Source organism: Parasteatoda tepidariorum, chromosome 6, assembly GCF_982258835.1.
Source record: "Parasteatoda tepidariorum strain Cologne lab strain chromosome 6, Ptep-v5.0, whole genome shotgun sequence".
Taxonomy (NCBI): Eukaryota; Metazoa; Arthropoda; class Arachnida; order Araneae; family Theridiidae; genus Parasteatoda; species Parasteatoda tepidariorum.
The window spans coordinates 823897-959908 of record NC_141760.1 but is presented as its reverse complement, the minus strand read 5'-3'; the positions used below and the strand labels follow the sequence as shown (position 1 = coordinate 959908).

Here is a 136012-nt window from a genome sequence, read left to right as displayed (position 1 = left end):
TCTTAACTTTGACAGAAAGTGGTTATACATAAGAATTTTTACCATGGTTTTTTCTTAATTTTTAGAAAATAAAACATCCAAATTCAGATTAGCCATCTTTTCACAATATACCCTTGTCTTGAATACATGACAGGCATCCTTACGAAAGTTTTTAGTAATGTCAATATAAAAGTTATTATGCCCTCTGTTAAATGCATAAAATTACTTTTAAAATTAAAGAAATTTATAAAATTTTCTCTGTATATTTCTTTTAGAGTTTTAATATTGATATTCTGAATAATAAATAAGTTAATGAAGGAAGGAGAAGAAAAAAAACTGCTTGCCCTCTTAAAAATTTGTTTCACGCCACGCCTATATTTTTTCCAATTTGAAAAAAAAAAAAATCTATTTTCTACATAAGGCCGTTTCTACTCTGAGGAAGAGGTGGAAAAATATTTAATACAAGATATATTTATTTTAAACGAAGTAAAATAAGACCTTAATTATAAAATATTCATTGTTTTGCTGATAAAAAATCAGTCCTATACGTATGATATTACTGTTTATTGATAAATAAAAGCTATGGAGTAATTTTCTATTTGTCTAGAATTGTTGTTATGGAGTATTCTAGAAATTTATAAAATTGTCTCTGTATATTTCTTTTAGAGTTTTAATATTGATATTCTGAATAATAAATAAGTTAATGAAGGAAGGAGAAGAAAAAAAAACTGCTTGCCCTCTTAAAAATTTGTTTCACGCCACGCCTATATTTTTTCCAATTTGAAAAAAAAAAAAAAAATCTATTTTCTACATAAGGCCGTTTCTACTCTGAGGAAGAGGTGGAAAAATATTTAATACAAGATATATTTATTTTAAACGAAGTAAAATAAGACCTTAATTATAAAATATTCATTGTTTTGCTGATAAAAAATCAGTCCTATACGTATGATATTACTGTTTATTGATAAATAAAAGCTATGGAGTAATTTTCTATTTGTGTGTGTGAGAGATATGTTGGAAGGATTTTATATCCTAGGGAAAGTAGCATTTCCCTCTATTTTATTAGATCTCGAACCAAAAATAGATTAATAGACGACAGGATGTGAAAGTGTGTTCCGTTTTGAATAATAAATTAAGAATAACATAAAAAGATTAATTAAAGCATTTTTAAGTTATACGTAACCGTTGTTGATCAGCCGACCTAATTTCGAGTTTATGACTACCAATGTTCGACTCCTTGTAACTGTCCATTAATTCCTCGTAATTTTGAACCCAATCCAGAAGACAAGGTAACTCCTCGATCAAGTATCGGCAGAAAATTTGACTTCGTGGAGAACTTTTTGACGGAGCTAACCCGTATTTGTGTTAGAAGGAGAGAAAAACCTCGAAACCCTCCCACGGTCACCTCAATGGAAGGTGAGCGCTCTATCCCTCTAACAGTTCTTCCTACGTATGAGTAAAGTTTGAAAGCCAACATTCTATAGCATGTCTTGTTATACCTAAACTAGCCGTCTGTTCGTCAATGTATGAAACGATTCATATTTCCCACATTTCCATTACATGTACAAAAAGGATAATTCTATACTCAGAAACTATTCAACCGATTTCTCTCAAAATTTATATTTTGTCATATAAAATTAAATGCTTTAAAATGATGTAAATAACTATATGCCTTACAATTCAAAATTTTTTCGACTATTATTAAATAAAATAATAAAGAATAATAAAAATAAATATTTATTAAAATTGATTTTTTGTATAGAATTATTTTTGGGCAAACGAATTTTATAATTGTGTGCAAAAATTTTTTCAATTCGTTAGAAAAATTCTCGGGATATGGCGTAATACGCAAAGAGTAAAATTAACATTAAGAGTTCCAAATTTTGGATCATTCTCCTGACAAAACTATGGGTACCATATTTCTCAAATTGTGGCTACCCCTATATTTTGAGGTTCAGAAATCTGAATCCGCCGAAAAAAAGGTGCGTTCATTTAGAAAAATTAAGTTTGATTTCGTAACTTAAAATATCATCTGCACTTATTAATGACCATATTGGAGATCACCCTCGAGCCATTAAGATTGAGTCCTAGAGCGGGAAAATCCAATCATTAGGATCAAAAGTTATTCCGGGTGGTTGCGCACTTTTCAACATATTTACATTTGACATGCTTATATTGTATGTATTTGACATGCATATATTGTACTTAAAACTTTTGTACAAGTTTACATTTATGTTTGTCCAATGTATGTAATACGTACAATGCATTTATGTCCTATGAATGTATGTACATCCATATGTACAATATATGCATGCATAATGTATGCGTGTATGTATATACATTGTACATACATACATTACATTTATACATATGTACATACATTGTATGTATGTATACATACAATAAATATACATAGATATATTGAACACTAGTACAATGTATGTATGTCTAAATATATGTACAGTGCAATAAATAAAATTCGTGTAAGTTAAGTGTAAAGCTGATAACTCAAACAATTAAATGACAAAATCAAACGATATATAAATTCAGTTGTCAGCTTAAAATTGTTCAAATTATTTGAAGAAAAAATAATTTTTATGTATTTTCATAAAATGTTTGAGGCTACAAATTTATTTTTTTGAAACGTGTTGCATTGTTCATATAAATTTTTAGATGGCAAAAGAAACGTTTAATTTTTGATATGGAAATTATGTTTAGGAATTTAAAATAAGATTATCGTTTGCTTTCCAAAACAATAAGAGATTGAGTTTCATATGCATTAGAAAAAAGTATAAAAGACGAACTGACATAAAGTTTTTTAAACATAAATCAACATAAGGACGACAATAATGTTACGCTGGAGTAAGTTAAAGTAACGTAAATAATCATATTAACCTCAGTTTTACTAAATTGCATAAGATGATAAAGAGCAAACTAAGTTTTGTATCTCTCTCGGTCCGTGTAAACTCATATCCTTGATGGCTAATTAATTTGACATACACGCCCAATGTATGAGACATTATAATACATATATTTCATGCAAATACAGTATCGGTCGGTCAAAAGTTTAGACTCTTAAATTTTTAAAAAGGAACATATAACAACGTTTTGAAACTGAAAATTACATCAAACTAACTTTATTTTGACATATATATGTACAGTCCGCAGGAAAAAAAAGATATCACCCTGAATAACTTTCGTTCTAATGATCGGATTTTCACGAACTAAGTGTCAATCTTAATGGTTCCTGGGGGTGACCTCAAATATGCTAGTTAATTAGTGATAACTATTAATTAAGTTACGAAATCAGACACAAAAACGTACTTTCTCCGAATAAACATATATTTTTTTATTTATTTATTTATTTTTTTTGCATATTTGGAATCTAGACACTTGAATTAGGGGGGGTAGACAAAATTTTAAAAAAATTGGGTCGTAAATTGGGTTGCAATAAAGGTTTATATATTTGGCGATAATCCAGAAAACCGCCAAAAAAAGTCGCCTGCGCAAATGAATATTTTAAGATAACCCATTGAATATTAAAAAAAGGAACGCTTAATTTTACTTGGTTGCTAGGCAACCAATCTCTGATTGTATAAAAATTTAAATAATGTTTTGTGATTGCTCAGCAAGATTTAATTAATAGTTAATAGAAAACATTTCGAAGTTTCTAGGCAGTAGACAATTTTTAAGTTGATTTATGTTCAAAAAGCAAAAAAAAAAAAAAAAAAAAAAAAACAATTATTTTAATCTTCTTTGAAAAGAAAATTTGAATCGATTTATAAATTATTTATGATTTTCTAAGTTTTTAAAATTTAAATACATGAACTTTTTATCTGATATTATTTAGATTATGTTATTTTTGCTATGTTTATTCTAGGATTTCATACTAAAATCAAATTAACATAAGGCATTAAAGTTTGTAGGAAAAAAAAGTGCTTGAAAAATAAAATGTAGATTGTATAGTAATTCTAATGCACATTCACAAGGTTTTCTATAATTTACGATATTTCTTTTTTCTATAACTCAAGGAATTGCTGAATGTTTAGTGGCATTTTAAAAACATTGAAATATGTTATGTTTAAGAATAAGATATTGAAATAATATGTTGCATATTGTATGATTCATTGTTTAAAAAATCGCTTCATTATGCTAGATATTTACGTTACATGGTTTTCTTTGGATAAAGACGATTAGCAAATAGTATCCTCATGTTTCGATATATTCTGAATCTTACGTTCGCAAATTCATAATAAAATGTCGCACAGCATATTCTTCTATTACGATAAGCTACATTTACCATCAAATACTGCTACTCTCAGGGCCGTCTTTAAACTATTTGAGACCCTGGGCACATTACGATCATGGGGCCCCTATGACCTTGAGAAAACACTATTTAGTTACAATAGATAAAGAAAGACAAACAAGGTTCTAAATTTATTTTTATTTAGTTACTAGCTATAAAAAAATAGGAAATATAAAAAATAATCTACAAAAGTAACTCGCTTAACTTAAAATCCTTAGATTAATTCTATGTTGATTGCAAAGGTACCCTTCTAGATTTAAGATGAGCAAAATCGTTAATCACTTCTTCAAAATCTATGGTATTGAGAATATCACATTCTATGGACATCAGCGACAAACTATTTAATCTCTCTTGAAGCATTGTACTTCTTAATTCATTTTTTATTCGTTTCAATTTGGAGAAGGAGCGTTCTCCGCTGCAGTTAGTTACCATCATGCTTAAAAATATTCTCAATGCAATTTCTACGTTAGGAAATGTGTCTTCAATTTTGTTTTGCTTTAATAGATTATATACTTCCTGTACACTGTTAGATGCTTCATTTTCACTCTGAACATTTATTAAGTATTCTTTTAAATGTTGACATTCTATTTCTAACTCTTTTTCATTTACATCTTCGTGATAGATTTGAGAAAATTCTTTGCATCCTTGTCGTATCTCTTCGGAATTCAGAGTTTTTAAGTGAAAAAATAAACTAAAACGTTGACTGACGATCTCATATGAACTTTGTCGCTGTTTTAGATGAACACTCAAGGTATCGATTATTGGGAGAAAGGTTTCTACGTTGAATCGCTCTTTTCCATTCAATTGGACTGATGGCGCAGAGCCATCAAAAAAACTCTGCCGTGAGCTTCTACGTCTTGTTCTTTGAGATAGATCCTTGTAGTCAGATTCTGGGTTATTTTCTTTGGCAGATGATTCGAAGTTATCAAATTTATCCCTGAGGTTAGTAATAAAATCATAAAGTGAAGTCAACAAATTGGTTGCAACGTCCAGTGTTATTGTTTCTTTCTGAAGATAATTACTTGTTTTGTCTATTCTTTCCAATATAGTGCTCCAGATTTCCGTCAGTATAATAAATTCTAGATTTCCAATTTTTCTAGACAGACTAAGGGCTTCGTCTCTTGTTTCTCGTGCCTGTTCAGTATCGTTTGCGATGGTGATTAAAGCTTCTAATATTCTTTTATAACCCCCATGCAAAGCACTTACTGCATCAGCTCGGGCTGACCATCTGGTTTGTGAAAGACTCTTAACAACTTTTTTTGAACCTAAATGTTCTGTTAACATATTCCATCTGTGGGTAGAGCCCGAAAAAAAGTTTTACACTTTCTGAACTATTTCAAAAAACTGTGATGCCTCCGGTACACACCCAGCAGCATGGACACCTACCAAGTTTAGTGAATGTCCTGCACATGGTATAAAGGTGGCAAATTCACATTTTTCCTTGATTCTTGTTTGTAGACCACTATACTTTCCCGACATATTTGAAGCATTGTCGTAGCTTTGTCCTCTGCAATCTTTTATGGGAATATCATGTATCTCTAAAAAATTTAAGATGGTCTCCGCTAAATACTTAGATTTATGTTCTTTAATAGGTATAAATTTCAAAATCCTTTCAACAGGAACACAGTCTTTTACGTATCGAATGATGAAAGTTAGCTGGTCAATATGAGACAGATCGGGCGTACTGTCAACGCTTATGGAAAAATATTTTGCTGATTTAACTTCATTTATAATTTTTTTTAGAACCTGTTTTCCCATTACTTCAATAAACTCATTACAGATATTTGCTGATAAATAAGAAATGTTACCCTTTCCAGGATTCCCAAATTTTTTTAAGTGATCTGCAAGAAATGGATCAAATTCACTCAATAATTCCACACAACCCAAATAATTTCCATTGTTTGGAGATCCTAGGATTTCATTGTCGCCGCGAAATGGAAGCCCTCTCGATGCCAAAAATTTTACAACAGCTACAATCCGTTTAAGTACGTTTCTCCAGTAATCCACTTCCTTTTGATGTTGAGATAATAAGTCTATATCTACTCTACCAACCGCTTTACTTCGTGCCAGATAAGTCATCATAGATTGCTTATGCGCTGGGCTATTTTCATGTGTTAAAATTATGTGATTAATATGCTTCCAATCATTACATCCATTCCGAGAGCAAAGATTAACATCAGTTGGGTTAAATAAGCAGCATGAAAAACAAAATACAGAGCATTTGGAAGGCGAATACAGCAACCATTTTCTTTCGACGCTTTCATTGTTCTTTAATTTGCGAATAAATAATGCTTTGTTGAAATATCTCGTTACTAATTTATTACCATCTTTGTATGTTCTGGATGCCTCGGAAAAGTCAGAATCTTTATTTTGAAAATATACTGGTCCCTTACGAATTAAAATTTCGCGATTTATTTCAACAAACTTTTCGTGAAAATAATCGGCGGGATCGTGCGATATTAATTCTTCTGTGTTGGAAAACTGCTGTTCAATTGACACAGTTGGAGTTGTCGGTTTTAGTGAAGTCACTGAAGTCGTTGCACTTTCGTCGTAGGAATAGTCGCTTTCTGATTCAATCTCTTTTTCAAAATTGGAACATGAAGGTTTAGAAATTCCCGCAATTTGTAATTGAGCTGAGTCATCATGTGGAACATTTATGAGTTGATTGCTACTTACAGAAGTTTCTCCAGTAGTAGTAGTAAAATATGATGTTAATTTTGGTAACTTTTCAATTACTTCTTTCTGATGTAGAGCTTTTTTCCTTTTTTCAGATCCACTAGGATATGACCGTTTCGACATTTTATATTATAATTCACTATTTAATTAATTTTATAACGAAAATATTCGCTAACACAAAACAGACAAAACGACGATTTAATCAAACAATACTATTTTTTTTATCAGAGCTCGAGCACAGTCAGTAACAAACTAACAACTACAAACAAAACAAACGCCACAACATCGCAGACAAATACTTGAAGGGAATTCCCGTTCGTCAAGTCAAACGACGATCGGGAATCGGGAATTCCCCTTTTTTGTCTTTGGTATTACGAATGACGTTCGAATAGGTTTCTTTAAGACATAAACCACACCGCATCAAATAATTCTTTTTTTAATTTAATAATTTTTTTTAAAATTGTATTCTTATACTTACATATAGGTATTTAAATTAACCTAAACATACTAATATCGGAAAAACTCATTTTTGAGAGAGAGTGGAGTATTATACCCTGTTTATTTATTAGTTTGATCTTTCTTTTTGACAGATGTCAAATCTGAAATCGATATAACTTTGCAACGACGAACAATATCTTCTTATTTTAATAATATTAAAAATTGATAATAATCATAAGAATAGACACACAACATAAAAGTACCTGTTAAGGACTCAAGCATTTTCCGAAAGTCTTAAGTGGTTTTTATTGCTTCGAGGTAAAATTTAAATAGAAAAACTGAAAACAATGGTTTCTTACCTACCCAATGTTTTTATGTCTAGTGCAATAAAATTGATTGACGAATGAATTTATTTATTTTGAATAGTTTAAAACATACATACAGCCACATATTTAGCCAACACATTTTTTACACCAATAGATATTTTCTGTTTCCCATCACTGACCCATCTGTCAAAAAGTTCAAGCTATGTTGTACAAGGTATAGCTATCCGCATGCGGCAAACTAAAGCTAATATAATAAGCGTAGGTATTGTAGTAAGTCATTATCATCAGATTTTTCAAAATTAATGTTTTTCGGTAATAATGTATCGGTTATCATTTGGTAATCTGGCAGGAACTAGGGGGCCCCATTCGATCGCGGGGCCCTGGGCACGTGCCCATAGTGCCCAGTGGGGAAGAGGGGCCTGACTCTGATTATTTTTGTTTTCTTATATATACATATCTGATATGATACTCTCTTTTTAAACAGAGCTCGTAAGGCCCTTAAGATACTGAAATGGGGGCACGAAAACTTAAAAGATTTTTTTTTCCTAATGCCCGCCTGTGTTAACATCCGTCAATTCAGGTATCTACAGGGCGACAGACATCTGTGTGGCCTAAGGATTCCTAACGAGCATCAAACATTCTCAAAATTAAGTGTTCACTCACTGGACAATTTAGTGTTTATTCAATGTAAGAACTGTTCCTTCACTTGGTTATCTTACTACTTATTATTTAAACCACCAAAAGCTTGAAACAATATAATGTAAGTTATCTAGTTTTTTTTTTTTTTTTTTTTTTTACATAATTTGCATTTAATAACAAATATGTCGACACCATCATTTAGCTGAAATTACAAATTTTGAAATTTTTATGATTTTTTTTAAAGGCAAGCTAAGCTTAAGTATTCCTTCACTAGTTAGTTTACCCTATAAGATGTTGAGAAATTTGCGATGCTGTGAGAGATGCTTAAAAATGATATTTTTATTAATATTTATAAAATATATATTCAAGAAATTGATGAATATTTTATTCCAAATTTATTCATACGTATATATATTATTGAAATTGTAACAGTTATTGAGGGAAAAAGAATAAAAAATAATCACATTAAAGAAGCACAATCTGTTGTATAATCATATTCTATAAGAAGCATGCTTTTATAAAAGTCCACATTCGCTGAATAAAATGTTTTTTATTCAATAAAAGGTTTTATTCAAATTTCTTTACTAAATTGCAAATAGATTTTTAGACGACTAAAAAGGAAACATCGTATTTTATAGCTTAAAAAATAATAATGAAAAGATTAGCAAACGATTATTAGCGAAAAAAATATGAATGAAATTTTACGTTACGCGCGCGAAGTCAAGTTCCTCGCACGTTTATCACATTTTAATATTAATCGCCCCATTTAATTATTTCTTCATTGCCGCCAAATTATTCTTTTTAAATAATTAATTTTAATTTTTCTCAGCTTCTAATGAATTAAAACAGTTGAAACTTTGGATTTTTCAATGGAAAAATATGTAGATTAAGTATAAAAAATTTCATACCTTATAATTCAAAAATTTTTCATCCTCAATTTAATTAAATAATAAAAAATAATTAACAATTATTAAAAATTATTTTTTTCATGAAATTATCTTGGGGTAAAAAAGTTTTATGACTGGGGGAAATTTTCTTTGAATTGCTTTATTAGTTTTAAAAATATGACTCAAAACGTAAAAAGTTAAATTAACATTAAGGGGTACGAACTTTGGATCGCTCTCCTGACCAAACTATGGGGACCATATTTAAAATAAAGGTTAATAAGGGACCATGAAGGTTAAAAATCCAAATATGTAAAAAAAATATATGTTTATTCGGAGAAAGTACGTTTTTGTGTCTGATTTCGTAACTTAATAGTTATCACTAATTAATTAGCATATTTGAGGTCACCCCCAGGAACCATTAAGATTGACACTTAGTTTGTGAAAATCCGATCATTAGAACGAAAGTTATTCAGGGTGATATCTTTTTCTTTTTTTTGCGGACTGTACACTTATGCAATAAGAACTATATTTTATGTATAACTAATGAATTTCGTCCAATTTTTAATTGTTCGAAATATCCTCTTATAGTCTTAATCGCAACAGAGCATATTTTTGACATTCTTTCGATTAGTTTTTGCAATGTTCTAGTTGAGATCTTGTGCCAACAACTAAGTAAAGATTCGCAAAGTTCGTTTAGATTGGTACATCTCATTTTTGAAACATTTCTATCAAGTTCATCTTACAATATGGCTCAATAGGATTAATAGCGAGAGATTGAGGAGGCCAATCCATGTACTAATTCAGTACTTTTCTTTTGATGCAATTGAATTTGTACACAATTTCGATGAATGTTTTGGATCGTTATCTTGCCGAAAAACAAATCCTTGACCAACGATTCTCTGTCCACGTGGAAAAGCGTATGCTGCAATATTCTGTGATAATATTTTTTTATCCATAATTTCCTCTATGCCTTCAAGACCATGACTGAGCCTCCACTATGCTTCATAGCAGAGTTGCCCTTCGATTACAGTAATCGATTACAACTGTAATTGATTACAGATAATTACAGCTATTTAATCAATTACTTGTAATCGCTATTACAAGTAATCAAAATTTTTGATTACATCAGAGTAGAGCGAAAATGTAATTGATTACAGCTGTAATCATGATTCCAAGTAATTGCGATTACAAGTAATCACAACAAAAACGATTACGGATAATTATGATTACAAGTAATCAAAATATATGATTACATGTAATCATGATTACATGTAATTTGATTACATGTAATTGTGATTACTTGCAATCAAACTATACGATTACAAGTTATTACGATTGTATGCTATATGCAAATTCAATATGTATGAGTATACGTATGTATGAGTTTACATATTTTTATGTGCATAGAATATACGCACGCATGAGCGTACAATTTGTGATTCCTATGTATACAATGGATGCACAAACGGTGTTTGTACGTACAATATACATAATTATATTGTAATATACTTAATGCAATACGTATATGCTTAGTACATATAATTATGCATTTATGATACATGTACGCATACATGTTAGTTTGTACGAAAATGTGATGTCTTGCATCTTTGCATACATAGACAATATATGTAAGAACGTATATGAAAATAATGCTTATACGTTTGCATGCTTTTATGTACTTAAGTATATACATTGTACAAATCTACGATAATAGCACGTATATACAATGTACGTATGCATATAAAATTGCACGTATTTAAGTACAATATGTAAGAATGTTGTTTAAAGGTACAATATATGCGCATAGTTGCGTAAATAAAATGCATGCATGCACATTTATATGTACAGTCAGCAAAAAAAAAAAAGATATCACCCTGAATAACATTTGTTCTAATGATCGGATTTTCACGATCTAAGTGTCAATCTTAATGGTTCCCGGGGGTGACCTCAAATATGCTAATTAATTAGTGCTAACTATTAATTAAGTTACGAAATCAGACACAAAAACGTGCTTTCTCTGAATAAACATGTATTTTTTTTTACATATTTGGATTCCTGACCTTCAAAATATAGGGGGTAGCCGCAATCTGGGAAATGTGGTCCCCATAGTTTGGTCAGGAGAGCGATCCAAAGTTCGTACCCCTTAATGTTAATTTCGCTTTTTGCGTTTTCAGTCATATTTTCAAAACTAATGAAGCAATTCAAAAAAAAATTGCACCCACTCATAAAACTCATTTACCCAAAGATAATTTCATGAAAAAAATAATTTTTAATATTTATTTATTATTTTTTATTATTTAATTAAAGTGAGGATGAAAAAATATTGAATTATAAGGTATGAATTTTTTTATACCATAATAATCTACATATTTTTCAATAGAAAAATCTAAAGTTTCAACTGTTTTTATTTATTAGAATCTGAAAAAAATTAAAATTAATTATTTTTAAAAAAATAATTTGGCGACAATAAAAAAATGATTAAATGGGGCGATTAATATTAAAATGTGATAAACTTGCGAGGAACTTGACTTCGCGCGCGTAGTGTAAAATTTCATTCATATTTTTTTCGCTAATAATCGTTTGCTAATCTTTTTATTTTTATTTCTTTCAAACTATAAAATACGATGTTTCTTTTTAGTCATTTAATAATTTATTTGTAATTCAGTAAAGAAATTATGAATAAAACATTTTGAATAAAAAACACTTTATTCAACGAATGTCTAGTTTTATAATGGCGTGCATCTGATAGAATATGATTATGCACCAGATTGTGCTTACTTAATGTGATTATTTTTTAATTTTTGATTTTCTTTTTCAATAACTGATACAATTTCAATAATATACATACGTATGCATAGATTTGGAATAATATATTTATCAATTTCTTGAATATATATTTTATAATTATTAATACGAATGCGTAGTCAACATTTTTAATCATCTTAAAACTTCGCCCGGTGGCTGAGCGGTAGCGCTTCGCGATGTCGTTCCTCGGGCCGGGCAAGGCTGACTCAGCCTTTCATCCCTTGAGTGGGTCGATAAATAAATACCAAGCATGATTGGGAACTAAACACTGGGGGTTCCGCGTTCGGCTGACCACCTGACCGGAACATCTGCTCCTGCACCCCAGAGCCCTAGGTCTAGAAAACTGAGGTGGGCACAGTAGGCCTTGGCGCTCCATGGGCTGTCGTGCAGCTGAGTTTAGAGTAGAGTTTTTTAAAACTTCTTTACATCTTATATATCGCCTTAATCTTAAAATAAATTTGTAAATTACCTGTCTGTGCGTGTTTCGCAGAATTATTTTTCTAACTTTTTTATTGAATTTTAATGCAATTTTTTTTAAATTCTATTATGTATATATTTTTCCAATAATATACTAATTAATCATTTAAGTACTTTAATTTATGTTTTTCTTTAAAATAAAATTACTTTTTAAATTATTGCTAAGTTCTTATTGAAAGAAAACTTAGAATTATTGCCAGCTATCTGAGAATTAAATCTTGTTAAGAAATTAAAAATATTCTACTGATCACACACAATATCATTCGAAGCAGAACAGCTGACTATTTACTAAAAATACTATTGTTTACGAAAAATGAAGATAAATTATTAATTTTATTTTTTTTATTGCTTCTTATTTATTCGAGTAATGAAAAGTAAATGCGTATGTGCGCACAGGGGAAAAATTTAACAGATTGTTTTGTTTTTTAAATGAACAAAAAACTATGGGCATGCAATTTTAATTCAACATTCAAAGTTAATCTTGTGCGCTAACCCTTTTAAGTTACCCTTTTGTCTTAAAAAGTTGAAAATATTTTCTTTAAAAGTTGTTTGTATGATTTCTCAACTTTTGCACAGTTCAAAAAAATATTGCTATATCAGGAAAATGTTCGATATGCCTTGTTTTGTTAAACAACTACTAAAATAAAAAATTGTAAAAAGATTTGAAAAACGTGCTATTTTTAGAATCATCATCTCAAAAATTGTTCTTTTACTCCATTTGACTTTTTTCTTCTTAAATAACTTATAATCATAGTTTTAACACACGTTTTGAAGAAATTATGTATACAAATTTCTCCTAATATTTCGTAATAAAAAAACAAAAATATTAATGATTTATTTATACAGTGAAACCTGCCAAGTTGACCACACTTGTAAGTTTTACACCTGAATAAGTTGACCTCAATTATCAAGAACGGAAATTTTCCTACATAATAAAGAAGCAAAACCTTTGTAACTTGACCACCTGTCTATCTTGTATGTTGACCACTGAAATAAGTTAATTTTGTCTAGGAGTATTATGAAATTCTATTCTAAAGCCCTCATAAGTTGACCAGAAAAAAAAATTCAGAAAATTTTCTGTCATTTTGCAATGTATGTTAATATTTCACTTGTTTGGTGAAATAGTGTAAAAAGCTAATCTAAACCTTTTTGTGAGTTGACCATCTGGGGAAACTGTAGGGAGTCAGCTTTTGACCATTTCTTTCATTCATTCATTGGAAACAGGTGTGTTGGTTGAAAAGTTGCTCTTCCAGTTGCAATAGTGAGCAAATAGGCTTGTATGTGTAGTAATAACAGAATAAATTTTAAAGTGTTAAAATAATTTTGTTTTGTTAAAATTTTCAATGTTTTCGTGTTCTGATATTTTAAGAAATTATTTTTATTAAACACTTCACATGCATAACTAACAAAATAATTTTTTTTAAAAAGTTAGTTAAATATTAAATTATTTCTGTGTAACAAATTGAAGTTCGTTTAGGTTTAAACACATTTCTTGAGATATTCATTTGGCCATTTGCTAAATAAAATTTTTAAGTCAAGTAAAAAAAAAATTTAAATGTATAGCAACATGTAGGAAGCGAAAAAGTAAGCAATGTCCCACCCCTTCTATAAGTTGACCACTTGTCTACGTTGGCCACTAAAACAATGCACATGAAGTGGTCAACTTACACAAGTTTTACTGTAATTGTTTCATGGAACCAGAGTAGTTAATTGTTTTCGTAATAATCGGCCTTACAACTATTTAACTTAGATTCTTTGGACTATGCGTCACTTCATGCATGTCTTTCGAGATTGAAATTTCAAAGATAAAATGTAAAAATTACAAGAATGCGTAAGCTGGTTTCAACTAACAAAAAAAAAAGGGACAAAATCGCTGGCCATATAACATTTATTAAGTTTTACAATTTTATCGAAAATAAATACCGTGATTTCTATAAAATTTTGCGATTATGCATCAGAATGGCTATCTTTTTTCAGGTCCACCTTTGCTTGATCGCTTTTTTTTTTCCTTTCTTAAGAAACTCGAAGTGAGGGGCAAAAGCATTTAACCCTACAACTCTTCATAAATTTATGATAACTTATGAAAATTTGGTTTTAATTCAAAACTGTCATACAAATTACATTAAAACAGCTTTAAAAAAATAAATAATGTCAGATAAAAATTCAAAGATTCTGTAATCTTGGAGAATCAAAAATAATTTATTAATTTATTTAAATTTCCTTTTTAAAGGAGATTTAAAAAAAAAAAAAAAAATGCCCAGAAAGCAACGCGTAAAATTCTTTTGGTTGCTTAGCAACGAGAAGCACTATCTTTTCCCATCTTGTCATTCATTCAGTTTCTTTATGGTTGTTATAAATTATTTCCCCTTCTATGGCGAGGTAATTTGGCATATTTTTAAACCATCGCCAGATATATAAATCCTTATTGCCACCTAATTTACAACCCATTTTTTTCGATATTTTGTCTACCCCCCCTTTTTTGAAGGTCAGGAATCCAAATATGTAAAAAAAAATACATGTTTATTCAGAGAAAGTACGTTTTTGTGTCTGATTTCGTAACTTAATTAATAGTTAGCACTAATTAATTAGCATATTTGAGGTCACCCCCGGGAACCATTAAGATTGACACTTAGATCGTGAAAATCCGATCATTAGAACAAAAGTTATTCAGGGTGATATCTTTTTTTTTTTGCTGACTGTACATCGATATATGTACACGCAAAGTATGTACTTATGCGCAACGTACGGATGTGCTTGTATAACTACATTTATGCGCATGTAATGTATGGATGTACAAAAAATAGTTATATACACAATGTACGTATGTACATACAACTTATAAATGTACATAATTACAAGTAATGTATAAATACATGCGTGCATTTAAATATATGAAATTACAATATACACATACATTGTGCATACGTTAAAAAATATATCTAAGTAAAGTTATTAAAGTTTGTTTTAAAATTTCTAAGGCATATAAAAACTCGACCTCATTTTTTTAGAAAGCAAACTATAATCTTATTTTAAATTTCTAAATATTATTTCCACACATAAAATTTACCGTTTTTTCTTCTTTTTTTTTGGACATATAAAAAAATTTCTATAAATCATGCATTATGTTATAAAAAAAAAATCAGTATTGTCAAACATTTCATGAAAATACCTGAAAATAATTTTTTATTTAAAGAATTTTAAAATGATATCGAACAATTAAAGCTGAAAACTAAATTTAAATATCCTTTGATTTTGTCATTTAACTTGCTTGAGTCATTATAAGTTAACTTACATGCATTTTATTTATTGCATTGTACACATATTTAGACATAAATGTAATTTACATATTTATACGTGTAATGCATGTACGTATGTACAATGCATGTATTTATGCATTGTACATGCATATATAGTACATATGGATATTCATACATAGAACATTCGTGCATTGTACATGAATGGATACATTTATTGGACATATATACATTGTACCATATGCAAAGATAGGGATAGCATGCATGTGCACATGTAAAATTTGTACGAAGGAATTATGTCCAATATATTCATGCACATATGTACTGTATATGTACACACATATGTACATTCTATGAACATTATATGTTCATTTTATCATATGTACACTATATGTATATACATCTGTACAATATATGCTTCTCAAATGTGTGTATGTAAATACGTTATGCATGTCGAATGTATGTATGAATATATGTAAAATATAAATACGCCCAATGTACGTACAATCGTACACAAATGTATTATGCATATTTGGATACATTGAACCCCAACATATTGTGTATATGTACATCCATACATTGGACATGCATATCATGTACATGTATACATACTTATATTGTACATCATACTACATATATTGTATACATACTACATATATATCTATATTGTATACATACTACATATATATCTATATTGTACAGGCATACATATATTATACTGTTCATAAGTAAATTGCACATGCATGCATGGGACATACATTGTACAGACAATGTATGTATGTTTGTACAAACAGCAAATACTTGTATATACATGCGTACATAAACATAAATATACACTTTATATAGACAAATATTTGCATAAAATGCATATATTCATTGTGTATAAATGTACATGTCTGCATTGTTTGTACATACATGCGTAATTATTAACTATATGCATATGTACATATATTTTATACTTACAATATAAGTGTATGTAAATGTGTGTGAAACTAAAATGCCTGTACATATGCACTAGATAAAATCATGTGTACATACATTTCAGTTATATTCATTTGTACGTATACAAATACGTACAAAATGCAATACATGTAAATACGTGCTAAATGTATCATTATAAAATACATTATACTATCTACTGTAAAATATATAAGATACTGTATATAATATACTGTAAATTATAAATATATTTATAAGAATACAATAGTCTTGTAATCGTGTATTTAGATTACATGTAATCATAATTACATGTAATCAAATTACATGTAATCATGATTACATGTAATTATATATTTTGATTACTTGTAATCATAATTACCCGTAATCGTTTTTGTTGTGATTACTTGGAATCATGATTACAGTTGTAATCAAAATTTTGATTACAGCTGTAATCAAGATTACAAGTAATTGATTACTGTAATCAATATTATAATCATGATTACAGCTGTAATCAAAAATTTTTGAAAGTTGTAAGATAGGTTGAACTCCGACCCACCCCAGGGGGGTATACGGAGATAAAAATAAAATTATTACAATAAAAATTTCTCTAAAAACTGAAATTACAGTAAAATTTTGCCAAATGACAGTGATGGTGATCAGTTAAAAGTGGATTAACTATAATACTTGACAATTAAAAACATGTTTTAAAGGCAATGAAATCCAATAGCGCCGGTGTAAATATCGAGAATTAAATAAGGAAACAAGAGACAAAAAATCTCAAAACTAAAATCAATGAAAGCTAAAAGTCCTAAGAGTAAATGTCTAAAAGTAAAAGTCTGACTAGAAGTCGATGAAGTCTAAAATCAAAAGTAGTTGAAATTTCAAAATGTAAGGCTAAAAGTTGATTAGTTAAAAAATTTACGATGACATGCTCTATTGTTGGTTCATGACTGGGGTCAGTTTATCTGGGGCTAAAATGTCCTCGAAGGTTTGTTTAATAATTTGAGTCACAATTTTCCTGCAGGTCAATATGGCAAAGAATTGGTGTTCCTCTTCGCAGTTATTCATGTGGGTTCCACGAAGTGCCCGGAATCTTGGACAGTGCTTAATTAAGTGTTTAATGTCCTGTCTCACTCCACAGTAATTGCATGGAGCTGATTTTCTGAAATATTTTTGTTGATAGGTCCCGAACTCGTTGTAATCATGATTCCAAGTAATTGATTACTGTAATCGACTATGTAATCATGATTACAGCTGTAATCATGATTACAAGTAATTGATTACTGTAATTAATATTGTAATCATGATTGCAGCTGTAATCAAAATTTTTGAAAATTTTAATCATGATTAAAAGTAATTAATTACTGTAATCAAGAAATGTAATCGATTACATTTTTGGCCAACTCTGCTTCATAGTTGGTAGAAGTTAACATTGATTTGTCATACGTTGACCAACTAAACTACGAATATTCTGTATTCGTTTGCTTCCATACTACTCAAATTTTGACTCGTCGGTAAACAAAACATGTGACCACTGTTCTCAAGACCAGACATGTTTTTTAGCCCGTTGCAAACGTTTAACTATGCTTTGTTTTTTAAAAGAGGTTTTCTAGCAGCTACACAACCCGAAGTCGACGTTGTAGTACAGTAGTAATTACTGACCCAGTTTTCTGCCTAGTATTTAATTCCTCGAGGATTTCTGGTGCTGTTCGAGTCCGCTGCAACTTGCTTTGAATGCAAATAAATTTATCCCCACGTTTGGACGTTATTCTAGGCCTCCCTGATCGTTCGAGGCTCTTATTTTGGTCAGTTTCTTTCTTCCTTTGCAAATTTCTGACAACAGTGGTCTGGGAAAAATTAGTTTTAGAGGCAATTTGTAGACTTGAATAGCCTTCTCCATGAAGTACAATCATAATTGCGAGTGTTTCGACACTTTTTTCTGATTTTTGACCCATATTTCTGTAACAAATTGTATAAAAAAATTTTAACTTTTGTTTTTAAAATGTACCAGTTATTCTGGCAAATTAAGGCTATTATATACAACTAGGAGGCTTCGCCCCCTGCTCGCTGGCGCTCACCAACCCCCGGAACTGCTTTCGCAGTTCATTTCGGATTGCTTCGCAATCCAATGCTCGCTTTGCTCGCTCATTGGATACGTTCTTAAGGTCTAGTTTTTGTATACTTTTTTGAATACTGAAGTTCCGAAAACTTTTCACTGTAGAAAATTCTAAACCTGTACATTTCAATATTAATTTGAAAATGCAAACAGTTCACATATTTTTCTTAATCACATTATTCTGAATTTCAGTTGTTGCGAAAAGTAACTGTTGTAAGTTTTGTTTTAAAGTCTTTCCCACCAGAGGGCTAAAACCATGTGTTGTAAAACAATATGAAATAGTACTGAACGCCGGATGTAAAGCATCGGCTTCGATGAAGATAATTTTGTATTTTTAATTCTCTGAGGGGTGCCACCTTAATAATATGGAATTAGTAAAATAAATGTATATATTTTTGATTGTTGATGAAGCCCATCATTTTGTGTTTTCATCAGTGTTCAGAAGCAGAACAACTATAAGTTTTTATTTTATCACAAAAATATAAAATGCTTAAAAAACAAAGAAAAGAGTAAGAAAATGAGTATAGTCACAGAAAAAGTTAAAAGTATAATATAGTATTTGTCAGTTAAAATAAAACTTTCTGTTTAAGTTATTGCTAACAATTCAAATTTCTCCGAGGCAATTCTAAAGTATAAATTAAGGTAGTATTGTTAAGTTGAAACACAATATTTTTAGTTTTGATGTCAACAATGCAATTCAATTTTTCACAAAAACGATTGTTTCCATTGTTAAGTTCAATGTCAACAATTCAAATTTTTCTGAGGCTACTCTTAACTTCTAAATATTATTTTTTTTTATGTACACATTTCTAAATGTCAGTATTCAACCACAAAACAACTTAAAGTACTTAAATTTAGCATGAAGTTGTAAAATGTAATGAAAGAGGGTCATAGCAATATTGAAAGTAGAAGTAAAGTTAGTACTGTAAAATTAAAGCAATATTTTTAATCAATGAGCCAAGTTCTTTAAGAAGCAGTTGTAGAAGTAGGTTGTTTATTTAAAACTTTTTATAGAATTTCTTTAAGAACACAATTGTTAATTTGGCGATACAACACTTTTAGAATTGAAGGATTTGTTACGTCAAGCGCTCAGGTATCATATCAGCGCTCAGGTATCATATATTTTGATCTAGTTGCGCTTCTATGTCATTTTGATTTATGTTGCTAAGTTAACTTTCAAAAAATTCTATGGCTGACAACAGCATTTTTATTTTTTAAGTTGTTTATTTTTATTTCTTTTAGAATTCGTTATTTTTTTAGCGAAATGTTTTTTAACCTAACAGAATTCTTGGCCGACTGTTTTCTCTATGAATGAAGAAAATAAAGTAAATATTTAACTGTTGTGAAAAGAATCTTATATAGTTGTACAAAGTACTTCAGCCAAAATTTGGGAGCCACGTAAGAGAATTATATATATATTAGATCAGAAACACATCATTAAAAGGCAGAATGCTTTGGTGTTTTCAAAACAAAGCAAACGTTGCCACCGGCGGAAAAGAAATACAGCCAAAATTTGGGAGCCACGTAAGAGAATTATATATAATAGATATTTTAAACGTGTTATGTACATGAACTTAACTTATAATGAACCTTACAAAAGAAGATGAAAAGTTAATTGCTTATAAACTAAAAATTAATGAACTATTTTTAAAGAAATAAATTATTATTATTATTATTTATTTATTTTTTTGGAATGGGTATTTTACACATGCACTTTCGCTCATTTCGTAATCAACTACAGAATTGATACAAAATGAAAAAGTAATGAACAGTTTTATATGGAAACAGTGTTTCGAGAAGTTTATGTTTGATAAATTATATGTTTAAGTCGGAAACATTAAGCTATTTTTGAAATAAATACAAGTGAGCCTAAACTTGTGACCGGTACTGTGTATATTGGAATCACAAATCGTAATTACTTGTAATCGTGTATTTTGATTTTAAAAAATCCTGATCTCATTTAATCATATATTTTGGTTACCTGTAATAGTAATGACCCGTAATTGTTTTTGTAGTGATTACTTGAAATAACAATTACTTGGAATCATGATTGCAGTTGTGATCAAACTTATGGTGAATTGTAATCAAGACTACAAGTGGTTGATTGTAATTGATTGTTGTAATCAGGATTACAGCTTATTTACAGAAAATTATGAAATGTTGTAATCGTGATGACGAGTAATTGATTACTGTAATCGAAAATGTCATCGATTACATTTTTGCCCAACTCTACTATGTATGCTACGTTGCTACTAATTTGTTTATACCCCTCGTACCTATACCTAAACAAAACACGAATAACGTTAAGAAACTGCCACAGAAAAAGATGTTTATAAAAAACTTTATTATTATAAAGTGGAAAGTGTGTGACGAGAGCCCGACCATGGCGCTTATTCTCAAGATGCGTGGGGGGGGAGAAAAGACAGAACCAAAAAATTTTGAAGGATAATAAGGATACAATTTTCATTGACAAAAACACTTTACTAATGCTTTCTGTTTTTATTTATTTGTTCAAAAAACGTTGATTTTACATCTTCCTGCATAAATGTCGTCTTTTAATATTTATAGAGTCAATTTTTTTTCCTTGGTAAAGTATATTTTACTCAGGCGAAGTTATTTCCTCTGTAACTTGAAAGTTATCCAGAGATTTAAACAGATCACGTGGTAATAAAAATGGTTGGCGATACTTTTCATAATAAAATAGAGCATCTGTGTTCGAAGTTTCAAGCTGCGATTGTAAGCCACCCGTTCTGATGACGTTTTCGAACTGACTGAAGTTCTAACATCAAGTGCAAATTACACAGACGAAGTTACTTCCTCTATAACTTCGATGTTATCCACAGCTTTGACCAGATTACGAGGTAACAGAAACGGTGGAGGATACTTTTCACAATAAAACAGTGCATCTGAGTCCGAAGATTCTAGCTGCGATTGGAAGCCACGCTCATCGGAATTAATGACGTTGTTTTCAAACTCACTTAACATCAAGAATTTTTCTTCTTTATTGCAGGATGTGATGCAGTCTTCTATATAGTCTTCCATAAAATTATCGACCAGTATTTCCTCAGAAATACACGTCAGCTCTTGTGCTTTTCTCAAATCCCCGTAATGGATCGGAGGGGCTAAGCTATGAATGGTTTCTTGGGAAAGCTTTCTTTGGTTTATAACTTTTTGAAGAAGATTTTCAGCGTTCAAAGCTGCCTCTTTCTTTTTCTTTTGCTTCTTTTTGTAGATGTCAATCAGGAACAAAGACATACTGCCAATAAAGACGAAGATGGCAGCCACATAATAGCCTCGCTTTGATCCTAATTCCTCATTTATGTAATCTGAAACAACAAATTGACAATTCTTTTGTATTTTACAAGATAGCATGTGACTTTGTTAAGAAACATTTGTTTAAACCCGTTAAAAAATATATTCTTACTTAAGTGTACTAATGATTTGATAGTTCTTTAGTGTTTCATTAATTTGAAATAACAACTGATTTTAAAAAAGAATGCCATTTTAAACCTTTTAAAAAAAATATCTTGTTATCTAAGTGTACAAATAAATTGGCAGCTCTTTTGAATTTCGTTAATTTAAGATAACAACTGACAGTAAAAAGGAATACCATTTTAAATCTTAAAAAAAAAATCTATTGTTACTTAAGTGCGCAAATAAAATTCGGATTCTTTTGCGTTTTATTCATTTAAGATTGCAAATTTAATTAGAAAGAACACCAGTTTAAATAGTAAATAGAAATTGTTACTTTTTGTTTTAAACGTAGTGGAGAGATATAAAGTTAGATCCGTTATCTCTATAAAAAAAGAACGTGAATATAACTTTACATATTAAGGGGTACATAAATTATTATTTAAGTGAGAAAAATCTGCGCCTAAACCATGATGCATCATTACTGAGGTGCGTAAAAGCAAAACGAAATTAAAATCAACAAAACCCTGTCTTTTGACCAGTGAGACTAGAATATAGTTTGTCTAAAGTAATAATTCCCCTATCTATTCGTTTGGACCAGTGGCGATGACTGAGGTATGACTATTTGAAGTAGGGGTGTCACTGTTTAGGACAAGTTTTGACTCAGGTTGGCGAGAGAAAAGTAATTTTTTTCTTCGTTCTATTGTCTTAGAGTGAAAAGGAGCTACCCTCCCTAAAATGTACCATTCTTGTTTCCATAGCAGCAGACGGCCTCAGACATTGTGGCTGGGAGAGTTCTTACCATAGACAAACTATACATTCTCACCGCCAAGCTTTATCTCCCAACAAACTAGTTTTAGATTATCCTAATCTCTCCATTCCTCTTATTTACTTCAACAGTGAGCTTCTAGGAGGTTTTCGGAGTGGTAGAACGTTTGTGGAAGTATATTTCGCAACAAACAGTCGACGAGTAATCTCAAAACTCTCTCATTTGCTAATAAATTAAAACGTTGATATTGCGAACGGTTTAAATGAGGGATAGGGATTAAGAGATTTCAACGAATTGGAAGCTTGAGAACGATAAATAAAGACAAGACTAAATCTTTATATTCTGTTTTTAATGTACACATTTTAAAAGTTTACTACAACTTATTTATAAATGGTGACTGGTGCACATTAAATCTGTCGGGTCACAAAGTCTTCCATGTTATCATAACAAACCAATACTTCTGGGGATACAGAATTGGAGATTGATCGTTCTCTGGGTTAGGTCAAAATTACAATCTGTGGAGGAATGAATGTATGAATGGGTCAGCCCTTTAAAACGGGCTGCAACGTGTTTGTCATAGGTAACGTAAGTCGTTTTCTCCGCCATAGATGGCGCCGGAGAAAAACTAGAGCGTACCCTCTGCCTTAAATTCACTTGGTCTCAGCAAGCAGGCTTGCTGGTATTAGCAAATTTCATTAGAAACAACTACGAAAGATATTTGAAACATAAAATGCAAAGTTTGCAACGAAAAGAAATCAGTAAAAGCGAGAAACAAACCTAAAAAAACCTCAATATCTAGGAGAGAGAAAAAGATTAAAAACAGAACAAGAAAAACAATAGTGGCCGAATTGGAAAAATTAAGGTAAAAGGCATTTCCGCGTGCTATGGAGAGGTGGCGAGGAAATCATGTCATTAACAATAGAATCGGCAGTTTTATGAATAAAACTAGTGTCTAAGGCATCAAGATGAGTTGATAATTTTGGCATCATCAAAAATGAATTTATGCCCAAGATTCCAACAATGTGCAGCAATTGATGATTTCTTGTATTCTTGATAACAGACATATTTATCACACTCCTTAAATCTATTTTTCCACTTCTCGTTGGCAACTTTACGTTTTACATTTCAAATCACTTTTGTTTCTCATTAGCGTCTTGAAAATGTGTTTGTGAGTGCTTGAAATTTGTCGACTGTTATTTTCAATTTGTATATTTTTGAAGCGAATAAAGTTTTTGAATGTATTTTACAGTTTCTATTTATTTAATTAATTCTTCTAATCACAAAGCATTTTAGTCATTATCAACTGTCATCCTCTGTGTTCAGAAAATGGGGAAAAATCTGGTTTCAACCTTGAAATCATTTAATCGATTCCTTTACAATGAAATTTCCAATGAACAGTGAATCAAGCAACAAAATAAACATATCAGAGTGTTCTCTAAATTATAACATCCTTAAATGCTGGTGAAAGCGCAAATTTTACTCCACTTTTTGAAAGAAAGAAAAAGAAAAAAACGGAAAGTGTTTGTGTTTTCATTTTTGAGAACTAACTGCTAAAGCCGCTATTTTTGACGTTTTCTGATTAAGATTCTTCGTAATGGTAAGCAGTAGCAATATAAAAATTAAATTCACAACTAAAAGCAGGATTTTAACTCACATATTATTTCTTAGAAAAGATGGTTAGGACATTTAGATAATTGCATTCGTTGCACTTATGAAAGTACTTCTTCTTACCTAATCAGGTGTGGGAATCTCAACTAACTTAGTCACATAGTTTTTTTTTTTTTTTTTTTTTTTAATTATATTCTTATTTTAGCTTATTTTTTATCTAAATATATAAGTTTATAAAGAACGTGTAAGTTTATATGCTTGCATATACACTTGTTACATATATACACTACTCCTTTGAAAATAACACTTATAGCATAAGACCTTAATGCATCGCATCATAAATTGAAATATATTATAACATTTCAATACCACTCCCTACGTAGCAAAGAAGTGGGGACACTTAGTATTCACTTGAGTGAATTTTAAAAAATATTTGAATTTTAGGAAAATATTTATAAATTGCATAAAAACTGCAGCTTGTAAAGAAACACTGATTGCAGATTCGTGACGAAACAGAGGACAAAAAAAAATGGTCCGCAGTCTTGTTTGAAATTTTGTATGTAATGGTTAAAATTACTATAAATTAACTTTGTCAGACCAAGATAAATACACTAAAGAATACATTTTTGTTCCCACTATAAATATAAAAAGAAAATCTTTGGCGAAGATTAGGAGATTCGAGATCTATAGCATTGTTTGGGAACATAAAAATATACAAAAAAATTTATAATTATTAATATATTAATTTCATCAGTGAAGAACCTTCTCTAAATTGAAGATTTTATTTCTTTTTTAGAGAATACAATTGTTTTTGAAAAAGTTAATGTTACTAAATAATTATTCTCAGCAAAGCAGCAAATATATTTCAAAATTACAATTTATAGCTTCAAACTGTATTTTTTTCCCATACCCTTTAATGCTCTACTGCAAAATATGATTTTTTTTTGAAAAACTCCTGAGAAAATACGTTTTATATCTGATTTTGTGACTTAAAATATCGTCTGCACTCATTCATTAGCATATTTGAGGTCACCCCTTCGAACCTTTAAGATTGAGTCCTACATCGTGAAGATCCGATCATGAAATCAAAAGTAATTCAGGGGGGTCCGCTTTTTTAGTTTTCGCACTGTACATAAAAAAAAAAAAAAGGTTACGGGACATTTGAAACTTAGAAGGTAAATGAAATTATTTTTTTTACAAATACTATGCTATTTTCCTAAATGCTTTGAGTTTACAACAGTTGCTCATGACTTTTAGATCAAGTTCAGCCTATTTTTAGCCAGCGCCACATCTTTGTTTATTCTGAAAATAACGCAAAATGTCAGTATACAGGAAAGTCACAGTTGTGAGAAAATAAAAAATGTTTTTGTTTTAATTCCTTAATGTTTAAAAACTTACTCTAATGCTCTGTCATTATCTTCTAGGCCCATAAAGATGTTCAAATAATGAGAATAAGGCATTTATTTTTATAATTTTCATGTATGTGGAAATATGTCTCCAAATTAGTGGTTTCTTAAAGTTATTTGTCCTTTCTAATTCTTCACGGAAAATGGCATATATAGTTTTTAATTATTGCTTCGCTTCAAGTGTAAGGCTCTTAAACTGTGTTCACTTTGCTAACACTGATGCTTTTTTTTTTATCTAAGTGGTGGAAAAGCAGAAGTGAGGAAAAAAAACTGCCTGACAAAAAAAAAAGAAGGTAAACATTTGTCCCATAACAAAGTGGATAATTTCTATTATTAGCTACTACCCTTAGTTTTTAACAAAAAATGTAATAGTTCAATCATTATCGTTTTTTTAAAAAAGAAAAAAAAAAGAAAGTGACTCCTGTTTTGGGAAGTTGTTGTATTGCTTTGTTCTTAGCATTCATTTTGCAATATTAAGACGTTCGTATTAACTACGATGTGTTACTACTTAGAAGGTGACTAGTGATTCCTCAAAATTATTGTACTGATATATAAATTTTTGTTATAAAATGTATCTCATGTTTTTAAAAAGTTTACATAATACATTCCCATCACCGCATAACTCAAACACATAAAATGAGTTATGTTCTAGATGGGGGTGAAATGGTCCCATTTAGAGGTTATTGATTATAATGCTTCTCTCCGCTTTGATAACAGAATGACTATTGTTAAATTCTAACACGCAGAATACTTTCTGCACGAGACTCCAGGGCTAAAGAGAATAGAAGGGCTAGTTCACTCCGCTCTTAGAGCGGAAGCTACGATTTCCCTCCTCATGACGTCACTGTGTCCACAGATCTCGGAGATCGCAAGCAAAGATATGATAACTTTGCATCTTTCTCTTTGTAAAAATAAGTTTGACTTTTTCTGGTTATTAGCTTTCAAACGTTACGTAATTAACACATTATTTCCGTTCATAAAAACTTTCTTGGTTATTATATTAAAAAAAAATACCATTTTAAACTTATAAAAATGTTTTGCTAGTTGGCGAAAATGACACTATAAATACTTTATTTTAAAAAGTTCAGTTTTATCTTTAATTATTAAGTAAATGAAACATATATCGACACTTTTTTTATCTACATATTCTTTTATAACGATAAGTTGAGTTAAATTTAGAATCCCTGATTTTTAAATATGTCGTTAATAGCAATTTTTTCATACTTAATCATTAGGAAACATCAACCTTAAACACTAATTGCTGAAACAAAATAATAATTTAGGCTCATAATGACATTAGAAATTTTACAATTGCTTATAGATATTTAAATTTACGATGATATAATTTATAGAGATTTAAATTGAGGAGAATATAATTTTTTAAAAAAATCATAAATATTTAGAATAACTACATTAAAAAATATGTTATGAAATTAGGAGAATTTCAACTATATACTATATATTTAATTTATACTTTTTATTTACATTTTAATTTTCTTTGACTTTATCCATTTTTTAATTCTTTTCACCTGCCTTTCTTTTTGAAGTAACGAGGCGGTTTCTATTTAGATAGTGAATTTTTATAAAAGTTCTTAACGACAGAATAAACGTATTGCTGTTTTACATTAACTGTGTCATTTCGGAATCCATTCTTTACATAGTTGTTCATTTATTTCAGGGAACACGCAGAAAATTATATTTTTTCCTTTTGTTTTTGTATCAGAATTTTTGCAAGTTGCAATCGCGCAAACTGGCATTTCGATAATAGTTTTAAATTCTTGTAAATTCACTGCAAAAACTGAGGAAAGTCATTATAGAAAATGACAAATGTCTTAGAATATCTCGCAAAAAGAAATGATCCAATATTAGTTAGAGCTAGTAAGGCTGAACGCTCCGTTCTTGAAGTAAAAGTGCGAGCTTTGCGCCAAAGTGACGTCACTAGAGAAAATCGGAGGATTGGCGCGGCGAGAGTTACTTCAAAGGAGTGAACCAGCCCTTCTATTCTCTTCCCTGACGAGACTCACTTTCACTCATGAACTCGCGCATGCGCAGAATTCCGTTTCACTGCACCTTACGTAAAGAAACGTACGTAAAGAAGTCCCACCAACATTCTATGTTAATCTTATGGATAAATTTTTTTTCATTAAATAGTTAAAGCTGTTTGTAATCGCTATATTCATTTTAAATTACCCTGTAATTTAAAATGAATTACCCGGTACCTGCAGAATAAATCCTTAGTAATGAAACACTAATGATACAATTTTCTTTCTTTTCAAAAAAAAAAAAAAAAAAAAAAAAAAAAAAAAAAAAAAAAAAAGAACCGTCCTTTATCTATACGTAGTTAATTTTATTCCACGTGCATATACGGTGTTAAGACAGAAACGGCTGAGGATTTTGCCATTTACCACTTTCGAAAAAATTAATTTTATAAAAGTCACATGCATCCTATACAAATATGAAAGCTTAAGTTGCTATTATACAACAATGAATATGCTTTTGAAAACTTACATATTACTGGCAATCCTAAAGAGCTTGGTAATGCTTGGTAACCAATAAGAAATCCCCAAGTATTGGCATAATTTCTGGCTCTAACTTTCTCGAAAACGCATAGTTTTAAAGAATAAATGTATCCTCCGTAAAAAATCCCATAGATCCACACAAATAAAAGGTATCCGTAGAAGTTGCTCAATGTTGGATAAGCCACAAGCCAGCCACTGATCGCAAAAGCGGATGCTTGGCATAAATACTGCCTGGCAATATTGCACTGATCACTATTTTTTATCACTATAATGCCAAATGCTGCCGTTCCTAAGCTTATTGCAACACCTAAATATAATTGCAGATAGTACATGCTTTTCAAATCTAGTTCATCATTCTTCATTTCTTCTATCTAAAAAAAAGAAGAGAAATAGGCAATTAACAGGTTAACTCCGCATTTTTTTTTATGTTACATTGATAATAAAATTAGTTTACATTTACACTATTAAAATAATGGATATTAACTCTTTGCTTAGTTTCAAATAATCACAATTGTTAAATTTCGGATCTATGTAAGAGGTATTCTACAATCTCCTCCGCTATCACAGATATTTTTAGTTAAGAGTAAAGTCAACACATTAGGGGTCGATTATTAATATTTAAGAAAAGGAACTGCCGAAACATTAGTGGGTGTGAAAACATCAGAACCTGATTGATAAATAATATTATATAGTTTGTACAAGCTTAAATTCATATATTTAAAATTTGTGTAGCAACCATAATCAATTAGACAAATATTAAAAGTGTAATCCGTAACGGTATTATTAATTAATTTTGACAGTCGCTTTAATTTTCAAATGCGTAACGGGATACCTGCAAGTGATGTAGTGTGGGTATCACGATCCTGATGGGTTGTTGAAACGTGGTATTTGTTTACGTTAGCAACTGTTCCTTCCATTCTATTTCGAGTAAGACAAGCCCGTCAAGTATCCATTCTGTGGCACATTCTAAATTCTTTTGTGAAGATTATTTCTCAAAGATCTTTCACCGCATATTTACATAGAGACTTAACCCAAAGACGGGCATGAAGCCACGTGGAACATGAACAAACTAATTATTCATCAAAGTTGCACAAATCAAAAAGGTTACAATAAAATGCATAATCAAATAATAAATCTGAGTTAAGCGTGAGACGTAGACGAGAAAGAATTATATTCTAATTAACATTCTAACTCATGTAGAGGAACTTTAATAAGCCATTTTGCTGATAAAGATCATAGCTGGCGCGGACGTCATATGTGTGGGTATGGGAAGTCTTCTTCTTCTTGAAGTGCAAGTACCCAATTACGTAAAATTAGTGACATTAGAGAGCTTTTTCATTGTGTTTGTCTAACGTTAACCGTAACGTTTATTTGATTTTCTACCGCTTAGGAACACTGTGATGTGTCGGGAAATTTTTGCGCATGCGCTGAGAATTTCAAAAATTAGACTTAGGGGAAACTAGAACTTTATGCAAAACCTCTCCATTTTCAGAAAAGTTGTGAGGATTAGTATAAGGCAATATTTATAACTGTTAAATAAATAGTAATATTAAGCAAATAACATTCCTTTCGACCCAAATTAGTTGCTACATTTAGGTTGAAATTTTGTTCGAAATTAGTAAGGTGGAGTCTACACTGTAAAAAATTTCGAGCTATGCTGCACCAAACATTGGTATTTATTTGCTGGCTACATAAAGTCGTGCTCAGTTTTACTATATATTGGTGCTTTCACTAGTTCCAAACAACGAGAGAAGGTTGCACCAAAAATCGGAATTTTGAAAGAGACTAAAAGCGGCGAAAGGTTGCACCAAAAATAAGTGTTTTGAAGGTAACTAAAAATGGAGGAAGGTTGCACCATGATTTGGTATTTTTGAAAGGAACTAAAAGCGAGGAAGGTTGCACCATTATTAGGTATATTTAAAGTGCTAAAAAGCAGGGTAAGGTTGCACCATTATTAAATGCTTTTAAAGCGCCCAAAAAGCAGATAAAGTTAGCATCATTAATAAATATTTATAAAAAAAGAGAAGATAATTTAAATCAAATTATAACTAAATTATTTAAATCTATAAGAATTAAAAAAAAACTATTTTGACTTTAGATGTGTTATGTAATATATATATATAAATATATACAACTCCAATTCAAAATATTAGAATAATGATAAATAAAGCACATAGTGGTTTGAGATATGCATTTATTTTGGTAAAAATGAATACCTGAGAATTTTGAAGTGTGTTATCACATTCTACATGTTTTGTAGATGAACATAACATAAATAAATTATTATGATGTTGCAAAAGTTTTTACAATGAATTTTTTCTAAAAATTCAAAAAATTAGAATAATTTTCACAGTGGTTCAAAAAATTAGAATAACATGAACAAAAATAGCATAATTCATTTAAATGAAATCTGCATGAATAGTTAATACTTAGTGGCATCTCCCTTAGCTTTAATAACGTCACGCAAACGATTTTGCATACGATGCACTACTTTTTTGCAGTCATCTTTGCTGATAGTTGCCCAAACGGATTTCACGCTTTCTATGAGTTCATTTTTGTCCTTTGGAGCTAAATCCTGAAGGCGTTTCTTTATTAAACCCCATATATTCTCGATGGGTTCAAATCGGGTGAATTGGCCGGCCAAGGAAGTAATTTGACTTTATTGTTAGTAAGCCAAGTAGTGGTGGCGTTTGACGTGTGGCAAGATGCAGAGTCTTGTTGGAAGATAAAGTCATCCTCAAATAGATCTTCCGATGACGGAATCATAAAATGTTCAAGTACCTCCTTGTATACTTCAGAATTTACCCTTCCTTTCAAAATGCACAGCTTTCCTAAGCCCTCAGCACCCATACACCGCCAAATCATTACAGAAGTGCTAAACTTCACTGAGCGTTTCAGCAATCTGTGGTAAAAGCTTCTTGCTTGCAACGCTAAACACGGACACCCTGATGACCGTGGGAAACGCAAAACATCGAATCATCGCTAAAAAGTACGTCATTCCAGTCCTGAATACCCCATTGCAATCTGTCTTTGCACCACCTCACTCTGGCTCGTTTTTGCTTGCGTGTAAGTAGCGGCTTTTTCTTGGGCACACGTGATTGAAAATCAAGTTCATGGAGTCGTCGTAGTGTGGTAGATGTTGAGGCATCCACTCCTTGTTCTCTCCACTTTCTACTTATGAATCTCAAGCTCTTGAAGCGATTTTTAGTGACGACACGTTTCAGCATTCTGTCTTGTCTCAGTGTGGTTATTCGTTTACGACCACTATTTGAGCGATTATTTTTAAAACTTTGATTTGTAGAATAATCTTTTAAAATTTTACTTACAGTTCCTTGAGAGCAATTCACTTTTTTTGGCAATCATTTGTTGACTAATTCCCTCATTGCGTAGAGTCACAATCTCTGTCTTGGTAGTGTCCGGTATGTCTTTCGTTCGACCCATTTTAACTCCCAACTAACTAAATCTGATTTTCAAACGAGCCTTTATACGCGTACTAGCTCTACAGTGGCGCAACTTATGCAAATTTTATGATTAACGTTGACCAATCACACAATTTTACAGATATTCTAATATTTTGAATCGCCTCTGGAAATATTTTAATATTTTGAAAAATGTCAATATTTTTTTATGAAATCTCTAATACTTCTTTAGGCGAGTGTGAACAATAATATCATACGTCAACTAATTGTGGACGGTTGATAATTTTTCTGTTCGCCACCGTTGTTTATTTTTAAAGATATCACGCATTTTATAAGGTAATACAATGCCTTTTTTGGTTATTCTAATATTTTGAATTGGAGTTGTATTAAATAATACATCTAAAATAAAAATAGCTTTTTTAATTTTTATATATTTAAATAATTAAATTATACTTTGATTTAAATTATTTTCTCTTTTTCTTATAAATATTTATTAATGATGCTAACTTTACTTGCTTTTTGGCGCCTTAAAAATATTTTCGTTCATATAAATACTTTTTCTTCCTTCAAATTGATATATGTAAAATTTGAATAATTTTTTACATTTCTTTTAAAGCACGAACAGTGCTATAGAGTTAATACAGCTAATGTTTTAAAGAGAAAATAAAAAGAATTTTAATTTTAGGCTGAATCAAATTCTTATTACTATGTATTTTGAAATTATTTTATTATTTAAAAATGAAAATATTACTTTCACAAGTAAAAATTTATATAAAAAAGTAGACGAATATTGTATTGGTCAACCCCCAATTTCTATTTACGGAAACATTCCAATATTAATTACATTGGCGTATGAAAATATTAAATTTGAAGTAAATTAAGAAATGTAAAAATAATGAAATAACTTGGAAATATTAACAAAAAATATACGGATCAATATTTAAACATAATTTATTCATTTACAATCACTTTGATATTTGTATACATAGACAGAATGTAATAATTTTTAAGCAAAATCTTAAAATTTAAATATATTATACTTTTTATACATATCACAGCATTCATTAAAAAAAAAATACAAAATATTCTCTCAAAAATATGATAGATAGTATGTTTTTGTTACTATGAGAGTGCAAGCAATTCATACTTATTTTAAATTTACAGTAATTTAAAATAAAAATTATGTTATGCCTCAATGTTTAGAGTTTTGAAATTTGGGATCATCTGAAAATAATTTTCTATATTTTAATAAGATATTAAATTTCTTGATATATTCTGCCTCATCTGATTTAAAATCTACAATATAGCTAAATTACTTTTTTACAAGCATAATTTACTACTTGATAAAAAGAGTAAAATTTCACACAGTTTGGAAAAAAATACTGTAATTTTTTTTATAAATTAGTAAATGATGGTGAGTATTTGAGAAAAAACAATATTTTTATAACATATTCATTATTATAGATTTTCTGGTGCGTAGACAAAATGCAAAATGTGATACTTTAACTGTATCACATTTTTTAGTTGATTGTAAAAAACACAACAAGATTTAAAAAGATTACACACAAATAAAATTTTGGAGCCTATTTACAAAAGAATAATTGTTTTTCCAAATACAGGTTCTTCATTCTCAAAACTTGAAATTATACACATTTCATGTTTGCAAGCTGTTCTTCAAACTAGCACTTTTTAAGTGTGAAAAAACTGTTTATAACCTTCTGGAATTCTGGTGATTTTGGCAGAATAAATACTTTTATCAATAGGTTCGGCACTGGGTATAACAATATCTTTTCCTGTGTCTCTTTCTCAATTAAAATCATTGAAGTTGCTGGTACCTTTGTGCTAATGAAAGAAGATTAAAAATAATGTAATTTATGCTAATAAAATGTACAGAAGAAACAAAATTTGAATCCTTACTTTTTTAAAACATAGAAAAATAAATCAAAGCAAGTCATATTTTAGTTACTATTTTTAAAATACAATATAAAAAAATTTAGAAATTGTAGTTCTCATGTAAAAAAATGTTAAAACATTTCACTACCTTAAAAAAAATTTTTCGAGACCAACTATTTATACAGGGGGGGGGGGGGATTTTTATCTTAAGTCTCCTTTCACCCACAAAGATCCCGGAAAGAAAAGATAAATATAGATATTTTAAAATATTATTATTATTATTTTTGTTAAAATGCGCTAAAGCACCAAAATAGAATTTCTCCACTTGAGAAATTGTGAATTGAATTTTATGCAGAACGGCACAGTAAAAAATTTGCTGAAGGAACTGTTAACAGTTAAAATAATAAATGAACAAATTGATCATCACTTGTATAGATAAGAGTTCGTGTTGAGTCTAAGAGTGTGGAATCTGGCTGCTGATTAACACACAAGCAGTATTCATGTGGATAGTATTAAAACACCACATGTATACTGTTTGTGAGGATTTCCTTTTTAACTAAAGGTCTTTTGTTTTATAGAAGCACATATATTTCAGAATTAAAAAATTTCACTTTTATAACTAAAATAAAACTTTTCAAAAAAAATTATTTAAAAAAGCAAAAACTACTGTAAATATTATAAAGAATACGTATGACATTTTTTAGGATCAATGAAAACGTTCAATTTCATGGTTATATTATCCGTCACCTCACCCACAAAATACAAACATGGGCTAAATTAATACACGTAAAGCCGCAAAAAAATAAAAAATAAAAAAAATAAGTAAAAATAAAAAAACATAGAAAAATAAGTATCTAAAGCAGAGTATCTATGAGTATCAAAGCATTTTTTTGTTTGTATTTAATAAAAAAATATATTTATTATCTTTTTAAATACAATACTTTGTTTCATTGAAAATTTTTTTCGCTTCGTTAAAAAATATTAATAATAAAATATATTTTAAGAAAAAATTATAATAAGAAATCAGCTTATTTCTAAATGTTCGAAAACAAATCTTGTTCTTGCCGGTGTTTTGTTCTAAATTTCAGTAAGGCGAATTAAAAAAAAAAAATATCGCTTTGTTTTCTTCAACGCCAATATTACCCACTATGTTTTTCTCCTACCTCGTGCGCTCAACGAACGCAAAGAGAAATCTAGTTTCCATGACAACGGTTAGTATAAATTTGAGGTGAATAATTCGCATTGAAAATTTTACAACAGAAGCACTTTAGAATGCATAGACCAAAATTCGTGTAATTATGTGACATTACAAACGAAAATGACCAAAATAGAACATGAAAATCAAAACAAAAACATAGATATTGATAAAAAGTTTTAATCCTAACAGAAAGCACATACAAATTTTTTTGTTCGGTACAATGAAATAAAAACACGAACCTAGAAAATTTTCACCTTCAGAAAATTTGGCGGAAAGCTATTCTCCTTTAGCCAAATAAACTGTAAATGCACTTTCTGTGCACATAAAATCGTTGTATCTCCTTATTTAATGAAAAAGAGCTAATATAGATTTTAAAATATTTAATTATTCATACAACGAATACAGTTTCCTAGAAGAAATTTGAAGCTAACACTTTCAGAACAGACAACAAAATTTTTAAGGTTGATATTAAAGAAATGAACTGTAATTAATGCAAATAATTAAGAAAAGTTTACTTACCTTAAAAAAAAACTGACAATTTCAAAGACAAGATGATATTATGAGATGATATCAAGATTTAACAACAAAATCGTCCATCTTGTCAACAACTACAAAATAAGTCATCGGTCACGTGCCTGTCATAGTACGAAAGTTTGGTGCAATCGATTGCGCCATAAACGCATTTCTTGATCATATTTTCCAATTTATGGTGCAACCTAGATAAAATAATTTTTGATTTATCCTATTTATGGTGCAATTAGCAAACTTTGCACCAAGTATTGGATAAACATTAACCGAGATTTTTTACAGTGTATGCGGTTTAGTAAATGGACATCAGTAAAATTATGCTATCATTGAATTCGCGATTCATCATTTAATCATTGAATCCACGTCTGTTAAATTTATTTAATTATTAAATTATTTATTTCTTAAATTTGAGAAAAATAAAAAAGCTATATAGTTTATGTGCTTTACACTTGATATGCGATGATTTTAAACTATTTATATTATCTTGAAGTGAAGAACTTCTAGGCTTTAGAATAGACAAATAACTTACTATATTTAAAAGTTATTAAATATTTTTTTAAAAATTGCCAATTTGGCTGCATTTTTCTACCATGATGAAAATTATCAAAATCACTACATTATTCTCAATTTTTGCAAATTTTAATGAGCCCAGGAAATGCAGCATTGTGCAATCCTGTAAGTTTTTAAATATTAAAAAATTAAGACCACAAATGCATTTCATTTTCACGAAACTATGACTTTTCTTTTTCTCCTTATTGACGTTTTGTGCCATTTTCAAAATCAGCGTAGACAGCGCTGGTTTTAGTTGGGGTAAACTTGACCTAACAGTCATGAGTAACAGTTGCAAACTCACAGCAGTTATAGCATATTATTTCGCAAAAAAAAAAAGAAAAAAGAAAGAAAGACATCATTTCATATGGCGGCGAGCCTTTGAAAAACAGCCTTCATAACAAAAATTGGCGACATTCCATTTTTTGTGCTAAATTTTCATTTGCCATTGTAAGCCCCCCACCCCCAATAATCGTCAGAATTTTATGAAATTTGTCCGGTTATTTTTGCATGCTAAATCGTATACAATAAAAAATCCATATGTTTCTTCAGAAAAAGTGCGTCGTTTCGTCAAAATAAACATATTCTGCTATAGTTACAGTTATATAATTTAAGCGATTTCTTAAGAATACTCCCTTTACACACAGAATGGAAACTCGACGAATCGTTCAAAAGTTATGAAAGTAATCCTTTTTTCCATTGCCGAGTGTAGATAATGTGTATTCAGCAAAATTTTTTTAATGAAGAGACTTTCTAAAGTGACCACCTCTATTCAAGTCAAAATTCTTGATGATTCCATCAAAACATTTTGACAGTTTCAGTGCGATTCATGATGGTCCAACATCATTTGATGGTCATCGTCATCCAACAATTATGCATGCATGGATTGTGATATGCCAGCAAACTTCCATCATTCCACGATGGAATAGGACTATGATGTTCGAAATGTTTTAATTCTCATGGATCAACAATCCACAATGGTTCCAACTAAATATTTCCATGATGGTTTAATGGGAATGCCTGTTGGTTCTCAGAAATATACACTCAAAAATATTTGGTTTTTTAATGTTGGCCCACCAGAAATAAGTCTGAATTCCTACATTGGTGTGATGGTGGTTTTCATGATCATTCCAACCATTTGATTTCTAAGAAACTGTGATGGAAATTTCTGGCTCATGATGGATAATAAATAAATTGGAAATAACGGCTCATGATGGAATTATGTTGGATTAAGATTATGTTGGTCCATCAATGGAAAACCATCAAAAATATTGACTTGGGTTTATAGTGACCATTTTGGCCAGTCCTTAAGAATTGAATGACCAGTCCTTAAGTATGGTTACCTGAATAAAAATGAATGAAGTGAGTATAATGAAATTTTCTTTACTTACCATGAGGACAAAAGGTGATGCAATACCGAACGCGATGATTCCTGATCCGAGAATCAGAATTCGAACAGTTTTGGACTTGAGGACGGAGAAATCTAGCAAACGATGTCTTTCGACCACTGGTGCCTTATCCTTCACTTTCGATCTCCTCTGCAGACTCTTCACGTGTAGAATGGCTCTTCTCTGAGGATGGTACAACGATGCCGGTCGGAAAAATATGGCAGTCACGATGATGATGGTTTGTAAACCAGCCAGAACCTGAAGACCCTGTCGCCACCCCATATATCTGAAATAATAAATATATACAGTCGGTTTAACCATTTAATTTCTCTATTTTGAGATATTTTTCGTAATATAATTTTTTCGTAAAATAACTTCCAAATAGCGAAGGGAATTTTTTATTTAACCAACTTTTCTTCTTTGAGATCCACTTTCCTTATTTCCCAAAATATTTCGAAACATTTAAAACTTGGTAACGCGTTCTATGGGGAAATTGAATTGATTCTCGAACCCGCTGAACTTTTGGAGAAAACAGTAAAATCCCTTTTCCTTACTTTTTTGGCATTTCAAACGAAAAACTCAGACAAAATTAACGGATTTTATCAATAGTAATTAAACGTTAGAACGCAATAGATGTTTAAAATTACTTTTATAATAAATGCAGCTATAATTTTATACATAAATTTAGCTTTTTTTAGTTGAAAATGTATGTAGCATGTAACACTGCACATACATTTTCACATTATGTAGAGTGTAACACTGGATAATGTTTTCCTCTATTCTTGCTTTCCATGCAGATTTCTTTTAAGGTTAAGATTTATAAAATAAATAGTAGATAATAGTTTACAAGATAAAGGTGTATACATTGCTATTTTAATTATGTCTAGTGTTTAAGAATTTAAAACCTATTTTGTGTTGTTTAAGTATTTCAAAAGATGATTTTCTATTTAACGAACTTATTATCAGGATCTAGTGACTTCGTTAAATAAAGATCTGACTTTATATATATATATATATATATATATATATATATATATATATATATATATATATATATATATATATATATATATATATATATATATATACAGTCAAACCCCGCTATAGTGAACCTTCAAGGGACCGAAATTTTGGTTCACTATAACCGAGAGTTCACTATATCCGTTCCGCAGACAATTTAACTAATGGTTCCCAAACTCCTCCCTTTTATTACACATTATTTAAATAAATGACTGAAAAATATTATTTAGTAGCGAAAAATTTGTTATTTTTCATTACTCTTCATCTTGCCTACAAAAAAAAAAAAAAAAAAAAAAAAAAAAAAAATTAGTAAACTTTAGCTGATGAGCAATCCTGACAGAAAGTTCATATTGATCCCACTGACTCCTCCCAGGTGCACTATCTGCTTGGTTTGTTTAGGGATGGGAAAGTCAGATAAAAGAAGCTTATCGCTAAATTCCCCTCTATAGATGGTTTTAAAAATCGGTATATGTATTTATTTTAAAGTAAAAATTTCAAAATTATTACTAAAAAAATGAAGAAAAAAATCAGGTCAAGACAGAAAAAAGTTCATTATATGCAACTTCCTCACTTTTTTGGTTCACTATATCCACAAAAATTAACATTATACGTGTATAGCAAGGCACGGGACCAAACATTTCGTTCACTATATCCGGGAGTTCACTATAAACCGTGTTCACTATAGCGGGGTTTGACTGTATATATATATATGTATATATATATATATATATATATATATATATATATATATATATATATATATATATATATATATATATATATATATATATATATATATATACACACTTCTTAGTTGGTAACTTCCTTCTTTGAGGAACATAGCAGTGATCGTAATGCCTTATTAAAATAAAGAAAGGAAGAAGAAGAAAAAAACGGGATAAAATTCATGGCATTAAGTGTCCATGTTTGGATGATACAAGATATTAATACAACGAGACACACATGTCTTTTATCATCCAAATCTTATATCTTGAATCGCCTATACCAGGGGTGAAAGCGAGACGGAATGGAGTAAAACCTGGTAGTGAACCCAATTCAGTCATAATTAGTAAATCTATACTTTTTTTTCTACACTATTCAACAACATCTATTTTTACTCGGCCAATGCTTATGTGTATTCTTGGTCTATGCAGTACGGGGCTTTATAACATTCATCTGTATGGAAATGAAGAAAAATTCGGAGCGAACCTCCGGGAAAAGTTCAAAAAAGAGTTTTGTTATCACAGCAGAGCTGCGGTAGTCTTGAAAGAAAGTTCATGGGTAGAATTAGGCCTTAACATGGGTGAGAATATTTTTTTCTTCCTTCCTAATCGTCCTTGAACAGCCAACCTCATTTTTGTTGGGTTTACGACAACTAATGTTCAACTCCGTAGCCTCCATCATTTTGAAGCCAATGCGGAAGACAAGGGGAACTCCTGGATTAAGTATTGGAAGGAATTTACCTTCCTCGGGAACTTTTTGATGGAACTAACCCGTATTTACATTAACGTGGAGAGGAAAACCACGAAAACCTCCCACTGTTAGCCTGACGGCAAGGGGACTCTAACCTCTAATTCGTCTACCACGAATATTTTACTTCACTGTGGTTGGTGCAAGCTGAATAAGGAATTCGTATCGACCGGCCATCGCCGGGTTTCGAACCCGGTTCACTTCATTGGAAAGCGAACGCTCTATCCGCCCCTCAGCCATCAAGGCTTCGGTGAGAAGATTTTGAAGTAATTGCACTAGCTCCTTGTTTTGAAGAAGCTCTTGCATCTCTTAGAAATTATAACTAGTCCTTTGGGTGGTTCAATAGCGCTCCCTTTTTTTCTTTCTAGGTTGCTCACTGCATCCCTTGAAGCAGGTGGGAGAAATGGGTTTGTACAGCTTCAGAATATACCTTTCACACACATTTCATGGAGGCAGGTTCTGGTGAAGAGCAATTTCTTTGAGTATGTCCGTATTTCCGGCACCTGCAGCATTGAATTATTTTTAACTCAGTAAAGAAGTAATTTTCATATATGTGTGCTATAATTGTAAAGTTGCAGATATTTTATTTTTCTAGAAAAAAAAATCAAAATGAAATGTCTTTTGTTACCATTTTTTGATCTTTTCCCTCTTGATGATATATATATATATATATATATATATATATATATATATATATATATATATATATATATATATATATATATATATATATATATATATATATATATATATATATATATATATATATATATATATATATATATATATATATAAATCTGAATTTAGCTTTGCTCCTAAAGCTTTTTTAAAATTAAATTTTTAGTCGAGTTTTTTGTCGAAAGGTACAAGTTTAAAAAAAAGTTGTAAGAAGCAGGTAGTCGCTGCAAACTTCTAGAGGAGTTAAAATTGCATAGTAGTAATCCATGCTCGAAAATGTCATCATATCCGGCTAGAAATGCTTATGACCTGTTCAGCACACGAAGAAACAATACGGAAGCACTACTCGCGGTTCCCATGCAATTTTAGTTCTTATTATGTGTCTTAATTCCTATAGACATTAACTTTATTAATTTTTTTAAGTTAAAATTAATCATTTAAAAGACAAAAAGATATAGAACATAAGAATATAATAGACGATAAGAATATTTTCAAATACTAATTTTTATTTTTACAAATAAACGTAATTTTGGTGATTGCAAGCATTCCACAGCATTCGTTTTCTGAAAATCGTGTTGACTTTGTCGGTCGACATTTTATAACATTTGTAAATGCTGAGAGATATCGACTGACATTCCACAACGTTTTTTCACACTATCGAACAATATCTTTATGCGATATTGTAAAATCGATTATAATAGGGGTCCATTTTATAGTGTACACTATTCTGCTTCGATATTATACAATGCTCGAAGCTGCGTTTTTACGATATCGTTTATGAGATACGTGTTACACGGATAACTTAATGCATTTTCTCGATATCATATTTTTGGAATAATGCAATAAAAGAAACTATATTTTTAAATAAGAAATGCATTCTCTGTACGGTCCTTAAAAAATTTAAAAAGTCGTGGCAAATGCAAAAAAATAAGGTGTATTTTAATAAATTTGTATTAACCACCGTGCTTGATATTTTCTAACATTAGGGGGACCGGAAAGTAATGTCGTTTCGGTGCATTAAATATTTGTTAGTCTTAAAAACCGATTCCATTTTTTTCGATCCATTTCGATTCTTTTTAGATCCGGCATTGAAAGGTTGTTGCTAACGAGGATGAATTGATTAAAAATAAAATCCTGACAACAAATGTCCAATGGAGCGAAATGACATTACTCTCCGGTCCCCCTAATAAATATATATAGTTTGTTTTGGAAACATTGGTTTCACATTTTCAGTTTTAAAGTTGATAAAAAAGAAACATTGTTTAAGGAATCACCTGAGGCAGTGAGAGAAAAGTAGAGGCATGGTAGCAACACCTATTCCATATCCCATGTGGTAGAGCATTTGTATCTGATGTCTCTTCCTTTTAAAGTACTCTCCCAGAATGATGGAGGATGTCTCTCGGGTCAGACAGTCACCTGCCCCGATCATGAGTCCATAACTGAAGTACACTTGGTGGAGTTGGGTGGCGAAAGACGTGAAGAGGCAGCCAAGAGACGTCAGAATTCCGCCAAACATGGCAAGAAGTCGAGTACTCTTCTTTTTGCATAGTGCGATCACAAGTGGAGAAAAAGCGTATGATACTCCTGTGGAGGTGACAGCCGTGAGAACTAAAAAGAGACCAAAAGTAGGTATAGTTTGTCTATGGTAAGAACTCCCCCCCCCGTCTGCTGCTATCGAAACAAGAATAGTAGAATTCAGGGAGGGTAGCTTCTCTTCACTCTAGGGCATTGTTTCCCAACCTTTTCTGTGTCATGGCCCACCTAAGCCTTTCTAAAATTCTTATGCCCCCTATGGTAAATACATAATTTTTAATATTAAAAAAATTTAATTGTTCACTTCAGAAACTTAAGTGATAGGTTTTAGTAAGAAATGACTATGAAATTGTTAACGAAACACAGTAAGTAAATTTTCATAACATATAATAAAAAACTAAGATTCAAACTCGAATAATTTTAATAAAAAAATTTCTATAATAATTTAATATTTTGATTTAGTGAGATCATTTCGCTTGATGCTTGCTGCACAGAGATTTTATGTTAGGTTTTAATTTGGTTAGCTTCAGTCTCAAGTCTCACCGTTGTGTTATATCCAGACAATTTCTTTTTTTTTTACCAGTCAATCATTTACAGCACTAAATTCACATTCAGCTAAATATGAAGATGGAAACGGTAACAATAGTTTTCTTGCACATTTGGTTGAATTTGGGTATTGGATTTCTGTTTTTTCACAAAGCCATGCCATCACTCCTTTTATATTAAGTAAACTTTTAACTGACTTATCATTCTGCATTTCTGCTAGTTCTTCTTCATACTGCATATTTGATATATCAGACAAATCCACTAACATTGGCTGCATCATCCATGTTGGAAAATCAATTTGTTTCAAATCAGAAAATCTTTCTTTTAAATCAGCCGATAGAATTTTCAGATGATCGACAATAACAAGTAAAGCGGTATTATTTACTTCACATTTTTGGAGCCAATGAAACTGTTCAAAGTTTTTGCTGTTAACATATTTCAGACATAACTCTATAAGGGTAATGAAACCAAATATATTAGCTTTTGCATCAACAAGAGTTTTATTTGCTCCTTGAAGTTGCTTTTTTAATATATTTAGTTTTTCAAAGATATCGGCTAAATAACTCGCAAATGCTTTACCATCGACTGTTAACAGATACTTCATTTCAGATTCGTTGCTTAAAAAATCACTAAGAGTATCAAACAGTTCCATAAATCTTTTCAAGCAGTTCACTTTAGAGAGCCATCTTACTTCAGTGTGAAGTAAAAGTCTAACATGGTTGGCATTTTGTTCTTCACAAAATAGCTGGAAGAGACGTTCATATTTGGCATTTGCTTTAATAGCATTGATACACTTTATTACTGAATGTAAGTACTTCACTTAGAACAGGCGAGATGTTTTTAGTTACCAAGTTTTCCCTATGAATAACACAATGCACAAGAATCATTTCTGGATTCTCATCTTTCATCAATTTTAAGCAGCCATTTTTCGTGCACATCATATTAGGAGCACCATCTGCAGCACAAGATGCTATATTTTTCATTGGTATATTATTGACATCTAAGAAGCTTTTTAGCTTATTATTTATATCTTTGGAGGTAATAGTGCTTTCTAATCTTTGACAGAACAAATTTCTTCAGCAAAATGCCCTTTACCAATATAACGTAAGTTATCAATATTGCCACACTGGCTATTAAAGTTGATTCAAACATTTTCACTGAGAATTTTCTTGTTTTCAGCTTTTCAACAAGTTGTTTTTCAATATCTTCACTCATTTCGTTCGTTCTTCTGCTAACAGTATTGTTACTGAGTGGCATAGCTTTTACATCTTTGTCATCTTTTTCAAGAACCGTTTTAAGAAATGCTGATATTGACGATTTTATTAAATTCTCTTCTATAGTATGATTTTTTTTCTCCAGATTTAGCAGTGAATAAAGAAGTTTGATAACTAGCCTCAAGAATACGATTAGGAATTGAAGCGTGAGCAGTAAATAGACACTTTACTGTTGTCCTCTTTTCAAAATGTTTCTTTAAAGTTTGAAAGTAATTCAAATCTGAATTAATATGAGCATTATGTTTCGATTTCAAATGCGCCTCAAGATGACCTCGTGACAGCAGGTATGAACCCAAATTTTAAATATTCCTCCGAAGCGAGATTTTAAGGCGTCCACGCGGAGCCTTCCGACTGCCGCACGGAGGTTAACTTGACGCCAGAAACCCAGTTGATATTTTGATCTCGTCAAACGAATTTATAATATTTATTGGCCGCAAAATATTTAAGAATTTCCTTTTTTCTTTCAATTTTAGTACAGAAAGCATTGCATTTAAATGGCCCGGAGCAAAAGGCTTAAACTCGTGTCGAGTCCATTTTCGAAATGCCCCCCCCTTAACTATCAAATACCCCCCCCCCCTGGGGCGTGGGCCCCACGTTGGGAAACACTGCTCTAGGGCTAAACACAGTAGACCGAAGCCGAAACCTGTTCTAAACAATGACCCCACACTCCTACTTGAAATAGTTATATGATATAAATATGATATAATATAAATGTGATATAGTCTGGACCTGAAGGAGATTTCACTGTAAACGTGTTAAACACAATATAATTTTTCTCACCTCGTAAAGTAAAAGTCTCTTTTAAGGGTAAATGAACCGTGATTAGAGAAACGGGATGACTCTGGGTGTTTTTCGTAATTTTCTCTTCGTTTAATGCAAATTAGTTTCACTTTGAAAATTGAATTTGTACCGAGGCTGGATGTCTTATGAGTTGGGTTCAAAATTACGGAATTAAACATTGATTGCCTACTGTTTGACGTCTCTAACTATTAGGTATTTCTCTCAAATACATTTTTAAAGTCAAAAAAATGAAGTAAATAAGCAGACATATTAAGAGTAGCAAATGAATTCATTTGTATAGTCGCAAATTTTGAAAATTTATGTATGAATAGTGAAGAAGTTGGATTGAAATCATTAAAACCTGTTTGATTGCAGGAGTACACAGACAGGAGCTGAAAGGTTAATAACAGACCAAAGTTTCATCAAACAATCTAACTGGTTTTGATGTTTTCCTACCGACTTCCTTACTAGCGATTCTCCAAATTTTTATAAAGTTTTTGTTTTTTCCTATGAAATTCCAGATAAATTTGCAAAACTTATGAAACTTATTAAATTTATGAAAATTACTTCATGAAATCTCTGATGACTGTAGACTTTTTTGACTTTATTTTTGACAAAGATGACAAAAAATATACATTAAGAACCGCCATTACGTTACACATGTATACATTAATAAGAAATCTGGCACTTTTCGGTTAGCCGGGAGCCAGCGAAAAGTCGTCAAAAAATTTAGATCTTCGCCAACTTTTTTTTAAATGTGTTTTCATTTTATTTAGTTCGAACACATAAAAATTAAATAAAATTTTAAAACAATCAAGCATAATGAAAGAAAATTAAAAAAAAAAGTATTGAATTTCTTACGCTTAGATAACTGAAAAGTAAAAAAAAAATTTGTTTATAGAGTGCAGATCACGCAAAATGTAAATACTATTGAAGGACTTTTTATGGGGCGCTTACTCCAGAGTGGACTGATCGTAAAGACACGGTTCCCAGTAGAACACCGAAATCAAGCATCACTAGTTGCGGTCAGTAAGCGGGTGGGTGACCTTTTTGATCAGCCCGCGCGGTGGTGCGCGGTATCTGTCTTTGTTAAACTGTTCTACCGCAAAGTGCTTGACTTCGCGCGCAGGTTTTCGGGCTACCAAAGCAGGGCAGCCATCCCCTCTACGGAGAATCAAAATTCCTGTATTCGGATCATCCTCAGGGATGTTTCCCAGACCGTCACCAATAGCCCATTGTGCAGCTTTAGTGTGACATGAACAAAATACTTACCTACAGTTTGTCTAAAGTAAGAACTCCCTTAGCCATTCGGCTGGACCCGTGGCGATGACGATGGTAACGGTGAGAAGCGTATTCCTACCACTTATACTTTAATAATGAGAGGCGATCGGAAGAATAATATCTATTTGGTTCCATTGTATCATATTTGTTTCTCATTTTGCCACTTTACACAATCAGTTTGAATTTTTGCTGAGTAAAGAGGATCTTCATCCTAATTCATTGAAATTTCGAAAAGAAAAATGGCAAACTTATTTCTTAGTGGATCAAAAAGCAGTGAACAAGAAAGCTTTTACGCGGCTCATAATAATTTTCTTAATAAATCATTTTTGCATTGCGTTTGTAACAATTCAATAGTTTTGTTACTTCCTGTGAAATATCTTTTCAAATATGTACGAATATCCTTCGCAAATAGTCAAATAAGCGTCAACCGAATATGGGTGTCACGGCCTGATCAGAAACTTTGCTGATACGCGAATATGGGTGACGCGGCAGTCAACGTGTTAAAATGAGTGTCAGTATATTTTTTGTTTAAATTTCAAATTGAAAGTATTTTTGAGCTCCTTCAAATTTTTTAAAAGTGATGCCAATATTATAATAAAGAATTTACTAGTATTTAATAATTTAAAAAAAAAACACAATGAATCCAAATGAGTCATTTTTATTGATCACTCGTAATTTTCATGGTGTGTCGTTTAATCGAACTGTATAAACTCTACAGTTAATGTGGTTTTAAAAGTGGAAGAATATTTTGTTAATTACTTTCAGCATAATATTATGAAAGCGTAAGTGTTGGCAGTCCGAGAAACTATGCAGTCATCACTAAAATATAAAACATAGCCTAGGATAATTTATCAATTATGATAGTCACGACTATTGTTTTCGATATTGCTATTAATAATAATAAAAAGAAACAATATAATAGTTACCACATTTTTAATTATTTTATTTAATTGCTCGAATCAAAATACCGTATACCAATGTTGCAGGATCCATCGACTACTAATCAATTATTACGAATATTTAACTTCATAGGATTTATAAGAAAAATGCTTCCGTCATTACTTGGGGGGGCTCACCAACCCTGAGGACTAGTTCACAATAATTGTATTTCCTTAGCAGAAAACAGTTTTTTTCTACTTTTTTTTAAAATCATTTGCATATGTACTAAAAGGAATTCTGTTTGCTGACGCTTGTGCCTGCACTTCCCGCGTTCAAATATTATTATCTATTAGTATTATAAATATTTAGATCTATTGGTGAGCAGAAATTTTTTTTCTAAGTAATAATTTTTTAAAATGACATTTATATTGTTATAACATTATAGTGTTCAAACAAATTTGACGAGTTCACACCCATAATTTAATATTTTCGCTTACCAAACGGAGATATATTAAATACTATTTTTGCTTGTATCTCATTGTGCATGAAACTGATCTTTAAGTTCTAAATCATTCAACAGATATCTTTAACTGTAACTTACAACAACATGTTAATGTTATTTGCACAAAAATAATAATTGTAAAACGGTTAATAAGATTAGACCACCATTATAAATAACTGTATCTTAAAACGTAGCGCAAAATTACATTATAATAATAATAAGAAAACAACACGTGATTTTGTGTTGCACGGACTACATTGAAAAACTGTGACACCATCACTAGATTTTTATATCACGTTCGATGTGGCAAACGCTTTAGATCAGGTCTAGCACGAAGACTTCGCATAATAAAACTAAAACAATTCAATATTCCCATAGATGTAATCAAACTTATGAATCACTAACTGAGAATTTACCATAAAACTAAACAAGGCTTTTTCTGACACCAAAATCCAAAGAAGCATCCTATCTCATCTACAATTCCGATTTTCCAGCTAATGAAAATACGAGCAGCTTTCTATGCGGACAACGACAACCCAATCAAAGACCGATGGAAAGTTAACAGATAAATCAGACCTCATTATAGTCAGATTCTCTTAAGAGATTCCTATAGTTAACAAAATGTATCGGTGTTATACACTGGGAAGAAAGACGCATATCCATCCCACTCATCGGCCACCGGTCAAACGCCTGCTTTATATCACGTGCTCAATCATTATTTATGCCCCACCCGCATGACTGACAGCATCTCAGAGACACAAATTCGATATCTCCCAAAACAACGCGATGTATGCTAAAAACACATGAAGGACGAAAATGAAATGACCATCAAAGCAGCTCAGTCATTACATTAAAAAACTGCAACACTTCAACGAGGGAAATATCGTCTCTGACTATCGGACGCAGCACAAAAGACGTCAGCATGACAATTTAAATATTAATTAAAATTCCACCGATGGATCGGTTGGTGGAGGTGGGTACCGAAACGTGGATCATATATTTAGAATTACAATACCATCTCTTCTCCGAAATTTTTTATATTTAAAGTGAGAGTAAAACTTTTTCATTTTATTCTTGAATTTATACATTTAATGAAAAATGTTTTTTACTACCACTACAGATGACACAAACATTTAGAAAAATGCATAAGTTGATGTGTTTAAAGTTAGGCAAACTATATAAAAACGCACAATTAATTTTAAAATTACGTTCTGCTACCACTTCGAGAAATCACTTTTTGATAAAGTGGTAGGTATGATATACATTGGAGACAATTGTATATTTGCTATTTACATGTAGTATATCTGTTTAAATTAATTGTGATGAAGTTCTTTTATAATACTTTACTTTTTATACCATAAAGAAAAATATTTTCTGAATTAACATAAATCTGGTAGTTGTTGGAGATTATGATATGGGTTGACGACAATTACAGGGGCTGCCAACTTTCCACTCTTTTTGTAAAAAGTTACTTCTAGTGGTTACTATGTTTCTTTCATTGAATAATTTTTTTATTCATATAAACTTATTTTCTACACCACTATACATAAATAATTTAAAAGTTCATATGCAAAGCTACGTTGTTCCAACTCCTTCGTGGTGAGGCTGTTAAAATGTTGGCAAAATTACCGAAAAATCGGAAATCTTTGATTTTTAAATGTCTACCACTCTATGAAATATCTTTCAAAAAAGCGTTGCCAGGCCTGCAATCAGGAGAATAATTATAACAATCAACTTGTACTCTTTTTGCAGCCAGTGGTAAAAAGAAGGGTCGAGTGATAAGTATTAGTCCAGTCCAGTGTCATCATATGAAAAACAGATCATTCTTATTAAACAATAGCAAAATCATTTCATTATCAGAGCTGACAGCTACTACACTTTTTGTGCAAAAAAATTTTTTAGAGTGGTAAACGATAGTAAAATCAAGATTTTGGTTAATTTCACCAACATTTTAAGACCACTGTGACAAAATGAACTTTTGAATCATTTTCACATCGTGATGAGGAAATCAGATTTACTAAGCAAAGAATCGTATACTAAAACATATACTTTGCTACGACCAGATGAAATTTTCCAACAAGCTGTTAAAAGTTCACATTATTAACGCGCTTATTCTGGTAAAGCAAAGCCTTTATATTTACCATTAAACCAGGAATGTCTTTGGTTTCGGCATAAGATATTTTATTTTATATCCGTCGTTGAACAGCCGACCCAGTTTCGGGTTTTACAACTACCCATGTTCAACTCCATAGTCTTGTCATTTTGAACCCAATCCAGAAGACAAGGGAACTCCTGGATCAAGTATTGGGGGAAATTTGTTTTTGTGGAGGACTTTTTGATTAAACTAACTCCCATTTGCGCTACATGGAGAGGAAAACAACGAAAACCTTCCACGGTTAATCGAATGGCTAGGAGACTAACCTATGATCCGTCTGCCACTGAGGATATTTTGGGTCTGGTTCATTTCATCGACAATCACTTCATCGACAGGCCATTTCATCGACACCACTTCATCGACAGGCCATTTCATCGACTAGGTCATTTCGTCGACAGGCCGTTTCCTCGACAGGGTTGTTTAGTCGACAGACCATTTCGTCGACAGGGTCATTCGTCGACAAGTCATTTCGTCGACAGGGTCATTTCATCGACAAGTCATTTCGTCGACAGGGTCATTTCGTCGACAAGGTCATTTCGTCGACAGGGTCATTTCGTCGACAAGTCATTTCGTCGACAGGGTCATTTCGTCGACAGGGTCATTTCGTCGACAGGGTCATTTCATCGACAGGGTCATTTCGTCGACAAGTCATTTCGTCGACAGGGTCTTTTCATCAACAGGGTCGTTTCGTCGACAAGGTCATTTCGTCGACAGGGTCATTTCGTCGACAAGTCATTTCGTCGACAGGGTCATTTGGTCGACAAGTCATTTCGTCGACAGGGTCATTTGGTCGACAAGTCATTTCGTCGACAAGTCATTTCGTTGACAGGGTCTTTTCATTTACAGGGTCATTTCGTCGACAGGGTCATTTTGTCGACAGGGTCTTTTCATAGACAGGGTCGTTTCGTCGACAAGGTCATTTCGTCGACAGGGTCATTTCATCGACAAGTCATTTCGTCGACAGGGTCATTTCGTCGACTAGTCATTTCGTCGACAGGGTCTTTTCATTGACAGGGTCGTTTCGTCGACAGGGTCATTTCGTTGGGGTCTGGTTCATTTCATCGACAATCACTTCATCGACAGGCCATTTCATCGACACCACTTCATCGACAGGCCATTTCATAGACTAGGTCATTTTGTCGACAGGCCGTTTCCTCGACAGGGTCATTTCGTCGACAGGGTCATTTCGTCGACAAGTCATTTCGTCGACAAGTCATTTCGTCGACAGGGTCATTTCGTCGACAAGTCATTTCGTCGACAGGGTCATTTCGACGAAAGGGTCATTTCGTCGACAGGGTCATTTCATCGACAAGTGATTTCGTCGACAGGGTCTATTCATTTACAGGGTCGTTTCGTAAAAAAGGTCATTTCGTCGACAAGTCATTTCGTCGACAGGGTCTATTCATTTACAGGGTCGTTTCGTCAACAAGGTCATTTCGTCGACAAGTCATTTCGTTGACAGGGTCTTTTCATTTACAGGGTCATTTCGTCGACAGGGTCATTTCGTCGACAAGGTCATTTCGTCGACAAGTCATTTCGTTGATAGGAACATTTCGTCGACAGGTCATTTCGTCGACAGGGTCATTTCGACAGGGTCATTTCGTCGACAGGGTCATTTCGTCGACAAGTGATTTCGTCGACAGGGTTATTTCTTCGACAGGGTCATTTCGTCGACAAGTCATTTCATCGACAGGGTCTTTTCGTTGACAGGGTCATTTCGTCGACAGGGTCATTTCGTTGATAGTGTCATGCGTAATTCTGAAACTATTTTTGAGATTTATTCTAAATATTTCTATTATTAATTAGAAAAATGCACTTATTTAATTTTATACTAAAGTAAAATTCTTTATGGCGGTTTATTGTTCCAATTGCACTAAAAGAAGTTCGCTTTTTAAATTAATTAATAGGTAGTTGAGAAGCGTTTAAACGGTTGATGTATTGAAATCTACATTTCTATATCTAAATCGTAATAGCTCGACACTGATTTTTAGGATAGGTAAGGATTGTCTTCAGAACATTACCAAGCATGGTATCCGGACCGTGGTTACAGTTAATATAGTGTGACGTTAACAATCAAATTGCTTTTAATATCAAATCAAATTAATAAAATATATTTTTAGAATTAAAAGTAATAAAAATATATTACAATGAAAATTTAGACACTATTTCAAGGAGAGGAAAGCTAAATTTATTGCTGTAAAAATTTTCAACATTTTTACATAAATTTTTACAAAAACATGGACATCAGTCGAATTCTCACAGAAATGAAAATAATCATAGACCTAATTATTATATCTGCATAAGTAGAAAAAAAATTCTAGGTTTTTTATGATGGAAAAGTAATTTCTTAATGTTCACTTTAATTGCAATTTTAAACTTTTTGCGCAGCATCTTTAACATTAGGACAGGAATATGCTTATTCGAACAATAAAACTAAGTCTTAGTTTCGTTATTACTATTAGAGATTTCGAAGAACAATAGGAACACAAACTTGATGTTTAGGTATTTACCGAGGCGGTTGTAGATTCCCACAATATTTAAAGTGCTACTCACCTTACCAAAATTGTTTAGAAGCACGGGCTTAACGTTGCAAGTCTGTTAGTGTTTGGTCTTCACAAAATATGTTTTTTCTATGAATAGTGAATTTAATAATAATATTAATTATTCAATTCTAATCTAATACTATCAAATTATACTATTTTTGAATTATACTATTATTATAATTAAATAATAATAGTATAATTTAATAAGAATAATAATAGTAGTAAGTAAATTATGAATTAATTCATTTTTTATTTGCAGGATTTAAATTAGACACATTTTGCTTAAAAGAAAATTAACAAAAAGTCAAGCTTAGAATTTAAATGTAAGAATAAATAACTCCTACTCTACAAAAAAGAAAGAAAAAATCTTGCAATTAAAATTTGACCAATTTTTTACTAGTATAATTGCTGAAATTTTTAACTGATTTTCTACGTAGGATGAAAACACAATTTTCAAACACTTACTGACCACTATTAGCACGACTTATCGCCAATCAAAATTTTGATTATTTTCTGCCTGAACAAGCCAGGAGACTCAAAACTAAAATGTAGAAAAAATGAAAATAAAAAATGCATATGTATTTAAAATATCAAGTTTGTTCAATAGACTACAAATGAGAAAAACAATTTATAAAAATTTTCACGCATAGCAAAAACCACAAGGGCAAAATTTCACAAAATATTCTATCAACATTCAAAATTCCACTTTTTTCGTTTTGGTAACAAAAACTCACATTTCTTTAACAGGACAGAAAAACATTTTAACATTTGAGTAAAAAAACAAGTTTGCTAAACTTATTTTAATAAAACATTAATGAGAATAAAATCAGATGCGTATAGATAACTCTCCTCAATTATAAACTCAAAAGTCAATTAATTTGTTATATCGTAGTAAATTGCGTTTTTTTCCCAAATGTTTTAGATCATAAAAACCAATTAGACAGGTTTCCTCCCCTCCTTTGATTTAGAACCATTTTTTATATCATTTCGATTGCATCGCATACCGAGGATGTGGAGTCATTGTGATTTTTATCTCTTTTTTTTTTTTTTACATAAACGAAGTTTTTTTATAAGGTAAAAAAACTTATAAATGTTTAGGGAACATATAGGATAAAATACATATTAAACTATTAAACGCCAAAACGTTATAAATAATTAATTAAATAAGAAATAAAATAAACTGGAAATGCGAGAACAAGATTTTTGTTTCAAATAATATTTCATTTAAATTTCACAAGAATTGTCAGAAACTTCCCTCTTCAGCAGAATAGCTGACAAAGACATGAGGAAGAGGATTAGAACAAAAATTTTTATCAACATTATTTCCCAATATGTTTTCCAAGTTGGATTTTCATTTTATTTTTCCCCTCATGCATTTTTTCCCCAAGATTTTTATAATACTAGGAAGTTCAGCCCGTTGCTCACTTCGCTCGCCAACCTTCGTAATAGCCACTCATACAACTTAGTTTGTTTTTTTTCCTATATCGATCTTTCTTTTAAAGAGAAAATATATAAATATTGAAATTTCATGTAAGAAAATTTTATTAATATGTCAATAGTAACAAAATTAACGATTACTTGCATATGAAAAAAAATCAACTGAGCTTGAAAAAAATAAATATCTAAACACAGGGAATATATAAATTTTTGATAAAAACAAGAAGTAATCTTACTAGCTAACTATCTAAAAGGTTTGTGTTTTTCGGATTAAATTCTTTGTAAACATCACCATTGTTATCATTGCAAAAGTTAGTTCCTTTTCCTTCTCTTTTTTTTTTGGACAAGATTTTAAACTGTATTAATGCGTTTTACTCATTGCGGGGGAACGTTATATAAGTATAATTTTCTTTTTTATCGACAGAAAATTTTTGCAGTTTAAATGGCCTGTTGACGAAAAAAGCTTGTTATTGAAATTATCTATCGACCACATGGTTTCATTATCTCACAGATTCATTTTATACCGTCTTTTTTTCCTTCCTAATTTCACCCGTCATTCACTCCCTACATCAAGAATCATTCACAATAGTTGTTGCACTTGCTTTTGCGATGATAATCTACAATAATGTACATTAAAAATTATTCTTAGAAACAAATGTGTTAAATATGATTAGAAAAAAATTGTGTAATATACAACTTAAATGTGTAAAATACAATTAATGTTTCGTTTTTGCAACGTGATATGAATAGAGGAGTAGGCAATTTTCAAATGAAATGCTTTTTTCCGGCAACTTCAACATACTATTAAGATTTTGCATCAGGCTAGGCTTAAAAAATGTCATCAGAAATATACTAAATTACAAAAAAGTGCAAGGGGCATAACGTCTATTGTAAAAGAATCATAAGACTAGTTTCAAAATTACGCATGACTTTGCCTACAAAATAATCTTCTTTTAATATTGTCGACGAAATGACCCTGTCGACAAAATGACCCTGTCGACAAAATGACCCTGTCGACAAAATGAACCTGTCGAGAAAATAACCTTGTCGACGAAATGATTTGTCGATAAAATGACCCTGTCGATGAAACGATCACGTCGATGAAATGACCCTGTCGACAAAACTACCCTGTCGACGAAATGACTTGACGAAATGACCCTGTCGATGAAATGACCCTGTCGATGAAACGATCATGTCGATGAAATGACCCTGTCGACAAAATTACCCAGTCGACGAAATGACCCTGCCGACAAAACTACCCTGTCGATGTAATAACCTAGGTGAAGATACGACCCTGTCGACGAAATGACCCTGTCGACGAAATGATATGTCGATGAAATGACACTGTCGATGAAACGATCATATCGATGAAATGACCCTGTCGACAAAATGACCCTGTCGACGAAATGACTTACCGATGAAATGACCCTGTCGATGAAATGACTTGTCGATGAAATGACCCTGTCTACGAAATGATCCTGTCAATGAAAAGACCCTGTCGACGAAACGACTTGTCGACGAAATGACCCTGTCGACGAAATGACTTGTCGACGAAATGACCCTGTCGACGAAATGACTTGTCGACGAAATGACCCTGTCGACGAAATGACTTGTCGACGAAATGACTTGTCGACTAAATGACCCTGTCGACGAAATGACTTGTCGACGAAATGACCCTGTCGACGAAATGACCCTGTCGACGAAATGACCCTGTCGACGAAATGACTTGTCGATGAAATGACCCTGTCGACGAAATGACCTTGTCGACGAAATGGCCTGTCGACGAAACAACCCTGTCGAGGAAACGGCCTGTCGACGAAATGACCTAGTCGATGAAACGGCCTGTCGATGAAGTGGTGTCGATGAAATGGTGTGTCGATGAAGTGATTGTCGATGAAATGAATGCGACCCGATATTTTGCATCATCAGCACTGTGGTCAGTGCGAGCCAGGTGCGGAATTCGAAACGACCGTCATCGCTGGGATTCGAATCCGGTTCACCTCATTAGGAAGCGAGCTATCAATCCCCTGAACCACCCCGGCATAAGAGATTATAAAGTGGAAAAACTAACAGTTAAGAACTTTTTATTTCATTTCACCTTGTACTCGGCTCAGTTCACATGTACTTTCACCGTAAAGGCTCATCCCAAAATAATTTATCCTGATCTGATTTCGATCTTTCAAATGGCCACCTGGAGCCGCTTGTAGCCCAAAATAATTTAAACTATAAGTGGCGTTTTATTTGAGCTTTTGAATTGTTTGTTTGTTTGCAGTGATGAACTCAATAGCTTTAAATCAAAAATACAAAAACATAAATTAAAAATTTCATCATAAATTTTGCTACCACCGGGAAAAGTTTTCTGACTAAGAGGATCCAGTTGGCATCACTGTCATATACGAGGGCTTACAATGTTTACGAAGCTTCCTACTGTCACGACCATGACTCTCTCTCTCTCTCTCCACAGCTCAGTCCCGAGCTTTATTAGACTCTTTTGGCTGGGAAGTTTTGGACTACCTCTCGATACAGCCCAGACCTTGCTCTATAAGTGTTTTTCATCTTTTCTGATGTTTCGAACATCATTTCGGCTCGCAACTAGTACAACGATGATGAAGACGTGTGATCTCTTGGTTACCGAAGATGACAGCAAGTTACAATGAAGAGAGTATTCCAAATCTAGTTTTAAAGTATGATAAGAGTTTAAACGAACGTGGCAACTATTTTGAAGAAGAAAAAAGGAAATGTATGTAGAATCAAAAAATAAACTTGCTTCATGAAAATAGTTGAGTGGAAGAAGGTTTTAAAAACAAGTGAAATTTATATTGATTTCTCCACCACTGGAAAGTAACCGTATTTTATTTAGATTCTTTATCTAAACATATTTGAAAAATTCATACATTTTGTTAGTTAAAAACATTTTAAATCAAATTATTTAAACCTAGAATCAAACCTTAAAATCGTAGTGAATTTTTTTTTCTTTGAATTCGTAAAGATTGACCAGTTTTCTGTAACATAGTAATTTATATTACTATAGCTGCCAACTCGCCCAGTTCCCCTTTCAAAACCTTTAAACATTTGTAAAATCCTTATTATATTTAAAATGGTAGCAAAATTTATACTTTCATTATTCTTTCGTGATCACTAAATTTGTTTAAAACAATTTTAACGCATATAAATAATTTTAAAAAATTTGAAAAAGAAAAACGGAAAATTCAACGCGAGCAAATGTTGGCAGCAATAACTATGATTAATGCATAGCTACTAGCTTTCCGTTGGAAGACTTCTTCTAAGGGTAGCAAAATATACATTTTAATATTTATTTACCGGTGAACGTCAACAATGACATAGTTGCTTTGGTGAATGTCCGAAATATTTGTTATATCTCATTTGATATTAATTTATTCGATGATATTATTATATTTATTCGATATTTTAATATCTGCTGAAGGTAGAATTAGGAGAAACATCAGTGTTCGGAGGCAGTGTCATACTAGGCAGTGGCACTTAACTAAATCTAGTATATATTTCGGACATTTACAAAGGCAACTATGTGATTGTCAATACATTCACCTGTGGAAAACAGCAACCACCAATAGTATATTTGAGAAAAATTTTATGAAAAAAAAACCCCGCAATATTTGGCTGCTTTAATGTAATTCTATGAAAATTAGCAAAGTTCTTATTTTAAAATAAGCAGGATTGAAAAAATTCGAAAATCGTTATATTTCTGTCTTTTGCAGAAATCATAAAAAGATAGAGGAGAAATAATTATTATAATTTTAAAAAGTATAATAGATTTGTAAGCATGCGATTTCAAAATTTGAGAACCAAATAAGAGGGCGAAATCTAATAAACTTAAACGAAAGCTTTTGAAAAATTCAATGTCTAGTGTAAGTGTTTAAGATTTATTATTTTATTTTTAGTGATGTTATGAAGATTATACGTTACCACTTCACTGTTTTTAATAAAATGTCAATTGCATTATTAGAGATATAAATTAAGAACATAATATTATTAATGTTGTTATGCGTGTTTTCTTTACAATAAAGAAATAATTGTGCCACCCATTTCAGATTTTTGGAGGGAAAAAAATTATCCTCAAGCAATGACAGTGGAGGCTGCTTGTACTAGATCAGACTACACCCCAAAAGTAAACAGAAGAGCTGATCAAACGATGCTATAAACTATGTCTCACGCAAAGCAAAATGGCTATTCCCGGGAAGTTAGCTAGTTTACATAGGGAAAGAAAACCCATAGGATTTTTGTTTCACCTATGTCTTATGTTTTTTTCAGTACGAATTTGAAGTAATCCCACTTACAAATATGTTCCTATAAATTATATATGAGTATAAATTATAACATTATATATTTTCATATAGAATTGAGTCCTTACCTGGTTCAATAGATTTCTGTCCCTGCATAAAATGATTCCGTATTTCAACGATGAAGAATCCACTTGATAAGATCACAGTATTGCCTAGAATGTGTACTATAAGAGCACAACACAGCACTATCCAACCCCAGCCACCTTCAGGATAATAATGTTGGCGAATAGTGGCTGTTTTTGGATTATTTGGTGATAGATTCAATCCTGGAATCGAACCTTTCATTACCGACTTCTTTTTTTCCTCATTCCTGCAACAAGTGTGGAGGTGAGAATTTTGCCTGGATTTCGGCGAAGTCTGTATCCAGCGATGCGTGAAATATGGACTTCGGGGGTCTGGACTGGCCACGGACTGCGAACGATATTCACGACGGTGAAAATTATCATTTGTTTTTCTCGAATTGTTTTTCGATAATTCTTCAATCGAATTTTGGCATCCCACATCCCGAGATGGCTCCATTTTTAGAATAGAAGGAGCAAATATTTATGTTTGGAACTTGGTATTTTATTGATAACTCTTTTTTTAATTATCATTTTAACAGCTTTTCTTTCATTCATCTTACTATAGTAAAGAGTTAAATGCAGAATTTTACAAAAATAATTAAGTTTTGTTGCTAGTACAATGTACAGTACAAGTTTGAAAGACGCCAAATAATATTTTGTCCTACGTAAATATTCGTGGTTTCCTTTTTATCATAAACTGTTCAAGCATTTGAAATTTTAACTTACCAGAAATGATATTTCTTGCTCTATTTCGAAAATATTTTTCCACAGTATTACATTCAAAGATGTAAGAGTTGTTTATTCAAAGTACTTTAGCAGTAAAAGCATTTAAAAGCTGATAAACACCAGCAAATTAAGATATTATTGCGTTCATTATTTATTTATAACAATAAAGAAAGGAATTTGAAAATTTCAATATTAAAAAAAATATTCTTCATTATAGAGCTCACAATTCCACGATACATGTTTTTAGTATAATACAATTTTATTTGTACACCAAAGAAACCCAATTATGAAATTATCAGCTCATTGTTTGCATAATCCATATTATTGAACACTTACAAATAATGCAATTTCTGATAACATTTAAGCTGGTCAAAACTTTTTATATGATTCAAAGAATTTTTATTCTGAAAATTTAAAAATTATTGATAACATTTAAACTAGTCAAAATTTAGTATGTAAATCAAAATATTTCTTTTTTTAAGAGCGCAAAAATTTGACAAACATATTAGTTCCTGATAATATCCAAGATAGTCAATATCTACTACGTAAAATAAGTTTTTTTCCTAACATCGTAATAATTTGACAAAATAAAATAGTTCCTATTAACATCGGAGCTAGTCAAAATCTACTATAGAGATATTTAACGAATTAAATAATAATAATAATGTAAGAAACCAAGAAATAATGTAGTTCCTGATACCGTTCAAACTTGTCATAATCCAATGCATTCTTTTTTCTGTGTAAAAATCTGATAAACAATGCAGTTCCTGATAACCTCTCATTTAATCCTAATTCTCCTATAAAATCTAAGGTACTTCTTTTTTTTTTTCAAAACAAGAATAAGAAGAATAAAGCAATTCCCTAACAACATCCAATTTAATTAAAATCCTACTATGTAATCCAAGAAATTTCTTCGCACACTATAACAATTTCACACACAAAAAAAAATAATAATTTTTTATCGGAAAGAGAGATACCGGATTTATTGACAGCGTAAGAGATCTTTCTGGAAGTCTTTAATGAGAGGGATGATGAAGGTGGAAAGAGAGACCTACTTCAATCGACATCAACCAATCATAGACTGTTGCACCACTTCACTTCTTTCTGTAGGAGGATAGAATTATTTCATTCTGACGTAACGGTAAAACGAATGGTTTGTTTGAAATAAAGTTTAAAAAAGAAAACAATTAATAAATAACCAAAATTATAATAATAACAATACTACTACTGCTACTACTACTACTACTACTACTACTACTACTAATAATAATAATAATAATAATAATAATAATAATAATATATATATATATATATATATATATATATATATATATATATATATATATATATATATAGTTCGTTATAAGGAAAATTCGTTAAATAAAAAATCATCATTTGAAATACTTAAACAGCGCAAAACAGCAAAATGCATAAACACTCGACATAATTAAAATAGGAATGAATACACCTTTATCTTGTAAATTATTATCTGCTATCGAATTGTTTCAAATGATTCATCATATAAAGGTTTGGTGATTTCTTCATCATTTCCGTCACAATGTATTGCTGTATTGTTTTTATTTTTCACACTGTCCAAAATATCCCATCAGTTAATGTTTCTGTGGTTCAGAATTAATAAAAAGAAAATCATTAATCAGTACATCATCATTCATTTCGTGGTTCTCTCTTTGCTGTACCCACATTTTTTGAAGTTCTTCTAAAAGAATGTCATCCTCGTTCCAAATTCTCCTCGCTGACTAAAAGTCCAGCTTTAGTAAAACTGTTACGAATAGTACGATCTGTAACATCATAGTTCCATGCTTTAGAAATTTCTCTTATGCTTTCTGGAAAATTCATTCCTCCATGAAATGCAAACAAAAACGGATTTTTCTGCTTTTTCAAGAATAATAGATTCGTTAAATCATTTGATATTCTTCCGACAAATTCCTTCTTTCTAAAATTTATGGATGATCATTTGGTTATTAATTTTGATGATTTCGAAATTTTAGCTAGGCAAATTTACCCAAGTCAAATAATTCTTAACAGAACTAATATTTGATATCTTTCAGCAAATTTTCTAAATTTATCTCTCAAAATTAATGAAGATAGGAAAATGACATTCAAACTTTTTGACAGAGGAAATGATTTTAACTTTTCAATTAAGAAAAATATCGATTTTAATTCCAACTTAGCCAATAGGGTTTTTTCCAATATTATTACCAATCAGATTCTTAGGTTCACAGGAATTATTCCAATTATAAAGAGTTTTTAAAAGAGACTGATAAATTTAAAAGATACATTAATAACCATTTTCTTTATTCATTCCTTCAATTTCATTTTAATAAAATTTTGAACCATTTAGAAAAGTAGCTTATTTTTTCTGATTTTAAGATTAGCTCTGATTTAATTTTATGTGGTATGGACTAATTATGATAAGCTATTCCTAATTTCAGAGGGTGGAATAGTTTGGATGCATGGCCTTTTACACTGGATAAATTTATTTATCAAGTAAACTTCTAAATTGTAGACCTAATATAATTATTTTAAATTTTAATTGTCCATTGTAATAAAAATTTTTTTTTCTTTTTAAATAAGTATGAATGGGACCTATAAATGGACATTCCCGATGAATGCTGATAATATGTGGAGAATTTACTGATATGAACGAATGTATGAATGAAGGATAAAGTATATAAACGGCTTTCTATCCATGTATGTAGGCTCTAACAGTCATTCTATGAAAGATGGAAAATCAATAAAAGGGTTTATTCTTAATTTACGTTTGTATGTTAAGCTTTACAAATATTAGAATGTTTTTTTTTAATGATCTTACAATTTGAATACATTTTTATTGTTTTTATCAACTACTTTACCTATTATGTATTTTGTTGTTTAAATTATCTCTATTATTATTAAAGTATTTTCCTCCTAGATAGCAGCACTGAAATGTAATTTGCTTTACATATCTTTTACCACTAATTTTTTACGATAAAGCTAAACGCACATTGATTACATTTTTTTCTTAACAATTTTTGCTAACTGTTAGATTAGTTTATCTAATTTAAATACATGTTTTTTACTAAGGTAAGTTTTTTTTTCTGCTTTTATCCTTTCGTTTTAAACTCAATTAAAATTCTATTTTTCTAATTTTTAGAGGCATAGACGCATTATAAAGAGGGATTTTTCTCTTAGGATAATTATTCGTTATATTGAAATGTCTCTCTTGCTGCCATAAAGGAATGCGTCCTGATGAGAACCTTTCGGTATTTCTATCAATTTATTGTTATTTTTTTAATTATACTGTTTTTCTGTATATATAAATGCAAAAAAAAAAAAATATTTGCAATATACGAAGATTATTTCTATTTTTTTACTTTTTTTTTAACAAAAAAGATACTTTTAAAAAATATTTATTTAAATGTATTATATTAATATGTTACGTTATATTTAAAAAATATATATTAAAAATATTTAATCTGTATTAATATTTATTTTTAAGAACTATTTTTAAAAACACTTTTATTGGAAATGGAAAATCGGGGAAGAAATTTAAAAATCGCGACGAAGGTCATAAGAAAGTGTTTAAAAGTTCAATTTCAGTTAGTCTCAATTTCACTTATTTTTTAAAAAAATTATTTTGGCAATTTTAATAGTAATATCTAACAATACATAACTTCGCAAACATTTTAAGTAGGTAAAAATAATTAGATTATTTTGTTTCGTCCAGCTTTTCCTACAGCTTTTAATTTTTTAAAGACCAATTCATCTTATAAATCCAATTTTACCAAATAAAATAAAGTAAATAAAAAATTATATTTATTTAATTTATTGGAGAAATTTTAAATTTTTTAAACCTATGAAACGATTTATATTTCACACATTTCCTAGGCATTCTATAGAATGCCAAACGAGAATCCGGCAAAGTATAAAATACATCTCCGATTCGAAAAAATATCATTCAAAAATGACAAATCCAAAACTTCATTCAAGCCTGCTATGTTGCAACAAGTAGGTAAATTTCTTATTCTTTTTTATATGAAAATTTTGTTTCCCTCAATAAGAAAGGCATAAATTATGTTTTGCACAACTTTTAATTTTTCTTTACATATTTTGAATAAATGTTTTTTAATGGCACTCTCAGTATTTTTTCAGAATAACATTTTTATTTTTGAGAAATGCATGTTACTGTGAATGACCGAAATCTGGAGAATGTCGACTTTCACCAGTGAATGACAACAATCACATAGTCGCTTTGGTGAGTGTCCGAAATATTTATTACATCCGATTTGATACTAATTTATTCGTGGATATAATTGCATTTATTCGATATTTTAATACTTACTGACGATAGATTAGAAGAAACATCAGTGTTTGAAGTATCGGGCAAATATATACCGCGCAATGACACTTGAAATTAAAAAAACATCAGTGTAGGGTATACCGGGCAAATGTATACCGGGCAGTGGCACTGAACCTTAAAAAAACATCAGTGTAAGGTATATCGGGCAAATGTATACCGGGCAGTGGCACTTAACTGGACCTAGTATGACTAGAACTTTGGTAAATGACCGAAATATATACTAGGTGTATTTAAGTGCCACTGCCCGGTATACATTTGCCCGGTATACATTTGCCCGATATATCCTACACTGATGTTTTTTAAGGTTCAGTGCCACTCCCCGGTATACCCTACACAGATGTTTTTTAAGGTTCAGTGCCACTACCTGGTATACATTTGCCCGGTATATCCTGCACAGATGTTTTTTAAGGCTCAGTGCCACTGCCCGGTATACATTTGCCCGATATATCCTACACTGATGTTTTTTTAAGGTTCAGTGCCACTGCCCGGTATATATTTGCCCGATATACCTTACACTGATGTTTTTTTAAGGTTCAGTGCCACTGCCCGGTATGCATTTGCCCGATATACCTTACACTGATGTTTTTTTAAGGTTCAGTGCCACTGCCCGGTATACATTTACCCGGTACACAATACACTGATATTTTTTAAGGTCAAGTGCCATTTCCCGGTATATATTTGCCCTATGCTCCAATCACGGATGTTTCTTCTAATCTATCGTCAGTAAGTATTAAAATATCGAATAAATGTAAAAATCGTTACCTTTTTGTTTCTCATTTTTTCTTTGCTCTGTATACCAACCTTCAAATTTTAGCCTTTTTGAATGTAATTTTTTAAAGAAACAAAGCAACATTGGTGTCGATGAATGCAGCGAATATCGTGACAGAATCACAAAATTTAGTTTTTACAAATACAACTCATTAAATAATTTAAATTTTATTATATTTTGAAATATACACAAACAAGTTTACGAACTCATTTAAAATTTTTTTAAAAATCATCTTAACCCTTTGCACTTTGAGTACTTTAAAATGCTGTTTGAACTAATCGAAGCACTAACTCATTTAAAGTACGCAATTTTTAAAATAACGTGGTAATTAATTATTAAGGCATAGAATTTTTTAATTTTAAAGTGGTGACTACTGATGGTGCTTCAGAGGGGACATCAGAAAGTTAAAGTTTTGATATTGGGATGTGTTGAAAGACACAATAAGTCGTTTCGCGGTCAGTATTTGGATGTGCTCTGCTCTCTATTAGCATCTCTAAGTTATTGCGGCACTACTGTTGTGCACCTGAGTTAATGTGTTATATATACTGAGTTAATATATATATATATATATATATATATATATATATATATATATATATATATATATATATATATATATATATATATATATATATATATATATATATATATATATATATATATATATATTAAAAAAAAAAGAATAATTTTAGCATAAATAAGAAGTTGCATAATACGCATCTAAGGATATATACCTTATCAGTGCATGTCTCTAATGAACGTCATGCTGAAATATGCATAACACATTCCCTAACACTTTAAAAACCAAATTATTATCTTATATAATCCTTCTTCATTTAATAAAAATCTTTAATATAATCTGTAATCTTTTTCTACCACAACTTTAAATTAAGTGTGGAATAAAATCTATTTTTAGAGATTTCCTCAACATCTGTCTAACATAGAATTTAAAAACCATTATAGGGTTTGATTTCATTAAAATTCTCTATTATTTCTCGAGCTATCTTTTCCGCCACACATTTCAATGAGTAAGGCAGTGTTTCCCAAAGTGTGGTACGCGTACCCCTAAGGGTACGGGAACAGTTTAGCGGGGGTACGCGTTCTTATACGAAATATCTTGCAACAAACAAAAATTTCACAAAATTTTATTTAAAAACAATACTAGCCATGAAAATTTACGATTATGTATTTTTCTATTGGCTATTTTTTGCAGAGTTAACAGTTAATAATGAGTGGCATCAACAGCCAGTTGTGATTTTTAACTTTTGAGCAATTTTTTATAGTAAAAAATCCATTAATTTTTTTACTACTGGTACACCGCGTTGCGAAAAATTTAGAAAGGGTACACAAAAGGCATAAGTTTGGGAAACACTGGAGTAAGGCAAAGAAAAAGAACCTTGACATTACATTTAATCAATTAATAGCCAATGCATGAATTCCTTGGCGCTTCTTTCCGTCTTCTAAATTTATTAATTTATCTGTACATAAAAATGAATCATTTTTTTTTTTTTACTTTGGAGCTCCACACGACTCAACATAGTTTCTGAAATAAATCATTTTAATTTACTGTAATTTGATTCTTTAGGAAGTAATTTATGATTTGATAAATATTTGCTTGCCTACGTCACTCCGGAATAAAATAAGGACAACTGAAAATACACACATCAACATCCTCTTCAACTTATGGCATCTTCAACAAATAGTAATTCCAACAACAACAAACCTTTTTCCTGGATAAAATAATTAAAACGAATTCTCTTAACTTATTGAAAATTATCTTATTTGTTTCAGAATCAACACTATTTAGTCAGCAAATAAATTATGAAAGTAATTTCTCTATATAAAGTAATGGTCTAACACAGTTTTCCGTTGTTGTCGATGCATTTTCGTGGGTCGGAAAATCACATGGCAATCCACATTGTTTTAGTTGCATAAAATTAATATAGTTTGTCTACAGAAAGAACACCCCTCGCCAGTTATGGAAACAAGAAATAGCGCATTTCAAACTTTTTCCTCACCTTATTTCCTTTCTCTTGACTTGATAGATGGTGAATCAGAGTACCTGCCCGCGAAGCGGGCATCTTTCTCTTTCATCTGATAGACTCATGTGTGGCTGAGACTATTGTTGTAGGCATAAAATATCAGAGTGTTGGCTGTGTAGCCTCTGTAAGTTACAGTCAGATCTGAGTTTATTTCCTTTCTCTCGCCAAAACCTGTCTTAAATATCGACCCAACACCCCTACATGAAATAGTTAAACCTCGTAACTATGGTCACCGCCACTGCTTCAGACGAATAGCGGAGGAGCTCTTTCCACAGACAGTCATGTCAAAAATGTAAATGTATTTATCTGGGATATTTATTTTTCTTATTTTGCTTTGTTATTATGAAGTTTTTGATTTTGATCGTTTTCTAAATTAAAGGTTTAAACTAAAATATATATATTTTTTATTATTATAATCTAATTCTATGATATTACCTTATGATGTTACATTTTAAGATAAAGTTATTTAAATCGGTACCTAATCTTGTTAACCATTTTGCGGCTATTATTTTTAGTGCAAATTATATTAATATACTATTAGAGACATTCGTTAAATGATTTTGAACCATAAGCTGCATGCGGAAATTGTTATAAGTTAAAATATTAAATAACGGTTGTAAACTGACAAAATTTGTTATAACAATATACCCTTAAATTTAAAAGACTGATTTCTTAGCAAAATTACTTATGTTCACTCATCAAAAACTTTTCACTCGATATGTGTCTTTTCAAAGAGCGTATTTATACAATTATGCAATACATAAACTTCAAAATATATATCTTTCAATAATTTACTATGAAATATATACGTTTAAAAGTCATTGAAAATACTAGACCTTCAGTTGTTACCAAAAGAAGATGAATAAAACTTCGAATAAATTAGAAAGTCAAGAAAATGTGTAACATATTTCAAGAGCTCTTTATTTATTACAGATCTATAAATTATACAGAGGACGAATATATTTAACTGCAGCGGTCAATTTTGATGGATCAGATGTGGGGCAAACAGTGACCCTGATTACTTGACCCAGGACACAGGAAGCATTACGAATCACTTACGTTTGAGAAACCAGTTTGAGTCTCATTTCAACATTATTTTAGTCGAAAGAAGAGAAAGTAATGACTTACTAAATATTCCTAGACCAATTATTATAAGAGAAAAACAATGAGCTACATTACTCACGCACGAGTCTGCATACTTATCAAAGTTTGCTTTATTCGCGTAAAATGTCAAACCATTTTTTTAAGAATATTTTATATCAATTCAGTACAAAATAGAAAAACTATTCAATATAATTTTCTAGGTAATTATTCAAAAAAAAAAAAAAAAAAAAAAAAACGATAGTAAACTAGTGGATGAATAGTGGATAGTACTTTGCTAAATTGCCCATCATGCATTTCTATTATATTCATAAATTTTTAAATGTAAACAAAAAAAGAACATTTTACTAACTAGAATTTTAACTGAATAGAAATTTTAAGAATTAACTGAATTAAATTTACTAATTTAACCCATTAATTATTAATTTGGTAATTATTGCTAATTTTAACTGAACTGAAATTTACTAATTACAAATTAACCAAAAATTTTAATAATTAGAGTAATTAACTGAACAAAACTTTTATTATGAAGACTTCGTTATGATTGTGATCTCACAATATTAAAAAAAAAAGTTAATGTCGTTGCTATCCCATGTGCTTATCACATCAAAACTCATAAACTATTCGATGGAACATTATGAAAGAGTAGTATAAATATTTTAGAGAAATATTTAAGTATAAAAAATGTTTTTGATAGATGGCGCTGACGGCTATTTGGGAGAGTAAGTCGACTCCCCACCAGTTCTTAGGTTTTGGATCAATTTTGACAGTCGTTATGATTTGATAATTCTATATTCTTGATATGAATATATTTCGATTAGAATGCGCAATCGTTGAAAAAATTTGATTCTTTAAATGACCTTAAAGATCTATATAACTTGTTATAATTAAAAGTTTGTTTTTGTTAGTTTGTTTTGATCTATTTTTTTACGAATCCCGAGCCGTTTCGATTGAACTCTACAAGTGAAGACGAACCACAAATATTTTTATTTTATCACATTTAAGAAACATTCTGATATGAGAATTTTAATGATGTAGTTTTTGAGTTGTCTTAAGACTAAGTTGAAGACTTTTTCCTGTGTCATTCCGTATTTCAGTTCAATATTTTCAATTTATTTGCAGTATATGAGAATTGTGATTTTTTTGCAGCTAAAATTAGGCAAGACATCTCACTTTATTCCGAAAATAATTAAATAGTTTATAGTGATGGTTTGGGGAATATTTGGACATAAAAGGAAAACTAATTAAATAAATTTTTTTGGCATCCTTAAAATTTAAACTTAGTTTTAGAGCAATCACTTTTTAAAGTTTTTGCTTTTTATTTTATCCTGAAAGATTAATAAAAAATCCGTATCTTCGATGAAATACAGTTTAAAAATACGGATTATATAAAACGATTTTTCTATATGAAATCAAAGTATTTATCTTGATTTGATTTACAGAAATTGCTTAATTATTTTAGTTAAGAGTGCTCAGTGTTAATAATTATGTAAAATAAAATAGGAGATTCTCAAAATCCCCCCTCTCTCTTATGACGTCAAACAATCCTATGCTTTAATTTTTTGATATTCTTGATCAATTGCAAAGAATTCTTTTTCAATTAGCTTCTTTGTGGTTTGAATTTTGAAGCAAATATATGTTATTTTACTCTTATCGTGCATAATTGAATTTTATAATTTAAACGTATTTAATGTGAGATAAACAGTAGACTAAAATTAAACAAATTTCGATTCGGATATTTTTTTTATTATGAAAATGAGGTGATTTTAAAAAAAAAAAAATTTTAGGCTGAGTATAGTAAATGCAGTAAGTTATTGGATGTCAAAAAAAAAAAAAAAAGTCAACAAGTAAGTAAATGAGAAATAAATCAAAATAGCGCTTCTTCCATTTTTTGATTTTTACGCATATATATATAAATAAAATTTAATTTAGAATTTTTTTTAACAAATTCATATTATTTTAATATTAGAATATATAAATGAAAGAGCAAAGCTTATTTAACGCATCTGAGAGTCTATCAGAATTGCTCAAGCAATTCCGAAAGTTCAGGCAAAGAACATAGACACATTATATATTTTTTGCTTGGGGTCTCTATCATAAATTTAACTTGAGAACATGAGTTTTTGAGAATTATTTTACGGCATAGTTAAATTTGTTATTTATTTATTCTGCACTTTCGCTTTGTTTAGCTTTTAGCAGTAGAATCGTAATCTTTTTCGCAATTGAGCCGTAGAAAAATAAATAGTCTTTTTTTTAAAATCGCAATTAGCTTTAAAATAATTAAATAGCAAAGTTGCATTTTCTTATTAAATTATTTCAAATTCTGCATTCTTTGACGTCTGCTAAGAATCCGTTAAACTGAGGTTTATAGAATGTATCAATTAAATAATTGATTAGAACTGATAATCGAGCTAAGAACTCAAGTTGTGGCGTAACTACCACTACGAATACCAAACATCAATTCACTAGTATAAAGTACATGCTGCCAACTCGATTCAATCCTGAGGTACCTTTTGATAGATGAACTTTGGCGTTGACGATTTCTACTCTCTCCACATTGGTGACCCGGACGTGATATGAACACGCCAACTTCGATCGATGGTACACATTGAAAAGTTGACTTGCTATCTGTGACTGCCACCTCGAGCTGTGGCTTTTCAGTCTCATTTACACACAACGGGATCCTGCAGCACATGCTTGACTGCTAATAAGCAACACAGCAGAAGTCACACACACACAATCGTGAACTTAACGGTCTTTCGCAAATATGGCAACTTGTGGTATTCCTTCATCGATTTTTATCCCTAACAAAATTGTGGAGAGGAAGTAATGAGGCGTAACTACTACTGCGATTATTGAACATTAATTCACTAATATGTAAGACATGCTAACTCAATTCAACCTTAGATAAATGAAGATTGTCAGTGCCGATTTCTACTCTCCACTCCAGCGAATTCAAAATAAAGTAGTCGTCGATGACCTTAATTATTATTGTTGAAAATTTTCAGATTCTTAACTGTGTCAATATTTATAGATTACTAATAATTAAGCTACTTACTAATTAAGTAAAGATTCGCGATTGCATGACATTTTTTCTTAAGTTCATTTAGCAGTAAAACATTTATTAAATCCAGTTTGATTCTATTAAGAAGTTTGATCCTTCCACATTAGCAGGACCGGATTAAGCGTACGAGGGGCCCTAGGTCATTCAAAATTTTGGGGCCCTTAGGTTATATTTTTTCTCGTATATTTTTTATTTATTCAAATATAAAAGTATTTATATATCTTTTCATTCAAGAAAGCATATTTAAAATAAAAATAAATAATAATAAATTAAATTTTACTTTATTTTATTAAATTAGAACTAAAAAAAATAACATTTTGAAAAATCATTGCTTTTCTTAATTTTTTCAAAAAATCCATTTTGAGGGGGTCCCCAGGCCACGGACTAATACGTAATCCAGCCTTGCATGTGAGTCATTTATAAAATGTATAAAGCTTACTTAATAAATGATAATTTTTTGAATTCAACAAATAAATGCATTAAATCAGTAAGTTTTTAAATAATAATAATTATTATTTTTTCTTCTCAGATTTTTAATCGTTAAAACTTGTTTACAGTTTCAAGAACGATTTCCAGTACATTCCAGCAAAGGAACTACTAATTTATTTTTATTTCTACTTTATTATTCAAAGATGACAACTTATTACCTTACTTTTTCAAATTTGACGATTAAATGTATTTTAAAGCATTCCAATAAAATTTAAAATTACAATTAAAATGCATTCATTCGTTTAATATCAACTATAAAACTTAAATTGAATGGATAATTCCAAGAAATACTTGAAATTTCACTTGCTTCAAAAAGTCAACTCATTTTAAGGCTCAAAAATAGACCCCATTTTCAGTATAAAAGAAAAACAGATTAAAAATACAAAACGCAAACTCCCCAATGAAAAAACTGGAAAATAACTAAAAGTGAAAAACAAAACTAGGAAAATTGCAGTAGCCAAGAGAGATTCTACACAGGTTATATTTCCGATAGGTTGTGAGGAATGGTTTAAGAAAATATATTACAGACACCATAGAAAAATGATGATATTTTATGACTCTGCTCTGACAACAACGCATATTACTTAACAAAAATATGAAATTATCTGTATAAAATGTGTTTGTACCTGTAAGCATAAAAATAGCATTGCAAGACTTTTCATTTCTGATCATATCCTCTCTATATGAGCTTATATGGCAACCTGTCTCCGTCCCTTTAATTTAAACTTATTTTCAAAAAACTAAATTTGAAATAATATCTAGAAAATCAGTTAAATTATTAAGAAACATAGATTGATAAATTTGCAATTAAATCTGTTTTGCTTAAATAAAAACTAAAAGACAAAAATAAAATAAAATATTTATTACATTATTTACACAATCATAATTTAAACTTAACATTAAAATTTCAAACTAAATCCACCTCCTTTAGCAGACTGGCCAGCATGAGCACCAGCCATATGAAAACCAGCAGCTGCCATCAACCCTTCATCATCCACTTCCCCCTATAATGGATAAAAACTTTTAAAAAATATACACATTAAAGCAAGAAGGACTTAATCAAAATAATGTTGTTGCTGTCAACCATTAAGACAGAGGGGTGCGATTGTCCTTGTTCTCCAGTGGCGCCATCTATGGCCAAGAATTCAACTTTTGCCACACCCGTTTTATAGGACGAACCCATTCACATTCATCTACAGATTATAATTTAGACCTGAATCAGATAATGATCGATCTCCAATTCAGTACTTCCAGAGGTATAATTTGTTATGAGAACAAGGAGGACTTTGTGACCCGACAAATTTAACACGCATCACTCACCATTTACTGCACGGCGAGTCTTCAGCTAGCTGGATTCGAACTCCCATTCTCAGAGCTCTGCCAATCAGGCTATCCTGACCCAATCAAAATAATAATATCAGTAAAGAATTACTGTAAAAAAATAGGATTCTAACTTCAATTACTTCTTGCTAAATAACTTAAGTACTTTTATTTTCTTACTAAATTTATTAATTCAAATTTAGTGCTTTTGGTTGGTTAATAAATAATTTGCAAAATATATAAGCAGCTAAAATGCATCCAACACAAACATCATGATCTAATATAACAAAATCCATTAAGCAAAAATAAAAGGATAAAATTAAAATTTTATGCCAGATCAACTTTCAAGGATCAAGAGTAAATCAATTCTTCATAAGTATTTAAATATGTTTACATCATTCATGAACATAGTTAATCAATTTCGAAGAAAAGGATTTGGAAAAAATCAGTGCCGTAAGATTACTCCCTTTTTTTTTCCCTTGACAACTACATGAATAAAATTGCTCAAATACACATTTGAACAATAAATAGTTCCAAAAATAAATAATATTTAATGTGATAAAAAGGTATTTTTGAAGAGTAAACTAATTATATTTTTGAAGTATGGTAAAATTTGGAAAAGATTATTTGTATTTTAATACTTTATTTATAGCATTAAAATAATGCAATATCCTTTCTGTGAAGATAATCACCCAGATGTTTACAAAAATCAAAGAACATAAGTAATTTTACATTTGATAAATTTGGGTCTTTTTTTGGATCAATATGGATTTTAAGATCAGGTTCATTAATATTTGTTATACATTTAGGCCTATAAATATAAGGATACATTTACTTTTTACTGAAATTTCCAAAATATTATTCAGTTTTCTGCAGATTTAAATTTGTTTATCTAATAATGCCATTTAAGTTATTGTGTGCATTAGTTTAAAAAATACAATTAAACAAAATAGAAATTAGAAACAGGGAATTCAGATGGCAAAGATAGGTCAAGTTTAAGTATTTCAGCAAACATGAAAAGATTTAAAGGTGCTATTGAAAATATACTCAAAAGAACAATAGATAAATGTGTAAAAAAAAAAGATTAAGAGCAAATTGCAAGATCGCGTCATGTGATAACATGCATATCATTTGTCTTGCTGTTTCATTGATTTATTTGGATATACTTTTATTTTAAAATGTTATAATAAAAATAATCTTTTTATTGCAATCTTTAAAAATTATACTATTGTTTTAATTTTCACTGACATACTTGAAATTAATACCTATCACCTCATAATAAAGAACTACAGTGTATTAAGTTAATAATCAGAATTTAAGAACAGAAATCGCAAGTAACACTCTGATTGTGATTTTGAAACTCGAATCGACACAGGCTTCCTGTGCCAATCCTTTACAATTGAGACACAATGCACATTCTACTTAAAATTTTGACCAGGTAGGCTTAATACATTGTATTACTGTTATATGTAACTGACAGAACTAGGACTGGGCGATATTAGAAATTATGTATCGTGATACATCGTCAGTTTTGCATCGCGATATAGCGATGTATCGCGATATAGTCCTTCTTAATTTCATTTACTTGTAAGGCACAAAAAGTCAGATTTCTATCAAAATTTCATACTCAGATTGATTTAAATCAAGTTATAAATTTGAAGATATGTATGTTTTGCTTAAGAAAGATATTAAATAAATTGACTACAATGTACAAATCTTACTTAAAATATTTATTGAAATGTTTGTTTAGAAATTCATAATACGCGTAAAACAAAGTGTTAAAAACTTTTTTAAAGCGTTTTTTACAAATTAATATTTTCTTGTACTATTATGCATAAATAATTACATAATTGTTAAGTTCGATCGTAATGTTCAATTTCTAAATGAAACGTTAAAAATTATTTGTATGTTTAAAAGAAAGTGCTAAATAAATTTTAGAAAAAAAAATGCTTTTAAAACACTATTTTTTATTATCATCATTTCAGTTCTTATAGTTCATTTACGTCACACTAGAGCTGCACAATGGGCTATTGGCGAAGGTCTGGGAAACATCCCTGAGGAGGCCATCACATTTTTGATCCTCTGCAGATGGGATGGCACCCCCGCTTCGGTAGCTCGACGACCTGCACGCGAAGTCGAGCACTTTACGGTAGAACAGTTTAACGAGGACCAATACCGCACACCCTCGGTCCCTACGCAGACTGATCCAAGTGGTCACTCACCCGCACACTGACCGCAGCCAGTGATGTTTGACTTCGGTGATCTGCAGGGAACTGTGCCTTAACGATCAGTCCACTGCGGGACCTTATCATTTCAGATAAATAATTGAATTAAATTAAATAATGACCGAATTATGAACGAAAAACAAAGTAAGATTTAATTTCTTAAAAATAACAAAACTGTGATATTCGATAATATATTTAGCTAATTAACAAATAATATGAAAAGAATATTTTTTTAAAAAAATTATTATACTCTTTAATAAAACGAAGTGCTAAATGATTTAAAAAAATGAATAAAATAAGCAAACCTTTCAAATTTTTTTGTATAAACAAAGTTCATTGACTTATGTCCAAATCCAATTGACAAAAATAAATTTTATTTTAACTTTATTTCTAAAAGTAAAAACAACAAGATTTATAAATTTAAAATCAGTAATAAAAACTCATTAAATTATTAGAAGTTTCATCCAAAGAGTTTTTAATAAATTAAAAAAAAAGTAAAAAAATAACCTAACAAATTCAATTCTTTATGGGCACCTAAATTAGATTGCCGATAGTTTTTACATTTAAAAATAAAAAGCAGTTTTTAAAAAAAAAAAACTTATCTAATTAATGAAGAAACTCTTCTTTATATATTCTTTTCAATAATAGATTGCCTTCAGAACAAGGTAACATCGGCGATCACGAAGTTAGTCCAACTGAAAATAATCTACAAGAAAAGTCGCGACAAAGAAAAAAAAGCTAAGAGGTGCGAAAAGAAACATGCGATATAACGATATGTGTTCTCAAAACTCTGATTCTTACTCTACAGCTCACCAATCAAGGCCATTTCAACATAACGAAACGAGCATCGTCTTTCACAGCGCGAGTCGACATCGGAACGTAAGAGAAGAGTCTTAAATCGCTATATCGTTTTCTTATATCCTTGCGTGTCTTATATCGCTATATCGTTTTGCGCTCGTTGTCTTTACTCGACGGCTTAAATCAGATTTCTGATGCATCGCCTTGAATGAAAGTCGCTGTATCGTCTTGCCGATATATGCGTTAAATCGATATATCTCGATACATCGATTTATAGCCCAGTCCTAGACAGAACTTTAACATAAAACAAACCTTTGTATATTTTAAAGGTGATGCAAAACTCAATTTAATAACAATAGCTTAAAGAGATGTTATCAGACATACTGAGAACAAATTTTCAAGAAATTAGAAACTACAGAGTGGAGTCTTTTTCAAAATATTGTCATTGATAAATAATTTTTTTTAATCAATTTCAATTGATTAATGCTCCAAATAATTGAACGGATAATGGAAAAATGTTTTTCATTTTCCACTTACAAACTTCATCTTATCATAAGGAAAAGAAAAATGATCTTTTGTGTTATAAGCATAAATCAAAGCAAGAATAGAATTCTTCAGTTGAGATACATACCATTTGTTTAGCGTATTGTTTTCCTCCAGAGGGTGGTTTAGGGCTGTGCTGTTTTCTGTGGGGTTGTTCACTTTTTGCAGGCCATGTGGGAAACATAGAGGGGGAAATGGGTCTTGGTTTTTCTTCAAAGAAAGCATGAGTTTTGGCTTCTTCTGCTGTTATTCTCCTAGCTGGATTATATGTCAAAAATCTGAAAGTTTTCAATTGAATTACGATACATTAAATTCAAATAATAAAAAAAAGTGACTGTAAGACAGTAGTTAAAACATCTAAATTAAAATTTGAAATGTGATAATTTAAAAGTATAATTTCAAATTTATATGTTGTGCTGTGCTTTGCATTCGTATACTTACAGTATAATTGTTTTATAATAAAGATATATAGTTTTCTCTTTTAGAATTGATTTTCATTAAAAATTTATAATTTTTAGATAGTTAATTCTCAATATAATATTTTGTCAACTCTTACTCTGTCATTTGTTTATTTATTTGGTCTCATCATTTTAATCTCTCTGTTGAATCTATTTACTAACATTATTTTAGATTTTTTTTCACCTTTATTTTTTTAAATAATAATCTTCAATCATTATGGGGTAATGAACCAAATTAGTTTTAATGTGTTACAGATAATTAATAATAGTTTTTGATGTGCACCATAACATGCAATTGTAAGTTACATAATTGTTTGATTTTGGACCAATAAATTTTTATTACCGGTGTTAACTCAATAAATTGAACAAGTTTGGTGAATCCACAATTGTATTTTAATATTTTTGCTTACAAAAGAGGCCGATATATGAATATAATTTGTACACGCATCACAATGTGCATAAAGCTGACCGTTAAGTCCTAAATTATTTAATGGTAAATTTTAATAGCAATATTAACGTAATTTAAACTAAAAATAATCGTTAATAAGTTTACACACCAATTCAAATAAATTTATCTTAACATAGCATAACCAGTTAAAAAAAAAACAGTTATTATATGTTGTATTGTAAAGTGTTGGTGTGTTTAGTGTTTAAATGTAGTGTAATAAAGTAATGTCATAGTATTAGGCTATAATAAGGAAAGCAATCTTTTAGTTTAAACATTTAATTTAGAAAAGGATCAAAAACAAAATAAGAACAGAGAAAAAATAAATGTTACAGGTCTTTAAATTTGGTTTACAAAAATATTTTACAGGAAAATAATACCTGTTAAGGAGATCAAAACCTAAATCTGTAAAATTGTGACCAAATCGACTTCTCAAGTTGTTATAAGGATATTCTGTGAAAGTGACTTTCTTTACTAAAGGAAGATCATTGTAGCCGTGCCATATCTTTTCACTGGGGGTACCAAGATCCTAAAATTTAAGGTAAAAGTGCTTGAATGAATCAATAAAATAAATTAAAAAAAAAAAAAACATGTGCATAATTATTTATATTTTTAAAACTTCTTCCAAAACTTGAATCCTTGAATATTTTTTCCTTAAATTTAATTGCTTGAAAGACTCTTTAAAAAGCAGAAACAATTGAATGATTGTTGTATTGAAATAATATTCCAATATATTTATTCATTTAATTCCCTTTCACTTAAACAATATTCTAAGTTTAATCAGTAACACATCTACATTTAATCTACATAAGACCCAACCCATTTACATGTTTATTTTTAACCTAATTTAATGAACATTTCTTCCTTGTTACAATTTAAGTTTTTCTTTTTTGGTTAAAAAATTGTCTTTCAAATTCAAAACTTTTTCTAACAATGCGAAACTACAGATATTAAACACATCATTACAACATGCCAATTTTCAACATTAATCCAAACATATTCCAATATAATTTTCACATACAGCTTTAATTGTCATACATCTCAACGTTTTGCCTTCCTTCAAAAATTAAGCGGAAGGCTAATTTATCATATATTTATAAATTTATACTTTAATATAATTATTATTATTACATAATATAATTACTGTAATTTATCACAATATTTTATGAGTAGTATGATTCAGTTGTTTTTGCCCTGTTTAATTTTTAGTCCTATTTAGTTTGCTAAGACAATAGAACTTTCAGAAGTCGTAATTAATTCCTGACATTGATCATTATTAAAAAGTTTATTCAACACAATAAAATTATTATGCCTATTCATTAATTATTCATTTCAAACAAGGGAATATAAATCTAATAAAAAAAGTATAAATAAGCATATAGGGTAAATTTCAGTTTCATAACATCAAAAAAGAAAAAGAAAAAAAAAGTAAGAAAAACTGTATTTTTTGGGAGATTGTGAAGAAATTATTCAAATTAAAATTTTGTAAAAATTAATTAATTAAATGGCAGATGGCAATAATAAACTGCTTCATGCGTAAGATGGCAATAATAACTTTTTTAACCCTTTCGGCCCAAATAGGATACATATGTCCCAAAGGTTAAACTTTATTCCCTAAGGGATAAACAGATCCCAATTTTATGTTTTTATGGTTCTTTAGGTATAACGGAATAAAAATATGACTAAATTAACTTGGCAACACTCTCATATTCAGAGCTTCTGCTTGCCAGTCATTCTCGTTTTAATTCAAGTATTTTCTGAATTTTGAGGTAAGTACAACTATATATTTGCCATATTTTGTGTAAAATAGTTATTTTTGATCTTATGATTAATTGTACCTATTTAGTTTCTGATTTTAAAAATTTTGACACATTTTGTTTGTTGTGATATATTCAGGGATGTGATTGACAAAAACACAAAAAAAACGTGCAAAAGAAAAAATTATATGAATTCAATAGCCAATCTGATAATGATTACATTATTATCTATTCAAATAAATATAAATAAATGGTAATTATGTTCTTAAATAAAATCTTGATTAAAATAATTTTTTTTTAAATAATTTTGATAACTTTGAGTAATTATGCATAAGCACGATTTTATGTATCACATCATTTTGAAAAACATTTCTTTTATGGTCAAAGGACCTTTATGGACTTTCTCATCAGTTCTTTGATTTTTCCATGGTCTTTTATTAACATGACTGATCTGTAGACTGCGTTTTGCAGACCTTTGATCATCAGTGTTTATAGGACAAGAAAGTTCATTTATCACACAATTTTTAGAGGCCTTAGATTAAGAATCGCGATGTTGGATTTCAAAATCGCGTGAATAAGAATCGTGATGCTTGATTTTAAAATCGCGTGAAAAAGAATCGCGATGCCGGATTTTAAAATCGAGATGTTAGATCTTAAGATTGCGTGAATAAGAATCGCGATGTTCGATTTTAAAATTGGGTGAATAAGAATCGCGATGCTGGATTTTAAGAGTGCGTGAATAAGCATCGCGATGTTCGATTTTAAAGTAGGGTGAATAAGAATCGCGATATTGGATTTTAAAATCGCGTGAATAAGAACCACAATGTTTGATTTTAAAATCGCGTGAATAAGAATCGCGATGTTCAATTTTAAAATAGCGTGAAGAAGAATCACGATATTGAATTTTAAAATCACGTGAATAAGAATCACGATATTGGATTTTAAAAGTACGAAAATAAAAATCGCGGTATTGAATTTTTAAATCGCGTAAATAAGAATCACGATGCATAATTTTTAGAGTCCGTGAATACTTATCGCAACGAGTAATGTTTAAACCGCGTATAAATACGGAATTCGATGTTTGATATTACAACCGCGTGATAACGAATTGCAATATTGAAATTTAAAAATATATATGAATACGAATCGCGACATTGGATTTTAAACTAGCGGGAATATGAATCGCGATATTGGGTCTTAAAAACGTTTAAATACAAATCGCGATATTGGGTTTTAAAAACGTTTAAATACAAATTGCGATATTGGGTTTTAAAAACGCTTAAATACAAATCGCGATATTGAATTTTTAAATTGCGTGAATGGGAATTGCGAGTAATGATTTTTAAATCGTGTAAAAACGAATCTCAACAAGTAACTTTTAAATCAGTTAAATACGAAAATCGATGATTTACATAAAAATCATCTAAATAAGAATCGCAGTTTTAGCAGAATCTGACCCAGTTCCTAATATTTAAAATTCTGTAAATCAGCCAATCAAAAGAAATCAAATATCAGCGGCCGAAACGAAACTGCTTAGGACTTTTTTTCTTTTTTCCAATCTATAGCGGAAGTCCCGGTTGCCAAAGCAACAAGTCGCAAGTCCGACTATATCGTTCATTCGACTCCCCAAAAGTTTTTGGAACATGGTCGGAGATTTTAAAAAGTCTTTCATCCCTGAAAAGATAAGAGAGTAGTGGAGTAGGAGACGGCATTGTTTTACCAAGGTCAACCACTTTTACCCCAGCCAGCAGATTGACATGTGAAGAAAGGTTTATTGGGGGCTTCAATACTTTCGCTCCGCGGAAGGAAAAAATTTTCAACAAAATATAATTTACTGCATAAAAAACTTTTCCGTGCGGAAATTTATGAAAAAAGAGCGGAAGATATGGAAAAATCTGAAAAAAGCGTAAATCAGCGGATACGCGGAAGAATCACATCCCTGTGTATTGTCCCAATCGTACTTTACCATAGGGACAATATATCCCATTAATGATAAAAATATTATAAGAAAATTTTTTAGTTTTTGCTTGGAGTATTTTATAACCGCAATTTCTGGTTTCTAAAACTTTTGGTAAGAATAAATAATTCGATGGATTTATATTATTTTCATTATTTATTCCCATGCATTATAGATATAATATTAGTATTTTAAAAAATAATCAAGACAGTTGGGACGTATTGCCCCAGGAGATTTCTAGGAAAATGGGAAAAAAGGAAATAAACTCATAGTATACTTATTTTAATATGTTAGCACTAACATAAACAGCTTTTCATACTTAAATTTTAATGCTGCAAAAGTTGGGTTGAAAGGGTTCATGTTTTTGACAACTTTTAAGAAGAACTTAGAGAACACTTCACCAATAAGATAAAAGTTAATAATTGTATCATTAGAAATATAATAATGATAATTATAATAATGATAAAAGTGACTTACTTTAAAAACTCTATTGAGTTGATCGATCTCAGATTTTCCTGGGAAGAGTGGTTTCATGGTCAGTAATTCTCCAAAAATGCAACCAACGGACCACATGTCAATGGGAGTAGAATATTGCTGAAAATAGGGGAAAAATTGGGTTATTTGAGAATTTTTCAATAAAAATAATAATAATAAAATAATACATTTATAATTGGGTTAATTTTTTTAACTTTTATATCTTGAACACTTTAATAAATGAAAAAATTTCTGATAATTTTGTTCTCTTTGAGATTTTATCACTACATAGAAAAAACTTCTTTTTTTTGGCGCGCTAGGCTAGGGTAGGCTTTTCGCTAGCTGAACTATGTTATTTCAAACCTTTTTATGTTTGGTCTTGGAATTCCAGTTTGTAATTTTCATCATGGTTATTATATCATTTCATAACATCATCTTTTCTTGGGATGCGTCTTTGGGTTTTGAATTTCATGATTTTTTATTTTAGATTTTTCTCAAACCTTAGTCTTCATTTTTTTTTTCTATGTTGTCCAGTATTCTTTCTCTCATTTTTCCTATAGTCAAGCCATGCCAAGTGTCTTTGTTTTATGAATCAAATAATGTATTACTGCTTAATTAAATGTCAAACTCATTGCTGTTTCTAATTTTCCACTAAACATTTATTTTAATTGTCCCACTGTTAGGCATGGTAACAAATAGACAGAAAAAGCTGTTTAAAGGAGAGAAAAAAAGCATGCTGCTTGGTGGGCAATTTTCAACATGCAGAACTTAAAAAGTGCATTTTTATATAATGGTTAACTGAGTGAGTTAAACTGGATATTTACAATTATGTCATTGTTGATAGCTATTCAACTTGATATATGTTAGTGGTGATAAAGTTTACAAGAATTTTGTACTTGATAACTATTGTTGTTAATAAAAATCAAGATTTTATGAGGGCTGATAATTATCATAAACTTGTTATCATCATATTTAAAAAAATATCTACATTCCACAATTTATCACTTAGCTCAGTAGTTTTGAAGTAGAATTTGATAACTTGTTCAAATTTCAAACGAATCATTACACGTTATTCAATAAAGAAGCAATAGCATAGAAGCACAGCAATTAAATGTGTTACATACATGCTAAATTCAACAATAGATTTGAAATAACTTATTTGATTTAATTTACTTTAATTTTCTTTCTTATTCCTTCATTATTCAATTTCATTAACTATGAAAGTTATTTTCAATACAGCGATATAATAAACAGTAGCAAATGGCATACCTTTAATGATATACCGTATGCTTTCCAAACCCCCAAAATGTTAAGAAGATCAGAGGGTATATAGTAAACTAGAAATTAAGTTGGACAGTTGTTAATCGTAAAATATTTATCCATTAGAAATGATGAGATAGATATGAATAACTCTATATCAATTTACCCCTTTCACCACTACTTTTAACATGTTATATGTAGAAAGTTAAGATAATTTATTCAAGAGTATTTCAAAAAATATAACACAAAAATCATAAACATAGCATAAATCTACAAATTTAAAAATCATAAACATAGCATAAATCTACAAATTTAATGATTTCAGAACATCATTTGTGTCAGATTCAATGAAGCTATTTATCCTTACTTCAGGGCAAATATATCCAAAGAGAAAATTGCGAAACATTTTTAACTTAATAATTTTTTCACTTTTTTTAAAATTTTAGATATTTTTCTGTTTGTTTTTTGTCAGTAATTGACTTATGCAACCAGTATACCAGAAATTAGCTTTTTCATAATAAAAAATTTGGGTTGACATATTCAGCAGGATGTACGGTACTCTAATTTCTAATCAACTGACATACATAAATTATTGTTTGAATATTGAGTAAATTAAAACCTAAATCAGACAAATTAGAATCGAAATTCTAACTTGAGAAAAATTAGTTTTTAACTTTTTAAAAAAAATTAGTGCATAAAAATTAAAACAAAGTATAAGAAGGGCATTGGTTTTTTAATAGGTAATTATTTTGAGTTTACTAATTTTTAAGTTGGTTACATTAATTACTGTACCAAAAGTACTAAAAATCATAAAAAAGCAAAGAAATTTTGATGTTAATACAATTAGAGTTGAATTATCAACAGAAACATATTTAACAATAAAATATAATAAAAAGAAAAGCATACAAATTTGAAATAAATTCAATTAGATCAGAGAGCGTTAAAAAATTATATACTTTTGCTCCTAAGAGCAATTCAGGTGCTCTGTACCAAAGTGTGACAACAACTGGTGTGTATGGTTTAAGAGGGGAACCATATTCTCTTGCAAGACCAAAATCTCCAACCTAGCAGAAAAAGAAAAATACAGTTACAATTAAAAGGTAATGCCACCCTTGAGTAAAAGAAAAAGATATTTATTAGAAAAATATGCATACTTAAAAACGATTTTTATTTTTTTTTACAAAAAAAAAAAAGGGCATAATCTAATTTAGGAAATAATCTAATAATCTAATTTTCATAATAAATAAGGCATAATCTAATTTTAATACTTTTTAAAAACACACCCACAATTAGAAAAGAATATAAGGTTAAAAAAAAGTTATACCTTTAGAATTCCTTTATGACTTAGTAATAAATTAGAAGTCTTTAGATCTCGATGAAGGATCCAGTTGTCGTGTAAATGGGCAACAGCATGCAACAGTTGAATCATTAAAGTTTTGACTTCACCTAAAAAATTATTTGGTAACAACAAATTGACTGAATCAAACCAATAAAAAGTTAACTTAGTAAAAAAAAAAATTTCAAATGTGAACATTGTTCAATCAAAAATTCTATCACAAATACAAGTTTGTTTAAATTCAGAAGTTTTCCTTTTTTCTGAGTCAGTTTCAAAAAGACAAGACAAGGATACCTCACGAAGATTAAAACATCATTAACTTACATTGCTGCATACTATATAAGTACATTATACTCTCAATATAACAAAGTTAAAGGGATGTTTAAAAAAATTTTGAGATAGTGAGTTTTTGAGAAGTTCAGAAGCAAACATGTTCTATAAAGTATAAAAATATATTCTAAGATTGTACTCTAAAAAGTACAATCATGAAACATAAAAATAATTACTAATAAATATGCATGTAATCAGGGATGAGATTAGCCAAAAGGTAAAAAAGCTGAATTTCCACGATAGTAAATTTTACGCAAGCACAACCCTTTAATAATAAATTCCGAACAGTTTAAGGTAATAAATAATGTGTTGACATACAATTGTGTACTGATCTATTATTATATAAACGATTACATTGATACTTAACATTTAGTGAAAATAAAAATTACCAATTGAAAAAATAAAGCTGGAAATTATATTTTTCCTCAGTTCACATAAGAGACAATTATTACTTGAAAAACTACCTGGTCTAGCAAATTAAAACTACTGAGAATATACATTAATATTTCATTTCTTTTAATAAATATTGTTATGTGATTTATAGCAAATATATCAGTAATATTACTTTTAAAATTGTATTGAAAAAAAAAACTTTAACAATGGACCGAATCATTATGTTCTATTATAGTATATATAGAATCATTATGTTCTATCATATTATAGTCTAATCTAACTAGAGCCCTCTAAAACATATCAATAACAGTGAAGTAGAAATATATAGTAACTCCTTAACATACAAAAATTGCTATTTTAGTTTGAAAAATTACATGACAATCAGCAACTGTTTAGATAATTGTTTTTTATTTGATAAGAATTTTGCATTGTATAGCATAAATAACAGCAATTATAAATAAAATTTTGATGATGAGTTAATTAACTCTTTTTCCAAAAAAAAGAAGAAAAAAATTAAATTAAATTCCTTTTTAAGTGATTGCTTTTGTTTGCTATATCTTTTATGTTTGCTATATTTAGTCGTTAGTCCATCTTCAAACATTTTGTGACTAATCCTATTTTTTCTTCTTTGCAAGCACAGAATGTAAGTTTTGAATATATTCCCTTCCAGTTTCTCTGACGTTGTAACACTTACATATACTAATAATCGTCGTTAGAAAAACAGTCACTTTTATAGTAACTAATTAAAAAAAAAATTACTTCTTACAAGAATCGCGATAGTTGATCTTAAAATTGCGTGAATATAAATAACAATTATGGATTTTGAAATCACATGAATATGAAACTAGATATACGATTTTGAAAATGAGAAAATACAAACTGGGATATAGAATTTTTAAAACGCATACATACAAATCACGATTGATAATTTTCAGATCGCGTAAATACGAATCCTGATGCAAAATTTTTAGATTGCATAAATAAGAATTATGATGCATAAATTTGTGAATCCCAATGCCTTTTTTTAAAATCACGTATAAATACGAAAATCAATGTTTGATATTATAAACTGTATGAGCAAATCAAGACATTGAATTTTAAACTTGCGTGGATATGAATCGCTACATAGGTTTTTAAAAAGGCGTAAATACGAATCACAATATCGGATTTTTAAATCTCGTGAATAAGAATCACAACATACAATATTCAAATCGCGTGAATAAGAATCGCAACACGCAAATATGACAAGCTATGTTTGATATTAAAATTGTGTGAATAAGAATCGAGATATTGGCAGATTCCAGGCTTGTCAGAAACATTGTCGTTTGAACTACGAAAATCGGATCTATCTGGAGGGCGGGTAAAAAATTCGGAAAATCTTATCTGCTGCGTGTAAAAGGGGAGAAAATAGCTAAAATAAGTAAAAATGAGAAAGGATTGGTAGCTATGTAGTTTGAATTTTCTGTTCCTCTTTGAAAATCGGTGAATTTTCTGAAAAAGCGGAATACTTATAAAAAAAAGTAACATTTTTAGAAAATCTGATTTTTTGATAAAAAAGCTGAAATTCAAGAGATAAAAGTGAAAAAAGCGGAAATCTGCTAAAAAGCGGAAAAATCTCATTCCTGATGTAATGATAGTTGACTATAAGTCTATATACAGTAATGATAATTTTTTTTTAAGAGTAAGACAAAAATAATCATGTATTAAATAGAAAATAAATGGCTTGCAATAAACGTACATTATTATCTCTCTGAAAAAATTCATTTTCTATTTCAAAATATATTCAACATAACAAGGTTTTGAGAAGAAACTCTTCGACATAGGAATTCAAATTAACATTATATGGATATATAATGCCAAGGGGAAATTTTTTTTTTGTTGACATAACAAGGTTTTTGAGATATAGATATATTGGGAGTATACTGTGTTTATTGCCTTAAAACTTAAATTCTGAAAAAAATTTCCTAAAAATTAAGATTTTAAACATATTTAATTTAATTAAAAAAACTAATAAAATAATATTTCGTTTTGCAATAAGATGTCAAAATTAAGAAGGTAGCTAGAAGTCAGCTTTTTTCAATACTTCTTGTATATATATATATTTGCTTCTATATATATATATATATATATATATATATATATATATATATATATATATATATATATATATATATATATATATATATATATATATATATATATATATATTTTATAAACTTTTTGAAACTAAAATTTAACTAAAACTAATAAGAAACATTCAAATTTTACTTTAGTTTAATAGTAGGACTACTTGGATTAGTGACAGAACAATTGGATTAAAAGTTTTGTAAAATTACTGAAAAACACAAAATTCTACTTCTAACTTTGAATTAAATTTTCATGTTGATAATCTTAGAAAAGAGAAGAGGATGGAATAAATTTTGGATCATCCAATGAAGAACTCACCCACTAGAAAAGGTTGCTTCATTGTTTCCATTAGACTTTTCAGATCATGCTCGACATACTCCATAACTATATAAATCTTGTCCATGTTACTGCCAACAACTATTTCCTATAGAGGAAAGGGAGAAAGAAACACTAAGCTATTACCAGAAAAAAATGTGAAAACACTGACCAGAAATGATTATTTAAAATAGTTGTTAATGTGAAAATCAATTATTCAACAGATTACGTAGATAATGTGTTATCTAAGGTGATCCATTTAAATGCCAAAATAATTGTTTCATTTTTCAAAAAACATTAATAATTTGCGAACTATCTAGATTATCTGCACATTATCTACTGGGCTTTCGCTGAAGAGCGAATAAGATTTATCTTTGCTGTTTCTTGTTAGATTTATCTTGTATAAAGCACCAACGTTTCTGTATGCTTAAAGTAACATAGCGTTATTGATTTATTTTTCGTTATCTAAGAAATTCTAATCACTACAATCAACACACTAATTAATCGAATCAATTATCAAGTATTTTTAAAATCTCTTATAAAGAATCAAATGGTTAAAAATATTATTACAATTAAACAAATTAATATAATAATATTAATTTATTTTTCAATATATCCATAGAATCAAGACAATAAATACAATCAAACAATCTAAAGAAGAAGTTAAAAGAATGAGATAAACTATTTTTTTAAATTTAACGATTCGGAAACAGTTAATGAACTTATTATCTAGAGGCACATTGCAGATTCTGCACTTCAACAAACTACTCTAATTAATTTGCAGATTATTTAGGTAATGTGCATATTAAGGACTTCCAGGCTTTGACATAGAAATTTTATCTTTAGAACTGTTCTTCTATTAAAAAAAAAACATGATTTAAGTTGCAAGTAAGAAGAAAAAAGTGAAGAACAAAATTGTACCCCTATTTAGTGTTTAAATAGGGTTAGATAAACAGCCTTTATTGCGGGTATGTTTTCAAGTTACAAAAATTGCGATTCAATTGGTGAAAATTGTATTGATTATAAAATGATAATGGGTATTTTCATAATTAAAATGTCAAAAAGAATAGGGTAGTTTATTTCTTGAGAAATACAAAAATGAAACTTACACGAACAACTACTATATTAGGGTGTTGAGCTTTCAATAATGTATTAATTTCTCTCAGAGATGTGATTGGAAACCCTTCTTTTTCCTTTTCCATTTTCAACCTCTTCAAGGCGACTATTTCATCTGAAAAAATAAAACCAAATACTAAATGACGATTGCAAATAATACTTATTTTATCCGCTTATTTACAAAACAAACAAATTGCTGTCTTTATATGCTGCAATTAACATCGTTTTTTATTTGATTAACTGTCAAAAGGTATCCTGTAGCAAATGTCTTTGCCAATGGTTCTACAGAAAAAAGAATGTTTATTTCATCATGTTTTATTATTCTTTATTTAAAGTTCGTTTTTATTCTGAAGTTCTCATGTTCAACATATTAAATTAATTTTTAAAACAATCTCGTATTCATTTCCTACCCTTAGATAGAAAATGTTAAGATATGCTCAGAAGTAAAATTTTAACAAGTGCCAAACTAACTTGTTCGTTTATCTTTTGCACGATACACCACACCGTACGTTCCTTCCTCAATTCGATTCAAACAACTGAACTCTTCAACACTTCTACAGCCCTGAATGGCAGGCAAATAAGTTGGAAGAGTGATTTTCACTTCTGTTGGAGCTTCTACTTTAACCGGGATCGGATTTGGAACAGCTGGTTCAACTGGCTTTGCTTCCGATTTAGTTTGTTCATCCGCTTCTTCTTCTTCTTCTTCATCTTCTTCAGATGCAGCATCTGGAGAGTAAAAATAATTATATAAATAAACAGTTTTTTTTTAAAGTAAATTTTACAATTAAACATTTACTTTAAAAAAGCAAAATCATTAAAAGTCAACCATCATTTTTAAATAGCTATTCAGGGTAAAGTTATTTAGAAAAAATAAACTAAATATAGTTTACGCTGAAAAATGGCAAATAGTTTCTCCAAACATTTGAGAAATTTAAAAAAATCTGAGGTACCCATCAAAAATGGTAAAAACAGAAAAATTATAAAATTATATATTAAAAAAAAAATCAAAAAAGTTTAATTTTTAAAACAAATCTCGTATTCATTTCCTACCCTTAGATAGAAAATGTTAATGTAATGTTGGTTCCCCAAAACTTATTTTTATTTATTTAAATATTTTATATTCTAATTAATTAATTTAATTTAATTTGAATTTAATGGATTTAGAATTTTTTAATGGATTTAAAAAAAAAATCATAATAAAATGCACCATATAAATTACAGATGCTCCTATTTAAGAATCTTTCATTACACATAATACAAAAACATATTTCAAGCATTACTAGGGATTTATATTAATCAATGCTTAAAGCAATAATACTTAAAGTAGCAAAAATCTAAACACTAAGTACCAGATGATTCATCATCAGCACCCTCATCATCATCTTCTTCATCTTCTCCTTTTGAATTGTGACTGGAAGCTAAAAAATATCATTGAAAAATCTGATTTTGTAATAAATTTTTTTTTGCCAATCTTAAAACAAAAAATATAATTATAATAGTTTTACCTAAAACAGCATCTGTAAAATAATATTAAGTGGTAAAAAATATTAAGAGAAAAAGTATTTGGTTCAGAATAAGCAAAATAAAAGTTTAAAAAAATTGAATTTTCATACTAGGAAATGAAATATTTCTTACATAACACAATTCTTAAAATTTTCTAATCTATCTTTATAAACTATTTTTTGTAGAACATTTATTGATTTAATTTTCGAATGAATAATTTAAAAAAAATTATGGCTGAATTATGTAAAAATTGTGTTCTGAAACCAAAAGAAAGAAAAAAATGAAATTTAACAAACGTTTTAGATCTACAAAATTTGTACACAGTTATGGTTCATGCTCGGAAATACTGTTTGAAGGTTTTTTGTTAATAAACAAATAAAAGGAAACATCAGGAATTATTTTGGCAAAAATTTAAGTAAAAAAAAAGAAAAAGATTTTTATGATTTTGCTGGAAAGCGCAAGTTTCATTTTGAGTAAAGTTTAATCCAAGCTTGTTTGAATAGCACCATTTATTCTAAACTTTCTACTGATAATTCATAAAATTCCTTTCCATTTCACCAGGTTACTTTTTTACATAGAAAATCAGGTGTGAGAATTTATTTTGGTAATAAAGTTGGAGTGAAAAAATATAGATGGAGCACTTTAATAATTCAATGCTATTTACTGCTCACTTGAAAAATATCTTTTCTCGAATGTGTTCAATGATTTTCCTTTACATTGTGAGCTTTAGTCAATACTTTCAAGCACAAAATATTTCAAACTATTGAGATATTATTAAAGAAAAAATAGTATTAAATGAAATGAGTTGAATGGGAACTGAAAGTATAGCTGTAAAACATTAAATGCTTTTCTCAGAATTACTTTCAAAAAATAAAACATTCTACTTTGTCATATCTTATAATTCAACTGTAATTTAAATTACAGTCTGAAAAAGTTAAACAAAAAAAAAATAATAATAATAAAAATATAATTTTTTGCTTTACTTAATACCACTATCTGTAAATAGATATAATGCACAACACTTGATTAGATTTTTTTAAACTACTGAATTAGTATAGGAGAAGCATCGAGAGTCACACATGCCCCCTCAATAATTTTACAAGACTTCAGAATTTTTTTTGAAGTTATTGTGCCATTTATAGGAGCCTTGAAATGTGTTCGTTGAAGTGAGATCATCCCTGTGTGTGTTGGTGAAAATAAAATGAGCATTTTATGTATTAGAGTCCACGAGAGTGTTTGTATAGGAGTGAAATGGGATTTCATACTGAGCGGGCCAAAACAGTTATTACTTTTATAAAACACCAACAAAAAAAACTATTTTTAATGTAATAAAAAATTTATAACTTCATATAGTTCATCATTAATTTAACAAAATAATTCTATGTTTATTACTTTTACGAAAGTGTAAGTTACTAAAAATCATTTAATGATTTTTTTAAACAAACTATTTTGATTTTTTCTTAACGGTTTCAAGAGAAGTTTATAACTGTGGTTACTAGTGAGGTAATTTAGTTTCATTTATACACGTTATAATTTTTTAATTAAAAATATTTCCTATTAACATTTTGCAATAACTTTTAAAGACACTGTTTTCTTTTTGTATGTTATTTGTAACAACTTAACTTATTTTTGTTTTATAGCATTAAATAACTTCCAGTCTGTTTTAAACTTTAAATTCTAATTTCTTTCAAGTATAAATTTCTGGGAAAATTTGATAGAACAGTAATGCTTAAGATTCCGGTAATATGATTCCATTTCATACTGAATCTTTTTTTTTTCATTACTGATTGTATTTAAAAAATGCAGCATAGAAATTTTTGGCATGTTTCAATAGAATGTGTGCTGAGTTATTTTATTTGATTATCAAATAACTTTTTAAAACCTAGCACCGGACTTGGAAAACCTAAATACATTAAAGTATTGAAACGTGACATGCTATTGCTGATAGTAAAAATGCTATTTTTTTAGATTTGAAAGGAAATCTCATCTCAATTAATTATATTATTAATTAATTATCCCAACAAGAAATTATAATTCAAGAAATATATGTTTTTTTATTCACTTACATCTTTAGTATTTATTAAATTTACACAAAACATCTCCTTGTTGCTTTTATTAAAAAAAAAAAAAAAATAGTTTTACGAAAGGCTTCAATGAAACATATTTTTTATTAAGAAATATTTTATTTTAACAATGTACATCAAAATCAGCTTAGTGCTATTTAAAAAAAATTTATATAGGAGATTTAGAGGGTAAGATCATCTAGGCATTTGATAGAGTAATTTATTTTTATTTATCAATTTTATTTGTTACTTGTAAGGGTTGAAGATTATGGTTACTTTAAGATATCTTAACTTTTATACAAATTTAAAATTCTTTTTCTATGGAGTTCATTTCAATTACTTATTTTAGATACACCGCTTTCTTTTGCATCGGATAAAGCTTATAATACCATTTAATTAGGATAAATTGAATACATTTCAAATTTAATGTAAACTGAAAAATATTTTGAATGAAGGTTTTGACTGTTAGATTATTTTATATAGTTTTTTTTCCTTCCCTTTTCACCAGCAATAACTTCTTACACTCTTTAATTTTTAAAAAATTGAATGCATGTTTAATTTTTTTACAAATTAAAAGAATATTTTGGACAGAGGAAATTGTGATTTAGTAATTTCATATACTCTTTCCTTTTTTACATTTCTTTTGAAATCAAACATAGATTATAATATAGTTTTGATTAATTATTTCATCTGTTTTATTTTCTTTTTTCATTTGCATCAAATACAGTTAAAAACCTAGTACAGTTTTAATTTTTATATATATTGAAAGAATATTTGAGATAGATGTGGTCCAAATAACTAATTTCCTACACCTCATCTCACCTCTTCTCAGACATACCTTATAACACAGTTTTAATAACTTATCTTACCTGCTCTCAATTTTTCATTTGCATCAGATATAGCTTAGAATAGCATTTAATTTTGGTAAATAAATACTTTCTTAATTTCTATAAAAAATTAATAGAATAATTTGGGTAGGGGAGATTTTAATAACTAATTTTATATATTCGTCCTTTTTTTTTTTGCTTCAGTGACAGTTTATGGCATCATTTAATTTCAATAATAAAGTACATAAGCATCCTAAGTCTTTACCTTAATTTTGGTACAGTGTCTAATTGCTATTAAGACTAACTAATATAAGAAATTTAATTATAATAATATTAAAATAATTATTAATAACTTTAATACCCGGTGAGGAAATGGTAGTTTCATCACTGTAGAAAAAACAGAACTTATGTGACAGTATCATGTACTTAGAAAACATTTTATATGTTGAGGTGGTTAAAAGATAATATACACCAATACCATATTAAGGACATCAAATTTTTTTTAAAAAAAATGAAAAATTAAAGAAAATAAATACCTGATTTTTGTGATAATGGCTCTTGTTGAACTGTAAAATAAATTAGTAAATTTTGGATATTGAACGAGCTTAAGTAGTATAAGATAATATACTACTTAAGATCCTAAATTGATATTAAAATAAGTTTAAAAAAGCAAGTCAAGATGCAACTCAATTTATTTTTATTTTAAACATCACTCAAAATATAATCTATAATTAAATATTAATAAAAAAGAAAACAAATTTTTAAGCTAAGTTTTTTATTAAAATCTAAACTTCATGATTGATTTTTTTTTATAAACAAATTAAGTCAAAAATACTTTTCTTAATTAGGAAAATTAATAAATACTTCAAGGTTGTCCTTTTTTCTTTAAAAAAAAAGTTTGGCTTCAATAATATTTTATTCGGAGAAAAAATGATCAAGGGTAATGCATGCATATATTTATTTGATATTTAAAATAAACTAAATAATAAAATTAAAAAAATATAAATAAATAAATAAAATAAATGTACAGTCCGAAAAAAAAAGATATCACCCTGAATAACTTTTGTTTTAATGATCAGATTTTCACGAACTAAGTGTCAATCTTAATGGTTCCTGGGGGTGACCTCAAATATGCTAATTAACCAGACACAAAAACATACTTTCTCTGAATAAACATACATATATATTAAAATATGATAAACTTACGAGGAACTTGACTTAGCGCGCGTAACATAAAATTTAATTCATATATTTTTTTCGCTAATAATCGTTTGCTAATCTTTTTATTTTTATTTCTTTAAAACTATAAATTACGATGTTTTTTTTTTAGTTGTCTAAAATTCTATTTGCAATTTAGTAAAGAAATTTGTATAAAACATTTTATTGAATAAAAAACATTTTATTCAACGAAGGTCGAGTTTTATAAAAGCATGCTTCTGATCTAATATGATTATACACCAGATTGTGCTTATTTAATGTGATTATTTTTTAGTTTTTTTTTCTGAATAGCTGATACAATTTCAATAATATACATGCGTATGAATAGATTTGGAATAAAATATTTATCAATTTCTTGAATATATTTTTTATAAATATAATCATAAAAATCCATAGTAAACATATTTAAGCATATCTCACATCATCGCAAATTTCTCAACATCTTATATATCGTCTTAATCTTAAAAGTAATTTTTTAATCACCTGTCCGGAAGTGTTTCTCAGAACTATTTAATTAAATTTTAACGTTTTTAAAAATTTTATTCTTTACCCAACTACGTTTATTATTTCTTCATTAATATACTAATCAATTTTTTTAGTACTTAGGTTTTCCTTAAAGTAAAGTTCCTTTTTAAATTATAGTCAAGTTTTTTTTAAAAGAATTATTGTCTGCCAGCTAAGAATAAAACTTTGTTAAGAAATTAAATATATTCCGCTGTTTAAAATCATTTAATGCAAAACAGCTGATTATTTACTAAGCATAATATTTTTTTCGAAAAAAGAATATAAATCATTGATTATCTTTTTTTTTGTTTTGTTTCTTGTGGCTTCAACATAGATTATCTAAAATAGTGCTGATGTTTTAGAAGTCACTACAAAGAGTATAAAGATACCGAACTTAAAAAGCTGACGAATACATAGCAAAAAATTTTAAGCGCCTTAAAATATCTCAGTATCTTAAATGTCCTAACATCTTAGTTATGAAATTAAATTTTTAATTATCTGACCACGTGTGATTCACTAATTATTTCATTATATCTTTTACTCCTTCTTTATGATTCCATGTAGATTTTTTTCTGGATAATATACTAAACTATTTTGTTTAATATTTTTCTTTAGCACGATTCCCTAAACATTATTGTAGTATAATTTGTTATCAGGAAAAATGCATTATTTTGTTAAGCAGGAAATACTAAAAATTGAATATTGTAAGAAGATTCCAAAGCCGTGCCAATTTTAGAATAATCTGATTTAAAAAATAAAAAAAATGCAATAAAAAATACGCAATTTCCGAACTTATTTTGATTAAAAATATTTTTAAAAAAAAACATAGCAAGAAGGCTAACATACTTTTTACAGAAACTGTGAAAAACAATTTTTCCTATATTTCGTCAAAAGAGAATAAGAATGATATTGCTCCAAGGGACCTACTCAATAATTTCGTTATTTCCAGAATGAAATCTGTTTGATCGAAACATATTTCCTTGAAAATTAAAACGAGGAAAAAATTAACTTTTATTATTTATCTAAGCTTATTCCATTTATTTAATGATGGCGGTATCAAGGTTAAGGATATGCGATTGAAGCCCCGTTTACTATTATAGAATAAATGCATTAAATCATGTAGCTTGAATAATTTATTTTAAGCAAATCATTTAATAATTTTAAGTAAATAAGGGTGTAAAAATAAACTCCATCAAAATATTCTGAAAGTATACCCTAAAATATATTTAGAATAAACTTGGGAATAGATATATAAAAAATACCTTTTCAAACAACTTCGAGTAGGTCGGAAACGCTAACTTGTTTGAAATAGTTGTACTTGTAAGTATTTAACTTCGATTCCTGGTGCTAGGGGACATTCCATTTTCACATTCGACTCTTGAAATTTCAATTGTAAACTGAATTTTTTTATGTCCTTAAATTAAAATGTTAAGGCTTGCAGCAAAAAAAATTTTACTGCATTATTTTTTTTCAAAGTAGTGAATTATTATTTTTTCAATCTAAGAACCTGTGCCTATAACTTATGTAAAACTTATTTTTAACCTTACCGAGTAACTATTAATTAAACCTCACCGAGACATTATTTCAAATTTTTTTCAGTCATTGCTTGGTTGCTCAGCAACATTGTAAAATTAAGCATTCTTTTTTTGAATTAGTCATTGGTTTACCTTAAAATATTAATTTGCGCTGGCGACTTTCTTTGGCAGTTTTCTGGACTATCGCCAAATATATAAACCTTTATTATGACCAAATTTATGACTCAATTGTCTGAATTCCAAATATGTAAAAAAATATATATATGTTTATTCAGAGACAGTAAGTTTTTGTGTCTGATTTCGTAACTTAATTAATACTTAGCACTAATTAATTAACATATTTGAGGTCCCCCTCAGGAACCATTAAGATTGACACTTAGTTCGTGAAAATCCGATCATTAGAACAAAAGTTATTCAGGGTGATATCGTTTTTTTTTGCGTACTGTACATTATATGAATTTTTTAAATTATAACGTTCGCGTAGCTGCACGCAAAATAATTTTATATTCGAAAATATATTTAAATTATATCAAATTTACATTCACTTAAATATAAATACTGTTTATATTGATTTTTTTCCATTTTGTGATCTAAATTAAATAATTGTTCATTTGCAGGGGTAGAAGTGACCAATGAGAAAAAAATAGGATTGTTTTGAAAAAAATATAGGATTTTCTAGAAAAAATATATAGGATTTTCTGGAATAAAAAATAGGGCAAAAAAGATCTAAATTAAATTGAAAAGTATGGATCATATATGAATAACTTTAAAACTTAATTATTTAACACTATAAAATTCGATAAAAAAATTATATAAACAATTTTCCGCAGCTGAATGGTGACAATAAAATCATACATACCTTATTATTGCATTAAAAATTAAAAATCACATAAAAAAATTGACTTTATCAAACTAATGACTTCTTCAATAATTAACATTTTATTTACTCCTCTTTATTACATTAAATTATTTCAAAAATTATGCAGCATTGTTTTTATATTCATTTATCATTCTGCAAAGTCTTTAACTTTTTGTTGTCAGCATCAATAAGTGCTTGTCCAGCCTCAATATCAGCCATAGATTTCCATTTGAGTCCTTGTTTAAGCCTCTGGTTTCCTTCTTCAATCATAGCCTGAGCTGAATAAACATTTTCCTTAAAACCTTTCAATTTCTCCTCAGTTGATTTTTTTACAGAAGTACTGGGCCTAGGCTCTAAACTTTTTTCCTTGAGGTTTTTGAGCTTTTCCTTTTCTGCCTTATATTTGCTGTGGGCTTCTTTGTAGAACTGGATCATCTCTTTTGTTATTTCCACACAAGAAGCATTTTTTCTAACTGAATCTTTTATAAGTCTTAAGCCTACTACCATGTTTAAATTCATTCTTGACCTTTCATTTGTCATAATTCGTTTGCTAATTGAAAAGCCACGTTCCACAGAGGCTTGCCCATGAGAAACAGAGAGGACTACCTTCACAAGTTTAGTTAAAAGGGGATATTTTAAATTACCATTACCATCTTTAAGAACAAACACATTGTTCCAATACTTGTCAATGGGAATGTTTTCAGTTTCCTCGGGAACATCTTCATTTGCATACAAATGCCACTCGTCAGTTAGTTTATCAACACAGTTCTGTGGTACGATGTGGGGTAGCATGTTACACAATCTTCTGATTGTAGGCAAAGTATTCACTACAGGTTCTTTCTTCACAATAGGGTGTAAAATTTGTAAGGATTGTAACAGTTTGTTTTTCAAAGGCAATTTCTGGAGGAGGTATTCAATTATTATAACATAAAATTTCTTAGCATTAAATAGAAATAACTCCTTTTCTTCACTTTTTACCAAGTTAAGTACCCTACGAACATTATTGCCCACATCGATCTTTTTTAGGGGCAAGGCATCTTTGTTCAAATCTACCTCAAGTAATTTGTCGCCACCTTTGTCTTTCAAAACTTCTTCTTTAATAAAGCGTCGCATGATTTTTATTATCAAATCACATAACTCATTGTATAAAGTGTGAATCGATGAGTTTTTTTGTTGTAATAGCTTTAAAATATTATCAAAAATTGATCCAACACTGATAAGGAAATGCAAATAAGCTGAGCAAAGGCATTATGAATAACATGTAAATTACATGTACCCACATTTATTAATCCATACTTCCTAATTTCTGTAACTTCTTTGTCGAATAGTTGAAAAACACATTTATTAACATTCGGCCCATCAGACCCAAGCATCACTATATGCTTTAAATCTATTTCACAAGAATTTAGAATTGATTTTATTGCATTAAAAATGTTGAGAGCAGTTGCATGCCCCAACAGTTCAGAACCCAAGTATCTCTCGGATATACCACCATCACAAGAGCACCAATATCGAATGTGCACATCAAGTTGTTTCAAGTTTTGCTCATTAAGGGTTTCATCAAACATTAATGAGTAATAAGGTTTTTCTCTCTTAAATTCGTTGGTGATTTGCTTCAAAAAGTAAGGACCAAGTCCATGTGATATAGAATAAGACACTTTGGTGGAACATAAGGTCATCCCAGTGCACAAATTTGAGTCTGGGAAGACAGATGAAAATACTTCTCTTATAGCATCCTGCGATAAAAAGGAATAATTGTTCAGGGCAACATGGATTGTCCATATAATTTCAGATCGCAATATTTTGTCTTCAGAAGTAAGAGTCCATACTTTTTCTGATTCAGTAGAGCTGGATCCTGGCTCCAAACAAACACTATTGCCAGCAGCAATTACGAGACGCTTTTGAGAAATATCCTTTTTCTCATTAAAAGTCTTTTTATGTTTTTTAGTGTCTGAATGCTGCAAAAGCTGAATTTTGCCACTATTGCTGATGTTTACAGTAGCCAGACAAACAGTACAGTAGGCAGAATATTCATCTTTACCTTTTTGGCACCAGTCTTTATCTTTACCATTACTTTTTATCCTCTAAATCAAGCCAATCATCACGAAATCGTGTCAAATGATTTGGCATCTTTTAATTGTACTTATTGTACATCTACTAATCTTTAATTGTACATCTACTCAGAAAAAAAAGTCATACAAAGTAGTATAAGCTTAGAAAGCACTAAAACTAATTTTCTGTGTAGTCAATGACAACACTCACTACTTCCAAAGGGTAACTTAAAATGGGTGATGAAGGTCCAATCAGGTAACAAGTTATATTCAATCCTCTGAATGAACCAATGGAAGTTGACAGAAAAACTCCCCCAAAAAGAGGAGGAGACAAAATTAGTTAGGACAATTCCTGTTACTTCCATAGAAGAAAATAAAACTGGTGAATAGAAAAAAAACTGACCTTGAGGTGTCTTCATCTTTGAATAGAATGAGTGACCCATGGATATTGAGGAGAGATACAGCAGATAAGGAAAGAAAGAGTTTGACAGACAACTGCAATTTCCACAAAACTCCCCTCTGACTTTTTTAGTGACATTGATAAATAATACTCTATGATACATTCCATTCATGCTACTACTGGTTCTCTGTTATTTCACCCTTTATTGACAAAAGGGGTGTTGTTCCACAAATCTACCCAGGCCCTAACAATAGGACTCCACACACTAACTTAGTCATTGTACCTTGAAACTTTTGTTAAACAACTACAAGAGATAGGGAGGGGGGGAGAACACTATTTATGTGTTCACTTACCCATTGTCATTAAGCAGTATTGAGGACAAGTGAATTTCAAAATGATCATAACTATCTAAGGAAAGAAAAATCTATAAAATTGTCTTCTATAGTAAAAAAAAATATTAGAGGGAAAAAATATAGGCCAATTTTGAAAAATATAGGAAATAAAGGAAAAATAGGAGGCTTTCTTAGCTTTTTATAAAAATATAGGAAAAATAGGAAATATAGGAGGACTTCTACCCCTGCATTTGATATCTAACTGACAAAAAACTTAAATTAATTTTCACAGTAATTTAAATTATATAAAAATTTTTGTAACGGTTATTTATTTATTTCTGAGAATTTGCGCCATGTGTAGGATGACTTGATTAAAAAGGTAAAGATCATAAGAAATTAAAGTAAAATTTAATTTTGGATAAAATGTTTTTTTTTTTTACTAAGATAAAGAGTAAACAAACAATATTTAAAATGATTAAATAAAAAAATATTATCGGTAAAAAAATTAACGAGTGTAGTCAAACAAGAATATCTAAATCTGTGGCCCCAAATCACCATCAGATAAATAACAAATTTATCACAAGTCCACATAAAAATAACTTTATGATTGCAAAGCTAAGAAAAACAAATTACAAAAAGCAAGACACTTACAAATCTGCCTAATAAAATATTATTTATTTGTTTTTTTAAATGTGAAGAACCTTTAATAGATTTTCTTTAAACCCTTTAAAGGTGTTTTATTACTTAGAAATGTTTCATGGCCAAGAAAATTATTTGAAATTTTACCTTCACTTTCACTTGCTGTATCACTTCCTGAATCACTCTCTGTTCCATCTTTATCTTCCTTTTCATCACTATTCTCATCACTTTCATCTTCATCTACTTTATCTTCTTCATAATCCATGGGTTCTTCATCCACAAATGGTTCTGGTAAAACATGAAAAATAAATAAAAAGAACTAAACTTCATTTTAAATGCTGAATTCTTTTTTATTTATAAACTTTAAATTCTTATGACTTGATGTAAAATAAGATTTGCTCTCATTTTTTTACACCTTACATAAAAACCTAGAAAACAAAATCTTATGCAAAGAATTCGATAATAAGAAATGAGTCAGTAACTTACCTCACTACTATTGGATTTAAAATTTAACTTAATAATCCAGAATGACTAAACTTTCATCAAATAAACTTATCATGGGATGTTATTGTAACACTTTTACATTTTCAAAGATTACACATATTACATTTTATCACTTATCACAAATTAGTGAGATCTTGGGAAAGTGTACAACTGTCGGGAAAATAAAATTGTCTGCTGGTGTCTTTTTTGAGAAAAAAAACACACTATTTGAGAGACTGAATGCAGCAAACTATTTTAAATAAATTAATATAATGATGACTTAATACAGTTGAACCTTTTTACCTTGAACCTCTAAATGTCGAAAACCTCTTTATCTCAAAATTTCTATAATTCCCTACATTTACTATCTAAACTCAATGTATTTTTCATGTTTACGTCAAAAAAAAAAAATTTTTCTTCTAAAAACCTCCTTTCCTCGTATTTCTAATAGTAGAGCACAAATGTCAAAACTTTCTTTATCAGTAGAACTTGCAGACAGAGAAGAATTTAATGAATCCACAGGAAGTAGAGATGAACAGGTTGGGGGTGTTTCTTGGAATTTCAATCACTATCCCTGCACTTCCTTAACGATAGAAAGGAATACAATGATTCTGGCAGTAAGTGAGAGGTTAATGAGTAGTGACCATAGCTTTTCAACATAGATAAGAAAGCTAAGAATAGAAATTCATTTTCACCTCAAAATTGCAACCAATGGATCAAAGGATAATTAGGAGTTTTAAAGTGAACTATATAAAACAGTAGGTACACAAATTTGTAGATGCTGTTAATAAAAAAAAGTTCTCTTCTAAAAATAAAGATGTTACGATGCTATCAGAATTACTGTTTTGCCTGGAGAAATGTGTCTCTAAAAACTATCCAAAATGGCTTTAAGAATAGCTCTGAAGATGATGAACAAAATGGAATGCAATAAAATCTGGATTTAATGTTGACATTAATTTTGAAGATTTTTACAAGTGGACACGACAGATACGGAACATTGACAGATGAGGTAATCATAGATGATGTCAAAAGAATATCAGATGAAGAAACTGAAGGTCATGTTGATGAACTAAAATTGAATGTAAAGCTGCAGAATTCTTATAAACTATTCTTGAATCCCAGGTAAATGTTGGCTATGAGAGATTTGCGTTCTTTCTAACCTTAAAAGAATAATCGAAACAAATAAGGTTATACGTCAAAAATCTTTGAAATTTTTTTTTCAGTGTTAAATGTATGTTAAAAAAATGTTATGTGAATAGATAGATGTATGTGGTATAATTAATTTACAGAAATGCCTACATTTTTCTACTAAAAACATCTAAAACACTTCTATAAGAATTTCTTAATTAAATTTAATTTTAAAGTGTCCATATAACTCGAAACCTCTTTATCTCAAATTTTGCGCCTCTACCGCGAGATTCGAGATAAACAGGTTTGACTGTACATAATCAGAAAATTATGTTAATATTTGTTTGAAATTAAATCATTAAAATATGTACTTTCAATATGTTAAACGAAAGAAGATCTAATAAAAGTTTGTTTTAAATGATGCATATACAATGATTAGAAATGACTTGTTACACAATTCACACAAATTAACAAGTAGTCACCCCTGCCAGGGATGCTACTCGCAAAATATCAAATTGTCTCACCAGAAATTGCATTTTGTCTCAGTTAAAATCTCTTTTTGGCTCAGTTTGTCTCAGCTAAGATTATTTTTTCACTCAGTTTATCTCAGCTAAAATGATTATTAATCAGTTTGATAACAATATAAAGATAATTTTCAGGATCCATAAAACCATTAATAGCATACTAGGAGTACTACAATTATACATTCACTATTGCTAGGATTTTAAAAAACCTGCATATGATTGATTATAAGAGTCCACAAAATTGTTTTATGGACTCTGTTGTTTTCATATACATTGCATTTATCATTTATGCCAATGAATAGTATCTGTTCCAGAATTTTACAAAGTAAATTTTAACTTTCTTATTTTTTAAAATATAATGGTGTTAACTTTCTAAAAAGAAATATCTATTTAGTTTCAGTAATTCAAAAGGGAAAATACCCATTTTATTTTGAGCTCAAATTTCATCTCAAAATATATAACTATTCAGTTACAATGGAAGGTCTACAGATTTCAATAATTAAAACAGAAATTCAGTAATTAAATAATGAGAGTTTAAGAAAATGCAAGTAACACAAAAAAAAAAACACTCTCTGATAGAATTCAGGAGGTGCAGTGAAATTTTGAAATATTTTAGGTAGGAATTTTTCAAGAAAACTTCAGGAAACACTTAATAGCCAAAAATTAGCATATATACATTTTTATATCAAAACAGAAATATATAAAAACTATTATAAACAATTTAAAAAGACACATATAAATATAATTTTCTTTCTAAAATGACTTGCATCCCTTATTAAGTATAAAAGTAAACTTTTTAGTTATTTGGCATTGACTAGTAGATTGTACTTTCTTGCATTCACAAGATCAGTTAGTTGACTATGTTCTTTTAATTTATATAGCTAAATATACAATGATAAAATGTGATTATGAATGCACTTAGGAATTGTTTAAATGCAACAACTGCAGAAAAATATATCACATCTTTACAGTAACTAATTCAAGAAAAAACTTAATTCTACTTCTTTCTAGAATCGTGATACTGGATTTTAAAATTGCGTGAATATGAATTGCGATTTTGGGTTTAAAAATCGCGTGAATATGAATCGCGATATTGGATTACAAAATCGTGTGAATATGAATCACGATATTGGATTTTAAAATCGATTGAACATGAATCGCGATTTTTGATTTTAAAATCAAGTGAATATGAATCACGATATCGGATTTTAAAATCACGTGAACATGAATCGTGCGGTTGGATATTAAAATCGCGTGAATATGAATCGCGATTTTGGATTATAAAATCATGTGAATATGAATCACGCTGTTGTATTTGAAAAACACGAAAATACAAATCACAATATTGGATTTTAAAATCGCGTGAATATGAATCACGATTTTGGATTATAAAATCACGTGAATATGAATCGCGCTGCTGAATTTAAAAAACACAAATCACGATATTGGATTTTAAAATCGCGTCAATATGAATCACTATTTTGGATTTTAAAATCGCGTGAATATGAATCGTGCGGTTGGATTTTAAAATCACGTGAATATGAATCACGATTTTGAATTTTAAAATCACGTGAATAAGAATAGCGCTGTTGGATTTTAAAAACGCGAAAATACAAATAGCGATATTGAATTTTTAAATCGCGTAAATAAGAATCACGATGAATAATTTTTAGATCACGTGAATACGAATCGCAATGAGTAATTTTTAAATAGCGTATAAATACGAAAAACGAGATCTGATATTACAACTGAGTGATAACGAATCGCAATATTGGATTTAAAAATGCGTGAATACGAATCGCGACGTTGGATTTTAAACTCGCGAGAATACAGATCGCGATATTGAATTTTTAAATTGAGTGAATAGGAATTGCTAGTACGATTTTTAAACAGCGTAAAAAAAATTGCAACACATAAGTTTTAAATCAGTTAAATACGAAAATCGATGATTGATATTAAAATCGTCTGATTAAAAATCGCGATTTTAGCATATTCCAGAGCAGTTCCTAATATTTAAAATTCCGAAAATCAGCCAAACGAAGAAAAAAAAATCAAATACCGGTGGTCGAAACGAAAAGCTTAGACTCCTTTCCACTCTATAGCGGAAGTCGCGAGAATCCGACTATCGTTCCGGCGGCTTGGGTTTCTCTAATTGGACTCCCTAAAAATTTTAGTTTTTGGAACAGGGTCGAAAATTTTAAAAATTGGGAGAAAAAAGCGGATTTCCGCTTTTTCGCGGAAGTCTTTCATCCCGTGGAGACGTGAACGGCAAAATGATCTCCAATGACTCACGGCGATGCGGATTAATATTTGAAACTGAATTCAGGTTTGCCAAATTTTGGACGTTTTGTCTCAGAATGGCGCAGCTTTGGCAGAAACTGAGCTGAATGTCGCAAAATGGCGCAGTTATGCCGTTTTGTCTCAGTTTGTCGCAAATGGCGCAGGCGTAGCATCCCTGCCCTGCACAAAACTTCTTTTTTAACCTTTCTTAATCTGAATATCTTAAATACACATTTTTTCAAATCAAGTTGTATCATTGAAAGCATTAATTTAATAATTAACAAAAATTACTAAATTAATAATTATAATGTAAACTAATTAAACCTGGTGTAATATGAAGTTCTTTCTCTTTTCTTTCTTCAGTCACCGCAGATGGCGCATCCTTTGATTCCTTAGGTGGACTACGAAATCTTTCTAAACGTCTTTCCCTTTCTTGATGGAGCCTTTCTTTCTCTCTAAGTTTTTCACGCAGATCTCTACCGCTAGATAAGTTATCTAAACATGAAGTAATAATACACCTCAAACATTTTTCACAGTCAGACAGAAAAAAAACAGCATAAATCATAGGTCAATTTCCCCGGAACTTAAAAGTCTTACAACATGTTTATCAGGTCTTCAGTAAATATCCTCAAATTATTTTAATCTCATGCTTAAGACAGTAATTTTGTTATCAATTTAAATATTTATGAAAAAATCTCTGACTATAAGCAGCTATTAAGATCTCAACAAAATGTTTATTAAAAATATTCCTGACTTTTTTTATTTGAATTAAACTTCTTTCATTTACTTAACCATTTTTTTTTCAATTGATATATATTAATGAAAAATACTTAAATTTTATAATCAATCTTTCAAATTAACTATTAGCCTAAGAGTCTATTTTAGTATCCTATGTCTATTCCGGCACAAAGTTTAAATACTTCTATTGGCACTAAAAAGCATTACTCGTAATTTATTAATACCTAAAATTTTTTTTAATGAATGTTCTTTAAAAATAAAAATGCTAAAACTTAGCAAAACAGAAGGAAAAAAAAGAAGAAAATCAGTGATATTTTCAGAAAACAGCTGGTTTAGATATTTATAATAATGATTTGAAAAAAAAAAGTAAGGAAGTAAAAGGTATAAAAAAATTCACATAAACTGATATTCATTTCTAGATTCACTTAATATTGTTTGGTTTTAATCATAATTTAAGGTTACGAACTCAGAAATAATTAATGAAAAATACTTCATTTTTTTTATACAATCAATATTTCAAATGAATTATTTGCCTAAGTGGTTTTAAAAAATACATTATAATACTGATAGCTACCTTCCATGCATTATAAGATATATATCTTCTTTTTGATTTTTTTGTATGCTCTAAAAACATATGATTTTAATTTTCTATCATTAATTGCATCATGCATGAAGAGTAAAAAAAAAAGCATATGGTCAATTAACTGAGAAAAATAATCATGCCATCAGATCTAAAAATATATATGCAAAAGATGCACCCGATATTAAATTTTACCCCCAATTTCATTCCCTGATGATGGAGGTTAATTTCAAAATCTCAAATAGACTCTTCCCTCATATTTTGTTGCACACTTGGATTTTCCAGAAAAAAACTTCTGAATTTAAAATACAGGCCTTATGATTCCCATGTGGTGCTGTATTCTCCCAAATATTGACATTTGACTATTTTGATTATGTAACCACATCACCAAATTATGCAATTTGGAAAAATGGGGCAGACAATAGTTTGCATTAAACATAATGAGACATAAAACTTTTTTTCTTATAAATTTCTAAAAATTTAAAAGTTGCTGATAATAGTATTGAAAGCATCTTAAAATTGTGGCTTCATCAAAGACTCATCACATCGAACGTCATCTTCATTAAAATACAACGCGGCTGGAAGAAACCGAAATCTCTCAAGATGCAAATCAGCTTCCCCGGACTGATGTCTTTTCACTTACTCTGATGATAGACTTTATTTTGCAAAACTCTTTTTAGTATTTTAGTTGTTTTTGAAGGAAATAAACCAAGTTATAGTTATAAAAATGCCTGGTATCTTCTACATACTTCCAAACACTAAAAAATTAACATAAATACAATATTAAAAAAAAAAAATTACAGTAAATATGCATATTTGCATGCAAGTTGGAAAAAATCAAACTACATATTTTTAATTACACTTACCATCCCTTATCCAAGACCTGTCAAGCTGTGTCTTATTTTCTTCACGTTTTTTTTCCATGAAAAGTAAGCGCTTCTGTCTCCACTCTTTCTTTTTTTCTTCAAAGCTATCTCTAAAATCATAAATAAAATTACATTTGATACTGAAATTCAAATTTTAACTAAAACTTAAATGCAAGTTTTTAGTAAAAACAACAATCAACAGGAATAATAGGTCCAATAAATGATCACATTCTTTTACTTTTCCTTACATTTTTTTTTTACTTTCACTAAAATATTACTCATTATTGCTTATAATAATACCTGAGTTCACAATGATAAAGTATTTGCAAACTAGAACATAATTTAAAAAAAAAGAAACACTCCAGAATTACAAAAAATTAAGAAAGATTAATGTGAAATAAATTTCCATTCCTCAAATGTAATTACAGTAATGAATACAGTAAGTATTAGGGTAATGTTAGACCCATTAAGTTAGATAAGAAGAATATAATCTAAATATTAGATTGTAAATATGTTCATATTATACATATGGGTGAAATGCACGTATCAGGGTATGAAAATAGACGCCACGAGTCATTTATATCTGGCAAGCCTGAGAATGAATGCATATTTTTTAACGTTTGAAATGTGAGCTTTTATAACCATCTTTATATATTTTTTTTAATTAATGTTACATGCGCTTCAAAATAGACGCCCATTCTTGAGATTTTTCATACATAAATGAAGAAAACAAAAGTGATTCGAAAGAGAAAATGTATGGTTGCTAATGAAAAATCGAAAATAAATCCGAAAAACAAAACTACGACAACCACTGTAGCCGAAAGTAAAGATTAACATAAACAATTGGCTATTGCCACAGATTATTGAAATCTTGAGCATAAATTCACTTATTGCAATGCAAATTTTTTTTCCGCCCCTGGCCTCTCAGATCTTATTGATTCTCTTGAATCTTGTTTTATTCATACGACTGCCGACTCCCTCTTTAAGGACACGAGTTTTTCACTATCTGTTCATAGCATGAGGATTTATTTATCCAGATTTATCTGTCACTGAGGTTTCTCTACTTTTGCTTTTTCACCTCCAATTTCCATTTTTTGCAAACTTTACAATCTTTTTACAACTTTAAATTCTTTTTCCTCGAGTCACTTTCATTTTCCTCAATCATGTCAGGTGAGTCTTGAGAGCAGAGACCCATTTTTAATAAACATACCAACTTTTATTACCTTCTTCATATTTTTTGAAGCTATTGAAGATTTTATCATCAAGTTTACTGTGCTACATTTAGATCTTCATCTCTATTTGGATCAGAATCTTATGCTTGTAGAAGCAAATATCTACACTTTAACAGAGTTCATGCAGTTCTTAAAACCATAAAAAAAAAACTATAGCATCAATATTGCAATAATCTTTAACTTTAAAATTTCGAAATTTAAGTTTTTACAACCAGATAGAATTAATGAAATTAAATATTGTGGTGAACATAAACATAGCCTTTTATCTTCTTATCCTATCTATCTTTGACAAATATATGTATATACATACATACAAATATACAAACATGTAATGATGGTTAGAACATTGCAAAACAAGTTGGTAAATGTAAATAAAGGATTTAAACAAAAAATTATAGTAGCAATAGTTGGTGAAAAATGTAGTTGATTGTAATTAAAGAACATATTGAGCAATATTTTATTTTTGACGGCAAATTGTCGAAAATTTGCTTCAGAATATAAAGAAACATGAGAATGCTATTTGCAAATTATCCTGATCCAGAGAAAACCATGTAACTTAAATATTTTGAAGAATAAAGTCATTATTTAAATAATGAATAATACAATATCCAACATATTATTACAGCATGTTATTCTTAAACATAACACATTTCAATGCTTTTAAAATGCCGCTTAACATTCACTAATTTCCTCAATTATTAAAAAAAAAAAATTTAAAATATATAAAACTTTTGTAAGTATATTATAATTATTATCTCTTCCAAAACCTCTGAATTTTTTTTTTTTGGGGGGGGGCCTTTTTTTTTTACTTCTTTGTCTAGGAGACTCGATTGAAAGTGTAAAAATGATTAGCCTTACAACTCAGCAATGATTTATATAAATTTGGTATATTTTTTATTTAAATTCATTATACTTCATTTACATGAAATCTTCATATAAATTAAATTAAAACAATGTAAAAATCACGAATATCAAAAAAAGTTTACATGTTTAAATTCTGTAAAATTATAAATAATTTTGTAAAGTGATTCAAATATTATTTTTAAAGGGTATTTGCTTTTTGACGCCCGGTGGCTGAGCGGTAGCGATTCGCGCTGTCGTGCCACAGGTCCCTGGTTCGATCCTGGGGCCGGGCAAGGTTGACTCAGCCTTTCATCCCTTCAGTGGGTCGATAAATGAGTACCAAGCATGCTTGGGAACTAAACATTGGGGGTTCCGCATTCGGCTGACCACCTGACCAGAACATCTGCTCGTGCACACCAGAGCCCAAGGTCAAGAAAACTGAGATGGGCACAGTAGGCCTTGGCCCTCTATGGGCTGTCGCGCCACTGAGTTTAGTTTATTTGCCTTTTAGTTGGAACGCACCACAAATAAGGTCTGTTGCATAGAAACTTCAAAATATTTTCGATTAACTATTAATAAAAATCTTTTCTGAACTATGAATGAAAAAGTTTCAATTTTCATTTCATTCTTTTTTATTGTTTCAACTGGATATTTCTTCTCTTGACAATCACATAGTTAGTTGCATATAATTATCTTGAATTACTCTACTTGCAGTGGTGATATTGTTTAGCTATTTTTTGGGGATTACTGCCAAATATATACAGCTTCATAGTCCCCAATTTATGATTAAATTTTTTTTTTTTTTAATTTTGACAACCCTTCATAATTTGAGGGTCAGGAATGCAAATATGTAATTAAAAAAAAATTATATGCTTGTTTAGAGAAAGCATGTTTTGTCTTATTACCAGTAAGCACTAAATAAGTAGCATATTTGAAGTCACCCTCTGGAACTATTAAGATTAACACTTAGTACTTGAAAATCTGATCATTAGAATAATAGTTATTCATGGTGATATCTTTTTTTGCTCACTGTACACACTGAAAGAAGAATCCCAAAACATTAAAAAAATAATATTTTTGCATATAAGTTTGCAGCTAAATTTTGCATACCAATTTAATAACTTTAATTAACCAAAGATGCTGACAAGTACAACAACTTTAGCTAATAATTTGAAATAATAATTAGAAAGAAAATCAATTATTACGATTAAACCAGTAATTTAATATAATAATTTAACTTAAAATCATATGATAAACAGTTTTAACATACAACATTTACTTACACATGTCTTTCATCTTTGAGTTTAGCATCACCTCTCGATTCCCTCAAATCCTTCTTTAATCTAATTTCTCTCACATCAGCCGACACAATGCGAATTTCTTCTTTACGATTATCTCTGTCTTTTTCTCGGTTGGGCTCGTCTCTATAGCGTACATTTCGACTATCACCTTCACGGTTGCTTTTTCGGTTGGAGTCTCTGACCCAAGTAGCAGTTCGATCTCTATGAGAACTCCTTTCGTGGCCGCGGTGGTGCTCCCGCCTTCGAGCTGTAAACAAGCATTTGCTTATTCTATATTATTAGTTCATAATTTAAAAGCAAAATGCTTCTTGAAACTTTATTAATGAACACTACTCCATCATGTACAAAACTGAAAGGCATTACCAAGACAATGAAAACTTTTAAAATAATTTCAATATTTTTATTATTCTTATTTGTTGCATTCCTTATATTATGTTTGCAAATTGGGCAAAATATGTTATGAGAAATCGAATACAATAAAATAAAGATTAAAATTATTTTCAGTATAATTTGAAACCTAACATTGATCAACTATTGAACACAGATAATAGTCAAGATTTATACCACAGAATCAGAACTTCAGTATATAAAGAATTTTTTTATTATTATTTCAATTACTGCTGAGTTTATATTATTTAGTATTATGGAAACACATTTTAAAATTATTATTTGAAACAAAATAATGATTTTTTCAGATATTTTTTAGTAATTCCACCTGAACCATATTAGTTTTAACCTAACATCAAGATTTGAAGATAAACAAATAATCAAGAACAAATAACCTGCAAAATTAGTTTGAGACTAAATAGAGCTGAAAGCTAGCAAACATCAGTGATGTAATCATTTAAATAATTGGAAAATAAATTATCTGCAGTTCTAAATGATGTGCAATGAGAAAAACTTGTTTTTCACTTGTCTCTTTCAAACTAACTTTTTTAGAATTTAGGCTAAACTGTTCCTTGCACATATTGTTCAGTATTCCAGTTTAAATTTTTCAGGAATTATAAGAGAGAAAAACAAATGCTCTTCCTTTAATTATAAATATGAGCATCTAATTCAGAGGTGCTAAAAACCCGTGCTTATTTCAGGAAAAAAAAAATACTGCTACTAATCTACTTCATACATTCAATTTCATAAAAACACTTATTTTCAAGGATTGTTATCATGTAATATTGATAAGAAAATCTTATCAACAACTCATCCATTGCAATAATCATATAACAGTTTATATTTACAAAACTGAGCTCAAAATAATTATAGATGTGACTTTAATAAATAGTAACTAAATCATCTTTAAAGTATCAAACAAGTGTAAAGCAGTTTGTAGTGTAGTGACAAATAAATTTGTCACTTCAGCTTTTAATATCGCAATATATTTTCAATAATCAAAAGTTAATCCATTTTGTTTTAGAATGTTAAATTGCTTATTGAAACCTTTTTTATGGACCGCTCTTAGTTAAATTTTATGAACATTTTTTTAAAATTTTTAAAATTTAACTAAGAAACTTTATGAACAAGAAAGAGAACATAAAATTTCTGCCAGACACATAACCGTTAATTAAAGACAACAATTTTGAACAACAATTTCGGCCTTATGGCCGAAATTGTTGAATATTTCTGACAAAAAACATTAAGCATTTCAAGCAGTGTCAATAATAAAATATAAATGATTAGGAAAATGAGAAAAAGATGGTGCTATTTCTGTTGTATCAAAACTTTTAAAAATAAATTAATTAATAAGTAGGAAAAAAAATCTTAGATGAGCATTAAATGTTTAGGCAATTTTAATAAATGTTAATGTTTGCTACTAATGTTACTTAATAATTAGTCTATTTTTTGCCAACTTCGAAATCAAATACAAATTGCATTAGTCAATTTTAAAACATATTTATTACATTGAATGAAATATAAATCATATATAGTATTGTGTTTTCCTCCAAGTTTGCTGTATCAGAAGCTGTTAATACTTACAATCGTGCTTTCTGTGTCTGTTTTTCTTTTTGTCTTCTTTTCTGGAACTTTCAGACTTGAGTGTTGCTTGAGGAGGTTTGATGTCAAGAGATTCTGCCCCTTCATCCTTTGAGCTTTCACTAATGCATTGGGAGAAAAAATAATTAAAATCTAATTAAATTTCCAGCAGGAAATATGTTGAGCTTGCAAATAACAAATAAATGAAATAATATTTTCATTTAAAGATGTAAAAATAATTTCTCATAGTCTTTCTCATAGTCACAAAATCAAAATAAGGGAGAAACACCATATATGAAGGGGGGGAAAATATGGCAAAGGATTTTTTTTTAAAAATTGAATAGGGATTTGTCAAAAAAAAAAAATACAACACAAGAAAAAATATGTAATTTATACAGAAAAATATTTATTAATTAGAAGAATAAAAATAGACAAAAATCAAAAAATATGTTTAAATATCACAAAAGACAATATTAAAAACTAAATCTAATATTATATTAAAATCTTAATTTGAAATCTCTACTGAAATCTTCCTCAAAGCATTTTTAACTGTTGGCATTCAAAGCATTTTCATTAGAGAGAGAAGCTATATAATCAGTTTGATTTTTCTTCACTCGATTGAAGGTCTGTTCACATTCAGTATTTGAATGTTGCATCAGTAAGGATAGCTTAATGTCAGCCAATTTACTAAATTTCTTTTTCCCCAAAGGATGTTCAATTTGACTTACTAGAGAGCACTGTTTATCCATTCTACTTTTATCAATGTGATATTATGTTTTCCACCTGTTACTCGCAAAATTGTGAGTGAATCCCTTCTTTTGATTCACCTTCTTTGAGCATTAACGATACTGGAAATAACTCAAAGAAATTCTTTCCTTGACTAAAATCAACAGACGTAACTATGTCAGGATTTAAAATTTTGGCAAAATCAAAATTTTAAATGCACAACAATATCACCTCTTCCAACAAATGCACATTCATGGAGCGAAAAACAAAAACAATGATCTATACACGAATAAAAATGTCCCAGGTATCGTAACTACGCTTCAAACCTCTATTCTTGATAATTCGTCAAGCAGAAAGGAATTCAACGCAAAATCATTGCCCAAACCAGGATTTCATATTAGAATGAGCTCAATTCAATCTGGATCCATGGAGAGCATTTAAAAAGGTCATTCCTCATCTTGGATGAAGTTATCTCCTTCTCCCACTTTGGATAGCACTGACTTAGTTGAAGCAGAACCGGTTCAAGTTCACATTTTTAATATTTTTTTACTTGAAACCGATAATCGACAGCTTTTTTTAAAAGCTGCAGATGCAAGATCATCACTTGTATTAACGTTTTTTTCTCTCCAGAAAACAAGAATTTTCTTACTTCAATCTAATTATATTGTTAAGGATTTTTTAAATGGAATTCAGGAGATTCATAATCGCATAGCGAGTTTGGGAGAAGGCACCAGACTCGAGGAGTCTCCCGAATGAATCGAGAGAGTTCGCAGCTATGGTTTTGCAGATTTAAAACAATACAAGGATTTTGCTACAGGCTAATAATTAAAACTTGACTTTTTTTACATATTATTTTCAAAGCTTTCTAATTATGGAAAGAAATCTAGTAGCTTGACTTTATAAAACTCACTGAGCAATTAAACATAAAAAATTGTATAATTTCATTCATTAAACTTTTAAAATGCTTTTTTTTTTAATCTAAAAAGTCAAATTTGTAATAAATATTAAAGAAAAAAAAAACTATAGTTTATAGAGATGAACTCATCGAAATAGAAAAAAAAATTTCGTATTAACTCTGCATCATCATCCAGCCCAATTCTTTTAGTCTCTCTATGTTTTATTGGCCATGTTTCAGGAACCACCATTTAATTTGTCAGACAACCTGATATCCTTCTCTTCAATACCACAACCAATAACAGAATTATCAACTACGGTAGATTTAAAGTGCACCTTAAGACTACGAAACCAGAGATGTAGACTCTTAGACCAAATTGATTACCAATGCCTCTCTACCAGCAGAGATAACAACGCTCTAACTGTACGTGCCATTTTCTTGAAACCAACTTTTAAAGAAAATTAAAGTAGAAAAAAAGCGAATGCTGCTAAACGTGTTGTAGTATTACCTATCTTGATCATCTTGGTTATGAATTGATTCCTCTTTGGGTGAACTATCTTTTTCTATTTCTCCATCTTCCTCGGATTCAGAATTTTCAGTCAGAGGGATGGTTCTCAAATTGTCGTGATAAGCCATCTAAAGAAATTTCATGGATGAGTCATTCGTAATTGATCCATTGAAAATAAACATTAAAACACTTACATGAATATAAATGAAGAAAATTAGATTCATTTTCTAAATACAGAGTTTTTAGATATGCATGAGTAACGTCATTAATGTTTCCTTATCTTTTTTTAGTATTTTAGAAGAATTAGAAGGTTAGATAAGATTCATTAAAAGTATTATTAGAAGTTTTTCTTTTTTAGTAATTTAGTTCAAAAAAAACTTTGTTGACAAAATTACTTTAGTTTATGTGAAATCACTTTAAAATCATATATTAAAAGAATTGAAATTAAAAGCAAAAAATTTCAAATTGATTTTGCTGCAATAAATTTGAAGTAATTATACAGTCATTGTTTCAGAAGTATAATTTTTGATGTATCTGTAGAAAAACTACAGCTAAAATGTAAAACCAATAGACTCTTCCGGCAATCAAATAGTTTCGATAATATCAAGCTGGCGTTCCTTCTTAGTAACTCTTCAACTTTTTATAAAGTTTTTGTTTCTTTTTATTGTAGATTGATTTCCAACGATTACTTTTAATTAGATTTTCATAAGAACAGAGATAACGCACATTGCACCAAAGAAAAAAAAAAACGGTTACCCTAAATAACTTTTGATTTAATGACTAGATTTTCACGATCTAGGAATTAATCTGAATGGCTCGAGGGGGTGACCTCAAATATGATATAAGTGCAGACTATATTTTAAGTTATGAAATCAGACACAAAAAGGTACCTTCTCTAAATAAACATACATTTTTTTCAACATATTCGGCTTTCTGACCCCCAAAATAAAGGGGCAGCCATAATTTGGGAAACATGGTCCCAATAGTTTGGTCAGGAGAGCGCTCCTAAGTTTAAAACCCTTATTGTTAATTTTATTTTTTGCACATTTCATAATATCTTGAGAACTTTTTAAACAAATTGTAAAATTTTTACACAAAATTATAAAATTTGTCTATCCAAAGATTCATAAGATCTCCATGCAAAAAATAATGTTTAGTAAATATTTATTATTTTATTTAAGATTTTGTATTGTAAGATACAAAATTTTTTGCACAATTTTAAAGAATGTTATTTTATACGGCAAAATATAAAATTTGTGCCAAATCAGTAGAATAATTTCTGAGAATTTAAAAAAAAGTCAGATACTTAAAAGTTCTATTTCTCATGAACCGCTTTGGCTCAACTTTTGTATTTTGTCATTTAAAATTATATTACTTAAAATCAGGGTTTGTGATTTTTTTGATTTTTATTAAAAGAATCAAAAAAATCGGATTTTTTTGATTTAAATCGGATTTTTTTGATTTAAATCAGATTTTTTTGATTTTTACTCAAATACACTGTAAGAACTTTAATTTATGATTGAAAAAACTTTATAAATGCTTAATCAAAATTAAATTAATATTAAAACTATAGTATAACAATATTTTAACTTACTAAAATAATTTTTCATTATAATACATAGCTTTGAATGCATAGCAACCATTTTGAAACAAATGCATGATTGAAATTTAAGGACTAGTTCAAATAGAAAATTTAAAGAATACTTTATGGGTCTGTCTAGGTTTTTCTGAAAGATAACTCTTTTGTGAAAATGCAGACATAATTTTTGAAAATTAAAAATTTGGATTTATCGTTTCTTACGAGACACAAAAATAAAATTTTGAGAAAAAAGTATTTCATGGAATTGTTCTACCGTTTTTCCTAAAGTTAAATTTGTGTAGGTACCGGTAAACGGTAGTAAATTTCATTTGGACAGACCCCTGTACTTTAACTATTAAAACAAAGTTTCAGGAAGCAAACCATAATTTTAATTTAAAATTTCTTTTTTTTTCCCGCTTAATTTTTAAAATGACAAAATAAATGTAACAGATTGTGTTCATAAATGTAGTCATTCATCAAAAAATAAATATTTAACCTATATATTTTTATATTAAAATATTCACTTTTAATTCTATATCAAAATAGATAAGTTAAGCTAAAAATACTTTTTTTTTAAAAATCTATGTACTCATAGGAATTTTTTTCACAAAATTTCTTTATAAGAAAATCAGATGTCAAAGATACTGTAAACATATTATGAGAAAAAATACCAGTTAATAACCCTACTGTTTCAAATAGACTTTGAAAGGGAAGAATGACACTATATCAGGAAAAAAATATCTGAATTTATTGGCCTTTTTTTTTCTTTCTATTTTTGGCAAATTAGGTATTTTCTTTTTAATATGCTTTTAAAAAAGCTTCAGAAATATACATTTTCCACCAATAAAATATAATGTAGATTTTAATTCCATGCTTTTTCTTTCAAAGGGTAGAATTTTAATTAACAATATTTACATTATTTTTTGAAACAATTCATGTTTAATAATTACTTTCTACAGCTATGCAAGTCTATATTAAGACAGCATTAAATGTTTACTTTAATCTGTGCTTTCAATCTCAAGAATCAAAAGATTTTTAAAAATGTAATTTTCAATGTGTTGGAATTTAACACACACCAAGAAAGAAAGTAATTTCGTTAACTAAAATTAATTAATGCAACAATTTATTTAAAATAAATTTTGAAACTAAGAAAAGAAAATAATAAAAGTATCAATAATTTAAAACACTGTTTTTTAACTTTTATAATCAATATATATAAAATAAAAAAAATTGATTTAAATCAATGATTTTTTAAAAAAAAATCATTTGATTTAAATCATGATTTAAATCGTGATTTAAATCAAGCTGATTTAAATCAACAAACCCTGCTTAAAATGATGCAAAAAATAAAAATATCTAAATAATCTGTGTATTATTAAAGTTAAATCACATTTAATCAACCTAAGAACATTTTAAAAACAAATATGTAATAAACAATTATAACACAATATATTAGTATATAACACGGTATAAACAATTATAACACAATAAATAGCATCAGTTAAAAAAGTTAAAGGGAAACCTTAAAATATATATATAGTATAATTAATCCATATCTAATAAAAGTTAAATCTAACAGAATTAACTAAAAAATAATGCTTTTTACAAAGGAACTAGCTAAAATAAATAAATAAACAACAAAAATATTTAATCCTTTGCCATAAAAAATAATAAATTATCCTAAAATAATAAACAAAACTGCAAGAAAACAAAAAAAGAGGAAAAGATTTATTAATAAAATAAAAATAAAATAAAAGGACAACTTTTAAAAAACTAAGTCCTACTAAAAAAATAATAATAAAAAATTTACATAATTAAAAGGTACTGTACAAATAATTTCTTTTTTATAGCAATTAAATCTTTCTAAGAATAGAAGAAAAAAAACAAGAACCATCTCACTATTAATATTTTCAATTTTTTTTAAAAAAAGTGCCATAAATAAGATGGAGAGATAGATAAAAAATAATTAAAAAAATATATTTTTAATAATAAATACCAAACCATGGACCTCATTAGTAGGGGAGATGAAGGGTATATGTTGCTCTCAGCTTTAAAAATAAGAAATTGTGGAAAGACCCCCTCCAATATTTTAGACATATAAAAAAGAAATTTATAAATCATGATTGATTCAAATTCAACAAAGTTAAAAACCAAAACGAGAAAAAATAATTAATATTTTTGTAAATATAAAAAAAAAAATTTTTTTTTAAGTTTGAAATATAGAAAACAGTACATTTTAATTTTGTTTTCCACAAAAATTGGACCTCTTTTTAACCCATGAACCAAACCAACACAAAAAGAAACTAACAAATATACCAGCAATCGAAATTTAAATGAAGTGAAGCCAAATTATAATAATTTATAAAATAAAACCAAATTATAATAAACTATAGATTTTTTAAAATCACCAAATTAACTAATATAAATCAAAAATAATGTTTCAAAAATGCAATATATATTCTTTCCTAATTATATGAAAAAAAGAAAGCAATAACAACAAGGAAAACTTATAAGCAAATTACATAAAAACTACACTTAAAATTACCAAATAGGAAGGTTCATTAAAAGAAGCCCTAAGAAAAATATTAAACGAACAAGGCAAAATATAAAAAGATCAACTGAATTTCTTAAAAAAAATCATTATTTAAAAATTAATAAAGGAGAGGAATTAATTTAATGAATATGAAATAAATTTATTGTTAATAAAAAAAACTCAAAACAAAATGGAATCAGAAATGTATCACTAGTAAAAAGAGAAAACTATAATGTACTTCATAAATAATCATCGGCTTTTAGTAATAAATAATCAAATACTTATATTAATAAACAATATTCTTTTATCTCTTTATAAAGGCAGACGACTCTTAAAGTAAACAGGTGCGATCTCACATCAGACAAAGCTTTCAAATCTGAGGCATATGTCAGAATTTATTTAAATAAAAAATACTGCTTTTTTAAAAAAAAAATAGATATTAAATAAATAAACAAAGAAGATTATCAAAATATCTTATAAAACATCAATAATAACGTAATTTGAGAAACAAAAGTGAGTTGGAAAAAAAACCTGTTAACACTCTCAAGGCAGAAGCTACAAGTTCCTGAAATAACACATTCAAATGCTAACACTCATCTTTAGAAACACATAAGAATAATAGAAGAATCTTGATGGTACACCTAATGACGGTCAATCCAGCAAAAAATCTGATCATTTTTCTTAATACTTTATTTGGCAAATTATGGTGTTGGAAACAAAAGAGTGAAGTTCCACAATATGATAGGGTGTCTAACTTTCTGTCGATTTTCAGTTTTGGGAAGAAATTTTTTTTCTTCTTGAATCTCATCTTCGGTGACAGTTACCAATTTTCCTTGTACGAACCTTGATTATATAACCGAGAGGGCTAATCTTATTAGTGACTGAACAGTGGTTCGAATTCAGCATTGACACCACTATAGTATTTCTAACATTCTTTCAACCCGTAAAATCTTTCAAGTGTTCAGCACTTCACAGTAGATGGCCTATTAGAATATGAAATTCTCATTCACACCTAAATGGCAGCACCACAGGGCTGCATAACATAAAAAAGTGCAGTATTTCCCATCTTTCATGATAGATGTCGCAAGATTTAAGCCACAATTCCATAGTTTTATTTGACAAAACTCAACCACAACCAAACTTCTATGCCCCTTACCTAGTGAAAAGCCTAACACAACCTAATCCCAGCAGGAATATAATTAAACATCTACTGCATAATTTATGCTAATGTAACTGCATATTTACTGTAGAGTCGGGACAAATCACAATAAGGTAATCTTTTCCACATCGCAAAATCTTAATGAAGAGAAATTTGATTAATTAATAAACTTATAGACAAGACGAAAAACAATATTTTATTCCATCCGAGTAGATTATAAATAAGAAATGCGTCTTTTTCTATGCTATAGCGTAGAAAGAAGTGCATTACTTCTTTATAACATGGAGATTTCTGTATCATAATTTGTGGCAGAATAATCACCCAATCTGGGCAACTTCCGGGCAGTGGCCCGTAAGAAACCAATAAAAATATTACAGAAAGGGACCAACTCGAAAGGTTTAACTCGTAGCAAACACATACATGTGTTCTTTTTAAAAAAATTGCAAGTTTAAAATCTGTTTGGCACCTTGACGATTGTATGCTAGTTGGGGCAACAGATCCCGATACTGAAATATCATCTTTAATGCCTAGTATTTAAAAAAAATTTACATTATTTTTTTTAAAAGTTTGATCAAACAAAAGAAAACTGATTCAATGTTAAGAATACAAAACGACATAAAATTGTTAAATTAAGATCAAATAATAAAAAAATTATTTTTGACTATACTAGACAAATACTTCAAACAAAAAAAAAAATTGAGACGATCAAACAAAATTATTAAATACACTGAAAAAACAAAATAAAAATATTGAACACAATCGTACTATGATTCGCAGTCAAAATCCTTCTACTTCACAAAATATTCATATTTCGGAGTTTTTTAAACGTAAGGGTTATTGCAGCAATATTGCGTTAGAATCTGAAACCGTCTCACTCTTTGTATGAATTTTTCTATGTATCAAAAAAATTAAATACTTTCTAAGATTTAATCAAACCAAATCAATCTGTAGTTGAGGTAGTAAACAAACAAAAACAAGCGGCAGCATGACATCACAGTCACAGTTAATTTCATGCTCATGTTAAATTAAAAATATTTAATAAATATATATTAAATCGCACTGTCTTGGCTGACCGCCCTCTTATAACCCTAAACTTTGGCGATCAGCTGAAATGGGTGATTGCCAAACGAAATCTATCGCCAACTGCTTGGATGCCCGCTTTTTGATAGTGATGGGCAATAACAGGTATTTTCAAATAACAGGTTTTAACCGTTACGATACGAAATAATACCTGTTCCAAATACCTGTTCCAAAATAACAGGTCTAAGAAAAAAATCTTCAACTTTTTTATACTTGAAAGATAGTTTAAAATGGCAAGTATTTTTGTAACAGATACATATTTTTCTACTAATTTGACAATATTATTAGGAAAAGTATTTTTTTTTCTATTTGTAAGATTTTTACTAATTAATTTTTAAACAATATGAAAGCAATTATATATTAATTTCTCTTTTATTCTCTATTGTTAAGTGCTTTTCAATAATAAAAAAAGCAATTAATCAAACTTTTAACATGTTTGCCTGATAATATTTAAAACTTCAGTCGATTTTAGAGAAGATTATGAAGTCCTTTATTTTTATCTGCTACAGATTTTGAAAAAATAATGTTGAGACATTTTTCTGTAAATTCATAAATAACATCAAAATCGCTGTATTTCTTAAAGACAAGTGTTGTAGCATATTTCAAAAGTGTGTTGTAATACTTCAATTCAGTATCGTTTTTTTCTTCAGTAAAATATTTACTTTTATGAATTAAACTGAGATTTACTGGGGCTTTTTTTTATCATTCAAAGTATTAGTTTTGAGTTTTCGTTATATTTATTTCATCAAATTTTCAGAAAACATCGTTTGACTCACAAAAAATTTACTCACAAAAAAGTACACATTTTCTTTTTAATGCTCAAACGTGACAAAAGAAATATAAGACATATTTGCTTTATAAGTCTAATCTACAAAATATAAATTCTATACCATTTATACATTATGTAGCCAAATGCTCTGTTTCTTGTTCACAAAGAATTCTAATAAAAAAATTATAAATCGATCCGTGACACACTGTGTATGATTTATCACAAATGCTTTAAAAGATCCAGCAGATCCAGGAGAACCAAGACCTTTCCAACTATATTTTTTCGTAATATTCGTCCTCTAGAATTTAAAGTTGACAAAAATTCAATTAAATATAAGCTTAAATTCTTTTATTGTGAAAACTTTTTTACGAAATAGATTATACAAAAACTTGCTTTAAACAAGATGTTTATTTGATACAAATTACGTTTTGTAGAAAGCCGGGAAGTTTTGTGTTTATATAGAGGTTCTAGTTGCGTAACAAAATTTGAAAGTTTAAATATATAAATAAAGCTGATTAATTTTAAATCATTTGTTGAATCGAATATCTAGTAAACAAAGTTATGTTTAAATTGCTCTTTTTTTCAACTCCAACAATTTTGCTGCCGCTCACCAGCCCCCATGATTACTTCGCAACCATCATCGTTTCTTTTTGCGAAACAGATCGTTTTCCCAGATCTGAAGGTACTCGCTTAATGTAAATATATTCTCTCCTTCGTTTAACCCTCTAACTACAATTCCCCAAAGATTTGTGTTGTGATTATTATTGCGATCCCTTTGCTTCCCAATCACTTCATTCTAACGCCACTTTCGTAAAATTATTTATATTTTCTGACATAATAAATTTAATGAATTTTACTGATAGTGATTCATAATTTCATTTACTTAAATACCTAAAAGTAGTCTAACTGCATACATTGCAACCCAGTTCAATGCAACTTTTTAAATATAACTCAAATAACATCAATTTATAGTTTTAAACTAAGAAAAATATATGTTTACTAAAATGTAATTGATTCAGCTTTACCAATTTGCACAAGCTAAAACATTCAACAAATTAAATACAACAAGAGCATAATCCGATATTTTTTTAAACATTTCTAAAAAAAAAATTAAATATTCAAAATAAACACCAGTATACGAATTTAGCATAATTTTTAAAGAAACAAGCCTTTTTATAAGAATTCTAAACTTTTCTTGGATTATATAAATAATATTTTCATTTTAAAACAATTAGCACATTAATTTAAAAATATCACATACTATGATAATTTTTATATCAAGTAAAATTCGAACCATTAAGGGACAAAAATTCGCCAAATTAACTGTAACAGATTTTTTTCCTTTCCTGCAGAATATTTTCATTTAAAAATATATTATTTATTTTCTTCAAAAATTTAAAATAAATAAATCTCTTAAGCAACAAAATAATAGGCAATGCAGAGAGACATCTATTTGTATGCGAGTGGACGAAATTCAGCGAAATAACAAATCACTCTTCACGTAGAACATTGATTGAATTACCGCAACAAATAACTACGACGGAAGTAAAGGACGCGCCTTCATTTAAAGATATTGAGAGAGTCAATTCGCAACCTCGACCTCCAAAACAAAAGCCGAAAAAGAAACCCGCAGCGAAAGCTAGGGAGGTGGGGGGCCAACGGCGAAAAGAGGTGTCTGGATTCTCCAAGTAAAACTCCTTCCCCCAAAAGACGATTGTAATTAATGTAATAAACACAGTAGGCAGCAGAAATAGTCATTAAAAAATGTGGAGCACTTTCAAGTAAATACAGGCCACAGTTACTCTATTGTAAACAATTCACAATTTCAAACGAAATATTCTGAATTTTTTATTAAATGTATAAAATTTATAAATTTAATTACCTAAAACTTCATTACTTAACTTCTTAAATAGGTTCCTAATCAAAATAATAGCTATGTAATTAGTTTTTGAGTCCTTAAAAGCTAACTATAGGCTTCCTTTGGCTAAAGGTTAGGAATTATTTCTCCTTTTTTTCCTCTCATTAGTTTCATTTACGTTTCGATTTCAGTACATAAAATAAATAATAGTTATTTTATCATTCACAAAATATCATTTGATATATTAACACGGAAAAAAAATATTTACATATTATTCTACTACTCCTCATCCTCTCTCTGTACTATTGTACTACCCTTTATGCTTCGTCTAAGTCTCCGTATACTAAAGTATACGGAGTACAAAAGGATTAAAGAAAGGGAGAAAATATATAGTGTTTGATAATATAGCTTGCATATAAAGAAAACATAGTGTTTAAATATAGCTTGAATAGAACATACTAAACATACTAAGATGTCTAGAACGCATTAAATATAGTTTTAATAATTTTAACAACCCCTTTTTATATTGAAATAAAAACAAAAAATATTTATTGCTTATCATATGCCCGAAAATCCGAACAGCATGGAATACAGGTCATCGTGCCCAGCATTGCTGCAAATTAGCTTAAACTGCAAAATACTAGGAAAGGTTGTGACAAAATACTAGCCTGTGACAAAATATTGCCTGTTCAAAATACTAGCTGTTCCAAAATATTCCCTGTTCCAATACTAGCCTGTGACAAAATATTGCCTGTTCCAAATACTAGCTGTGAAAAAATATTCCCTGTTCCAATACTAGCGCCTGTTCCAATATTTGCGCCTGTTCCAATATTTGCGCCTGTTCCAGATACTAGCTGTTCCAAAATATTCCCTGTTCCAATACTAGCCTGTGACAAAATATTCCCTGTTCCAAGATACTAGCCTGTGATAAAAATAACAGGTTATTCCGATATAGCTTATTTAAAATGGTAGTTTTATTAATAATAGGTTGTTAAGACATAGAAAATAGAACCACAAAGGGGGGGGGCTAGCAGTGGACTAGCAATAATTTTAATTTTTTGTTTTTTTAATTTAAACCTTAGAAACTCTATTTTTTTTGCTAAGAAATTTAAGACACCCTAAACGTATTTTAACAATATAATTGCAGAATAATCATTTCCATAGGAGTGAAATTAAAAAAAAAAAAAAAAAGGCATTTAGTGATTTACTTCGGACGCAAAATAATTTTAACGAAGCGAAATTTAAGTACTATTATTAATTTATGATTGGAATTAATATTTAAGTTTATAGAACGACATCTAGTTTTATTGGAACTAAGTTTTATGACTTCTATGGGTTCTTCCCAACTTCGTCTGTTTGGTCACGTGGTGTTGTAATGCCCGACCGACTACGTCCATTGCTTACAATGCAGACGCATAATTTAAACTGAATTTTACTTTGTTGTTCCTTTAAAAAAAATTTCTTTTTGCATAAACTTTTCACTTTATTTTGTAAATAGATATTTGCAAAGAAATTTTTTTTCCTATTTCGTAATAACTAAGCTTTTATTTCTTATTATTCTATAACCGTCTTGTATGTTTCACATTTGTGTTTACTTTTATCCTTTATTAAAAACACTTTAATATCTTATTGTTGCTATGCTTTAATCTAAATCTTGTAAATAATTAATCTTCTGTATAAATTTATTTTAACGAAGCTTTTTCTGCGCGTTTTACTTTTCTGTTTTTTTATCCTTAATTGTCGGGATTTGCTCTTAACTATAACACATTTTTTCTTTACCAATAACTAAAGGTAGGCAAATTTCTAATTATATTGTTTAATATTAATGATTATATATAGTGATATTGTGCTGTATTAATGACTATAAGGATAGATGCATCGTATAAATTTTTAAATCTGTTAAACTTGTCTTTAGTGTTTGTTGAAAACAACAGTAAACTAACCTTTGTTTTGAATGTTTTCTTAATTTCAAATGCTTAAATTGAATTTTTTAATGCTTATTATCCCCCACAAAGTCAACAAATTCTACGTTACTCACAAAATTTTCTAAAAACTTCTTAAAACCTTTAGTATTTTCATTCATAAACATAGTATCACTGTTGCAATTCTGTCTACTTTCGTTCATTTTCGCTCTATAATTCAAAATTGTCAATGAATTAAAATTTGTAACATATTACGGTGTTTCACTAAGTTTATAAATAGTGTTATTTGTACAATTAAAGAAATTAAAAATAGAGAGAACAGAAGATTATGATTATCACACTGTAGAAACACGTGTTGGTGTTGGAATGTTTATTCCTACACCCCGGGAGTGTGACGTCACATGGGAAGAGCCCATTACAGCTCTTTTATTTTTTAGACTATGAGAACACGGATATTGAGATTCACCATGATTAGATTCACCATGATTCACCATATACGTTACAAAACTTATTGTATGCTACTCACGTCCCGCAGTGGACTGATCGTTAAATTCTGCTACACGGTTCCCATCTGATCACCGAAGTTAAGCATCACTGGCTGCCGTCAGTGTGCGAGTGGTTGACCACTTGGATCAGTCTGCGTAGGGACCGAGGGTGTGCGGTACGGGTCCTCGTTAAACTGTTTTACCGTAAAGTGCTCCAATTCGCGTGCAGGTCGTCGGGCTACCGAAGCTGGGATGCCATCCCCTCTGCAGAGGATCAAAATTGTGATGGCATGTCTTCGGATCATCCTCAGGAATGCTTCCCAAACCGTCGCCAATAGCCCATTGTGCAGCTCTTGTGCGACGTAAGTGAACTACAACGTATGCTATTCACGCGAGAAGTTTTTAATTTTTGCTGCTACAAGTAAACAGTTTTTTAAAGTCTATAAATTGCTTTTTAGTTTAGAAATATCATGTTTACACTTACAGGGAGGGGAAAAAAAGACTGTTGAAAAAATTTTGTTCTATTGATCGGATTTTCACGTTTTAAAAGCTATCTATAATAAGTCAAATTCTTTGACTAAACCAATCTTTTGTTCGTTGAATTTGGGTTATTTGTTTTTCCTTTTAAATATATTTTCTTTTTATTATACTTGATCTTATTCTTTTTATTTCTCTTATTCTTTTTATTTCTTTTTATTATTCTTTTTATTATACTTTTATTATATTTTCTTTTTATTTCCTTTTTATTATACTATATTAGACTTGGCTTGTTAATTTTACTTTTTACGTATTCCATGCAATAATAATAATAATAATAATAAATAAATGAATAAAATAAAAAATTTAAATGAATTAAAAAATTTTATTCATTGCTATAAGATTTGTTTAACTAAAAGAAATACAATGTATTTTTAAAATTATTACTTAATTTATACTAATTTGTTTAATAATGGTTGACACAATTTTGAATACCTAGACACATTAACTCATGTATCATTTTAAACTACGTAATTTTAAATGACACAATGCAAAATTCGAATGAAGTCGTGTCTTTTTGAAATTTTTTAACTCAGGAACGACTTAATCAATAATGTTCCAATTTTACATTTTAAAATTGCCCAGTTAAAATGATGTAAAATTTACATAGATTAAACTTTAGTTTCCTTCTTATTATAAATAACAAACAATAATAGATAATTATTTAAAATTAATTTTTACATTCAATTTTCTTTGGATAAATATATTTTATAATTGTGTGATCAATATTTCCAACTAGCTTTAAAATTTCTTGAGATATGGCGATCTATACTCGTTAAATTATAAGATTTAAAACAGCTCTACAAAAATTATAATACTAGGAATACAAAACTTGTATAGACTCTCGCAATGTCTGGCTACGGGGGCCGGGATAGCCTGGTCGGTAGGGCGCTGGGCACATATCCAAGAGGTCGTGGGTTCGATCCTCGCCGTCCGAAGACTCCCCGTGTAGTAAATAGTGATTGATGCACGTTAAATCTGTCAAGTCTCAAAGTCCTCCATGTTCCCACAACAAATCAAAACCTCTGGGGGTACTGATCCAGGAGTTTCCTTGTCTTCTGGATTGGTTCGAAATTACAAGGCTACGGGGTTGAACGTAAGTAGTCGTAAACCCATGAAATTGGGTCGGCTGTTCAACGACGGTTATAAAATAAAATAAAATGTCTGGCTACGGCCCTGTAATAATAAATAAAACGTGATTTTTTTTTCTTATTGTAAACTGTGCAAAGATTGCCAAAAAACAGTTTAACATTTCTAAAAAAAGTAGAAAAATAAATTTTTGCCAAGATAATTGAATTAAAATTTTTGCCTAGTATTTTGGAACAGGCCTTTGGAAGTAACCTGTTATTTTTATAACAGGTATAATTAAATAACAGGTTCCAAATACCTGTTCCATAAAATATTGGACATCTCTACTTTTTGAACGTGATTGAAAATGGCGAAAATGTTTGAGCTGGACGTAATCGGAATGATTAAGCAATGAAACGAATTCGCTAGGTAAGTCATATTTTTAATTGTAAATTTACTATATTATCTCCAATGTTCTTTCGAATGCTAAGAGCTGCACCATTTGCTCAATTAATTCAAAATGCCTTGGATATTTTTACTTGCTACCCATATATTGCAACTACATCACTACTGAAATCAGTTATTTTGCATTTATAGTTTCCTGTCATATCATAAACAAAATTATTTTTCAAAGCCATTTTCTAGATTTGATTGAGCTGGATTTTATATTTTGTCATCATGAAAATTTTATTTACAGGTAATTCTTATTAATTAAAGATTTATAATATAAGTGTATGTTTTAAAAGCATTATATTTTAAAAAATCATGAGATTTTGTTAATATTAAGAGATCATACTAAATTTCCTGAAAATGCAAAGATTTAGAATTTAAATTACATAGTTTGTTTTCCTTTATGTGTAAAATTTGTGTATTTTTGAAAATCATAAACCAAAAGAAAAAATTTTCATTTATCAAAGTTTTTCCATGTTTCCAGAAATCTTTAGTTAGATTGTCTAAAATTAGCAACGCTGTTTAGCAATGAAATTTCTTAAATTTAAATGAGTTGATTTACGTTTATTTCAGAGACATAATACAAAGAGATTTTTTTTCTAGAAAATATATTAATAAAATTTTATTTTGATAGGAAGCTTTTGTATTGAATTTTCTTCATAACAGGGGAGAGTTCTTAAATCATATTCAAAATAGTTTTGTTTCAATTTTATTATAAACTTATGTTAAAAAGAAATTCTAAATATGAATCTGTAAAGAAACAGAAAAATTCTTATTTTGAATTTTAGATAATATTTATCATTTTCGTTCACAATTACTGCTCTTATTATTCTTTTAGATTGTCTAAACTATTACATAAATTATGAGCATGCATACTATAATCAAGAAATTTTATTCTATATGTATCACATTTATGTGCAAAACAATTTGTACACATAATTTAATTTTTATTTCAAATGCATATAAAATTATTATATTTCTTTAGAATATAATTCATATTAACAAATTAATAACAATTTAAATTAACTTATTTAGATTTTAATTTGAAATTAAATTTTTCATTTACTACAAACTATTTATATTTTTTTCTATCTATAATTTTTATTTTCTCAAAATTCCAAGATTTTTTACAGTTAATGTTTAAGTCAAAAACTACTATGTAAACCAAACCTTGCTTATTTCTTCTGTACTTCTGTCCCCTTTACTCTTTTTACTAAGGGATTCCTTGGTGACATATTTAACTGTTTTCTTAAATGTTTAACCTTATTGAGATATTGATGTTGTCGCAGATGAATGTATTAGCAAAGATGGCATTCATTAAAACTGACAGGGCAATATTCAGTCTGTGAAGAATGCATGACAAAGTTGCTAAAAAGAAAGTGTATGTATACACGAGTTTATGTTTACTTATATATATGTTAACTAGATTCATGAAAACATTGTACTCTTGTCTTGACATTTAAGCCTGATCACCACAACTCAGCCCATTCAAACAAGAGAGAGTAGTCAAAGAACTGCATCAGACTTAGCACTTTGATGCTGTAAGGAAAAATATTCAGTAGAAAGTGTTTTTTTCCCTGATATTCTTCTTTGTACTACTTTACACAATGGAGAAAAATGTTTAGAGGCAATAGAATGTTATGAGTTAATTTAAGTACTAATTCTCACAACGGTTGTGGTTCTGCCCCTGAGGGACAGAGGGAAGATCGCTAAGAACATTGCCCCTGAATTATAAATACTCTTTCACTTTAAATATATTTGGTATATACAAAGTAACATTATACAAAACTAAGTAGAGAGATTACTGTAATAAAAATTTGTCTATTGCACAGAGATTCATCTAATTTTATTCTTTTTTTAGCTTAAATGACAGACAGATTAAGAGGAGCCAATACGAGTATTTCAGTTAGTATCAGTAGTTAGTACTATTGCTACTAGTATAATGTTTTTTATTTTGATTATTCAACTAATTGTATATTAACTGTGGCATTTTAAGTGTTTTAGTTTTTTTTCTTCAACTATATTGTTGTAGTATTCTGTTTGCAAATTAAAATTTTAATAAAATAATAAAAGTCAAAATAAATATCTTTTAATGTTTATCAGTATTTGTCTTTAATCAAATGTAGGTTAAGAAAAAGTCAATGTTTTGCTGGTTATTATCTTCCTCTATTATTATTAAACAATAAATTTATTAATATATTTTTTATTTTAATTATTTTAAAAATTATTTATTCTATTTGCTTTATCAATTTTAGAAATTTATTATTTTAGCATTCAATCTCTAAAAATGGTGAAAGATTTTAAAAGTATTTAAATCTTACCTCTTAATAAATGAATTATCATGCATAAGTATTCAACATGGTTGATTTTTACTTATAAAACTTTCAAAGTAATGTAAGGTCTCTTTTTTCTCCCTAAATGACATATGGGCTAAAGAAGAAAACAGAAAAAAAAGCAATGAAAAGTTTATAAACTTTTATTATTAAACCATATTTTTGTTAATATTGGTTTGATGCTGTGGTTATTTTTTAAAGATTTGTATTTTCCTCTTTAAGGTTAACATAGTTCTTGTATCAGAAAGTTAGTTGTTTATGTTATTTTTTAAAAAATTTCTTATTTCAGCCATCAGTCTGTTACTGTCTGATCGGAAAAACCAGAATTAAGTTTGCAAGTTGTGTGGTATAAGAGACAGTCTAAAAGAAATATGAGGTTTGTTTTTTAATATTTGATTCTATTTAAATTTTACTTGCTGATTTAGTAGTATTAGCATAATTCATAACACAAATATTTATCATGTTTTCAAATAAACTACAGTTACATAGTTATCCAGTAGCACAGTTTATTACTAGCAGTTTAGATGTTGAAACCATTATTTCTTTCTCTTGAATCTAAAATTCCAGACATAGTAATTGTATAATGACTAATGATAAAGTTACAGCTATTTCATTCAATACAATTTCACATTTGCTATGTAAATGGCACACTCACAGGACCAGGCAAAGATTAACTTCAGTTGTTTATACAAAGCGCAAAATTGTTGTTCTGCTGTTAATCTCTTATTTTGTAAAAAATTATTGCCCACCACATTTCTACAACTAGTCTCTTTGGTAGGCAGTGCACCCGCCAACCAAGCAGTTGGCTGTAAGGTCGTTTATGTCATATGTAAAGAAAAAAATTTTTTTTTAAAAATCTGTGCTATGAGTAACTATTAAATGTTGTGATGTTATGTCCTATGGTTGCCTTTTTCTTAATGCTGTTAGTATTTATGTCTAAACTCTGATGGGTTCTGCAATAGAAATATGAAATAAGGTTAAACAGACACTACCCCTCTCTTTTAGACGTAAGTAACCTGACTAAATTGGAAACCAGCAAAAGAATTGAAAGTCTGAAACCGAGCAACAAACCTGTCATAACAATAATTTATTTAATTTTAGCAATTTAACTCTCATTGACTAAAACCCATAATAACTGTAATACATCTGAATGCTAAAAGATTGAATTGAGAGAATTAGTTCAACCTCATGACAAGTTAGACATATATGGAGGAAGTGGGCCAATTTTTTATTGTTAATAATGGGGGCTTGGTCAACTAGCAAAGCACTAGAGAGATTGTCTAATTGTGGATGTGTGCTCCAATGTTCCGTTGAATGCGTCAACATGAGTGAGCCTGTGAATGTTTTTTTTTTAATATATATATATGTAATTGCATGTGTGCATGCTTAACACTTTTCCAGTAATTAAAAATATCTTAAAATGTATACTTTTGTGTTGAATGTCATTCTGTTACTCAAGTTGATTCAAGGTAATGTATGCAATCCTTTATAGATTTACAATTTAAAAAGCTGTGCTTTTAGTTATATACTTAACCATTGATTGAAATCTTTACAAGGTATCTTAATTGCAATACTTATTAGAAGCAACTTGTTCTCTTCTAGCTTTTGCCTGGATTATATATGGAATTATTCTTTACTTATTTAATATAGTTTGTTTTTAATCTAAAAATTTAATTAGTATTCAGATTGCAGCTTGTTCTTCTACTGATGATCCATATTTGTCCCGGGGAATAGTCTCACAGCATTGTCTGCTTAAAGCTTTTCTGTGAGATATGTTTACCAGGACTATGTTTCTACAATGGTTAATGCAGATTTTCATTTACTTTGAAGAATATCTTTGTGCCATAACATGATAACATTTCAGTCATTGATTTTGCAATATGTAATAAATATAATTGTATATTTTTTAAATTCATAAAAAATAATTATGCTCTTTATTGTTTGGCATGGTTTTCAGATATTAATATAATTGAAGTCTTAGATTAAATTCTGACCCACTGCAGAATTTTAAGGTAACATGATTTCTATTTTTTTTTTATCAAGAAAAATGCTTCTATTTTACAGCTGGTTAACCAGACGATAGTTATAAAGAAGACTTTTAGCTGCTCCTTTCCTCAGGATGTTGCCACTAGTAGTGGGCATAGACCTTATATGATGGCACCAGCAAGCACCTTCATAGAGTCAAGCTGGCTACCAATACTCTTGTCCAAATACTCTGGCTACCAATACTCAGATCCAAATTTATAAATTTTTTTTCTTCCTATTTTGTACTTTATACATATGCTTATCTCTTAATTACCACTTAAACATAGCTGCCAACTCTACTGGATTAGGCCAGTTTCTCCTGGTTTACTGGTTTCATTAAAATTTCTCCTGGTTTTTGTACATTTTAGAAAATTCCTTAATATTGAGGAAATTTCCTAAAGAAAATCCTTATTGAAATAGAATTTTTGTGCAGATTATTGCTTGAATATTTAAATAAGTATTAATAATTCATAATGTTGCAAGCCTCATTTATAAAAAATAGTTCAACACTTTTTTTTTGTTCAAAAATGTTCAGGTTATTTTTATTCAGAACTCTCTTTTTAATTTAATTAAAAAAATATTTTAACTATCTTTGATGAATTAAATGCCTATTACTATTCAAAATTCTGAGTAAACATCTACTGGATTTTTTCCTATCAGTGTTGGCAGCTATGCTTAAAAAATAAATAAATAAAAAGGTTAAAATAAAGATTATCAAAAGAAAAAGTAACTCATTTATTTATCATTTCTTGAAGATACATATTAAGAGAAATACACTATTTTATAGAATATCTATTCTAGGTATTTAATTAACTTTATATACAAGCTATTCATTTATTTATCATTTCTACTATATCACTACAACTGTTTCAGTTTAAATGATTCTCAAGTTAGAATTTAATGCTACTACATTTAATTAAAAACTTCTTAAATTTAGAAAATACGTCCTAAAGTATGTTAGTAGAAAGCATTGACCAATAGAAGCACTTGACTTGAAGAAAAGCCGGAGTTACGGGAAAATTTTAATTAAGGAGCTCAAGGATTTTGTATAACTTTGATGATTGTTCTGTCTCTAAAAATTAAATATTGTGCCCTCTTTCCCTGTCTAAGACCTGTATTAGTATTTATCCTTCCTCACGGCAACGACGTTAAATATATATAAAAGAATGCATTAACATGAGACATCAAAAAAAGCAAAATATACTATAAGAAAGAGCCAGAACAGATTTAAAAAGTTATTAAAACTGTTAGCTCAAAAGGCATAATATAAAATTTATTATTTAATTCAGTCATAAAAATATTATACAGTCGTATAAACTTGAAATATAATATTCTGTTATTCTTTAAAAACATTCTAATTTATAAAATTTCAAACACAAACAAGAAAAAAAATAATAAGATTTTTTTTTTGAAAGTGACTGACTTAATTTTAACTGTTAGTTCTTAAGATGACCTTTAATGATGTGCGAGACATTCCGAAGATAAATACTTCTCGGAAATATTTTTTCAATGCCCACCACTTCGGGCAACATATGTCCTCATGGCACGTAGCAGGCATTATTGTTAATTTCTGTTCTGTTGGTCCTATTAAGGTGGATCAGCATCATGCTAAAAGCACAGATAAATTACATCTTAGAAGAAAGAATACAGTTTTCCACTTGATTAAAAAAAACAAAGCACTATTAATTCAGGTTATAAAGTAGCAGTAACCATGTAATATTAAGCAAATACAAATAATTCATATAATGAGAATTAAACGGTTTAACTCTATTTAAGTTGATGAGATCCAGAATCCCCTAAAACAGTATTTGGCCTCTAAATGCTTTTAATCAAAACGTAAAGAAATAGAATATAAATGTCCTTTTAACACAAAAAAGACATAGTCTTACAGTAAAAATATTTTACGAAATCAGACACAAAAATTCACTTTCTCTGAGTGAATCTACTTTTTTACGCGTGTGGATTTCTGACCCCCAAGATATTATGGGTAGCCGGAACGAAGGAAATATGGTTCTAATAGTTTGAACAGAAGAGAGTTCCAAAACTTGAATCCCTTAATATTAATTTTACTTTTTGTGTATTTTACTAAGTCTGGAATACTTTTTAATCGAATTGAAAAAAAATTTTGTTCACAATTGTCAAATTCGGTTATTCAAATATAAATCCACACAAAATATATCGTTTAGTAAATAATCATTAGTTTTTTTTATTTAATATTAGTCGGAAAAATTTTGCATTGTATACAATGACAATCATTTAAGAGAATGCAATTTTAAATAAAAAATCAGTGAAATCGGTCAATTAGTGAAAGTTCTACCTTGCTATTCAATTTTTTGACTCTTATTAAATAAAATAACTACCATTTATTATAAGTTATGTTTTGCATAGAATTCTTTCTAGATAAACGAATTTTATAACTGAGCGCAAAAATATTTCAAATTCCTATAAAGGTTTTGGGGATATGGTGAAATGATCAAAAAGTAGAATTAACATTAATTGCTCAAAACTTTGGACTGCTGTCCTAACAAAACTAGGTATTGGGTTATTGCACCCCAGAATTACAACTTACTGCTGTGCTTCGTCTTTCGTTGGCGATATACCAACTTTCCAGAAAAACTTTGGTTATATAGCAGAAAAACGAGTTCGCAGATAAATGAGAACGATTAAGTGTAATCTTGGTCATATTTTCATAATTTATTCATTTTGTACACGAAACTAGCGTTAAGGTAATAGTTTAAAAACATAGGAGGTAGCCGCAATCTGGAAAATACGGTCCCCATAGTTTGGACAGAATTTCACTTTTTGAGTTTTAGTCATATTTTTAAAACTAATTGCTCTCACTTATACCCAGTTACCCAAAGATTATTTAATGCAAAAAATAATTTTTAATGAATATTTATTATTTTATTTAATTGCGGGTTAAAAAATCTTAAATTATGAGGTATAACTTTTTTAATACCATATTAATCTACTTATTTTTCTATTTCAAAATGTAAAGTTCCAAGAGTTTTTATATGGTAGCAGCCCAGAAAAATTTTAATTAATTATTTTTAAAAAAATAATTTGGTGACAATGAAGACGTATTTAAATGGGACGATTAATATTTAAAAGTGGTTAACTTAGAAACTTGACTTACGCGCGCAAAGAGCAAAATTTCATTCACATTTTTTTCGCGAATAACCGATGGCTATTCCTTTTCTTTTTTAATTATAAAATAGGGTGTTTCCTTTTCAGTCGTCTAAAAATTTATTCGTAATTTAATAAAGAGATTTGAATAAAACATTTTATTGAAAAAAAGCATTTTTTTCAACAAATGTTGAGTTTTATAAAAGCATGTTTCTGATAGAATGTAATTATACATCAGCTCTTTTTAATTTTATTTTTTAGTTTGTTCTTTCAATAATTGATACAATTTTAATAATATACAAAGGTAGGCATAGATTTGGAATAATATGTGTATCGATTTCTTCACTATATATTTTATAATTATTAATGCTAATATGTAGTCAACATTTTTAAATATCTTAAAATTTCTCAACATCTCATATATCGTCTTAATCTCAGAATAAATTAGTTACTGTCCACGCGTGTTTCGCAGAATTTTTTTTTTAATTTATATAATTTTTAATTTTGAAAATGTGAAGTTTTGTGGTATTTAGCTCATTTATGTTATACAATATTTGTTTAGTTCAAAATGCTTAAGAGGGATCACTGACTAATTGATCGAAAAGTTAAATTATTAATTCAACTCAGTAAAACTTAAAAGAGTTATCTACCACATACGCATTTAGTTTCAGATAATTTATTTTATTAAGCATTTTTATCTTATATAAGTCGGTAGGAAGAATATTTCCTACCAACAGCATTAATTTTTAAATATTTTTGATAAGCTATTTATTCACTGATTATTTCTGGGGCCATCTTCTAATAATTTCAGAAAAGAAAAAAAACCAAAGGGATTTGTTTACATAAATGCTGGAAGTAGTTAAGGGTAGTAGTAGGCTGGCAAGAATGGAGGCCAAATCCGGGGAAATATTTTGTCTAGTGCGTAAAGTGCTCCTTCAATTCATTACTTTTAATTAAGTTTATTCTCTAGTTACAAACAGAATTTATAAATCCGGTTATTTATAAGCGCAGAATAGTCAATTCTTTACTACAAGTAAAATTTTACAATCCATCAAAGGTTTTAAAAATCAAATTAGATTTAGGCTCCATGAACTTTTATTTTACTAGTAAATCTCAAATATAGTTTAACATAAAATTACTGAAAAAAGAAGGATCTTTTAAACAGTTAATAATGCAAATAGTTTTGAGAAACTAATTTTTTTTTTACAACAATGTATAAAAAAATTTAAAAATAAAATCAGATGCTGATTACAACTTTATACACTTATGTAATAAGGAATTTTTATTGAATTATACGCCTCTCAATCATGAACTTTCAACTTAAAAACACAATTTATTAACCTCATATACCATTTTCTTGCTGTATAATAAGATACATTCAACACCTAACTAATTTCTGATAGATTTTTCCATTTTCATAAAGTGCCACTAATTTTCCTTTTAGAATGTCGGAGCAGTGGAATATTATTTTCTCTACTGTAACAATTAAAATTAGTTAAACTCTAATTAAAATTAGCAAATCTTTAATCAATCTACAACTGCAAAATTCAAAGAAAAACTCCAAGTAAAATTTACTCTGCAATTTACTAGAGCCCTCAGAGCGTAGACGTCAATTTTTGGCGAATTTTAATTTCTTCAAAAATGTGAAACTCTTTTGTTTTTTTAAAA

General features: G+C 29.3%; 2 protein-coding genes and 1 long non-coding RNA gene across 6 annotated transcripts; 1 reads left to right on the top strand and 2 right to left on the bottom strand.

Annotated features, from left to right (window-relative positions):
* Positions 1 to 20943: 20943 nt before the first annotated feature.
* LOC107442966 (monocarboxylate transporter 10) lies at positions 20944 to 59848 on the bottom strand. The gene is made up of 5 exons (XM_016056676.5): positions 58019 to 59848; positions 41973 to 42306; positions 37534 to 37816; positions 28545 to 28926; positions 20944 to 22168 (listed from the first exon to the last, which is right to left on the bottom strand). The coding sequence occupies exons 1-5, from the start codon at positions 58467 to 58469 to the stop codon at positions 21639 to 21641; spliced, it is 1980 nt and encodes a 659-aa protein (XP_015912162.3). The 5' UTR covers positions 58470 to 59848; the 3' UTR covers positions 20944 to 21638.
* An 11562-nt stretch (positions 59849 to 71410) lies between these two features.
* On the bottom strand, positions 71411 to 119825 carry LOC107442961 (cyclin-dependent kinase 11B). Of its 3 annotated transcripts, none has more exons than XM_043050717.3 (18): positions 119457 to 119825; positions 113421 to 113548; positions 111295 to 111413; positions 109306 to 109570; positions 105948 to 106057; positions 104088 to 104258; positions 99496 to 99636; positions 92347 to 92376; positions 88767 to 88835; positions 87889 to 88143; positions 87411 to 87532; positions 86305 to 86410; positions 83125 to 83246; positions 82757 to 82864; positions 80544 to 80660; positions 76733 to 76881; positions 75538 to 75727; positions 71411 to 71567 (listed from the first exon to the last, which is right to left on the bottom strand). In XM_043050717.3, exons 2-18 carry the CDS (start codon positions 113546 to 113548, stop codon positions 71463 to 71465), a joined length of 2307 nt encoding a protein of 768 aa, XP_042906651.1. In that variant the 5' UTR covers positions 119457 to 119825; the 3' UTR covers positions 71411 to 71462. The 3 variants fall into 3 exon arrangements, with proteins under 3 accessions (XP_042906651.1, XP_071035146.1, XP_042906652.1); XM_071179045.2 differs by having other exon boundaries at positions 118064 to 119640; XM_043050718.3 differs by lacking the exon at positions 92347 to 92376.
* A 6909-nt stretch (positions 119826 to 126734) lies between these two features.
* LOC147807434 (uncharacterized) lies at positions 126735 to 131948 on the top strand. Of its 2 annotated transcripts, none has more exons than XR_015434483.1 (3): positions 126735 to 126839; positions 129483 to 129569; positions 131258 to 131948. It is a non-coding gene; the product is annotated as an uncharacterized LOC147807434 (long non-coding RNA). The 2 variants fall into 2 exon arrangements; XR_015434484.1 differs by lacking the exon at positions 126735 to 126839 and adding an exon at positions 127873 to 128765.
* The last annotated feature ends 4064 nt before the right edge of the window (positions 131949 to 136012 follow it).

Excerpts from the sequence above, each read along its gene's own strand:
- LOC107442966 (XM_016056676.5), bottom strand. The coding sequence starts at position 58,469 with ATGGAGCCATCTCGGGATGTGGGATGCCAAAATTCGATTGAAGAATTA. Across the intron at positions 37,817-41,972 it reads CTTTTCTCTCACTGCCTCAG|ATATATGGGGTGGCGACAGG; the intron begins GTGATTCCTTAA and ends TTATTATTTCAG. Across the intron at positions 22,169-28,544 it reads TTTAGGATTGCCAGTAATAT|ATTACATAAATGAGGAATTA; the intron begins GTAAGTTTTCAA and ends TTGTTGTTTCAG.
- LOC107442961 (XM_043050717.3), bottom strand. The coding sequence starts at position 113,548 with ATGGCTTATCACGACAATTTGAGAACCATCCCTCTGACTGAAAATTCT. Across the intron at positions 109,571-111,294 it reads CAGACACAGAAAGCACGATT|CTCGAAGGCGGGAGCACCAC; the intron begins GTAAGTATTAAC and ends GCTTGTTTACAG. Across the intron at positions 83,247-86,304 it reads GAAGCAACCTTTTCTAGTGG|GTGAAGTCAAAACTTTAATG; the intron begins GTGAGTTCTTCA and ends ATAATTTTTTAG.